This window comes from Tachyglossus aculeatus, chromosome 17 (genome assembly GCF_015852505.1).
Source record: "Tachyglossus aculeatus isolate mTacAcu1 chromosome 17, mTacAcu1.pri, whole genome shotgun sequence".
Taxonomy (NCBI): Eukaryota; Metazoa; Chordata; class Mammalia; order Monotremata; family Tachyglossidae; genus Tachyglossus; species Tachyglossus aculeatus.
Window position 1 is genome coordinate 35,700,723 of NC_052082.1, and position 141,919 is coordinate 35,842,641.

The 141,919-nt window shown below is 51.6% G+C and overlaps 4 protein-coding genes across 7 annotated transcripts in view; all 4 read left to right on the forward strand.

The window, feature by feature from the left end:
• TMEM127 (transmembrane protein 127) overlaps positions 1–12,769 on the forward strand; it is a 25,626-nt gene extending 12,857 nt beyond the window's left edge. The window contains exons 3-4 of the mRNA XM_038759758.1: positions 8,696–8,860; positions 10,936–12,769. Of these exons, the coding sequence (XP_038615686.1) occupies positions 8,696–8,860; positions 10,936–11,243 (473 nt within the window). The 3' untranslated portion in view covers positions 11,244–12,769. The remainder of the gene's footprint in view (positions 1–8,695; positions 8,861–10,935) is intronic.
• An 11,502-nt stretch (positions 12,770–24,271) lies between these two features.
• STARD7 (StAR related lipid transfer domain containing 7) lies at positions 24,272–61,079 on the forward strand. 4 transcript variants are annotated; one of them, XM_038759406.1, is made up of 8 exons: positions 24,272–24,516; positions 49,928–50,136; positions 51,282–51,331; positions 54,531–54,641; positions 54,729–54,811; positions 55,515–55,614; positions 58,170–58,254; positions 60,533–61,079. In XM_038759406.1, the coding sequence occupies exons 1-8, from the start codon at positions 24,452–24,454 to the stop codon at positions 60,715–60,717; spliced, it is 888 nt and encodes a 295-aa protein (XP_038615334.1). In that variant the 5' UTR covers positions 24,272–24,451; the 3' UTR covers positions 60,718–61,079. The 4 variants fall into 4 exon arrangements, with proteins under 4 accessions (XP_038615334.1, XP_038615333.1, XP_038615332.1 ...); XM_038759405.1 differs by lacking the exon at positions 24,272–24,516 and adding an exon at positions 39,649–39,672; XM_038759404.1 differs by lacking the exon at positions 24,272–24,516 and adding an exon at positions 40,362–40,444.
• An 11,466-nt stretch (positions 61,080–72,545) lies between these two features.
• Positions 72,546–92,540, forward strand: ASTL (astacin like metalloendopeptidase). Its single transcript, XM_038759507.1, has 12 exons — positions 72,546–72,623; positions 74,665–74,793; positions 80,054–80,115; positions 82,556–82,646; positions 83,886–84,003; positions 84,819–85,000; positions 85,274–85,355; positions 86,010–86,158; positions 86,266–88,974; positions 90,099–90,227; positions 91,254–91,381; positions 92,404–92,540. The coding sequence occupies exons 1-12, from the start codon at positions 72,566–72,568 to the stop codon at positions 92,482–92,484; spliced, it is 3,918 nt and encodes a 1,305-aa protein (XP_038615435.1). The 5' UTR covers positions 72,546–72,565; the 3' UTR covers positions 92,485–92,540.
• Positions 92,541–99,565: 7,025 nt separating this feature from the next.
• ADRA2B (adrenoceptor alpha 2B) lies at positions 99,566–101,128 on the forward strand. Its single transcript, XM_038759655.1, has 2 exons — positions 99,566–100,397; positions 100,491–101,128. Exons 1-2 carry the CDS (start codon positions 99,566–99,568, stop codon positions 100,982–100,984), a joined length of 1,326 nt encoding a protein of 441 aa, XP_038615583.1. The 3' UTR covers positions 100,985–101,128.
• Positions 101,129–141,919: the final 40,791 nt, after the last annotated feature.

Sequence of the window (141,919 nt, forward strand, 5' to 3'; positions counted from 1 at the left end):
CCCGGCTCCACCACTTGTCAGCTGTGTGACTTTGGGCAAGTCCCTTCACTTCTCTGGGCCTCAGTGACCTCATCTGTAAAACGGGAATTAAAACCGTGAGCTCCCCCCGTGGGACAACCTGATCACCTTGTACCCTTCCCAGCGCTTAGAACAGTGCTTTGCATGTAGTAAGCGCTTAATAAATGCCGTTATTATTATTATTATCTGGGGTCTTCCCAAGGCATCCATCTCCTCAGACCGCCGTAGCAGTGGGTTAGCGGAGCTCTAGAGGATTGTAAGTCAGCCTCAGTCTCCCCCCAGAGAAAATCTCGTTCCCCAGACTCTTCTCTTCATCCTGGGTTCCCGGGAACCTTAAGGGACCAGGATGGTGGCCCTCAGACTTGGCTGTGTCCTTGGCCCCGAGGGGCCCACTTGGGGGGGGATTTGGCCGCGAAGTGAGACGCGAGAGAATTCCCGATGCTTGGAGAGGCTGGCGAGGCCAGGAATGAGCCCGACAGGGAACGCCGGGCATCCGCTTTTTCCTCGGCCTCCTCAAAGGCCAGGCAGCAGGAGCTACAGCCGACTGAGCGGCTGGGTGGGCATCCAGCAGCGGCCGGGCAGCACGCGGGATCGCCTCCGCTTTGCCCCGGGCCCATTCGCCGGGAACCAAACGGTCCAGTGGCCCTGCGGCAAGCTGCCGTAGCCTAGCGCGATGCCCTTGTCCTTGGATCTGGACTCTCCGAGTACTCGATATCCAGCCCACCCTCAGCCCCGCAGCACTCCTGTACGTACCCGTCGTTTATTTATTTACATTCGTGTCTGTCTTCCCCTCTAGACCGTGAGTACCTTGTGGGCGGGGGACGCGTCTGTTGTGAGGCTTAGGTCGCAGTGAGCACTCACTAAATACCACTGATGGATTGATCGATAATGTCCCGAGGCAGGAACCGCCGGCTCCCTCGGAGAAGGTTAGGGAATGCCGTGTCTGCAGTTGAGACTTGGGAATCCCAGGAATCCTGCCGGGTGGCAGTCTTGGCAGTGGCATCGCCATTTCCCCGGCCAGGGCCTTCCCGGGGCGGCGCGGACCGACCTCGGGGGCGGTGGCCTTCCGGAGGGGCCCGGGTCCCCGTGGCTTGCTGGTTACCATGGTGACAGCCCGGTCCAGGCCCCCGTGCAGTCTGAGTCCTGGAATTGGGCTGGGAATATAAGGCCCCATCCCTGGGCTGCCAACTGCTGAGAAGGATTTTTACCTACTGTAGGAAAAAAACGGGCCCTGAACTTGGTATTGATGTCATTATTTCGACTGTAAGATGCCCCCTGGGCACAGCCGTCCCCTGGGGGCAGACAGACCCGGGCCCTGAGAGGGAGAGGAAGGGAGGCGTCAGGAGGGGCGGCTAGAAATCGTCTATCAGAACCCCGTTTCCTCCCTGCTCGCCGCCGAGCACCCAGGGCCAGGAGGAGACCGTCCGGTGGAGGCGAGAGGGGGGAGGAAGGAAGGAAGCGGGCAGAGGCCCGGACGGGGAGGCCGCAAAGGAGCCCCCGTCCGGCCCCGCAGCCGACACGGCTCCAAGGGCGTCGCTTGAAGAGCGCGGTGGGAAGGGAGAGCGAAGACCCCACAATGGGGGAAAGGTTGCCCGCGGCGCAGGGGGAGGAGGCCGCAGGCGGCTCACCAGACCCTGACGTGGCCCCCACAATGGCCGTGTGGCTCCCTTCCTACCAGGGGGACGCGGGCTGGCTCTCCGGGGCCAGTTGACCGCCCCGACCGGACCCGGCTCCCTCTCCCACCCTGCCAGAAACAGAGGCGTCGGCTTTCTGCGGTAGCCCCGGCCCTACGGCCGCCCTCTTTCCCCTCCCCTTCCTTCCCTCCTCACCCCCTAACCACCCTCCAACAGCCCCTCCACGACCAGCAGGCCTCGGCCTCGGAGCGAGCGGGATTCCGCATTCCCGGCAGCCTTTGAAATCTTCCCCCGGCCTTTGCGGACACGGCCGACCTCACCTCGTCTCCGGGGGCCGTCCGGATCTGTTTTGGGTTCGGCCCAGCTGCCGGGCGGCCGGGAAGCTTCGCTCATCCGTATTTATTGAGCACTTACCGTGCTCAGAGCTTGGGAGAGTACAGTGCGACAGTGAACAGACACGTTCCTTGCCCACGACGAGCTCACGGTCTAGAGGGATGACTGCGGGGTGGTGGGAGAGATCCAGTGCCGTCGTGGGTTCCGGGGTTTGGACCAGAAGAGAGCCGGGGAGAAGTAGAGATAAACACCATCTTACCCCTGGAATGGTATGCGAGTCTGAGTCAGGCCAAAGGTTGGAGCAGTGAGGCCGGGAGAACCAGGGCCTTCCCAACCAGTCCGGGCTTCCGACTCACCGATTCCTGGCGCTCCCGCCCCGGGCCGCGAACCTCCCTGCCGGCCCACGGGAGACGACCTCAGCTCCCCTCCAGCGACCGCCTGCTTCTTTTAGACCGTGAGCCCACTGTTGGGTAGGGACCGTCTCTGTATGTTGCCAATTTGTACTTCCCAAGCGCTTAGTCCAGTGCTCTGCACACAGTAAGCGCTCAATAAATACGAATGATGGTGATTGGGGCACTTAGGTATCATCTTCACCGGCGGGGGAGGCGGAGAGTATCTGTCAGAGAGGGAAACCGAGGCATGAAGCGGTTCAGGGATTTACGCCCGGCGGCCGAGGAAACCGGTGAGGGGCCCCTCCCCATCCCCCCCGGCCCTACCTCCTTCCCCTCCCCACGGCACTTATATATATATATTTACAGATTTATTACTCTCTTTATTTTACTTGTATGTATTTACTATTCTATTTATTTTGTTAATGATCAATCAATCAATCAATCGTATTTATTGAGCGCTTACTATGTGCAGAGCACTGTACTAAGCGCTTGGGAAGTACAAATTGGCAACACATAGAGACAGTCCCTACCCAACAGTGGGCTCACAGTCTGAAAGGGGGAGACAGAGAACAGAACCAAACATACCAACAAAATAAAATAAATAGGAAAGAAATGTACAAGTAAAATAAATAAATAAATAGAGTAATAAATATGTACGCGCATTTAGCTTTAATTCCGTTTGTTCTGACAACTTTGACACCCGTCTCCATGTTTCGTTTTGTGGTCCGTCTCCCCCTTCTAGCCTGTGGGCCCGCTGTCGGGTAGGGACCGTCTCTCTCTGTTGCCGACTTGTCCTTCCCGAGCGCTTAGTCCGGTGCTCTGCCCACGGTAAGCGCTCGATAAATACGACTGAACGAACCCCAGGTCTCGACTCGAAGTCTCCCTTCTCCAAGAGACTGACCCCCCACCTCATTTTAGCTCTGGTTCTAGGGAGTAAAGCAAGGGAGGGGTGGCGTTTATTACACTCTTCTCCCGCCCTCCCGTCCCCCTCAGAGTCCAGATGAGCAGCCAAGCCAAACTAGCTGCCGGTTATCGGCTCCGGAGTGAGTGCTTTTTTCCAGAGACTGGATCCCGTGCCTTTCCCAGGAACGGCCTCCCGGAAGCACCTTGGTTCAGGCCTCCCTCCCTCCCTCTCCCTCGGCGGGCAGCCCGGGACCAGATGGAGGAATCGAGCTCTCCGCGGAGCTTGACCTGATAATAATAATAATAATGATGGCATTTATTAAGCGCTTCCTATGTGCAAAGCGCTGTTCTAAGCGCTGGGGAGGTTACAGGGTGATCGGGTCGTCCCACGGGGGGCTCCTAGTCTTCATCCCCATTTTCCAGATGAGGCCACTGAGGCCCAGAGAAGTGAAGTGACTTGCCCAAAGTCACTCAGCTGACAACTGGCGGAGCCGGGGTTCGAACCCATGACCTCGGACTCCAAAGCCCGGGCTCTTTCCACTGAGCCACGGTTGATCTCATTTTGCTGCGGGTGGCTGCTTAATAATAATAATAATAATGGCATTTATTAAGCGCTGACTGTGTGCAAAGCCCCATTCTAAGCGCTGGGGAGGTTACAGGGTGATCGGTTCGTCCCACGGGGGGCTCCCAGTCTTCATCCCCATTTTCCAGATGAGGCCACTGAGGCCCAGAGAAGTGAAGTGACTTGCCCAAAGTCACTCAGCTGACAACTGGCGGAGCCGGGGTTCGAACCCATGACCTCGGACTCCAAAGCCCGGGCTCTTTCCACTGAGCCACGGCTGATCTCATTTTGCTGCAGGTGGCTGGTTAATAATAATAATAATAATAATGGCATTTATTAAGCGCTGACTGTGTGCAAAGCCCCGTTCTAAGCGCTGGGGAGGTTGCAGGGTGATCGGGTCGTCCCACGGGGGGCTCCCAGTCTTCATCCCCATTTTCCAGATGAGGCCACTGAGGCCCAGAGAAGTGAAGTGACTTGCCCAAAGTCACTCAGCTGACAACTGGCGGAGCCGGGGTTCGAACCCATGACCTCGAACTCCAAAGCCCGGGCTCTTTCCACTGAGCCACGGTTGATCTCATTTTGCTACAGGTGGCTGGTTAATAATAATAATAATAATAATAATAATGGCATTTATTAAGCACTGACTGTGTGCAAAACACTGTTCTAAGCGCTGGGAAGGTTACAGGGTGATCGGGTTGTTCCACGGGGGGCTCACGGTCTTCATCCCCATTTTTTCCAGATGAGGGAACTGAGGCCCAGAGAAGTGAAGTGACTGGCCCAAAGTCACCCAGCTGACAATTGGCGGAGCCGGGATTCGAACCCATGACCTCGGACTCCAAAGCCCGGGCTCTTTCCGCTGAGCCACGCTGCTTCTCATAAGTCAGATCCTCCAACTTCCAGCCTCACGCTCCGTCCACTAGGCCGTTCTGCTTCTCCAGTCAGGCTGGATTTGTAAATCCACGGGGGCAGCGAAGGGGCTAAGAAAAAGTTAATGAGAAAGATAACAATTCAGGGGAAGCGGTCGGTTTCAGGCCGTGGGGCTCAGACCTCTGGGCCTGGGGGCTCGGGCTTTGGGGCCAGAGGTTACGGGTTCAAATCCCGGCTCCACCACTTGGCAGCTGTGTGACTTGGGGCAAGTCACCTCTCTGGGCCTCAGTTCCCTCATCTGGAAAATGGGGGTGAAGACCGGGAGCCCCCCGGGGGACACCCTGATCACCTTGTAACCTCCCCAGCGCTTAGAACGGCGCTTTGCACATAGTAAGCGCTTAATGAATGCCACTAAAAAAAAAAAAATGGTGCAAAGAATGAGGAGCAGCCCTCCTCCGGACAGAGGGCGTCCAAAAAGAAAACAGGCATTCAGCCTTGGGGGAGCAGAAACGTGGCCACCGATCCGTGTTTTCAGCAAAGACACAAAGGAAAGGAGTGCGAGAGGAAATCCAGATTTAAAGTACCTCCTAGAAGGATAAAGCAGAGAAGAGGAAGGCCCGCCTGGCAGTCCTTTAATCAATCAATCAATCAATCGTATTTATTGAGCGCTTACTGTGTGCAGAGCACTGTACTAAGCGCTTGGGAAGTCCAAGTTGGCAACATATAGAGACAGTCCCTACCCATCAGTGGGCTCACAGTCTAATCGATCTCTGTGGGTACTTTCCCTGCCCACAAGGAGCTTACAGTCTAGAGAGCTGATGGATGGGGAAACTGAGAGTCACCTAGCTGGCCAGTGGCACAATGAATCAATCAATCGTATTTATTGAGCGCTTACTATGTGCAGAGCACTGGACTAAGCGCTTGGGAAGTCCAAATTGGCAACACATAGAGACAGTCCCTACCCAACAGTGGGCTCACAGTCTAATCGATCTCTGTGGGTACTTTCCCTGCCCACAGGGAGCTTACAGTCTAGAGAGCTGATGGATGGGGAAACTGAGAGTCACCTAGCTGGCCAGTGGCACAATCAATCAATCAATCGTATTTATTGAGCGCTTACTATGTGCAGAGCACTGGACTAAGCGCTTGGGAAGTACAAATTGGCAACATATAGAGACAGTCCCTACCCAACAGTGGGCTCACAGTCTAATCGATCTCTATGGGTACTTTCCCTGCCCACAGGGAGCTTACAGTCTAGAGAGCTGATGGATGGGGAAACTGAGAGTCACCTAGCTGGCCAGTGGCACAATCAATCAATCAATCAATCAATCGTATTTATTGAGCGCTTACTATGTGCAGAGCACTGGACTAAGCGCTTGGGAAGTACAAATTGGCAACATATAGAGACAGTCCCTACCCAACAGTGGGCTCACAGTCTAATCGATCTCTATGGGTACTTTCCCTGCCCACAGGGAGCTTACAGTCTAGAGAGCTGATGGATGGGGAAACTGAGAGTCACCTAGCTGGCCAGTGGCACAATCAATCAATCAATCAATCATATTTATTGAGCGCTTACTATGTGCAGAGCACTGGGCTAAGCGCTCGGGAAGTCCAAATTGGCAACACATAGAGACAGTCCCTACCCAGCAGTGGGCTCACAGTCTAAAAGGGGGAGACAGAGAACGAAACCAAACATGCTAACAAAATAAAATAAATAGGATAGATATGTACAAGTAAAATAAATAAACAGAGTAATAAATATGTACAAATATATATGCATATATACAGGCACAGGGCGGTGACTCACTCCCTTCCCCAGGCCAGACCCGGGGACGTTCTTCTGGCGGGGTCAGAGGGCAGGCAGAAGGGCCGCCGTCTCCGTTTGGGCAGCCCCTTTATAAATACTGGGCTCCACCCGAGAATCAATCAATCAATCGTATTTATTGAGCGCTCACTGTGTGCAGAGCACTGTACTAAGCGCTTGGGAAGTCCAAGTTGGCAACATAGAGAGACGGTCCCTACCCAACAGTGGGCTCACAGTCTAAAAGGGGGGAGACAGGGAACAAAGCCTGGTGGAGCAGACCCATCCCAGCTAGCCCGGGTGGCTGCCGGGAAATATAGACCAGCAGCCCCTCTGCCTATTAAATTAATTTAATTTTGGTGTTTGTTGATGATGGCATTTGTTAAGCACTTACTATGTGCAGCGCACTGTTCTGAGTGCTGGGGGGGGATACAGGGTGACCAGATTGCCCCACGTGGGGCTCACAGTCTTCATCCCCATTTGACAGACGAGGCAACTGAGGCTCAGAGAAGTGAAGTGACTTGCCCAAGGTCACACAGCAGACACGTGGCGGAGCCGGGATTAGAACCCACGACCTCTGGGTCCCAAGCCCGGGCTCTTTCCACTGAGCCACGCAGCTAGCGCTTACTGTATGCAAAGCACTGGGGTGGATACAAGGTGATAATAATAATAATGATGGCATTTATTAAGCACCTACTATGTGCAAAGCACTGTTCTAAGCGCTGGGGAGGTTACAAGGTGATCAGGTTGTCCCCCGTGGGGCTCACAGTCTTAATCCCCATTTGACAGAGGAGGTAACTGAGGCCCAGAGAAGTGAAGGGACGTGCCCAAAGTCACCCAGCTGACAAGCGGCAGAGCCGGGATTTGAACCCAGGACCTCCCGAGCCCAGGCTCTTTCCACTGAGCCATGTTGCTCTCTGTTGGGAGGTGGTGTTTCTCCTCTCATTTCGTGTCAACTCTCTCACCAACTCTGAGCCTGACCCCTGGCTGGCTGGATCGAAGTCTGATCCAAGGCTGACGGTAATAATTGATTTATTTATATTAATGTCCGTCTCCCCCTCTAGACTATTAATCAATCATATTTATTGAGCGCCCACTGTGTGCAGAGCACTGTTGTGGGCAGGGAACGTGTCTACCGGCTCTGTTCCATCGTACTCTTCCAAGGGCGTACACAGGACGGTGACCTGCCTGCAGTAAGCGCTCAATAAATACGGTTGATTGATCGATAATAAGCCGGGCAGAAGTCAAGTAAGAGAAGCAGCGTGGCTCAGTGGAAAGAGCCCGGGCTTGGGAGTCGCAGGTCATGGGTTCTAATTCCGGCTCCGCCAACTGTCAGCTGTGTGATTTTGGGCAGGTCACGTCACTTCTCTGGACCTCAGTTCCCTCATCTGGAAAATGGGGATGAAGACTGTGAGCCCCACGTGGGACCACCTGATGGTCTTGTATCCTCCCCAGCGCTTAGAACAGTGCTTTGCGCGTAGTAAGCGCTCAACAGATGCCATCATCATTTTTAAGTGAAGTCCCTAAGGTCCAAATCCTGATCCTTTTAGACTGTGAGCCCACTGTTGGGTAGGGACTGTCTCTATATGTTGCCAATTTGTACTTCCCTAGAGCTTAGTACATAGGAAGCGCTCAATAAATACGATTGATGATGATCCTGATCTCTGTCTTATAGAATCCGCGATAACGCAGCGGTCCCGTCTTGGCGGGTCATTTCCCTGCGCTTCGGTTTCCTCATCAGTACCTGGTTTCCCGTCTGCCGAGACTGTGAGCCCCAAGAGGGACAGGGAGAAGAGGAGGGGCTTGCCCCAAAATCCCACACCATCATCATCATCATCGATCGTATTTATTGAGCGCTTACCGTGTGCAGAGCACTGTACTGAGCGCTTGGGAAGTCCAAGTTGGCAACATAGAGAGACGGTCCCTGCCCAACAGTGGGCTCCAGGAAAGAGGCGGAATCCCCGGCCCGGGTTCTTGCCACGCTGGCACCCGACGAAGGGGGTCGGGGCCCGGCAGGAGCTCAATATACGCCATAAGTGCTCAATAAATGCTGGGGATCACGCAGCGTGAGAGGCAAGGTCCCGGCTTTCCGCGGGTCGACCGGGCGGGCTCCGGCCGAGTCGTCCCGCTCGGAGGTTGGGGTGAGCCTCGGGGGTCCGGTCCTCAAGCGGCTTCCTCCCGCCAACAGAGTTCTGCATGAACCCCCAGACGGTGCTCCTCCTGCGGGTTATCGCTGCTTTCTGCTTCCTGGGGATCCTGTGCAGCCTCTCCGCCTTCCTCCTGGATGTCTTCGGGCCCAAGCACCCGGCCCTAAAGATCACCCGCCGCTACGCCTTCGCCCACATCCTGACAGGTAACTCAGGCCGGCAAGCCGGGGGGGCCGGAAGCCAATCGCCGGGCCGCTCGGCCCTCTTTCGGACACGGAGCTTGGGGGTCCCGAGGGAAAAAAAACGGGAGCCGAGGTTCGGGACGGTCTGAGCCTCCGAAGGTAAAGCGTCTCTTCTTCCCACGTGCCCGGAGGTGTGTTCGTTCAGAGCCCCGCGGTGGGCCGGTTGCCCGCCCCTGAACCCGGCTCCCTGTCCGTCCGTTTCCTGGGCGGAAACTTTTCCACCTTCCTCCGAACAATCCCTTGAGAATCCTAATAACCCCTTGCCGGTTTATCCCCGGAGAAGTTGACGTGAGGCGGTAGAGATTGCAATAGCTCGACGGGAGTTGGGGTGGTTTGGGATCTTCGGTAGCTTTCCCCTTCCGTTTTCCCTTTTTTATGTTTTCGGAACCGAACTGATTCGGTGTATTTTAAGTCGGGACCGGAATCCTGGGCTTCCTGGGAATGTAGTCCCATGATATATCCCTTGATAATAATAATAATAATGGCGTTTATTAAGCGCTTACTATGTGCAAAGCACCGTTCTAAGCGCTGGGGAGGTTATAAGGTGATCAGGTTGTCCCACGGGGAGCTCACCGTGTTAATCCCCATTTTCCAGATGAGGGAACTGAGGCCCAGAGAAGTGAAGTGACTTGCCCAAAGTCACACAGCTGACAATTGGCGGAGCTGGGATTTGAACCCGTGACCTCTGACTCCAAAGCCCGGGCTCTTTCCACTGAGCCACGCTGCTTTGGAGGGAGAGTGACCATCCCGTGAGGGGTTTCGCCTACCCGCCCGTAACGAGTTCCTCTTCGAGCCTCACTCGGAACCTAACGGACCCTTCCTTAACAATTAATAATAATAATAATAATAATAATGTAGTATTTGTTAAGCACTTACTATGTGGAAAGCACTGTTCTAAGCGCTAGGGAGGTTGTAAGGTGATCAGGTTGTCCCACGGGGGGATCGCAGTCTTCATCCCCATTTTCCAGATGAGGTAACTGAGGCCCGGAGAAGTGAAGTGACTTGCCCGAAGTCACACAGCTGACAGTTGGCAGAGCTGGGATTTGAACCCATGACCTCTGACTCCAAAGCCCGGGCTCTTTCCACTGAGCCACGCTGATTAATAATGATGGACTGTGAGCCCACTGTTGGGTAGGGACCGTATCTATATGTTGCCAACTTGTACTTCCCGAGCGCTTAGTATAGTGCTGTGCACACAGTAAGCGCTCAATAAATACGATTGAATGAATGAATGAATGATGGTATCTGTTAAGCGCTTACAGTGTTCCCGGCACTGTACTAAGCACTGCGGCGGATAAAAGTGAATCAAGTTAGACACAGTCCCTGTCCTATGTGGGGCTCATCCCCTAAATCCCCATTTTACAAATGAGGTAACTGAGGCCCAGAGGAGCGAAGCGAACTTGCCCAGGTCACACAACAGACGAGAGGCGGAGCCGGGATTAGAACCCGTGACCTTCTGACTCCGTCCAGTACGTCGCGCTTACGGTGGGGTGCCGCTGCCTCCCTTCCCCCGGAGCAGAGCTTTTGGGGTGGGAGGATTCGTTGCCACGGCACCGTCCGGCGTCCCGGTAAGGACCGGAGCCCATTCTCCCGCCTCCCGCTTCCCGGCCTGCCTCCTCCCGCTCCGGACGTTGGCGGTGCCGGAATTCCAGGCCCGAAGCCACCCCCCTAGAGAAGCAGCGTGGCTCGGCAGGAAGAGCCCGGGCTTTGGAGTCAGAGGTCGTGGGCTCAAATCCCGGCTGTGCGACTTCAGGCGAGTCACTTCCCTTCTCTGTGCCTCGGTTACCTCATCTGTAAAACGGGGATGAAGGCTGTGAGCCCCCCGTGGGACAACCTGATGACCTCGTAACCTCCCCAGCGCTTCGAACCGTGCCTTGCACATAGTAAGCGCTTAATAAATGCCATCGTTATTGTTATTATTGTTATCGCGGGGGCACCGGGCCCGCCTGGGTGAGCCGAAATGGCCCTCGGCGAGGTTTCAGGATGGCGTTTGACGTTTCTTCCTTCCTTCCGTCCCCGTGTGCGCGCTCCCCGTGCAGTCCTGCAGTGTGCCACGGTGATCGGCTTCTGTTACTGGGCCTCCGAGCTGATCCTGGCCCAGCAGCAGCAGCACAAGAAGTACCACGGCTCCCAGGTGTACGTCACCTTCGCCGTCAGCTTCTACCTCGTGGCGGGGGCCGGCGGGGCCTCCATCCTGGCCACGGCGGCCAACCTCCTGCGCCACTATCCCACGGAGGAGGAGGAGCAGGCCCTGGAGCTGCTGTCCGAGATGGAGGAGAACGAGCCGTACCCGGCCGAGTACGAAGTCATCAACCAGTTCCAGCCCCCGCCCGCCTACACGCCGTAGCGCCGCCCCCGGGACTTGCTCCCCCGCGCCGCCCCGACGCTTCCTGCGGGCCAGCCTCCGCCCGGGGAGATTCGTTATCCGGCCCTTCTGCCGGGAAACGAGTCCCGCGTGCCCCTCCCGTGCGCCCCTTCCCCGACCGCCGCCTCCCGGATTCCCTGCAGCCTCTGCCGCCCGGGGTCGACCGCGCCAGCCGCTCTCCTCGGGCGTCCTTCGTAGGACTGCCTGGAAGGGGAGTCTCTACAGGGACCGGGATGGGGGGCGGGAGGAGGAGGAGAGATGCCCAGAAGGCCCCGGACAGAGGGGGATGCAGCAGTGCCGACCGTCTTTCTCCGCCTGCTCCGCCTGGCATCCGACGGGAGCGGTGGCGGTGCCCCCTCTCCTCGCCCTCCTCTCTCCCCCTCTCACCCCCCGCAAGCCGAACCCGGGGCCTCACGCCGCGACGGGCGCGGATCGCACTTTAGCCCCCAGCCCTCTTTGCCCGGGCCCAGTGAGGAGGGGCAGACGCGAGCGGGCCGCCAGTCCGAGATGGGCTGCCCGGGCTTCCCTTTCCAACCGGGGGCAACGGCGTCCTCATTTTAAGGATTTTATCCCTTTCTCTCGACCCTGCTACGTTTTTGCCGTCCCGTGCCTGCCCTAAGCTTGTTTTCCTTCCTGCTAACACCGCACGTCGGAGTCCGTCCCGCCAGCCAGCCAGCGCGTGAGACCCGTTAACCTGTAACCGTTGCCCCCGTAGAGAGGGCACAGCAAGACAGCGGGGGCCGTGCCCTCTCCCCTGGGAGCCGAGGTCCAGGCCGCCACTGTGGGTTCTGGTCAAGGGCGTCTCATTCTATCATCCTACAAACCGAAACCTGGGCTGGGAGGGAGGGGGCGTCCAGAAAGTCCCGCGGCGTCCTGTAGAGCCCGGTGGGGTTCCTCCGAAACCTTCCGGGGGGAAGGTTGGTCTCACCGAGCCGAGCGTGCTGCGGATTCCGGCCACGGGCGTAGCTCAGAGACGGGATTTGGGCCCGGACGCCGGGATGTCCTTTCCGCTGGGGTCCGGTCGAGGAGGCCGAACGGGGACCAAGGCCTTGTGGACTTTCCAGCTGCCCGGCGTTCCCGGCCGTAATCGCCGGGGTCACTCACACACCCCTCCGGCCGGGCTCCTCCCCTTCAGCAACAAGGGGGTTGTTTTAGAAACGACCTGTGCGTCGAGCCCGGGGAACTGCATAACGTGTCGTACTTCTGTTAAACCTTCTCATCCTGACTGGCGGGTTTCCTGGGGGAGTGGCCGGCTCCCCCAGGCCTCAGGCGGACGAAGAAAATGACTGGCAAAGCACCCGCCTGCCAGAGGCGTCCGGCTTGGTCACGAGGAGCCGAGCGGGAGGGCCTGAGCCCCGTGGACCGTCGGACGGGAGCCGACCTGCACTTTGCTCATTCGACTCCCTTCACCAACCCCAGCCTCGCTGCCGGCCGCCGATGGTTTGTCGTGAAAATTCCCGTCGGTCTTTTCGTTTTCTAGAGAAAAATAAAAATACCGCAACAAGGTCGTTAGCCGGCCAAGACCTGGCTGTTTATTCCCCATATTCGGCCGAAGCGAGCCTTCCGAGGCGTCCCGGGGCCGATGATAACCTCCCCGAGGTCCAGGCTCCGTGGGCCTGGACCGTCCGGCGAGGCAGCGGGTGAAAAGGTGAGAGGGAGCCGCGGTCTGGGCACGGGGCCCCCAGGTAGACTGTGAGCCCACTGTTGGGTAGGGACCGTCTCTATATGTTGCCAATTTGTACTTCCCAAGCGCTTAGTACAGTGCTCTGCACATAGTAAGCGCTCAATAAATACGATTGATGATGACGATGATGATGACAACCTTCCCCGATGTGCGTCAAAGCCGGTCATCTGGCCGGACGGCTCCTGCCGGCATCGGTAGAGATTCTTGGCTCGGGGGCGAACAGACTGACCTGCCGCTCTGCCCGGGCGTGGCATTTCGTGCCATCCGGATTCCCGGCCCGCGTTGCCCCTGTTCGGACCCGTGCCACCTGCCGTCCCTCGCCGCGAGCGGGAGTTTCCCTGGGCGAGGAGGGGTGCTTTAAGTGGAAACCCCATCTCCTCGTATTTTGGAAATCGTAAGCCGCCTTCCCGTGAGCACCCCGAGGGCCCGGGTCCGGAGTCCCGCGCGTCCGTGAAGCGGCACTGGGGTAGCCCGCCGCAGACGGGTGGGCGGGCGAGCCTCGGCTCCCTCCCCGCCGCCGGACTGCGAGATGCCAACTAAGGTCCGGGGGCATCGGTGGGTGCCCGCCGACCGGGCCCACGATAGCTGGTGCTGGCTGTCGCGTGGCCCTGACTCATCTCACCTTGGCTGGGACGATACCGAGGGCCTGGCTCGTGCCCGCTCTGTTGATTCCTCTCGTGATCGTGTTGGCCTCTTCCCCCGGAGTGGGGACGGCAGAATTCCCCCAAAAAGGCCGCTCTGCCACGCAGGATAGGGCCGGCTGCCACGCTGGCACTGCCCGCGTGCAAATGTGGGACTAGAGGACTTTGGAGTCAACTTTCACCCGCCTTATTCACTGCTTGCCCGCGGAGCTGTCGCCCGGGATGGTTGTAGCCATCTCACCTGGCCTGCTCTAAATCTGCATTCTCCTCCTTTCATTCATTCATCCATTCAATCGTATTTATTGAGCGCTTACCGTGTGCAGAGCGCTGTACTAAGCACTTGGGAAGTCCAAGTCGGCAACATATAGAGGCGGTCCCTACCCGACAGCGGGCTCACAGTCTTGAAGGGGGAGACAGACGACAAAGCAAAACATATTAACAAAATAAAACAAATAGAATAAATATGTACAAGTAAAATAAATGGAGTAATAAATCTGTCCAAACATATATACGTGTGCTATGAGGAGGGGGAGAGGAAGGAAGGCCTATAGTATTTGTTAAGCGCTTATTCTGTGCAAAGCACTGTTCTTGGTGATCAGGTGGTCCCACGGGGGGCTCATAATCTTAATCCCCATTTTACAGAGGAGGTCACTGAGGCCCAGAGAAGTGAAGTGACTTGCCCAAAGTCACACAGCGCTCAACTGGCAGAGCCGGGATTTGAACCCATGACCTCTGACTCCAAAGCCCGTGTTCTTTCCACAGAGCCATGCTGCTTCTCTAAGCTTCTTCCTTATCGACTCCCAGGCCTCCTGTCCGCACCAACTTCTGACTCCCTCCTTAAACACCAGTGCCCCAGGCTCCATTTTTTTTTTTGATGGCATTTATTAAGCGCTTACTGTGTGCAAAACACCGTTCTAAACGCGTGACTGGCCAACTACTTTGTTGATGCAGTAGAAACCATCTGCTGTAAATCTCTCCCTCATCTCCCTCACTTAATAATGATGATGATGGTATTTGTTAAGCGCTCACTATGTGCCAGGCACTGTACTAAGCGCTGGGGTGGGTACAAACAAATTTTGGGTTGGGCACAGTCCCACATAAGGCTCCCATTCTTAATCCCCATTTTATAGATGAGGTAACTGAGGCCCAGAGAAGTGACTTCTAGACTGTGAGCCAACTGTTGGATAGGGACCGTCTCTATATGTTGCCAACTTGTCTTTCCCAAGCGCTTAGTACAGTGCTCTGCACACAGTAAGCGCTCAATAAATACGATTGAATGAATGAATGAATGAATGAAGTGACCAGCCCAAGGCCACACAGCAGACGAGTGGTGGGGCTGGGATTCGAACCCATGACCTTCTGACCCAACCTTCCCTCCAACCTTCCCCATCCACTCTCCTCTCATCCTTGGTCGTCTCAGAAAGCATTCACCTTTCTGCTTTTTTAAAACATTTTAATGATATCTGTTAAGCGCTCACTCTATGCCATACACTGTACTAAGTACTGGGGTAGGTACAAGCTAATAATAATAATAATAATAATAATAATGGCATTTATTAAGCGCTTACTAGGTGCAAAGCACTGTTCTAAGCGCTGGGGAGGTTACAGGGTGATCAGGTTGTCCCACGGGGGGGCTCACAGTCTTCATCCCCATTTTCCAGATGAGGGAACTGAGGCCCAGAGAAGTTAAGTGACTTGCCCAAGGTCACGCGGCTGACAGTTGGCGGAGCCGGCATTTGAACCCATGACCTCTGATGCTGCCTCTCTGTTAAGCGCTCACTCTATGCCAGACACTGTACTAAGTACTGGGGTAGGTACAAGCTAATAATAATAATAACGATGGCATTTATTAAGCGCTTACTAGGTGCAAAGCACTGTTCTAAGCGCCGGGGAGGATACGAGGTGATCAGGTTGTCCCACGGGGAGGCTCACAGTCTTCATCCCGACTCCACCACATGTCTGCTGTGTGATCTTGGGCAAGTCACTTAACTTCTCTGGGCCTCAGTTCCCTCATCTGGAAAAAGTGGGGATGAAGACTGTGAGCCCCACGTGGGACCACCTAATCACCCTGTATCCTCCCCAGCGCTGAGAACAGTGCTCTGCACATAGAAAGCGCTTAACAAATGCCAATTACTATTATTATTATTCATCCCCATTTTCCAGATGAGGGAACTGAGGCCCAGAGAAGTTAAGCGACTTGCCCGAGGTCACGCAGCCGACAGTCGGCTTAGCTGGGATTTGAACCCATGAGCTCTTGACTACAAAGCCCGGGCTCTTTCCACTGAGCCACGCTAAATGACGTTGGACGAGGTCCCCGTCCCCCACGGGAACTCCCAACCTTCATCCCTATTTTACGGATGAGGAAACCGAGGCGCAGGGCGGCGACTCGCCCAAGGTCACGAGGCAGAGAAGCGGCAGAGCCGGGCCTAGAACCCAGGTCGTCCTGAATCCAGGCCCGATGTCCATCCACTAGGCCACGCGGATTTCGATGTCCACCGGCTTTCCTCCGTTACTCCTGCTCCTCTCCCTTCCCAAATTGGCATCCTCCACATTTCCCTCCCCCCAACTTTCCAGTGTCCTGAGGGAGACCCCCCAACTTTAGGGGGTGGGAGGCGGAGGAAGACCCTCAAGCCTCCGTTCTGCGTCCCTCGCTATTTCTCCATCTCACGGAGTCCGTCGGACCGCGTGGCCTCTACTATTTGTAAAAATAGTAATAGGATTCATGTTTTAATACTTATTACCCCCCCTTTCCGGCTTCTCTTAAAGTCCTCCACCTAGCTTTCCCTTTGCTGTTGACGTGACCACTCGCCCCGACGACCGAGCCCATCCTGGAGAAGCGGCGTGGCTCGGGGGGGAAGAGCCCGGGCTTCGGAGTCGGAGGTCATGGGTTCAAATCCCGACGCCGCCAATTGCCAGCTGTGTGACTTTGGGCGAGTCGCTTCGCTCCTCCGGGCCTCAGTTCCCTCATCTGGAAAATGGGGATGAAGACTGTGAGCCCCCCGTGGGACCACCTGATCGCCTTGTAACCTCCCCAGCGCTTAGAGTGGTGCTTTGCACTTAGTAAGCACTTAATAAATGCCATTATTATTATTTATCTATTATTATTATTATTCTCTGGGCCTCAGTTCCCTCATCTGTCATATGGGGATGAAGACTGTGAGCCCCCCGTGGGACCACCTGATCGCCTTCTAACCTCCCCAGTGCTTAGAACAGTGCTTTGCACATAGTAAGTGCTTAATAAATGCCATTATTATTCATTATTATTATTCTCTGGGCCTCAGTTCCCTCATCTGTCATATGGGGATGAAGACTGTGAGCCTGCCGTGGGACCACCTGATCGCCTTCTAACCTCCCCAGTGCTTAGAACAGTGCTTGGCACATAGTAAGCACTTAATAAATGCTATTATTTATTATTATTATCATTATTATCTGGGCCTCAGTTCCCTCATCTGTCAAATGGGGATGAAGACTGTGAGCCCCCTGTGGGACCACCTGATTGCCTTATAACCTCCCCAGTGCTTAGAACGGTGCTTTGCATGTAGTAAGCGCTTAATAAATACCATTATTATTATTTTTTTTTTTTCTGGGCCTCAGTTCTCTCATCTGTCAAATGGGGATGAAGACTGTGAGCCCCACGTGGGACAACCTGATCACCCTGTAACCTCCCCAGCGTTTAGAACGGTGCTTTGCACATTGTAAGCGTTTAGTAAATGCCATTATCATTATTATTATTATTCTTTCCTGGGCCTCAGTTCCCTCATCTGGAAAATGGGGATGAAGACTGGGAGCCCCCCGTGGGACCACCTGATCGCCTTGTAACCTCCCCAGTGCTTAAAACGGTGCTTGGCACATAGTAAGCGCTTGAGCCCACTGTTGGGTAGGGACTGTTTCTATATGTTGCCAACATGTCCTTCCCAAGCGCTTAGTACAGTGCTCTGCACACAGTAAGTGCTCAATAAATACGATTGATTGATTAGTAAATGCCATTATTATCGTTACTATTATTATTATTATTATTATTATTATTATTATTATTCTCTGGGCCTCAGTTCCCTCATCTGTCAAATGGGGATGAAGAGACTGTGAGCCCCCCGTGGGCCCACCCGATCGCCTTGTAACCTCCCCAGCGCTTAGAACGGTGCTTTGCACATAGTAAGCGCTTAGTAAATGCCATTATAATTATTATAATAAATGCCACCATCATTATTATTTATTATTATTATTCTCTGGGCCTCAGTTCCCTCATCTGTCAAATGGGGATGAAGACTGTGAGCCCCCCGTGGGACCACCCGATCGCCTTGTAACCTCCCCATTGCTTAGAACGGTGCTTTGCACATAGTAAGCGCTTAATAAATGCCATTATTATTATTATTATTATTATTATTATTATTATTATTCTCCGGGCCTCAGCTCCCTCATCTGTCAAATGGGAATGAAGCCTGTGAGCCCCCCGTGGGACCACCTGATCGCCTTGTAACCTCCCCAACGCTTAGAACAGTGCTTGGCACATAGTAAGCGATTAATAAATGCCATTATAATTATTATGATAAATGCCATCACCATTATTATTATTTGTTATTATTATTCTCTGGGCCTCAGTTCCCTCATCTGTCAAATGGGGATGAAGACTGTGAGCGCCCCGGGGGACAACCTGATCACCTTGTAACCTCCCCAGCGCTTAGAACAGTGCTCGGCACGTAGTAAGCGCTTAACACATGCCCTCATTAATTCAATTCAATTCAATTCAATCGTATTTATTGAGCGCTTACTGTGTGCAGAGCACTGTACTAAGCGCTGGGGAAGTCCAAGTTGGCAACATAGACGGTCCCTACCCAACAGCGGGCTCACAGTCTAGAAGGGGGAGACAGAGAACAAAACCAAACCTATTCACAAAATAAAATAAATAGAATACATATGTACAAATAAAATAAATGGAGTAATAATGCGCGCCAGCCGCCCGCCCCATTCCCGTGTCGGCTCCCCAAGGGCCGTGGGGCCGCGCATGCGCGCCTCCCACCCCCCATCCCCGTCATCATTATTATTATTATTATTCTCTGGGCCTCAGTTCCCCCATCTGTCAAATGGGGATGAAGACTGTGAGCCCGCCGTGGGACAACCTGATCGCCTTGTAACCTCCCCAGTGCTTAGAATGGTGCTTGGCACATAGTAAGCGCTTAATAAATGCTATTATTATTATTATTCTCTGGGCCTCAGTTCCCTCATCTGTCAAATGGGGATGAAGACTGTGAGCCCCCCGTGGGACCACCCGATCGCCTTGTAACCTCCCCAGCAATTAGAACGGTGCTTGGCACATAGTAAGCGCTTAGTAAATGCCATTATTATTATTATTATTCTCTGGGCCTCAGTTCCCTCATCTGTCAAATGGGGATGAAGACTGTGAGCCCCCCGTGGGACCACCCGATCGCCTTGTAACCTCCCCAGCGCTTAGAACGGTGCTTGGCACATAGTAAGCGCTTAATAAATGCCATTATTATTATTATTATTATTATTCACTGGGCCTCAGTTCCCTCATCTGTCAAATGGGGATGAAGACTGTGAGCCCCCCGTGGGACCATCCGATCGCCTTGTAACCTCCCCAACGCTTAGAACGGTGCTTTGCACATAGTAAGCGCTTAGTAAATGCCATCATTATTATTATTATTATCCTCTGGGCCTCAGTTCCCTCATATGTCAAATGGGGATGAAGACTGCGAGCCCCCCGTGGGCCCACCCGATCGCCTTGTAACCTCCCCATCAATTAGAACGGTGCTTTGCACATAGTAAGCCTTTAATAAATGCTATTATCTTTTATTATTATTATTATTAATTATTATTGTCTGGGCCTCAGTTCCCTCATCTGTCAAATGGGGATGAAGACTGCGAGCTCCCCGTGGGCCCACCCGATCGACTTGTAACCTCCCCAGCGCTTAGAATGGTGCTTGGCACATAGTAAGCGATTAATAAATCCCATTACTATTACTATAATAAATATTATTATTATTATTATTATTATTATTATTATTATTATTATCTGGGCTTCAGTTCCCTCATCTGTCAAATGGGGATGAAGACTGCAATCACCCTATGGGACCACCTGATCGCCTTGTAACCTCCCCAGCAATTAGAACGGTGCTTGGCACATAGTAAACGCTTAATAAATGCCATTATTATTATTATTATTATTATTATTCTCTGGTCCTCAGTTCCCTCATCTGTCAAATGGGGATGAAGACTGCGAGCCCCCCGTGGGACCACCCGATCGCCTTGTAACCTCCCCAGCAATTAGAACAGTGCTTTGCACATAGTAAGCGATTAATAAATGCCATTATAATTATTATAATAAATGCCATCACCATTATTATTATTTGTTATTATTATTCTCTGGGCCTCAGTTCCCTCATCTGTCAAATGGGGATGAAGACTGTGAGTGCCCCGGGGGACCACCTGATCACCTGGTAACCTCCCCAGCGCTTAGAACAGTGCTTCACAAATGCCATCATTCAATTCAATTAAATTCAATCGTATTTATTGAGCGCTTACTGTGTGCAGAGCACTGTACTAAGCGCTGGGGAAGTCCAAGTTGGCAACATAGAGAGACGGTCCCTACCCAACAGCGGGCTCACAGTCTAGAAGGGGGAGACGGAAAACAAAACCAAACCTATTCACAAAATAAAATAAATAGAATAAATATGTACAAATAAAATAAATGGAGTAATAATGCGCGCCAGCCGCCCGCCCCATCCCCGTCTCGGCTCCCCAAGGGCCGAGGCGCCGCGCATGCGCGCCTCCCGCCCCCCATACCCGTCATCATCATTATTATTATTATTCTCTGGGCCTCAGTTCCCCCATCTGTCAAATGGGGATGAAGACTGTGAGCCCCCCGTGGGACCACCCGATCGCCTTGTAACCTCCCCAGCAATTAGAACGGTGCTTGGTACACAGTAAGCGCTTAATAAATGCCATTATTATTATTATTATTAGTAGTAGTAGTAGTAGTAGTAGTAGTAGTAGTATTCTCTGGGCCTCAGTTCCCTCATCTGTCAAATGGGGATGAAGACTGTGAGCCCCCCGTGGGACCACCCGATCGCCTTGTAACCTCCCCAGCGCTTAGAACGGTGCTTGGCACATAGTAAGCGCTTAATAAATGCCATTATTATTATTATTATTATTCACTGGGCCTCAGTTCCCTCATCTGTCACATGGGGATGAAGACTGCGAGCCCCCCGTGGGCCCACCCGATCGCCTTGTAACCTCCCTAGCAATTAGAACGGTGCTTGGCTCATAGTAAACGCTTAATAAATGCCATTATCATTATTATTATTATTATTATTACTATTCTCTGGGCCTCAGTTCCCTCATCTGTCAAATGGGGATGAAGACTGTGAGCCCCCCGTGGGACAACATGATCACCTTGTAACCTCCCTAGTGCTTAGAATGGTGCTTGGCACATAGTAAGCGCTTAATAAATGCTATTGTTATTATTATTATTATTATTATTATTATCTGGGCCTCAGTTCCCTCATCTGTCAAATGGGGATGAAGACTGTGACCTGTGACTGTGATCGCCTTGCAACCTCCGCAGCGCTTAGAACGGCGCTTTGCACATAGTAAGCGCTTAGTAAATGCCAGCATTATTATTATTCTCTGGTCCTCAGTTCCCTCATCTGTCAAATGGGGATGAAGACTGCGAGCCCCCCGTGGGCCAACCTCATCGCCTTGTAACCTCCCCAGCAATTAGAACGGTGCTTGGCACATAGTAAGCGCTTAATAAATGCTATTATTATTATTATCATTATTATTTATTATTATTATTCTCTGGGCCTCAGTTCCCTCATCTGTCAAATGGGGATGAAGACTGCGAGCCCCCCGTGGGACCACCCGATCGCCTTGTAACCTCCCCAGCAATTAGAACGGTGCTTGGCACATAGTAAGCGCTTAATAAATGCCATCATTATTATTATTATCATTATTCTCTGAGCCTCAATTCCCTCATCTGTCAAATGGGGATGAAGACTGCGAGCCCCCCGTGGGCCCACCCGATCGCCTTGTAACCTCCCCAGCAATTAGAACGGTGCTTTGCACATAGTAAGCCTTTAATAAATGCTATTATTATTATTATTTATTATTATTACTATTCTCTGGGCCTCAGTTCCCTCATCTGTCAAATGGGGATGAAGACTGCGAGCCCCCTGTGGGACCACCCGATCGCCTTGTAACCTCCCCAGCAATTAGAACGGTGCTTGGCACATAGTAAGCGCTTAATAAATGCCATCATTATTATTATTATCATTATTCTCTGAGCCTCAATTCCCTCATCTGTCAAATGGGGATGAAGACTGCGAGCCCCCCGTGGGCCCACCCGATCGCCTTGTAACCTCCCCAGCAATTAGAACGGTGCTTTGCACATAGTAAGCCTTTAATAAATGCTATTATTATTATTATTTATTATTATTACTATTCTCTGGGCCTCAGTTCCCTCATCTGTCAAATGGGGATGAAGACTGCGAGCCCCCTGTGGGACCACCCGATCGCCTTGTAACCTCCCCAGCAATTAGAACGGTGCTTGGCACATAGTAAGCCTTTAATCAATGCTATTATTATTAATTATTATTATTATTATTATTATTATTTATGATTGTCTGGGCCTCAGTTCCGTCATCTGTCAAATGGGGATGGAGACTGTGAGCCCCCCGTGGGCCCACCCGATCGCCTTGTAACCTCCCCAGCGCTTAGAATGGCGCTTGGCACATAGTAAGCGATGAATAAATCCCATTATTATTACTATAATAAATTCTATTATTATTATTATTATCATTATTATTCTCTGGGCCTCAGTTCCCTCATCTGTCAAATGGGGATGAAGACTGCGAGCCCCCTGTGGGACCACCCGATCGCCTTGTAACCTCCCCAGCAATTAGAACGGTGCTTGGCACATAGTAAGCCTTTAATCAATGCTATTATTATTAATTATTATTATTATTATTATTATTTATGATTGTCTGGGCCTCAGTTCCCTCATCTGTCAAATGGGGATGGAGACTGTGAGCCCCCCGTGGGCCCACCCGGTCGCCTTGTAACCTCCCCAGCGCTTAGAATGGTGCTTGGCACATAGTAAGCAATTAATAAATCCCATTATTATTACTATAATAAACTCTATTATTATTATTATTATTATCTGGGCCTCAGTTCCCTCATCTGTCAAATGGGGATGAGGACTGTGAGCCCCCCGTGGGACCACCCGATCGCCTTGTAGCCTCCCCAGCGCTTAGAACGGTGCTTTGCAGATAGTAAGCGCTTAGTAAATGCCATTATTATTATTATTATTATTATTCTCTGGGCCTCAGTTCTCTCATCTGTCAAATGGGGATGAAGACTGCGAGCCCCCCGTGGGCCCACCCGATCGCCTTGTAACCTCCCCAGCAATTAGAACAGTGCTTTGCACATAGTAAGCCTTTAATAAATGCTATTATTATTATTATTATTATTTATTATTATTAATTATTATTACTATTCTCTGGGCCTCAGTTCCCTCATCTGTCAAATGGGGATGAAGACTGCGAGCCCCCTGTGGGACCACCCGATCGCCTTGTAACCTCCCCAGCAATTAGAACGGTGCTTGGCACATAGTAAGCCTTTAATCAATGCTATTATTATTAATTATTATTATTATTATTATTATTATTTATGATTGTCTGGGCCTCGGTTCCCTCATCTGTCAAATGGGGATGGAGACTGTGAGCCCCCCGTGGGCCCACCCGGTCGCCTTGTAACCTCCCCAGCGCTTAGAATGGCGCTTGGCACATAGTAAGCGATGAATAAATCCCATTATTATTACTATAATAAATTCTATTATTATTATTATTATCATTATTATTCTCTGGGCCTCAGTTCCCTCATCTGTCAAATGGGGATGAAGACTGCGAGCCCCCCGTGGGACCACCCGATCGCCTTGTAGCCTCCCCAGCAATTATAACGGTGCTTTGCACATAGTAAGCCTTTAATAAATGCTATTATTATTATTATTATTATTTATTATTATTAATTATTATTACTATTCTCTGGGCCTCAGTTCCCTCTTCTGTCAAATGGGGATGAAGACTGCGAGCCCCCTGTGGGACCACCCGATCGCCTTGTAACCTCCCCAGCAATTAGAACGGTGCTTGGCACATAGTAAGCCTTTAATCAGTGCTATTATTATTAATTATTATTATTATTATTATTATTATTTATGATCGTCTGGGCCTCAGTTCCCTCATCTGTCAAATGGGGATGGAGACTGTGAGCCCCCCGTGGGCCCACCCGATCGCCTTGTAACCTCCCCAGCGTTTAGAACGGTGCTTGGCACATAGTAAGCGCTTAATAAATGCCATTATTATTATTATTCTGAAGAAGAAGCCGAAGAGGCGGCCGCCCGGGCGTCCCCCCCAAGATGGCGGCGGTCGAGCCCCCCTCAGCTCCCTCAGCCTCGCCGGGTCGAGGGGGGCGGGGCCGGGGGTTGACGGGCGTGCGGGGCGGCCAATGAGCGTCGGGGGCGAGGCGGCGGCGGCCAATCGCGAGGCGGCGGGGGCGGGCCGCGGCTGGCGCGTGCGCGCGCGCGCGGCTGTGGGGGCGGAGGGCCGGGGGCGTCCCGCGCCATGCTGGGCCGCGGGCGCTCCGTGGTGCTGGGCCGCCGGCTCCTGGGCGCGCTCGGGGGCTGGGCCCTCCCCGCCGGGACGCCCCGGGGACCCGCCGCTGGCAACGACGACGCTGGTGGTCCCGGTGGTCGTCCCGGTGGTCCCGGTGGTGGTGGTGGTCCCGGTGGTGGCGGCCCCAACGCTGGTGGTCCCAACGGTGGCCGTCCGGGCCCCGGCCGGGCCTGCCGCCTCATGGCCGCCCTGGCCGGCATCTTCCTCTGGGACCAGGAGAGGATCCAGGAGGACGAACTGCACAGGTGCGGACCCTCCACCGCCACCACCACAGTGATCAATCAATCAATCGCATTGATTGAGCCCTTACCGTGTGCAGAGCACTGTGCTAAGCGCTTGGGAAGTCCAAGCTGGCAGCATATAGAGACAGTCCCTACCCAACAGTGGGCTCACAGTCGAGAAGGGGGAGACGGAGAACAAAACCAAACATGCTAATAAAATAAATAGAATAGATATGGACAAGGGAAATAAATAGAGTAATAAATATGTACAAACATATATCCATATGTACAGGTGCTGTGGGGAAGGGAAGGAGGTAAAATGGGGGGGGGGGATGGAGAGGGGGACGAGGGGGAGAGGAAGGAAGGGGCTCAGCCTGGGAAGGCCTCCGCAGTGATAATCACGGCGTGTATGAAGCGCTTACTATGTGCCAACCACTGTGCTCATAATAGTAATAGTGATGATGGTACTTGCTAAGCGTTTACTACGTGCCAACCACTGTGCTCATAATAATAAGGGTGATGGTACTTGTTGAGCGCTTACTACGTGCCAACCACTGTGCTCATAATAATAATGATGATGGTACTTGCTAAGCGTTTACTATGTGCCAACCACTGTGCTCATAATAATGATGATGATCGTACTTGTTAAGCGCTTACTATGTGCCAACCACTGTGCTAATAATAATGGTACTTGTTAAGCGCTTACTATGTGCCGACCACTGTGCTCATAATAATAATGATGGTGATGGTACTTGTTAAGCGCTTACTATGTGCCAACCACTGTGCTAATAATAATAAGGATGATGGTACTTGTTAAGCGCCTACTGTGTGCCAACCACTGTGCTCATGATAATAAGGATGATGGTACTTGTTAAGCGTAACTATGTGCCAACCACTGTGCTCATAATAATAATAATGATGATGATGGTACTTGTTAAGCGCTTACTTACTATGTGCCAACCACTGTGCTAATAATAATAATGGTGATGGTACTTGTTAAGCGTAACTATGTGCCAACCACTGTGCTAATAATACTGAGGATGAAGGTACTTGTTAAGCGCTTACTATGTGCCAGCCACTGTGCTGATGATAATAAGGATGATGGTACTTGTTAAGCGCTTACTATGTGCCAACCACTGTGCTAATAATAATAAGGATGATGGTACTTGTTAAGCGCCTACTGTGTGCCAACCACTGTGCTCATGATAATAAGGATGATGGTACTTGTTAAGCGTAACTATGTGCCAACCACTGTGCTCATAATAATAATGATGATGATGGTACTTGTGAAGCGCTTACTGTGTGCCAACCACTGTGCTCATAATAATGACGATGATCGTACTTGTTAAGCGCTTACTATGTGCCAGCCACTGTGCTCATAATAATGATGATGATGATGGTACTTGTTAAGCGCTTACTATGTGCCAACCACTGTGCTCATAATAATGATGATGATGATGGTACTTGTTAAGTGCTTACTATGTGCCAACCACTGTGCTAATAATAATGAGGATGGGATGATGGTACTTGTTAAGCGCTTACTATGTGCCAACCGCTGTGCTAATAATAATAATGGTGATGGTACTTGTTAAGTGCTTACTATGTGCCAACCACTGTGCTAATAATAATGGTACTTGTTAAGCGCTTACTATGTGCCGACCACTGTGCTAATAATAATAAGGATGATGGTACTTGCTAAGCGTTTACTATGTGCCAACCACTGTGCTAACAGTAATAATGATGATGGTGGTACTTGCTAAGCACTTACTATGTGCCAACCACTGTGCTCATAATAATAATGATGATGAGGGTACTTGTTAAGCGCTTACTATGTGCCGACCACTGTGCTAATAATAAGGATGATGGTACTTGTTAAGCGCTTACTATGTGCCGACCACTGTGCTCATAATAATTATGATGATGATGGTACTTGTTAAGCACTTACTATGTGCCAACCACTGTGCTCATAATAATAATGATGATGAGGGTACTTGTTAAGCGCTTACTATGTGCCAACCACTGTGCTCATAATAATAATGATGATGAGGGTACTTGTTAAGCGCTTACTATGTGCCAACCACTGTGCTAATAATAATAAGGGTGATGGTACTTGTTAAGCGTAACTATGTGCCAACCGCTGTGCTCATAATAATAATAATGATGATGACGGTACTTGTTAAGCGCTTACTATGTGCCAACCACTGTGCTAATAATAATAATAATAATAATAATAATGGTACTTGTTAAGCGCTTACTATGTGCCAACCACTGTGCTAATAATAATAATAATGATGATGATGGTACTTGTTAAGCCATTACTATGTGCCGACCACTGTGCTAATAATAATAAGGATGATGGTACTTGTTAAGCACTTACTATGTGCCAACCACTGTGCTCATAGTAATAATGATGATGATGGTACTTGTTAAGCGCTTACTATGTGCCAACCACTGTGCTAATAATAATGTTGGTACTTGTTAAGCGCTTACTATGTTTCAACCACTGTGCTAATAATAATAAGGATGATGGTACTTGTTGAGCGCTATGTGCCAACCATTGTGCTAATAATAATAATAATAATGATGGTACTTGTTAAGCGCTTACTATGTGCCAACCACTGTGCTAATAATAATTATGATGATGGCACTTAAGTGCTTACTATGTGCCAACCACTGTGCTAATAGTAATAATGATGATGGTACTTGTTAAGCGCTTACTTTGTGCCAACCACTGTGCTCATAATAATGATGATGATGATGGTACTTGTTAAGCGCTTACTATGTGCCAACCACTGTGCTAATAATGATGATGATGGTACTTGTTAAGCGCTTACTATGTGCCAACCACTGTGCTAATAATAATAAGGACGATGGTACTTGTTAAGCGCCTACTATGTGCCAACCACTGTGCTAATAATAATGGTACTTGTTAAGCGCTTACTATGTGCCGACCACTGTGCTAATAATAATAAGGATGATGGTACTTGCTAAGCGTTTACTATGTGCCAACCACTGTGCTAATAGTAATAATGATGATGGTGGTACTTGCTAAGCACTTACTATGTGCCAACCACTGTGCTCATAATAATAATGATGATGAGGGTCTTGTTAAGCGCTTACTATGTGCCGACCACTGTGCTAATAATAATAAGGATGATGGTACTTGCTAAGCATTTACTCATGTGCCAACCACTGTGCTAATAGTAATAATGATGATGGTGGTACTTGCTAAGCACTTACTATGTGCCAACCACTGTGCTCATAATAATAATGATGATGAGGGTACTTGTTAAGCGCTTACTATGTGCCAACCACTGTGCTCATAATAATAATGATGATGAGGGTACTTGTTAAGCGCTTACTGTGTGCCAACCACTGTGCTCATAATAATGATGATGATCGTACTTGTTAAGCGCTTACTATGTGCCAGCCACTGTGCTCATAATAATAATAATGATGATGATGGTACTTGTTAAGCGCTTACTATGTGCCAACCACTGTGCTAATAATAATAATAATGGTACTTGTTAAGCGCTTACTATGTGCCAACCACTGTGCTAATAATAATAATAATGATGATGATGGTACTTGTTAAGCCATTACTATGTGCCGACCACTGTGCTAATAATAATAAGGATGATGGTACTTGCTAAGCGTTCACTATGTGCCAACCATTGTGCTCCTAGTAATAATGATGATGATGGTACTTGTTAAGCGCTTACTATCTGCCAACCACTGTGCTCATAATAATGATGATGATGGTACTTGTTAAGCGCTTACTATGTGCCAACCACTGTGCTAATAATAATAAGGGTGATGGTACTTGTTAAGTGTAACTATGTGCCAACCACTGTGCTCATAATAATAATAATGATGATGATGGTACTTGTTAAGCGCTTACCATGTGCCAGCCACTGTGCTAATAGTAATAATGATGATGGTGGTACTTGTTAAGCGCTTACTATGTGCCAACCACTGTGCTCATAATAATAATGATGATGAGGGTACTTGTTAAGCGCTTACTATGTGCCAACCACTGTGCTCATAATAATAATGATGATGAGGGTACTTGTTAAGCGCTTACTATGTGCCAACCACTGTGCTAATAATAATAAGGGTGATGGTACTTGTTAAGCGTAACTATGTGCCAACCACTGTGCTCATAATAATAATAATGATGATGATGGTACTTGTTAAGCGCTTACTATGTGCCAACCACTGTGCTCCTAGTAATAATGATGATGATGGTACTTGTTAAGCGCTTACTATCTGCCAACCACTGTGCTCATAATAATGATGATGATGGTACTTGTTAAGCGCTTACTATGTGCCAACTACTGTGCTAATAATAATGAGGATGATGGTACTTGTTAAGCGCTTACTGTGTGCCAACCACTGTGCTAATAATAATGGCACTTGTTAAGCGCTTACTATGTGCCAACCACTGTGCTAATAATAATAAGGATGATGGTACTTGTTAAGCGCTTACTATGTGCCGACCACTGTGCTCATAATAATTATGATGATGATGGTACTTGTTAAGCGCTTACTATGTGCCAACCACTGTACTAAGAGTAATAATGATGATGATGGTACTTGTTAAGCGCTTACTATGTGCCAACCACTGTGCTAATAATAATAATGATGATGATGGTACTTGTTAAGCGCTTACTATGTGCCAACCACTGTGCTAATAATAATAATGATGATGGTACTTGTTGAGTGCTATGTGCCAACCATTGTGCTAATAATAATAATAATAATGATGGTACTTGTTAAGCACTTACTATGTGCCAACCACTGTGCTAATAATAATTATGATGATGCACTTGTTAAGCGCTTACTATGTGCCAACCACTGTGCTCCTAGTAATAATGATGATGATGGTACTTGTTAAGTGCTTACTGTGTGCCAACCACTGTGCTCATAATAATAATGATGATGATGGTACTTGTTAAGCGCTTACTATGTGCCAACCACTGTGCTCATAATAATGATGATGATCGTACTTAAGCGCATACTATGTGCCAACCACTGTGCTAATAATAATGATGATGATGGTACTTGTTAAGCGCTTACTATGTGCCAACCACTGTGCTAATAATAATAAGGATGATGGTACTTGTTAAGCGCTTACTATGTGCCAACCACTGTGCTAATAATAATAAGGATGATGGTACTTGTTAAGCGCTTACTATGTGCCAAGCACTGTGCTAAGCGCTGGGGGGATACAAGGTCACCAAGTTGTCCCACGGGGGGCTCACAGTCTTCATCCCCATTTGGCAGGTGAGGGAACTGAGGCACAGAGAAGTCAAGCGGCTTGCCCCAGGTCACACAGCTGGCAAGTGGCGGAGCCGGGATTTGAACCCGTGACCTCTGACTCCAGAGCCCGTGTGCTTTCCACTGAGCCACGCTGCTTCTCTAAACCCTTCAAAGCCCTACTGAGAGCTCACCTCCTCCAGGAGGCCTTCCCAGACTGAGCTCCCATTTTCCTTTCCTCCTCCCCATCCCCCCCTGCCCTACCTCTTTCCCCTCCCCACAGCACTTGTATATATTTGTACAGATTTATTACTCTATTTTACTCTTACATATTTACTCTTCTATTTATTTTGTTAATGATGTGCATAGAGCTTTAATTCTATCTGTTCCGACGGTTTTGACACCCGTCTACGTGTTTTGTTTTGTTGTCTGTCTCCCCCTTCTAATTATAATAATAATGATGACATTTGTTAAGCGCTTACTATGTGCCGAGCACTGTTCTGAGCGCTGGGGGAGGTACAAGGTGATCAAGTAGTCCCACAAGGGGCTCACAGTCTTCACCCCCATTTTACCAACGAGGGAACTGAGGCCCGGAGAAGTGAAGTGACTTATCCAAGGTCACCCAGTAGACAAGTCCCAGACTGAACCCCCTTCCTTCCTCTCCCCCTCGTCGCCCTCTCCATCCCCCCATCTTACCTCCTTCCCTTCCACACAGCACCTGTATATATGTATATATGTTTGTACATATTTATTACTCTCTTTATTTATTTATTTATTTATTTTACTTGTACCTATCTATTCTATTTATTTTATTTTGTTAGTATGTTTGGTTTTGTTCTCTGTCTCCCCCTTTTAGACTGTGAGCCCACTGTTGGGTAGGGACTATCTCTATATGTTGCCATTTTGTACTTCCCAAGCACTTAGTACAGTGCTCTGCACACAGTAAGCGCTCAATAAATACGATTGATGATGATGAAGTCGAAATTAGAACCCATGACCTCTGGCTCCCAAACCCACACTCTTTCAGCTGCTTCTCTAACTGAACTTCTCTGGGCCTCAGTTCCCTCATCTGGAAAATGGGGATTAAGATTGTGAGCCCCCCGTGGGACAACCTCATCACCTTGTAACCTCCCCAGCGCTTAGAACAGTGCTTTGCACATAGTAATCACTTAATAAATGCCACTATATTATTATTATTATTATAGTAAGCACTTAACAAATGTCATCATGATTATTGCTATTGTTATATAGCTTCAGTTCTGTTTGTTCTGATGATTTTGACACCTGTCTACATGTTTTGTTTTCTGTCTCCCCCTTCTAGACTGTGAGCCCTATGTTGGGTAGGGACCATCTCTATCTGTTGCCAATTTGTTCTTCCCAAGCGCTTAGTCCAGTGCTCTGCACGCAGTAAGCGCTCAATAAATACGATTAAATGAATGAAGGAATGGTAAGCACTTGGAAAGTACAATTCAGCAACGGATGGAGATGATCCCTACCCAACAACGGGCTCACAGTCTAGGAGGGGGAGACAGACAACAAAACAGAACAAGTAGACAGGTGTCACTACCAGCAAAATAAATAGAATTATAGCTATATACGCATTAATAAAATAGAATAATACATATATACACGTGCTCTGGGGAGGGGAATAGGGTAGGGCGTGGGGGGCGATGGGGAGGGGACACTGTCTCTGCCCCATATGGGACTCTCACTCTAGTAATAATTGTGGCGTTTGTTAAGCACTTACTATGTGCCAAGCACTGTTTTAAGCACTGGAGGGGGGAATACGAGGTGATCGGGTTGTCCCACACGGGGCTCACAGTCTTCATCCCCGTTTTACAGATGAGGTCACTGAGGCTCAGAGAAGTTAAGTGACTTGCCCGAGGTCACACAGCAGACATGTGGCGGAGTCAGGATTAGAACTCATTCATTCAATCGTATTTATTGAGCGCTTACTGTGTGCAGAGCACCGTATTAAGCACTTGGGAAGTACAAGTCGGCAACATACATGACCTCTGACTCCCAAGCCCGGGTTTTTTCCACTGAGCCACGCTGCTTCTCTAGGTAGCGGGGAGTAGGATTTAATCTCCATTGCACAGTGGAGGAAACTGAGGCCCCGAGAAGTTAAAGGGATTCGCCCGAGGCCTCACACAAAGCAACTGGCGGAGCCGGGATTAGAACCCAGGTCCTCCGACTCCCACGCCCGCGGAGGAAACTGAGGCCCCGAGAAGTTAAAGGGATTCGCCCGAGGTCACACACAAAGCAACTGGCGGAGCCGAGATTAGAACCCAGGTCTTCCGACTCCCACGCCTGCGGAGGAAACTGAGGCACCGAGAAGTTAAAGGGATTCGCCCGAGGTCACACACAAAGCAGCCGGCGGAGCCGAAATTAGAACCCAGGCCCTCCTATTCCCAGGCTTGTGCTCTTTCCGCCGGCCCTCGCTGCTTCTCTGAAGGACTGTGTTCTGCCTTCCCTCCATTTGCTGCTGACCGAATCCCTTTCCCAAATCCTCCGCAGCGAGGCCAGAGAAGCAGCGCGGTCTAGGGTGCAGAGCCTGGGCCTGGTACCTAGTCAATCAGTCGAATTTATTGAGCGCTTGCCATGTGCAGAACACTGTGATAAGCGACTGGGGAAGTACGCTATAACAGAATTGGTAGACACGTTGGGGACTGGGGGATTCAGTACCCGTTCGCCTTCTTTCAAATGGGCCAGGGAATGTCCAACCTGATTAACTTGTATCCTCCCCAGTGCTCAGACTGGGACTGGACAGATAATAAGTGTTTAACAAATACAATAACGATAGATGAGAAGATTTCCTTCCCTCCAGAAGATTGGGAAACTGGAAATTAGGACGGTACAAATGGATGCGAGGAGGATGGGAAGAGTTTAGGCAAAGGAAGTTGAAGTGCAGGCGTCACTTTCTGAAAACACTTGGAAAAAAATTGCTATATATATATATATAAAACAAATATATATAAATTGTGTATATATATAAAACAAATATATATATAAAACAAATATGTATATATAAAACAAATATATATAAAGTGTATATATAAAACAAATATATATAAAAAACAAATATATATAAAGTATGTATATATATAAAACAAATATATATAGCGCAAATATATATATATATATGTATATATACACTAGGGCATTGGACAACAAATAATAACCGTGCTAATTTTTAAGGGCTTAGTATGTGCCAAGCACAAGAGTATATCAACCAATCAATGGTATGGAGTTTGCCAGTGATAGGGGAAATGGAAATGTATATAAGTACTGTGGGGACTATCAAGTGCCTTAAGGAAAACAATTGAAGTGCAAAGACAATAGGGAAAATGAGTCAAGGGGGCCTTTTAGGGGAGGTGTGATTTTTAGTAGGGCTTTGAAGGTGGGTTATCTTCAGGTATGAGCCAGAAGAGAGTTCTAGGTCAGAAGAAGGATGTGGCCAAGGGCTCAGTAGCGAGGTACAGTAAGGAGATTGGTGCAGAGTAAATGGGTATGAAGTGAGCAGGTTGCATTGTATTAGGAGAGCAAACAAGGTAAGATAGGTTGGGGAAAGCTGATCGAGTCCCTTTAAAGACGATGGTAAGGAGTTTCTGCTTCATGCGGAGATGGATGGGCAACCGCTGGAGGTTCTGGAGGAGTGGGCAGATGTGGATTGAACTTTTTTTTTAAAAAAAAGAACAATCCAAGCAGCAGAGTCAGGTCTGGACCAGAGAGGGGAGAGACAAGAGAGGCGGGGAGATCAGCGAGGAGGCCAACGCAGTCGTCAAGGTGGGAGAGGATAAAGGCTTGGATTAACGTAGAAGTAGTTTGGATGAAGAGGAAGGGGCAGAGTCTAGAGGTGTTGTGTTGGTAGAACTGACAGGGTTTGGTGACAGACTTTGAGTGACAGCCAGTGAAGCGGGCATGTGAGCAGAAGGCGGTGGTGGTGTCTACAGGGATGTGGTGGACAGGGTTTGGGTGGGAAGATGAGTTTGGACACATGGGACACCACATGGGGCTCACAGTCTAAGTAGGAGAGGAAAGGGTATTTCATTTCCATTTTACAGATGAGGAAACGGAAGCACAGAGAAGTACTTTGCCCAAGTTCACACGGCAGGCCAGGGGTTATAGGTGGGATTAGAACCCCGGTCTGTTGATTTCCAGGCTTGAAGTCTTTCCACTAGGCCGAGTCTTCAGTTGTACGTATACCCTGCACACTCGTAGCAGGTCTTGAATGTGGCTTCTGAATACGGAGTTGACGGAGAGCAAGACAATTCTGATTCCACTAAAAACATTTTTCCCAGCTCTAGCACACAGAAAGCACTTAAAAACTCTTTCTGTTATGCTTCATCTTAACTATATTGCCCATTTTGAGGCAAAATTTAGAGATTAGAATATCATTTTTTCTTGCTAGGAGTAAAGTCATAGTTCTGACTTCCAAGGCCTTGCAGTTAGCTCAGATTTGTGTTGCATAAACCAGCGTTGGCATCGCTAAAATCTGCCCTTTCCTCTCCATCCAAACTGCTACCGCGTTACTACAGTCACTCATCCTATCCTGCCTAGATTACTGCATCGGCCTCCTTGCTGACCTCCAACCTCCTGCCTCTCCCCACTCCGGCCCAAACTTCACTCCGCCGCCCGGATCACCTTTCTGGAGAAACGTTCAGGACGTGTCACCCCGCCTCCTCAAAAATCTCCAGTGGTTGCCTATCCACCTCCATATCAAATAGAAACTCCTCACCATTGGCTTGAAAGCTCTCCATCACCTCACCCCCTCCTACCTTACCTCGCTTCTCAGTGCTTAGAACAGTGCTTTGCACATAGTAAGCGTTTAATAAATGCCATTATTATTATTATTATTACATCCCAGCCTGCACACTTTGCTCCTCTGTTGCCACTAATCTCCGCACTGTGCTTTGATCTTGCCTGTCCCGCCCGCCGACCCCTGGCCCACGTCCTCCCTCTGGCCTGGAACACGCTTGCGCTTCCTCCTTAAATCCAATAGACAGTTACTCTCCGGCACTTCAAAGCCTTACTGAAGGCACATCTCCTCCAAGAGGCCTTCCCAGACTACAGCCCCCCCTTTCCTCTTCTCCCACTCCCTTCTCCGTCACCCTAACTTGCTCCCTTTGCTCTCCCTGCCCCCACCCCACAGCACTTATGCATATATCTGTAATTTTATATATTTGTATTGATGTCTGTCTTCTCCCCTCTAGACTGTGAGCTGGTTGTGGGCAGGGATTATCACTCTTTATGTTTGTGGTATTTTACTTTCCCAAGTGTTCAGCACACAGTAAGCACTTAATAAATACGACTGAATGGATTTTTTAACCAGTTGACTATTTTTAAAACTTCGTTCATTCAGTCGTATTTATTGAGCGCTTCGTGAAATGTATCCACCAGTAGCCGCCAAACATTTTAATTTCTTCTCTCAGCGCAATCCATTCTGTGCCAGGATGTTGCAGTGATGGTATTTATGAAGTGTATTATTTGTGTTAAAGTGCTTACTGTGTGTCAAGCAGTGCTGTAAGCACTGGGGCAGATAGAAATCAAACAAGTTTGATTGATTAAGGGGCTCACAGTTTTAGTAAATGCTCACTTGGTGCTAAGTATCGGCGTAGATACAAAATAATCAGATTGGCCATTGCCCTTAAGCCATACAGGTCAGGAGGGTGAACAGTCATTTGGAAATAGGGTGGCCTGGTGGATGGAGCACTTGTCTGGGAGTCAGAAGGACCTGGGTTCTAATCCCAGTTCCACCACTTGTCTGATGGATGACCTTGGACAAGTCACTTTACTTCCTCTGTGCCTCAGGTACCCCTTCTATAAAATGGAGATTAAGACCGTGAGCCCCATGTGGGACAGGAAGTGTGTCCAACTTGTTTGACACAGAGAAGCAGGGTGGCTCAGTGGAAAGAGCCCGGGCTTTTCAGTCAGAGGTCAGGGGTTCAAATCCCAGCTCTGCCAATTGTCAGCTGTGTGACTTTGGGCAAGTCACTTCACTTCTCTGGGCCTCAGTTCCCTCATCTGTAAAATGGGGATTGACACTGTGAGCCCCGCGTGGGACAACCTGATCACCTTGTAGCCCTCCGGCGCTTAGAACAGTGCTTTGCACATAGCGCTTAACAAATACCGTCATTGTTATTATTATTATTCTTAAACCCAATTTACTTATAGCCATCCCAGCACTTAGTACAGTGCCTGGCACATAGTAAGCGCCCAACAATCACCACAGTTTCGTCCCCATTTTTCAGGTGAGGAAACTGAGCAGTAAAGCAACTAGTCCAAGCTCACAAGCAGGCGAGTGGTGGAGTTGGGACTAGAACCCAGGTCTCTTGATTCCTTTCCACTAGGCCTCACATAGCGGTACGTTACAGCTTGACGTTTCCTTCCGGAAACCAATCCAAGATTTTAGAAGGGAGTTCTTGTTGCGGGGTCGGGGGCCTGGGGGTGTTCTGTTTTCCGAAATAGATATCAGGGCTGTTTCTGTTTTGCATCATCTTCTGCCATAGCTTGGCACCACCCCTGCGCCCACTGTGCCCACTGCTTTGCCCAATGTGGAAACTACATTGGGAGGTGACTCTGTGGGGCTAGAATGGGAGGCAGGGCGGGCTGGTGGTGAGTGGGTAACCTGTTATTGTACTGACTCCTCCTCTAGACAGAAAAATCCGGATCTGGAGTACCCTTACTGGCCTCAGTTGAATGCCTGGTATAGTATTTCTCAAGGTCATCTGAAGTGCTGGGAGTTTGGGGATGGAAGGGCGAGGCGAGGGGGAGAGGAACAGGGGTCTGGGTCTCAGGAATTTCTCCCAAATGAAAGCTCCATTGGCAGATGATTAGCTATTATTTCCCTCTTTTGAAGGACCAAACTATAGCCTGGCAGTCTCCCAGTAGACCCCTATTATATTTTGAGTTTTCTTTTATAACGTTGTTAAAACTTGACGCTCCTGCCTTCGGCAGGCTGATTTTTTTTGTTCGTTTTTCACACGCACAGTAGACTTTAAAAAGATGTCATAGTCGGTACTCTAATCCCTTTTCATCTAAAATAGAGTGGCACGGTGGTTTCAAAGGGCTCCTCTCCAGAAGTTTGTCATTATTTTTAGGTTGAATGAATCGCTTTGGTGGAAGAGTCACCTTATCTTGCTTAGCGTTTGATATTCTGTGTGCTTTGAAATTGACCCTGCTGATATATTCGGTTTAGAGAATGTGCACTGTTTGCCCTTGGTTCTTAGAAGATTGTTCGCAGGGACTTTCATGTGGTGTCACAGGTGAATGGCTTTCCAAAGAGCTCTTCTTCTTCTTCCTGTCAATACACTTGGTTTTAGCGCCGGTAAAAACCGCCGTTATCAGATTATATCCAAATCATCCTTGGCCATCACTGTACAGTTCTAACGTGTCTGAACGTCCCCTTTCTGGAGCATGCCCAACCTGTTATTGCTTCTTGTATTCTTCAGTTGCTTCTTGTATTCTTACTCAAAACTAAAGCCTCTGGACTCTGAGTTCTACCACCACCACCACCTTGGACTTCTATTTTCTTTCCCCTAAGGAACTCACTTCACCTGTCAGTCTTAGTACTGTTTTCTTCAGCTCATCAAGGGAACTTGTGCAGAGGGCTTGATTTGCCCCAGGATACTCTGAGAGTCAATATCAGGGCGAATAATAGAATCCAGGCCTCCTTTTTCTTTCCTTTCATTCATTCAGTCGTATTTACTGAGCGCTTACTGTGTGCAGAGCACTGTACTAAGCGCTTGGGAAGTACAAATCGGCAACAGAGACGTCTCCTACCCAGCAGCAGGCTCACAGTCTTGAAGACGAGCTCAAAGTCTAGGAATATTATTATTTCTAATAATAGTATTTGTTAAGCACTTCCTATGTGCCAGGCACTGTGCTAAGCACTGGGCTAGATACGAGTTAATCAGGTTGGATGCAGTGGCTGTCCCACTTGGAGCTCACAGTCTCAATCCCCATTTTACAGATGAGGTGACAGGCGCAGAGAAGTGAAGTGACTTGCCCAAGGTCCCCCAGCAGACAGATGGCAGAGCCAGGATTAGAACCCAGGTCCCAGGCCTGGGCTGTTTCCACTAGACCACCCTGCATCTCCTAATGTGCAGGCCTCTTATCCACTAGATTTCGTTGCCTTCCTTCACTCGTGATTATCGGAGTGATAAAGGAGCGTATTTTTAATGTCCTGTAACTTTGCTTCGCAACAGTAAGTTGAGGAAGGAAATTGAGAAATGCCCCAAAGTGAGTGTTCAGAATCGGAAAGAAAACGGTATAAATTTAGAACTGGTTTCAGTAGATGAAGGAAATCAACCTCTTTTTCTAGTTCTCCCCCCCTGTAAGTAATTTAACAATTGGCCACGTTAAAGTCCTTTTGGCCTCTGCTGAGCAAGGTACTTTGTGTGCTGTCACCGAAACTAAAGCCGTTCCTGTCCTATCTGGGAAAAGAGGCTTTTGTCCCTTCTTTTTCTGCCACCGCCCTTGGGTGTTCTGCTGATTAGTATCTAATGATATGACCAGAGTTAAATAGAGCTGCGGTGGATCCCACACTACCCCAAATCCTGTTTCTCGTCAGCCACTCTCATCGAGTCCAAGTCAGTGCCATTTCGGAGCCAAAGAAAACCCAAGTAAGGTTTCCCCCCTTACAATAAGTAATTGTTGGTGGCCCACGGTGAGATTTCTCCTTCATGGGCTCCTGAAAACCAGCGTAGGATATTGTTCCAGCTTCCATTTTTTTGCCCCGAGGAGCCTCTCGTTCCAATCCACCGTTTATGTAGGAGCCAGCCAACTGAACGTGGAGAGTTGGTTGCTATGTGTACAGGGCAGGAGGCCAAACCCTGGCATGGGAATCTGCGTAGGCGCCTCTCCGAGGGCGTGCACTTCAGCCTAGCCCGCCTGAAAGTCACGGAGCCCTTTAGGGTGGGCACAGCGGGGGCAGGGGAGGAGAGAATAAAGACCACATTGGGGCATCAGTTGGGTCTGGGGGCCATGGGAACCTAACAATCCTAGCAGTTTTTAAAAAGATTTGCCCAAGTTGCCCTGGGCAAGTGGAAGGAGATAAACAACCCCTTCCTTTCCACGGCTGTTCTGGGGGAGTCTCTGAGCACTTGATAATCGCCCCATAATTTACTGATTGGGAGTCTCTGAGCACTTGATAATCACCCCATAATTTACTGATTTGTATTTCCGTCTGTCTGCTCCTCTAGACTGTAAATTCCCTGTGGACAGAGAGCGACTACCAACCTGTTCTCTCCCAAGCACTTACTACAGTTGCCCTGCAACTTTAAGTTGCTCACTAAATGCAATCGATCGGAGGAGGCCCGATTGCCTATGCAGCTTGGTTCCAGATCTGTAGTAACGCGACTCTACTTGTTCTCCTTTGTTCGGTTTAGGTTCGGTTCAGGAAGAACAACTCAAAGAACTTCTAAATAGTAGTGGGGAGAGCAATGCAGACACTGTTTGGGAATGACTGATGCAGCTCGGTTCTGGCCTCAGACTCTCATGCAGTTAGCTCATCTGGTTCCTGGATGCCCCCATTCAGTCGGCAGGGATTCGGAACGGGAATCACACTCCAAGTCACAACCACCCCTCGGGCGGAACCTCTGTCTATCTGATAAACACCCGACTACACCAATGTTTCAGGCAGGATTAAGCAATCAGCAGTGGCTGGATTTTTTTTCTATTTTTTTTTTTAATGGTATTTGTTAAGCACTTACTATGTGCCAGGCACCGTACTGAGCGCAGGGGTAGATAACAAGCTAATCAGGTTGGACACAGTCCCTGTCCCGTATGGGGCTCACATTCTTCATCCCCGTTTTACAGACGAGGTGACTGAGGCGCAGAGAAGTGAAGTGACCCGCCCAACGTCCCACAGCAGACACGTGGCAGAGCCGGGATTAGAACCCAGGTCCTTCGGACTCCCAGGTCTGTGCCCTCTTGGAGGCATTTCCGCCCACAGCTTGCGTCAGGTTTTCAGGACCGCGTGAGGGAGAACCAAAGAAATTGTTGAGCGAAGACAGGGACGATGCCCACGTTGATGAGTTAAGGGCAGCTCATTCAGAGGACTCGTCAAACTTCGACGGTCCAGAGCATCCTCATGAGACGCCGAAACAGGTGGGGAAGGAGTTGCGGTTTCTGTACCGCCGGCCTAAGTCTTGGGGTCGAAACAGCGTGCTTCTGTTTTCAAAACCCCAGTGGACCGAGTTCAGAGGGGTGCACCATTGTTCAGAAAAAATTTGCCAGCCAAGGGGTGCTGTAAGAAGAAAAATGAGGTGGGACAGATTCCTCACGGGTGGGTGCATCTTGGTTGGGTTGACAAAACGCCCACTGTCCTTCGGGCAGAGTAGTTGAGCAGAAGTTTGTCTTTATTGTACTCGTCCAGATGACGGCACGCTCTAAACGGGGAGTTCTTAGGTCAGTCCTTTCCACACTTAGATAACACTTCAGTCCTGGTGGAAGGAAAGGAAGCCGCCAACTGTTTCCCCCAGTTGGTCACGATACTCTCAGTTTGGCCCTTCTTTCCTCACGTCTCTGTTATTTTGTTGTGCAACACCCTTCGGCCCCACAGACAGTTAGTGTCGCAGGTGACTGCCAGTTGTGATTTGTTTTCTCAGTTTATCCAGGGTTGGGGGACACTGAGATCTTGGAACCTAAAAAGCGGACTGACTCCAGGTGGTCATTCTGGATCGGAACATTGGTAGGTGTCCCTCTGAGTGCGGCTTTTGGACTGCAGGTGGGTAGCCTCAATCCGGGGAAGGTTCCAGGACATTATGAAAAGAATCGGGGCAGTGGTCTCACATTTCTACCCTTCTTCTCCCTTCCTCTCTCCCCCTCCCCCTGCCCAATTCCAGTATCATACAAAGTCCTTCTAATTTTGCCGTGACACTCGACATGCTGTGTGTCCCAAGCTCAATAGCCCCTTGATCTTAACGGGATCTTTTACAAGTATCACCTGTAGGAATTGGCCAGCTCAGAATGCTCCAACTGCGAAGAAAGTCAAATTTGAGCTGCTAACAAGACACCCCCAGAGGGAAGAGAAGCCTCTGGGGTTTTATCGTGAGGGCCAAACTGGCCAACAAAAATTATTTTACTTATTTTAGCGAGGGGTGATTTGGTGGTGTGTTTAGCTCCGCCCCCTTTGTGAAGGCCCTCATTGGTGTGGCCTTTGGGTTTTTGTTTGCTTGTCTGGCTTTTTGCCCCGTGGCTTTTTGTGAACTGCTTGAGCTGTGGTGTTGATTTGCTTTCTCTCCTACACAAAAGCCTCATTGACAAAGACTCCCTTCCACTGATGGGTTCATAGGCAGCATAATACTAATGAATGCACTTGCGCCCAACTTGGAGCATCATGTGGTTGCTTTTGCGGAGCGGTTCTGTGCCTCCGTCGCTGTGCGGGTGGAGTTGCCCTCCGCGTGTAAGAGAACACGGGGCGGCAACTTTCCAAGAGGAGGAAGGAGGCTTAGGTGAATCCTTCTGCTTCCGTGCCTCCCCAGGTCGCCCGCCCCCAACAGTGCTTCCCGACGACTCATGATTATCAGCCCCCTGCCTCGATAGACGGGAATGATGTCTAATTCCCATCTGTATCTTCACTCTCAGCGCTTAGGACGGTGCTCTGCACACGGCTAGTGCTTAATCCGTACGATTACTACTCTCCCAATCCAGTTTGCCTCACTCTGTCTCCACATCCCCATCGTATAACACCAGCCCCGTCATGGGCAAACAGCCCCTCTTCGCCCTATACTTGTACTTCTCAGTCCGCCTCCGCCTTCTTGCTGTCACGAGACCTGCCGAAGCTGTGTCCCCTGGCACTCTTTCCCAAGGCAGCCTTGCCCTTTCCCGCCCTTGACTCATGGGGAACGATGAAACGATCGTCCTCCTCCGTGGCCCCACCTTCCCTACCCCCACGTCTCGCCCTTTCCACCTCTCACGTGGCGGAGCCCCAGGTGGGCGCACCCGCTTAAACTCTTAGGGTGAAGGCGCCTCCGGCCCAACCCCGAGATCCCGTGAGGATGACCGGAGCCTCCTGGGGCCGGGACAGGGGGGCTGGAAGGGGCGGCAAGTCAGTGGGGGGTGATGGCTCCAAACTCTCTCCTTCCCCATTCCCCCGCCTCCATGCTTCCCTTTGTTTCTGAACGATTCCACGCCTTTCTCATCATCTTCCTTTCAACCCCATCACCTCCCCGATCTTGGAAACCACAGCAAATCACATGGCAGCAGTAAGCAAGGGAACTCATCTTTCACCAGTCTTCTCGAAGATGGTAGTGATGGCCGACACCTTTGCGACGCTTTGCTGTTTCCTCGGGGTTTCTTCCACATGGTTGTGTTAGTGAAGCGGGGAGTCCCCTCCTTCCTTGTAGATTTCAGCAGGAGTGCCATCAGGGTCAGAGTGTCTTTGCATGGCTCTGACTGCCCTGAAGACTCCTCCAGTAGTTGGGTCCGGGTCAATTTCTCCCCTTGTTGGGCATCATCAATCAGTCATTTGTTGAGCAGTGCCACTTTGCATGGCTCTGACTGCCCTGAAGACTCCTCCAGTAGTTGGGTCCGGGTCAATTTCTTCTCTTGTTGGGCATCATCAGTCGGTCATTTGTTGAGCAGAGCACTGTACCACGCACCTGAGAGAATACAGTACAACAGAATTAGCAGATGCGTTCCCTGCCTATAACAGTCATCCTCAAAATAGTAGGCCTGTTGAAAAGAAAATGGAAAGGTTTTTGCCATCTCTTCAGAACTCCATCTTGTCTGTGATGAAATTGGAGCCATCGACTTCATTCTAACTTTTGGTGGCTTGTAAGGCTCGGTTCTGTGTCCTCGCCAGTCATTGCCCTGGGAAACTCATCCACTCGGATAGTTTGTTATCCCAACCTCAGTCCTCCCCCCCCAGCCCCCATGGGTAACTCCCAAATGTACCTCACCAGCCCTATCTCACTTTTGTTGCAGTCTCACGCTTTCTCCTCCTCTAGATCCGTCTTTCCGTTGGGTGATCTGTCCCCAGTTCTGGCTCAGTATGCCCCAAACTGAACTCATGACCCCTCCTTAGTTTCCCCTCCCTCAGCCTCCCAGAAGCTGTCCATCTTATTTGCCGGTTTGCCTCCGAATCCCCCGGATCCTTCCTCTACAGTATTTCTGGATTCTTCCCCTCTTCTGTCATGGCCACAACCCCGTGTCATAGCCAAGGGGGATTACCTTATCACCCTCTCCTCAGTTTACCCTGCATTTAACTGTACATCTATACTAGTGCTGTTTGGTAGGCATCAATCCCCACCAAAACCTTCGAGTGGTGCCCATTTGTCTCTGATCAAATAAGCGGCATAAAGCAGAGTGGCCCGGTGGCAGGAGTCAGAGGACCTGGCTTCTAAGCCCAGCTCTGCCAGCCGCTTGCTTTTTTGGACTTTAATTTTTCTGTCTGTTACCTCATACTTAAATTGGGCATAATAATAATAACCAAATCCTCCTCCCTCCGATTTAGTCTGTGAGCCCAGTGTGAGACAGTGACTGTGCCCAACCTGATAAACTTGTATAATAATAAGAATTAAGTGCTTACTATGTGCAAAGCACTGTTCTAAGCACTGGGGAGGTTACAAGGTGATCAGGTTGTCCCACGGGGGGCTCACAGTCTTAATCCCCATTTTTGCAGGTGAGGTCACTGAGGCACAGAGAAGTTAAGTGAGCAGCGTGGCTCAGTGGAAAGAGCATGGGCTTTGGAGTCAGAGGTCAGGGGTTCAAATCCTGGCTCTGCCAATTGTCAGCTGTGTGACTTTGGGCATGTCACCTAACTTCTCTGGGCCTCAGTTCCCTCATCTGGAAAATGGGGATTAAGACTGTGAGCCCCCCGTGGGACAACCTGATCACCTTGTAACCTCCCCAGTGCTTAGAACAGTGCTTTGCACATAGTAAGTGCTTAATAAATGCCATCATTATTAGTAGTAGTAGTAGTATTAAGTGACTTGCCCAGAGTCACACAGCTGACAATTGGCGGAGCCGGAATTCGAATTCACGATCTCTGACTCCCAAGCCCGGGCTCTTTCCACTGAGCCACGCTGCTTCTTGTATCTACCCCAGAACTTAGATCGGCGGTATTAAGTGCTTACTACGTGCCAAGCACTGTACTAAGCACTGGGGTGGGTACGAGATCATCAGGTTGGACACAGTCCCTATCCTGCGTGGTCTGAGTCCCCGTTGTATAGATGAGGTTACTGAGGCGCAGAGAAGTGAAACGACTCACCCAGGGTCACACAGCAGACCTGGGATTAAATAATAATAGTATCTGGTAAGCGCTTACCATGTGCCAAGCGGCCGTGCTCTATCCACTGGACCACGCTGCTTCGTTTCTAGTAAGGGCTTAAATACCATTAAAAGAAACAAGAAACAGCCAAACAAGCCTGTCTCATTCCTCCCTGTGCATCTTCCCAAGCTAACCCTCCAACTGCACCTCACTTTCAAGAACCCCCTCACATCTCCAACCCATTGATCACACTTTTCCCCCTGCTAGCCCCCGTCCCCTATTTCCAATCGAGAAACTGATGCCCCTCCCTACATTCACCGCTCTCCTAAAAAGCCTTCCCTGATTAATTCACACCTCCCTGGCCCAACCATCCCAATAGCCAAACCTTCACACTAGTGTATATCAGCTCATTTAGTGCCTATTTGGGCTCTCAATCAGTTATCGAAGGTATTTGTTGAGCGCTTGTGCAATACACCTGCACTTATTATTTGTTTGCAGTTTGCTTCCTTGTCCTAGCCGCTAAGCACCTAACAGTATTCTGCTTACAAGGGTCAGTAGATTCAGAGCCGGAGGAGAGATTCGGTCCAGATCGGCCTGGGAAACGTAGAGATTTCTACTTTTTTCGGCATAATGTAACTGTGGTAGATAAGAGAATGTGTCTGTCAACTTTCGTATTGTACTCTCCCAGGCATAGAATGGCGCTCTCCCCGCAGTAAGTGCTCACGAAATACAGTTGAGCGACAGGAGGTTTCTGTAGGACACTTTATAGGGCTTTTACTTCAGAAAATCCAGAGCATTTTGTGGGAAGGTCTGCAGTTTGGAGATTTGCCAAATTGGGATGGGGCTTTTTTATGGAAAAAGCTAACCAATTTTCCTTGTCTGTAGCGAACGGAACAAGAAGAAATTGGTTTCATTAGCACTGAGAGTTTGGATATAAGGAAGAGGTTTTTGAATGAGTGGTAAACACTGGAATAGGATTCTCAGGGAAGTTGGGAAGTTTTCCTTGCTAATGATTTTAAAAAAAATCGGGGGGGGGGGGGGGGCGGGGAGGCGGTCATCTGTCCTGAATGATTCAGGCAATTATCTCCTGGAGGCAGGATGCTGGACTAAATCAGTCCATCCATCAGTCGTATTTACTGAGTACCTACTGTGTGCAGAGAACTGTACTAAGCGCTTGGGAGATGACCTCAAAGTCTGTTTCAAGCCTGTGATTCCACCCTCCCGTATTCCCACAGCCCTTGTGTGTTCGCAGCAGAGCTCTGCCCAAGAACTGATTCATGTAAATTAACCAGAAGAACCCAGATTTCTTTCACTACCTGTTAATGTTTCTGTGCAATTCAGCAAGTAAAATCACCTACCAATTTGACCTTCACAGGGAGCCAGGGGACAAAGGTGTGCAGTTTGAAGCTGTTCCAAATCTTGGCTCTGCCAAGTTTCATCATCCCGGCTTCAGATGAAACTTGGTGCTAAGGTTTTGTACATTGTAGTTCTACCTGTGTAGATAATAGTTCCATCTTTAGGTGATCTCTGAATTAATCTCTCTGCCTTCTCTGCTGACATAATGGATAATTCCGAAATTCCTCTTGGAGTTTGTTGAATAAGTTTTTGCTTCCTCTCCTAACCTGTTTAAAGCGACTGTACAAAGCAAAAGGTTGCTTGAAGAACTCATTCACTCACACAGCTTCAACTTACCACCTTTCTGAGGATGATACCTAAATCTACATCCCTAGCCCTGTCTCCTTCCTCCCTCTGCAATCTCGCATTTTCTCCTGCCTTCAAGACAACTTTACCTGGCCGTCCTCCCGTCACCTCAAACTGAATGTGGCTAAAACTGCACTTTCCTTGAACTCTGTCGTCCCACTCCCTTTCCTGTCACTGTAGACGGCACCACAATCCTTCCTGTGTCACAGACCCGTAACGCTGGCTGACTCCTCTGTCATTCAATCCACATATTCAAGCCGTCACTTGAATAGAGAAGCAGCGTGGCTTAGTGGAAAGAGCAGGGGCTTGAGAATCGGAGGACGTGGGTTCCAATCCCGGCTCCGCCACTTGTCTGCTGTGTGACCTTGGGCAAATCACTTTAACTTGTCTGTGCCTCAGTTCCCTCACCTGTAAAAATGGGGATTGAGACTGTGAGCCCCACGTGGGGCAACCTTGTATATACCGCAGCGCTTGGAACAGTGCTTGGCACGTAGTAAGCGCTTAACAAATACCATCATTATTATTGTTGTTATCATCACTAAATCCTGTCAGTTCTACCTTCGCAACATTGTTAAAATCCACCCCTTCTCCATCCAGACTGCTACCGTCTTAATACAAGCACTTATCCTATCCCACCTGGATTATTGTATCCATCTCCTTGCTGACCCCCCTGCCTTCTGTCTCTCCCCACTCCAGTCTATACTCCACTCTATTTCTCAGATCATTTTCCTACAAAAACGTTCAGACTCCCATTTCCCCACTCCTCATCATTGGCTTGGCTGCTCTCCTACTCCAACCCAGCCCCTCTAATGCTAACCTTCTCACTGTCTATCTTGCCCCCAACCTCTCGCCCACATCCTGCCTCTGGCCTGGAATGCCCGCCCTCCTCATATCAGACGGTTGCTTTCCCCCACTTCAAAGCCTGATTGAAGGCACATCTCCTCCACGAAGCCTTCCCTGCCTAAGCCCTCCACTCTTCTCCCACTCCCGTCTGCGTCAGCAACTGTTCCGATCCAAGCTAATCAGGTTGGACACATTCCCGTCCCACACAGGACAGTGTTAAGCAGGAAGGAGGACAGGTATTGAAGCCCCCGATGAGGAAACCGAGGCATGGAGAAGTGAAGCGACTTGCCCAAGGTCACACAGCAGGCAAGCGGCAGTGCCAGGATTAGAACCTAGGTCATTCAACTCCCAGGTCTGGGCTCTTTCCATGAGGCCATGCTGCTCCTCAGGCCGTGGGCCTGAGGCTATGGATTGCTCACCGGTAGCACGGTCACCGAAGTTACATTCCGTGTTATCCCGGTCCCACCGGCATGGAATTAGAGGAAGAGTGACCTGAAACCCAGTTTCAGTCAGAATCCTTTTTGCGGAAGGGAGGCTGCCTGGTCTAATGGGAAGAGTGTGGGAGTGGGAATCAGCCGGCCGGGAGAATCTTGGACAAGGCAGTGGCCTCATCTGTAAAAACCTGCCTCCTTCAAATCCTAAAAGTTTGAGCTCCCCAGTCCAAGCTGACTGTCTGGGTATCCATCCTCTGGCTTGGTAAATAGTCAGGGCTTAATAAATGCCAGAAATAATAAGAGATTCCTCGGGAGAGGAAAGCCAAATGAGCCGTCCCCTTTACATCTAAATCGATTATTAGGTGGTATGTGACGTTTATTTCTCTTTGCCAAGAGCCTCTCCAAAGATGGTTGCTTGACATTAGGAATGGGGCTTTGTCCTCAGTCAGTAATATTGATTCAAGTGAGTAGTGCGAGGCTTAATATCTTAGACTTTTCATTTTCTCTTTGTAGAAATAGTGAGTGAGCTTACACCGTAGAAGGACTACCTTTCTCCAACTCCATTCTGCCTTTGAGTCACATTTTACTTGTGGGATACAGGCCCAAGTGTGGAGAAGCGCGGGGCGGGGGAATTGGGATGGCATTTTGTCCTAATGGATAGAAAACAGGCCTGGGAGTCAGAAGGAACTGGGTTCTAATCCCGGCTCTGCCCCGCGTCTGCTGTGTGACCTTGGGCAAGTCACTTCACTGTGCCCCGGTTACCTCATCTGTAAAATGAAAATTAAGACTTGGAGCCTCATGTGAGACAGGAATTGTGTTCAACCCGATTTGCTCGTATCTACCCCGGCGCTTAGTACAGTGCCTGGCGCATGGTAAGGGCATAACAAATACCATTATGGTGTTTACTGTTTTGGGGAAAAGAGAAGTTAGGTGGGGTAAGCTTCACGGTGGAGCTTCCTGGAGGGGGTAGGGTTTTGAAGATGGGGAGAGGTATGGAGGAGGAGAGAGATCCAGGCCAGACAGAAGGCCCAGGGAAGAGGTAGAGGACAAGGAGATAAGATGGAGGAACGCTGATTCGGTTGGTATTTGAAGGAGTGCAGTGTTTCAGCTGAGTTGTAGTCTGAGAGGAGTAGTGGGAAAGCTGATGGAATGTCTTCTAAAATAAGGGTTCTTTTCTTGATGCCGCGATGACCTGATTCTTCCCCTTCTCTCGGGCTGCTCCTTCTCAGTCTCTCTTGCTTAATTCTTCCTTGGCTTCTCAGCCCCAACAGTGGGACTTCCTTTAAGGCTCTGTTCCTTCACTTCTCACTCAACAGCTAGAGAAGCAGCGTGGCTCAGTGGAAAGAGCCCGGGCTTGGGAGTCAGAGGTCATGGGTTCTAATCCCGGCTCTGCCACTTGCCAGCCATGTGACTTTGGGCAAGTCACTTCTCTTCTCTGGGCCTCAGTGACCTCATCTGGAAAATGGGGATGAAGACTGTGAGCCCCCCCGTGGGTCAGCCTGATCACCTTGTATCCTCCCTAGCGCTTAGAATAGTGCTTTGCACATAGTAAGCGCTTAACAAATGTCATCATTATTATTATTATTACTACTCCCTGGGAGAGGTCAGCAGCTACCACTTCTGTGAAAGGCTTCATGTCCTTTACACATTTCCTCTTCTCTCCAAGTTGTGGCCCTTAAAGTGCCTGAAGCGCAGTTTGTGTAAAACTGAAATCTTCGTCAGTCCTCTTCCAAATCCTCTCCTCCCTTGAGCTTTTCCATCGTAGCAGCAGCATCACTGTACTCCCAGTCTGAGGCCCCAGACGGTGGCGTTTTAACCTTAACTCCTCCCTGTCTTTTTTTCATCCCTCCATTAAGTCTGCACAAAACCTTGCTGGTTTTTTTTCCCTGCTCAACATTTCCAGGATCCGCCTCTTCCTCTCTGTCCCAAAAGCCACAAAGCCTCACTCATCCTTCTCACAAACCTCCCTCTCTCCAACTTCTCCCCTCTCCAGTTCCTACTTTACCCTGCTGCTCAGACTCTTTTTATGGCATTTATTAAGCGTTTGCTATGTGCCAAGCACTGTTCTAAGTGCTAAACTAAATACAAGCTAATCGGTTGGACACAGTCCCTGTCCCACACGAGACTCACAGTCTTAATCTCCATTTTACAGATGAGGTAGCTGAGGCACAGAGAAGTGAAGTGACTTGCCCATGGTCACACAGCAGACAAGTGAAGGACCCAAGTCCATCTGGCTCTCAGGCCCACTAGACCACACTTGCTTCTCAGCCTCCTCAGCTTCTTTTCTCAAGTGCCATCCTGCACACATCTCCCCGTCTCTGAAAAACCCTCAGTGGTTACCTTTCTCCTCTCCTCATCAAGCCGAAATTTGTGACCGTTGGTTTTAAGGCCCTCGATCAGCTCTCTCTCTTACTTATCCATTCTCTTCTCCCGCCTCACCTCTGTCTGCTCTCTTTATGCCTCTCAAGCCTACCTACTCACGCTGCTTTGTTTTCGTCTTTCCCTTCTCCGACTTTTGCTCACACTCTCCTCCCTGCCCTGGAGCTCTTTCTCCATCTTCGTGTGAAGTCATATCTCCTCTAGGAAGCCTTCCCCAACTCATTTCACGCTTCATCCCCAATTGCTCCTTGTCACACTTGTGTGCATGTCAGCTTACTCTCCCCTTTCCGCACCGCCTCCTACTTATCCGCTTCTTTTTTGTCCTCTCTGGACGTTAATTAGAGTCTGCTTCCCCGCCTTAGATTTCAAGGTCTCGAATGCAGGGATTATGTGTATTAACGCTGTTGTACTCTGCCGGGCACTCCGTAGCGGGATGTGGACACAGAAGGTATAAATACTATCAAACGTGGCCGGGTTAACGCCTATTTTTATTAATGGTATTTTCTTAAGCACTTAACACTGTGTTCATTCATGCAGTCGTATTTATTGAGACCGGTGCGGTGAGTTCTCCGTTTCATGGGTCCTCGCCCTCTCATTTCCTCAGGTCTGTTGGCGAGATGAGCCGGATGGAAGAACTGTGTGGCGTGTTCCAGAGCAGCGGAGGAGAGTGCCGTGCCCCTCAGTTGAAAAGTCCAGCCGAAGGAAAGGCCGACGCAGCCAGCAAGGAGCCGCCGTGGGAAATGGTGATGGATAAGAAACACTTCAAACTCTGGAGGCGTCCAATTACCGGGACGCACCTGTACCAGTATAGAGGTCAGTCCCCCGTTTCCCGCCTCCCCGATTGATCCCACTGGATTCGAAGCTCTTTGAGAGCGGGGAGCGCGCCCGCCTCCTCGGCTGCGCTCTCCCAAGCAGTCGGGAGACCGCTCTGCACCCAGTAAACGGTTGTGACCTAGTGGAAAGAGCACCGACCTGGGGAGGCGGAGGACCTGAGTTCTAATCCCGAACCTCCCGTTTGCCTGCTGTGTGACCCAAGTCACCTCACTTCTACGGGCCTCAGTTGCCTCAACTGTAAAATGAGGATTCCGTATCTGTTCTCCTTCCTAGAAGCAGCGTGGGTCAGTGGGAAGAGCCCGGGCTTTGGAGTCGGAGGTCACGGGTTCAGATCCCGGCTCGGCCAAATGTCAGCTCTGTGACTTTGGGCAAGTCACTTAATTTCTCTGTGCCTCAGTTACCTCATCTGTAAAATGGGAATTAAGACTGTGAGCCCCCCGAGGGACAACCTGATCACCTTGTAACCTCCCCAGTGCTTAGAACAGTGCTTTGCACATAGTAAGCACTTAATAAATGCCATTATTATTATTATTATTGCTTAGACTGCATGTTCCGCATGAGACAGGAACTGTGTCCAGACTATTTGTCCCCTACCCACCCCAGTAAAGACTGTGAGCCCCCCGGGGGACAACCTGATCACCTTGTGACCTCCCCAGTGCTTAGAACAAGGCTTTGCACATAGTCAGCACTTAATAAATGCTATTATTATTATTATTATTATTATCATTATTATTATTATTATTAGGGCTTGGCATGTGGTAAGCACTTGAATGTCATTAAAAAAAAATAAAGCACTCAATAAATACCACGGATCCTAGAAACACTGTATTGTTCAATCTCATAGATTGTGAGAAATGAACGCCGCTAATTATACTTCCGACTGGGCTGATGAAGTTTGAGTCTCTGCATGGTGGCAGGAAATCCTGGTTCATTTCCACTTGTGACAGGCCAAAATGGAGCGGAAGGCCGAAGATCTCGGCGTCACCAACGCTTAGCTGATTCCGGCCGGGGGAAAGTACTACCTGTGTAGGTAGAGAGGGCAGGTCTGGGACGGGTTCAGCCTAGAACACACACAACACACAGTGGTTTTGGCAAACCTCTTATTCTCTCTCTTTTGTTTCTAGTTTTTGGGACCTACACAGATGTGACACCCCGGCAGTTCTTCAATGTTCAGGTGAGCGATCGTCTTTTCCCCGAGGTGGGAAAGTAGATCGTTTCCCGGGGCAGGAGTATTTTCTGCCCTTGCAGTGTCGGGCGGGTGGAAGGGAAGAGGCAGGTGATATCGCCAGCCAACAGGTTGGATAGAGTGAGCCCATATCTGCAGCTCGGTTTACCAAGTAGAATCATCCGCATCCCTGAGCCCCCGCAGATGCCACGCGGGGCCAGTCGCTTTTGTGCCCTCCGCCCTCTCGTCCCACAGCTGTGAGCTTCCCACTCGGTTGCCGGCTGGAGTCGTCTCTCACGGTCTAAGGGTGATCATCCCCTCTGAGACTCGAGGACCGAGAAGCTGCCCAGAGGAGTGGATTCTAGTGCTCTGGTTTTGCGGAGGGCCACTCGCACTCTTGTTTCCCTGCCAGTCAAGTACCCGCTGGGGCACGGAGGGCATCCAGCAAGGAGGCAGGCCCCGTGCCCTCAACGTGGTGCCGAGGCTCGGTGGCCCTGGTAGCGTGTGCGGCCTTCCCCACACCCACACGAGCCACTTACTTTTCTGGATTTCCAGATTTTCAGGGCTGTGCACCTCAGGGATGGCCCCAGCTGGGCAATTTCTGGTCCTCCGGTCAGAAGTGGCCACCACCGATCGATGGCCGCAACATTCATTCATCCAGTCGGATTTATCGAGCACTGTGGGCAAAGCGCCGTACTGAGTTTATGGGACAGTACAGTGTAACAATAACTGCCCACAACGAGCTCACAGTCTAGGGGGTTTAGTCATCTGAGGGTCTTGTGGGGGTGGACACCTGGTAAGAAGATATTAAAAGCAGGGAGCAGAGCAGATGCTCGCCCTCATGTGAGGCTGTAGCCGTTGGTCCGATTTTAACGCCCTCCGTCCATCTGAGGAAGAATTGTGGCTCGTGGTGGGCAGGGACTGTGTCTTCCAGCTGTGTTATACTGGACTCTCCCAAGCACTTAGAACAAGACTTTGCACACAGTAAGAGATTGGGACTAGAGCCCACGTCTCCCGGCTCCCAGAGTGCTGCTTTGTCCGCTGGCCCGACAGCAGGACTAAATAGGCTTTTAAAAAGTGTCCTGTCAAAGACTCGGGCCTGCACCCTCGCTCCCTTCCTGTGAGATCCCGCTTCAAGGCGCTCACAGTTGTAACGCCCTTCTCCTAACATCTCAACTTCATGGGCACCCGGGGAGCCCCGGACCCCGTGAGATTGGGCCCCACCTTCCTTCCCCCTCCGAGAGCCAGCTAGTCCCCCAGGCTAGACTGTGAACCCGCTGTTGGGTAGCGACCGTCTCTATATGTTGCCAACTTGTACTTCCCAAGCGCTCAGTACAGTGCTCTGCACACAGTATGCGCTCAATAAATACAATTGAATGAATCTGGAACCACGAGAGATGGAACCAAGATTGTAGCTTTAGTTTTTACCCACCACCAGCAAGGGATAACTCCCCAAGTTGACCTCAGAACCTGCCAGGGCTCCTCTCCCCCCATCTGGGGCCAGGCCAGAAGTGCTTTTTCCTCTTGTCCCTGGGCTCTGTGGGTGGGGAGCCAGAAGCCCATCTTGTCTCGGGCCCAGCCTGTCCCTGGCGGCTCTGCAATAATAGTGATGGCGTTCGTTAAGCGCTTACTACGTGCAAAGCACTGTTCTAAACGCCGGGGAGGATACAAGGTGATCAGGTTGTCCCACGGGGGGCTCACAGTCTGAATCCCCATTTTATAGATGAGGTAACTGAGGCACAGGAGAAGCAGCGTGGCTCAGTGGAAAGAGCCCGGGCTTTGGAGTCAGAGGTCATGGGTTCAAATCCCAGCTCCGTCAATTGTCAGCTGTATAATAATAATAATAATGATGGTATTTAAGTGCTTACTATGTGCAAAGCACTGTTCTAAGCGCTGGGGAGGTCACAAGGTGATCAGGTTGTCCCACGGGGGGCTCACAGTCTTAATCCCCATTTTCCAGATGAGGGAACTGAGGCACAGAGAAGTTAAGTCACTTGCCCAAAGTCCCACAGCTGACAGTTGGCAGAGCCGGGATTTGAACCCATGACCTCTGACTCCAAAGCCCAGGCTCTTTCCACTGAGCCATGCTGCTTCTCAAAGTCTGTATGACTTCGGGCAAGTCACTTGACTCTTCTGGGCCTCAGTTCCCTCATCTGTAGAACGGGGATGAAGACTGTGAGCCCCACGTGGGACAACCTGATGACCCTGGATCTCCCCCAGCGTTTAGAACAGTGCTTGGCACGTAGTAAGCGCTTAATAAATGCCATTATTATCATCATCATCATCACAGAGAAGTTGTGACTTGCCCAAGGTCACAGAGCTGACGGTTGGCAGAGCCGGGATTTGAACCCATGACCTCTGACTCCCAAGCCCGGGCTCTTTCCACTGAGCCACGATGCTTCTTTACAAGCCACCCAAGGGCCAGTTTCGGGAGCAGAGCCACCATCTCCTTGCCTTTGTCCTTTCCCCTGGTCCTTTGTGGCCAGTAGCAGGAGGGGAGCACTCTCTCCTCCTCCTCCGTCTTCTACCTCTGTCCTGCCCTGCCCCAAGTTCACCACTTGTCTGCTGTGTGACCTTAGGCGATTCGCTTCACTTCTCTGGGCCTCACCTGTAAAATGGGAGCTAAGACTGTGAGCCCCACGCGGGACATGGACTGTGTCCAACCTGATTAGCTCGTATCTACACCAGTGGCCAGCACAGTGCCTGGCACATAGTAAGCACTTAAATTCCATTTTTTTTTAAAAAAAAGGTAATAAAGACTTTGCTCGCCTCGGTCCATCCCTGACGCAGCAGTCTGGTAGGGGCTCTTCTGGTCCCCAGATCTCCGGCCTGGCCCCAACCCATCCCTCTCCGGGTGCCAGCTGGGAGTTTTTCTCCCTGCTGTGGGGCTCTGGGTTCCAAGATTTGCTGTGCCCACCCTGGCTGGGACACTTTTCCACACTTCCCTCCTTCCTCCAGTCCTTGGCAGATAAGTCAAGGGCTTTCCTGTCCTGCGACGTCCTGGGGACGGCTTGGGGCTCCCCTGGGAAGTTGGGAAAGTGGTTGCCACCCCCTTGAAGCCCCACCTTAATTTCGCTTCTGCCCTCAAAACCGTTCGAGGGTTCTAACGAGACGGAAGAGAGTAACAGTTCCATTCCCGGTTTTAATGGACCGCTAGCGCACGGAGTTTTCTTCAACTTCCTCAGAACCCTCTTTGTTCTCTTCCCAGCTGGACACGGAGTACAGGAAGAAGTGGGATGCCCTGGTCATCAAACTGGAAGTGATTGAGAGGGACGTGGTTAGCGGATCAGAGGTTGTGCACTGGGTGACTCACTTCCCGGTGAGTACTTGTCCCCCCCCTTCCCTTGGAGTTGTTTTCTCCAGCTGGTCTGACCGGAAACCTAACCGTGCTGTTTCCGTTCTTCAGTACCCCATGTATTCACGGGACTACGTGTATGTCCGGCGTTACAGCGTGGATCACGAAAACAATCTGATGGTCCTGGTGTCCCGGTGAGTGGGATCGGCGGTCGTACCTGGGAGTGGTTTGGGGGTCGAGCTATGGGGGAACCTGGGAGTGGACTTCAGTTAATAATAATAATAATGGCATTTGTTAAGCACTTACTATGTGCAAAGCACTGTTCTAAGCACTGGTGGGGATACAAGGTGATGAGGTTGTCCCACGGGGGGCTCACAGTCTTAATCCCCATTTTCCAGATGAGGTCACTGAGGCTCAGGGAAGTTAAGCGACTTGCCCCAGGGTCACACAGCAGACATGTGGCAGAGCCGGGATTTGAACCCATGACCTCTGACTCCAAAGCCCGTGCTCTTTCCACTAAGCCACGCTGCTTCTCTTTTCTCCTCTTCATGCCGGAAGGCGTCTACCGGAATCCTGTGCTGCTCTTTTGAAGCCACCTTCCCCGGTGGAGCGTCGTGGGGGGCCTGAGGGGACTGTTGATGAAGGCGTATTCTAGTCATTATTGGGAGCCCCTGGGGTGACCAAGGCAAAGCTTTCCGAAATTTGGGATCCCGCCGTCCCCTTGTGCTGCACTGGAGTCGGTCGGACTAAAAAGTGTGGCCAAGATGATGCTTCTGGGTGCAGGCTCTGGGCCCTCGCTCATGACCAGGAGACATTCCTCCCCAGGCGGATTTCTGTATGTGTGGGTGTCGATTGCCCCATCCTCTCTCTAAGCCACCTTTTCTTTGTCTTTGCCAGGGCAGTGGAGCACCCCGGGGTGCCAGAATCTCCGGAGTTCGTGCGAGTCCGGTCTTATGAGTCCCAGATGGTCATTCGCCCCCACAAATCGTTTGATGAGGTGAGTTCTCCCTCGCCTTCCAAGACGTCCCGCGGGCCTCCGAGGCTTCCCGGGCAGGGCGCCCAGCCTCACCTGGGTGTCGAACGAGCCGGGGGCTGCTAGTGGAGGGAGCCTAGGACGTAGTGAGCATTTGGCCGGATCCGCTCCTTCCCCTCCACCTCCATTCCCCCTCCACTCCCCCAGCCATAGTCCACACTCCGGTCACGTGTCATGTCACAGATTGGCTGTCACATCAGCTGTCCGGCCTCTTCGCTCTACACGCCGCTCCACAAATCCTCTTTCTGAAGCATCTCTCGGCCAGCTCTCTCCTCTCCTCCTCAAAACCCTCCACTGGCTTCCCTGGTCTCTCCGCTTCAAATAAAAAGGCTTCAAGACGCTCACCAACCGCCCCTCCCAAGCGAACCTTCTAGCTGTATACCTCACTGTCATTTCCGCCGCCCCCATCCCCTCTCTCACCCTGGCTCGGAACTCCCTCCCCGAATCCAGTGAAACATCACTCTTTCCAACATTCAAAGCCCTCCTAACATCCCACCTCGCCCAACAAACCTTCCGTGTTTAGTTGAACCCATATCAATGGCATTTCTTGAGCACTCTCCGTAATAGTTGCTTGGGAGGGATTGGCGGACACGTTCTATGCCCACAGTGAGCTTACAGTCTAGATAGAGGGGGAGACAGACATTAATATAAAAAAAAATTTAGCTTTGGAGTCAGAGGTCGTGGGTTCAAATCCCGGCTGCGCCAACTGTCAGCTGTGTGACTTTGGGCAAGTCACTTAACTTCTCTGTGCCTCAGTTACCTCATCTGTAAAATGGGATTAAAACTATGAGCCCCCGTGGGACAACCTGATCACCTTGTAACCTCCCCAGCGCTTAGAACAGTGCTTTGCACATAGTAAGCACTTAAATACCGTCATTATAATAATAATTATAATATATAATTAATAATTATATAATTATCATATAATATATAGTATAATAACATTAATATTAATATAATAGTAATTATATATTATATTATATGTTATATTATATGTATTATATATTATAATTATTATATATCATTACCTATAATACAAACCCATCAGCTAATTCAAAGTCTTAGGAACATAGTTATATGAGTCCTCAGCACTCATTTGTATGTGTTTATTACTCAAGTTTTGAATACTTTTTAGCCGTCTCCCTTGTTAGAGCGAAAGCTCCCCTGGGGGCAGGGAATGTGTCACTTCTTGATTCTCAACTTCCCAAGAGCTTAATACTTGTGCCCCACACCAAGTGGACCTGTAGTAAATGCTGCTACTACTACAGTTGTGTAGAAATGTGTAGAAATTGTGTAGAATTGTAGAAATTGTGTAGGGGCAATTGTGTAGAAATGCCCCTCCCTCTCTAAAGTGCTTTAACAGCCAAGACAGAGGCCTCCCACCTCCCAGCATCTAAGCACAAACAGCCTTCGAAAAAGAGTTTCTCCATTCTTCTGCCATTTGGCGAGTGGTGTCTTTTATCTTCCCAGCACCAAATCCCTTATTACTCTTGCGGGTCCCCAAGGGTAGCAGTCTCTCCCTTACACCCCCACGACTCTTCCGATTGTGTGAGGCTTTGGAGAACTTTCTTGTGTCTCGCTCACGGGGCTCCGGTTGGTTGACCCCTCAAAACTGTCACAGTTCTTCCCTGTTGAAGAGAAACTTTCAGACTTCTTTTTTAATGGTATTTGTTAAGTGCATACCACGCCCTAGGCATTGTACTCTGTGCTAGGGTAGATCCGTACATGCCCTACATGGGGCTCACAGCCTTAATCCCCATTTTACAAGTGAGGGAACTGAGGTCGAGAGAAGTTAAGTGACCAGCCTATGTATCCAGTCGGTCGTGTTGCTCTCAAAAGTTCTGATTCCACATTTGGCAGGAACTCCTCATTGTCTAGTCCCTTGAAATAATGCTGAAGAAAATGCTGAGAACTGTGGGGGCAAAACTACGGATTTGGGAACCCAGTTCTGTGGGTGCTCAATAAATGCTGAATTGACCGAGTGCTTTTTACGTGAGGGCGGTTTGCCCCACAAAATTACGGTGCATTTTTCTGGCTCCAGGAACTGCTCTGCTCCCCTCGTTAGACTTCCGAGTCACTTCTTTTTCGGCTCCCCCCCTTGCCCGTTGAAGTGGAACTGAAGAACATTCTCCAAAGTTCTGAGTTCCTTAGGGAAGACCATTCTAAATATCCAAGGTACAACTTGAGAATTGGGCAGGGAAGGTGGGCGAGAGAAGAGACAGGACTTCCCAGGTGGCCTGATTGTGTAGTTGAAGGGCCGCCCAAACTGGGGGATGAGAGAAACTTCGAACCAGAGGGCTCCTCCTGGAACCAGGAGGGAATCTGCCCTGTCCCCTTCCCTCAGGAGACGACGATGCCGTCAGGAGTGGGATTTTATCTTCTCCCCGAAGTTACCAGCATTCACCGGTGGAAGCGAGAGGATCCAAACGCTCTCCAGAGCGGAGCCCTGGGGCCTCTTGGTCGGAAGGAGACCGTGAGATTGACTCGGGCTTCTCCTCTTCCCTATTTCTCTCTTTCAGAACGGTTTTGATTACTTGCTGACATACAGTGACAACCCCCAGACTGTGTTTCCCCGGTACTGCGTCAGCTGGATGGTCTCCAGCGGTGAGTTGGGGAGTCGGTAGATCCGGGAAGGGAACCCGGGACAGACAGAAATGTCCCTTGCGTCCGGTTCCTGCCCCGGAGCAGCACTTGCATCCTGGATTATTGGGATGAACGGGCTCAACGGGTCCTGGAAGTAAGAACTGAATCTTGGGTCGCCTCTCCTCGATAATGGCGCTGGGCAGGGGGCCTTAGATGGCAAGTTGGGGAGGGCGGTGACATAATAATGATGACATTTGTTAAGCGATGACTATGTGCCAAGCGCTGGGTTAGATCATCATCATCATCCTCATCAATCGTATTTATTGAGCGCTTACTATGTGCAGAGCACTGTACTAAGCGCTTGGGAAGTACAAATTGGCAACATATAGAGACAGTCCCTACCCAACAGTGGGCTCACAGTCTAAAAGGGGAAGACAGAGAACAAAACCAAACATACTTACAAAATAAAATAAATAGAATAGATATGTACAAGCAAAATAAATAAATAAATAGAGTAAGAAATATTCCGCTTTGAGTTTTCTGGCTGAAAACGAGACTTTCTCAATGGAGAAAAGTGCTGATAGGAGGTGCTTGAGGAGGGTGTGATCCTACAGCCCCTTTCAGAATGGGGTGGAAGACTCTTGCTTGCCTGAGGCTCCTGGGTAAAACAGTGTCTGTCTGCATTGTTCAAAGCCCTTCTTTCCGCATATTCTTGAATACCAGTTTGCTCTCCAGTCACCTGCAGCGATGACTTCCTTAACCCTTCTCCGCTGATATCAGAATCGCTAGCATTAAATTCGCTATCTCCTTTCCCGCTGTCCCTTATGCTAAATTCATCCGGATTTGAGTGAGTACTTATACTTGCAGTAGATTAGTCCTCTCGCCAAACCGATGTAGAATGAAAGGGACTCAAGACTGAACCCCACGGTCTCACAGCGGATGAGTGTCGGGGGCGGGTCGCGGGCGGCCACCCAGGCGCCGGGCATGCGTTGTTCTCGCGCGCGGTGATCAGGTTGTCCCACGTTGGGGCTCACAGGCTTCATCCCCATTTGACAGTTGAGGGAACTGAGGCCCAGAGAATAATAATGATGGCATTTATTGAGCGCTTGCTATGTGCAGAGCACTGTTCTAGGCGCTGGGGAGGTTACAAGGTGATCAGTTTGTCCCACGGGGGGCTCACAGTTCTGGTCCCCATTTTGCAGATGAGGTCACTGAGGCACAGAGAAGCTGAGTGACTTGCCCAGGGTCACACAGCTGACAGTTGGCGGAGCCGGGATTTGAGCCCGTGACCTCTGACTCCAAAGCCCGGGCTCTTTCCACTGAGCCATGCTGCTTCTCGATGGGCTGAGGCACAGAGAAGTAAAGTGACTTGCACAGTCACACAGCCGACAAGTGGCAGAACGGGGATTTGAACCCGTGACCTCAGACTCCTAAGCCCGGGCTCTTGTAAGCCCTGGTGAGGCTTGCAGGCTTGTGGTTGTAGAGGTGCAGCATTCTCCGTCCAGGATAGTACCCGTTGGGGCAAGTCACTTCACTTCCCTGTGCCTCAGTTACCTCATCTGTAAAATGGGGATTAAAAGCGTGAGCCCCCCGTGGGACAACCTGATTACCCTGTGTCTACCCCAGTGCTTGGCGCATAGTAAGCGCTTAACAAACGCCATCAGTTAGCTTCAATTCTGTTTGTTCCGACGACCTGACACCTGTCTACATGTTTTGTTCTGTTGTCTGTCTCCCCCTTCTATACTGGGAGCCCGTTGTTGGGTAGGGACCGTCTCTCTCTGTCACCAACTTGTACTTCCCAAGCGCTTAGTCCAGTGCTGTGCATCCAGTAAGCGCTCAATAAATACGACTGAACGAATGAATTATTATTATTATTGTAGAACTGCTTTCCTGCCCTTATCAGGCAGCTCCGGATGCGGGGGAAAGGAAAGAAGTGGGCGAGGGAGGAGCCGGAATTTTTCCAGTTGGCAGTCATGGTGTTTGTTAAGCGCTTACTGTGTGCCAGGCGTTGTACTAAGCGCTGGGGTAGATACAAGCAAATGGGGTTGGACACAGTCCCTGTCCCATATGGGGCTCACGGTCTCAATCCCCATTTTGCAGATGAGGTCACCGAGGCCCAGAGAAGTGAAGGGACTTGGCCCAGGTCACACCGTCCCAACAAGCGGCCGAGCCGGGATTAGAAACCGTGGCCTTCTTGACTCCCGCTCCGCCACGCTGCTCCTCCGGGCCTTGGCGGTGGAGGAGAGCGACAGCCCCTGTCCCCGGCGGCGCGTCCCTGACCGGAGCCTTCTCTCCACAGGTATGCCGGATTTCCTGGAGAAGCTGCACACGGCCACGCTGAAAGCCAAGAACATGGAGATCAAAGTCAAGGACTACATCTCAGCCAAGCCCCTGGAAGCCGGCGGCGAGGCCAAGGCGGGGACCGTGACCCCCGAGCGCAAGAGCGAAGGCTCCCGCGGCCCTGCCCGCATGGACTACGCCTGACAGAGGCGGCATTTCGGGCCGTGGACCCGGATGAGCCGCGAGCCCGGTGAGAGCCCAGCAACCCCCGCCAAAGCAGCTCAGCGACCGGAACCTCCGTCGTCTCCGTACTAGGCTTTATTTTGTGCCGTCTCCTCGTCCCCGACACTTACACGCCCGTCCGTCCGCTCACCATCCCGCCGGCCCCCGCCCCCCGGAGTACGCGAGGCCGTTAGATTCAGGAAAGCTGTCCCGTCCCCAGGCAGGAAGGAGGCCCGTGGTCTCCACGTGCAGCATCGTGGCTCTCACTGAGCTGCCCTAGGACAACCGTCTTCCCTCTCTAAAATCGGAACCGCAAACCCTTTTTTCCCTTTCTGAGCTCTTTCCCAAACGCCCCTCTCCTTCGCCCCGACTCCCGGGGGCCCCACACGGCAGCACTGACCTATCCCACACCAGGCCGGGGTGGGAGGGTGTCACTAGGGAGGGGAAAGACGGCTTGTGGCGACCGCATGTGGGTTTTCACCTGTTGCCCTCTCCTCTGCACTCCATGGGCGTGCGCACAAATGTGCGTGGATGCAGAGTTTGCAGACTACCGCGAAGGGACCCCTCTCGTAATCCCCATGGCGTCCTGCTCTTCCCATCCGGTCCGGCGCCTGGTTTCGCTGCAAGGACCCGGGGAGCCGTGAAGGAAAACCCTTCGAAACCTAATGCGCAGCCTCAACCGGTGTGCCGACAGGGCTGGATGGGTTGGTGGGGGGGGAGGAAAGCTGCTTAAAATTTTGGATTAAACTTTTTTTTTTTTAATTTTCCATTTGAATTTCTGGGTGGGGAGGGTGGAATAGGGAAGCCCAATAACGGTTGCTGCTGTCTTTGAAGGTCCTCTGTAATTCCAGTACCAAGAACATCCCTCCCGGTTTGTGTTGGAAGCGTCCTAATGTCGGCCGTAGTTCCTGCTCATGTGAGCCTAGGTGTGATCACCTAGGGGACTGACTGGACCCCCGGACCCCTATTAGCTTGTGAATTAGCTGCCGCCCGAGGTGGTCGATCCTGAGACGTGGGCATCCCCTCCCTCCTTAGAGCGTCGGAAGAGCAGACCGGCCGGGGGGTGGGGAAAACGGACCTAACCAGGAACAAATGGGCCATTCGGTAGCGGCTGAGATTGAATTGTACCCCTTTCCGAAGCCAGCGGAGGAGGAAGCTAGAAAGGGGGGCTTCCCCGCCGGCCCCTAGCCACCTTACACCCTAGGGCTGTCCCTGCTTGGCGCGTTGGAACTGACCGCGACTCTGACTCCGTTTACGCTAGCTAGCCCCACCTCGTTCTGACCAAATTGGCCAGAGAGGCAGATACCAAAGGCCCATCTGGGTTTGGACTGGCCATGCTGCCGGCGGTGGGACAGATGAATCGAAAACAAACCAGATGGGTTCTCCAGCAAGGCGGGAGCCCACCGTGCCCATCTTTCCCTTTTCTTTGCCAAGGAGATGCCCGACCCCTGCTTCCTCTCCAGCCCTCCACCGTGTGGATTGTTCCCAGGACAGAGGATACATCACGGGCGCATGATGCAGCCTGGGCTCCCCGTCCACTGCTCCACCACCTCGCCCCATTCCTCAGGGTCCAGCCAGGGAGTGGCCGTTCGGGGCCAGCGGTAGCCAGGGCCGGCGAGACGCGGTGCGGATGGGGACGGATTCCCGTCCAAGAGGGCCATGCTGTTCAACACGCTTGGTGCTCTGCCCTGCTTCAGGTCTCTGGGGGACTGGGCGGTTCCTGGAATTGTAACAATTTCACTAATAGCTGTGGCATTTTTTTTTTTATCAAACGTGTGAATAAATTTACAGATTGGTACAAAAAGGAGTCCGCCCTTGCACTGGTGGTGATCAGGAAACTGAATCTTCTTATGGAGCTGCCCACCCCCTATCCCGTCCCTCTCTGTCCTCAGCCGAGAGGAATTTCTCCAGGTGTGGAAAGAAGCCAGTCCAGCATTCCTAAAGCCTGACTGATGCGACAGCGATTTGTTCGAAGCAGCATGGGCCCGGGAAGCAGAAGGATCTGGGTTCTAATTCAGTTCTGCCAGGTGTCTTCTGTGTGACCTTGGGCAAGTCGCTTACCTTCTCTGGGCCTCAGTTACCTCATCTGTCACGGAGAAGCAGATAACAGAGAAGCGACGTGGCTCAGTGGGATGAGCACGGGCTTTGGAGTCGGAGGCCATGGGTTCAAATCCCGGCTCTGCCACTTGTCAGCTGTGTGACTTTGGGAAAGTCACTTCTGTGCCTCATCTGGAAAACGGGGATGAAGACGGTGAGCCCCCCGTGGGACAAGCTGATTACCTTGTAACGGCCCCAGCGCTTAGAACAGTGCTTGGCACATAGTGCTTAATAAATGCCATCATTATTATTATCTGTAAAACGGGGATTCAGAGTGGGAGACCCATGGGGAATCGGGACTGTGTCCAACCTGATTAGCTTGTATCTACCCCAGCGCTTACAGCAGTGCTTGACATGGCGCGGAACAAATACTATCATTATTGTTGTTTGTGAGGCCTGGTCGCTGACACTCCCAGACTTACCCGTCTAATAGTAGGGAATCCTTTTTGTGCCAATACCAGCCTAGAGCCATCTTGAGGGAAGGCTCAGTGAAGAGGAGAAAAAGCGGTGGAGGTGCGCATTGCAAATGACAATGGTAAAGACAGGGGAAGAGGAAGTTAAGGGGAGCCTCTGAACGAATGAAAACCGATCGGGGGGTGTAGGAGCTTGGGACTCGGCAGGAATTCCTGTGACTGATTAAGGCTGGCGCAAGGCGGGTGAGGTGGCTCCCTGGAAGGGTGTTTCTAACCACCTCTGGTTTATAATAATAATAATAATAATGATGGCATTTATTAAGCATGTACTATGTGCAAAGCACTGTTTTAGGTGCTGGGGAGATTACAAGGCGATCAAGTTGTCCCACGCGGGGCTCACAGTCTTCATCCCCATTTTACAGATGAGGTCGCTGAGGCCCAGAGAAGTGAAGTGACTTGCCCAAAGTCACCCAGCTGACAGTTGGCGGAGCCGGAATTTGAACCCATGACCTCTGGCTCCAAAGCCCATGCTCTTTCCTCTGAGCCACGCTGCTTCTCAAAACAATAATGGCGTTTGTTAAGCACTTACTAGGTGCCAAGCACTGTTCTAAGTGCTGGGGGAGATACTACGAGGTAATCGGGTTGTCCCATGTGGGGCTCACAGTCTTAATCCCCATTTACAGTTGAGGTAACTGAGGCACAGAGAAGTTAAGTGGCTCACCCAACGTCACACAGCTGACGGGTGACGTAGCTGGGATTCGAACCCACAACCTCTTGACTCCGAAGCCCGTGCTTTTTCCATTAAGCCATGCTGCTTCTCATTGCTTTAGTCGCTGGGGTGAAACTGGACGCTGAACTAATCTGTTCAAGGCTTCGAGGGCTGATGTTTCAGACTGCAGAGGAAGTGGAGGATGCCTTTCGTTAATAGGAGTAAGTGCAGACAACTTAATTTGAAAACAGCACCCTTCTTCCCGTGTTGGGCGGGAATAGGCGCAAGACATTGGCATTAGAAGCAACTCGTTCTTTCATTCATTCAATTGTATTTACTGAGCACTTACTGTATGCGGAGCACTGTACTAAGCACTTGGGAAGTACAAGTCGGCAACATCTAGAGACGGTCCCTACCCAACAGCGGGCTCCCAGTCTAGAAGGGGGAGACAGACAACAAAACAAAGCATGTGGACAGGTGTCAAGTCATCAGAATAAAGAGAAGTAAAGCTAGATGCACATCATTAACAAAATAAATAGAATAGTAAATAGAACATACCCCCCGTGCTTAAAACAGTGCTTGGCACAGAGTAAGAACTTAATAGATACCATAATTATTTAATTCATTCATTCAATCGTATTTACTGAGCACTTACTGTGTGCGGAGCACTGTACTAAGCGCTTGGGAAGTACAAGTCGGCAACATATAGAGACAGTCCCTACCCAACAGCGGGCTCACAGTCTAGAAGGGGGAGACGGACGACAAAACAAAGCATGTGGGCAGGTGTCAAGTCATCAGAATAAAGAGAAGTAAAGCTAGATGCACATCATTAACAAAATAAATAGAATAGTAAATATAACATCCCCCTGCTCTTAGAACAGTGCTTGGCACATAGTAAGAACTTAACAGATGCCATAATTATTCATTCATTCGTAGTTCCTGAGCACTTACTGAGCGCTGCACAAAGCGCTTGGGAAGTACAAGTTGGCAACATATAGAGACATAGTAAGAACTTCACAAATGCCATAATTATTTATTAATGATTACTATTATTTTGGATGCCCGCCCAAGTCAGACCAACGCTGTTTGTACCGAGGGGCCCGGAAGCCGATGGCACACTGGCCCCGTTTCTGGTTGTGGGAGGACTGCTCTACCCCCTTGTCGTGGCCACCCGAAGGCATCGACGGCTCCCGGTGGGCAAAGCTCGAGGGGATCTGCATGCCCAGGACCACCCCAGCCTTCTCCCCCACCGGCAGAGAGACCAACGGGACCCAGAACCATCAGACGGAGGAGCCTCATCCATTCTACCTCCTGGGAGACTCCGTCCTGCTCGGAGTGCCCTGGAATCCCTTTGGAGAAAGCGAAGCCGTACTCTTTCGGCCCCCGATCAATCAATCAATCAATCAGTCGTATTTATTGAGCACTTACTGTGTGCAGAGCACTGTACTAAGCGCTTGGGAAGTACAAGTTGGCAACATAAAGAGACAGTCCCTACCCAACAGTGGGCTCACACTCTAAAAGGGGGAGACAGAGAACAAAACCAAACATACTAACAAAATAAAATAAATAGAATAGATATGTACAAGTAAAATCATTAGAGTAATAAATATGTACAAACATATATACATATATACAGGTGCTGTGGGGAAGGGAAGGAGGTACGATGGGATGGAGAGGAGGGGGAGAGGAAGGAAGGGGCTCAGTCTGGGAAGGCCTCCTGGAGGAGGTGAGCTCTCAGTAGGGCCTTGAAGGGAGGAAGAGAGCTAGCTTGGCGGATGAACGGAGGGAGGGCATTCCAGGCCACGGGGATGACGTGGGCCGGGGGTCGACGGCGGGACAGGCGAGAACGAGGCCTAACGGTGAGGAGATTAGCGGCAGAGGAGCGGAGGGTCTGGGCTGGGCTGGAGAAGGAGAGAAGGGAGGGGAGGTAGGAGGGGGCGAGGGGATGGAGAGCTTTGAAGACGAGAGTGAGGAGTTTTTGCCTGATGCGTAGCCACTGGAGATTTTTGAGGAGGGGAGTAACATGTCCAGAGCGTTTCTGGACAAAGACAATCCGGGCAGCAGCGTGAAGTACGGATTGTAGTGGGGAGAGACACGAGGATGGGAGATCAGAGAGAAGGCTGATGCAGTAGTCCAGACGGGATAGGATGAGAGCTTGAACGAGCAGGGTAGCGGTTTGGATGGAGAGGAAAGGGAGGATCTTGGCAATGTTGCGGAGCTGAGACCGGCAGGTTTTGGTGACGGCTTGGATGTGAGGGGTGAATGAGAGAGTGGAGTCGAGGATGACACCAAGGTTGCGGGCTTGTGAGACGGGAAGGATGGTAGTGCTGTCAATGGTGATGGGAAAGTCAGGGAGAGGGCAAGGTTTGGGAGGGAAGACAAGGAGTTCAGTCTTGGACATGTTGAGCTTTAGGTGGTGGGCAGACATCCAGATGGAGATGTCCTGAAGGCAGGAGGAGATGCGAGCCTGGAGAGAGGGGGAGAGAGCAGGGGCAGAGATGTAGATCTGGGTGTCATCAGCGTAGAGAGGATAGTTGAAGCCGTGGGAGCGAATGAGGTCACCAAGGGAGTGAGTGTAAATGGAGAACAGAAGGGGACCAAGCACTGAACCTTGGGGAATCCCCACAGTAAGGGGACTCACAGTCATGCCAACTAAAGAATGGAGAGCAGAGGGGCAGCGGGGGATGCATTTTGAAGAGTAACCCTGGCCAGGGCGGGGAAGAAGACGAATTAAAGGGGAGCCGCGGTTGAGTTTTTGTCCGTTATCCATAATTGAAGCCGAACAGGCCTTGCTGCCTCCCTGCAACTCATTTTTGTTCCAGCTAGTGGCAGAGCTGCCCTAGCTCTTGGAAACCTTTGCTGCGCAGCCCCCTCACGATTCTCTGGCGAAGTCACGGTTTTGGGGGGTCTCGGCCGGGGCAGGGGCTTTTCACAGAACTCAGTCGTAACCACCAGCCCCTTCTGGGTGGGAGATCTGGTCCCACACACGCTTCCAAAAAACCGCAAACTCACCTAGCCCTGACAGGCAGGCCAAGGAAGAGGAACTGGCAAAACAACGCCTCTGTGTGCGCTCAAACTAGAAAAGGCCTCGAGGTGAGGGGGAAGTTTTGCTCTAATCATCATCATCATCATCAATCGCATTTATTGAGCGCTTACTATGTGCAGAGCACTGGACTAAGCGCTTGGGAAGTACGAATTGGCAACATATAGAGACAGTCCCTACCCAACAGTGGGCTCGCAGTCTAAAAGGGGGAAACAAGAGAACAAAACCAAACATACTAACAAAATAAAATAAATAGAATGGATATGTACAAGTAAAATAAATAAATAGAGTAATAAATATGTACAAACATATATATAATAATTAGGATCATACATTCATTAAGAGCTGAGCACTGTGCTAAGGGCTGGGGTAAATGCAAGATAATCAGTTCTGACAATCTGTTCTCTGCCTCCCCCTTCTAGACTGTGAGCCCACTGTTGAGTAGGGGCCATCTCTATATGTTGCCAACTTGTACTTCCCAAGCGCTCAGTACAGTGCTCTGCACACAGTAAGCGCTCAATAAATACGATTGAATGAATGAATGAATGACATAGTCTTTGTCCCATATGGGGCTCACAGTAACAATGATATTGTTTGAGCACTTACTGTGTGCAGGGCACTGTACTAAGCTCTAGGGAGAGTACAATATGATGGTAGGTAGAGGTGATCCCTGCCCTCAAAGATCTTACAGTCTAGTAGAGAATAATAATGATAATGATGGCTTTTGTTAAGCACTTACTATGTGCAAAGCACTGTTCTAAGCGCTGGGGTGGATACAAGGTGATAAGGTTGTCCCACCTGGGGCTCACAGTCTTAATCCCCATTTGACAGATGAGGAAACTGAGGCACAGTGAAGTGACTTGCCCAAAGTCACATAGCTGACAAACGGCGGAGCTGGGATTAGAATCTATGACCTCTGACTCCCAAGCCCAGGCTCTTTCCACTGAGCCACACTGCTCCTAATAATAATGACATTTGTTAAGTCCTTACTAGCACTGTTCTGAGCTCTGGGGGGGATACAAGGTGATCAGGTTGTCCCACGTGGGGCTCACAGTCTTCATCCCCATTTGACAGATGAGGGAACTGAGGCCCGGAGAAGTGAAGTAAGTGAAGTGACTTGCCCAAAGTCACACAGCTGACAGTTGGCGGGGCCGGAATTTGAGCCCATTGTACAGATAAAGGAACTGAGGCACAGAGAAGTGAAGTGACTTGCCCAAAGTCACACAGCTGACAGTTGGCGGGGCGGGAATTTGAACCCGTCATCTCTTACTCCCAAGCCCGGGCTCTTTCCATTGAGCCACACAGACATAAAAATTGGAGGCGGGGAAAGCAGGAGACTGTGAGCCCACCGTTGGGTAGGGACTGTCTCCATATGTTGCCAACTTGTACTTCCCAAGCGCTTAGTACAGTGCTCTGCACACAGTAAGTGCTCAATAAATATGATTGAATGGATGAATGAATGAGAGTAGAAAGCTGTGTATTTAAGTGCTTGTGGGTACAGTTCAACTGCATAGGCAACACAGAAGGGAGGGAAAATAAGGTGGGGAGATGAGACTAGTTGGGAAAAGGTTCCTGGGTGAGAGAATTTTAAAAGGGCTTTGAAGAGGGGGAGCGTGCTGATCTGTCAGAGTGAGAATGGGTATCGAATCCCCATTTCGCAGATGACAAAACAGCCAAAGAAGTGACTTGTCCAAGGTCACACCACAGGCAAGTGGCAGAGCCGGGAATTGAACCCAAGTCCTCCGAATCCCAGGCCTGTGTTCTTTCCACTAGGCTACACTGCTTCTGTTCCGCTGAATCCTTAGGCTGCTTAGGGGATGCAAGCAGCGCCATTCATTCATTCATTCAATCGTATTTATTGAGCGCTTACTGTGTGCAGAGCACTGGACTAAGCGCTTGGGAAGGACAAGTTGGCAACATAGAGAGACGGTCCCTACCCAACAGCGGGAACCAACAAGCTCATCTGATTGACCAACTTGAAAAGAAACAGGAAGCCCTGTGATGTTTCCCTGCACTTAGTACAGTTCATTCAATCAATCGTATTTATTGAGCGCTTACTGTGTGCAGAGCACTGTACTAAGTGCTTGGGAAGTACGTCGGTAACGTGGCTCATTGGAAAGAGCCCGAGCTTTGGAGTCAGAGGTCAGGGGTTCAAATCCCGGCTCTGCCAATTGTCAGCTGTGTGACTTTGGGCAAGTCACTTAACTTCTCTGGGCCTCAGTTACCTCATCTGTAAAATGGGGATTAAGACTGTGAGCCCAAAGTGGGCCAACCTGATCACCTTGTATCCCCCCAGCGCTTAGAACAGTGCTTTGCACATAGTAAGCGCTTAACAAATGCCATCATTATTATTATTATACAGAGATGGTCCCTACCCAACAACGGGCTCACAGTCTAGTTCTCTGCACCCAGTGAGTACTCAGTAAATGCAACCTAATCACCTTGTATCCTCCCCAGCGCTTAGAACAGTGCTTTGCACATAGTAAGCGCTTAACGAATGCCATCATTATTATTATTATTACTACTACTACTTCATTGCAAAAACAATAAGGGCCTCAGAGCAGAGCCTGGAACAGTCAATGGGTACAGTGCTCTGCACACAGTAAGCGCTCAATAAATACGATTGAATGAATGAGTACTCACTCTGGTCGTAAACTGGACTTGAGAGAGGGCAACCTCGGTGGTCTCCTCATGTTGTAACCACGTCCAGTTCAGCCGAGGCTGGACAACACAGGGGAAGCAGCGGGGCTCGGTGGAAAGAGCACGGGCGTCGGAGTCAGAGGTCAGGGGTTCAAATCCGGGCTCCCCCAATTTTGGGCAAGTCACTTCTCTGGGCCTCAGTTCCCTCATCTGGAAAATGGGGATGAAGACTGTAAGCCACACATGGGACAACCTGATCACCTTGTAACCTCCCCAGCGCTTAGAACAGTGCTTGGCACCTAGTAAGCGTTTAATAAATGCCATTACTATTATTATATTTTTCTGCAGAACAGGAGCTGCAGTGCTTGGCACATAGTAAGCGCTTAATAAATGCCATTATTATTATTATTATATTTTTCTGCAGGACAGGAGCTGCCAGGCTGCTGACCCCGGACCCCATCTCCATGGTTCTTCCATTAGAACGGGCTATTAATTGTGAGGTTTTCCTTCCCCCTCGTGGCAGGAAAAAGCCGCTTCTCTCCGCCCCCGCTGAGTAATTCAGAGATGCTGTCCTGGCTAATAATAACGGTGGTATTTGCTAAGTGCTTCATTCAGTTGCATTTAGAGAGCACTTACCGAGCGCGGAGCACTGTACTAAACGTTTGGGAAAGTACAATGCAGCAATAAAGAGAGATAATCCCTGCCCACGACTCCAAGGCCGCTAGTAATATATAGTATATATATATAGTAATGTAGTAATAGTAATATAGTACTATCCGCTAGTAAACTCTCCCAAGTGCCAGTGAATTGTATTTATTGAGCGCTTACTGTCTGCAAAGCAACCAGTCAGTTGTTGCCAACTTGTACTTCCCAAGCGCTTAGTACAGTGCTCTGCACACAGTAAGCGCTCAATAAATACGATTGAATGAATGAATGGTATTTATTGAGGGCTTACTTTGTGCAGAGCACTGTATTAAGTGTACAAATCCTGTCCTCCCCCTGACTTTCCCATCACTGTAGATGGCACTGCCATCCTTCTCTTCTCACAAGCCCATAAGCTTATCATTATCCTTGACTCCTCTCTCTCATTCAAACCCCATGTTTAATTCATCACGAAATCCTGTCGGTTCCACTTTCACGACACCGGTAAAATCTGCCTTTTCCTCTCCATCCAAACTGCTACCCAGTTAATACAATCACATCCTTTCCCACCTTGATTACTGTATCAGCCTCTTCCCTGACCTCCCAGCCTCCGGTCTCTTCCCCACTCCAGTCCATACTCCACCCTGCTGCCTGGATCTTTTTTCCTGCAGAAACGTTCAGGATGTGTTTCCCCACTCCTCAGAAAGTCACACAGCCGACAAGTGACAGAATTTCGATTAGAACCCGTGACCTTCTGACTCCCAAGCCCAAGCTGTATCCACTATGCCGTGCTGCTCCTCTCCCGAGAGCTTAATACTAATACTCTGCACACAGTAAGCACTCGACAAATACAACTGAACGGATGAATACAATATGGCAGAGTTGGTCGCTATGCTCCCTGGCCATGACAGGCTTACAGTCCAGAGGCACTGAACAAAGTGCTGCGGTAGATAATAATAATAATAATAATAATAATAATAATAATAATAATAATAATAATAGTAACATTTATTAAGCTCACTGTTCTAAGCACTGGGGAGGTTACAAGGTGATGAGGTTGTCCCACGGGGGGCTCACAGTCTTCATCCCCATTTTCTTTCCCCTCCCAACAGCACCTGTATATATGTATATATGTTTGTACATATTTGTTACTCTATTTATTTATTTTAGTTGTACATATCTATTCTATTGATTTTATTTTGTTAATATGTTTGGTTTTGTTCTCTGTCTCCCCCTTCTAGACTGTGAGCTCACTGTTGGGTAGGGACTGCCTCTATATGTTGCCAGCTTGTACTTCCCAAGCACTTAGTACAGTGCTCTGCACACAGTAAGTGCTCAATAAATACGATTGATTGATTGATTGATTTCCAGATGAGGGAACTGAGGCCCAGAGAAGTTAAGTGACTTGCCCAAAGTCACACAGCTGACAAGTGGCAGAGATAAAGAGAGATAATCCCTGCCCACATCTCCAAGGCCCATCCTTTTAGACTGTGAGCCCACTGTTGGGTAGGGACTGTCTCTATATGTTGCCAATTTGTACTTCCCAAGTGCCTAGTACAGTGCTCTGCACATAGTAAGCGCTCAATAAATATGATTGATGATGATGATGATGATGATGATGATCCTCTATCCGCTAGTAAACTCTCCCAAGTGCCGGTGAATTGTATTTATTGAGAGCTTACTGTCTGCAAAGCAACCAGTCAGTTGTTGCCAACTTGTATTCCCAAGTGCTTGGTACAGTGCAAGTGGATTTGAACCCATGACCTCTGACTCCAAAGCCCGGGCTCTTTCCACTGAGCCATGCTAAAATCTCTGGTCCACAAGGGCCTCAGAGTTTGAAGAGGATTGAATCCCCCCTTTACAGATGAGGAAACTGAGGCGCAGAGAAGTGACTTACCCAAAGTCACAAAAAAGGCAAGTGGCAGAGCTAGAATTAGAACTCAGGTCCAGGCTCTTGCCACTTTGCCACGCTGGAAACCAGCGAGTACCCAACAGGTGCTCAGTAAATGCCCGGGGGGCGGGGGGGGGGGGGGGGGGGGGGGGGCAAAACCACATCCCTTCATCAGGGGAAGAGCCTGCAGCTTATGTGAGTTTGAAGACTCCTAATCTGGAGATCCTATTCAGGTGAGCAGCCCAAGCTGGTCAGGAAGAGGGGGTGTGGCTTCTTAGAACATATTTATTTGCCCTCCTCTCTCTCTTACCTCCTGGCTTGCTGGGTGGGGGCTTAGGGAGGGGCAGCAGGGCTGGTCCTGGAGGGCTCTGGGGGCCTGGGCACCTCCCTACACGATGGGAGGTGTCTCCTGCTTTGGGCTTTTGGTGTTGGGCCTGCTCCAGTTTTTAGGAGGTAATTTGGGCTGCACGTTTGATCTTCAGATGTGACTGCCCTTGCCCCTGGGCTGGGAGGTGGGGTTGGGGGGAAACCTGGGAGAGCTGAAAGTGCTTCAGGGGGTGGGCTCAGGGGCTAGAGGCAGAAGGATCTGAGTAACACTAAGCCAGACCCTCCGAGGGTCTGCAGTCAGTATAGTCTGAGAAGTACGAGGCCGGGCCAACCTCTTGGAGGGACACCCCTGAATAGCCGTGGGCTTGTTCCGCTTTAGCCTGGACCACTCTCCCATCTTCCTAAGAGCCTGTGAGTGTGGCCGGGGCTAGCAAGCTTTTCTTACAGGAGAGCAGCTGTTAGGATCTTGTGACGGAAGCATCAGGGAGCCAACCCAGAGGCTTGTGTCCTCTAGCTGTCTGCTTCTCTGACCAGGGTGGGAAGGGAACTTCTCCCAGCTCAGAGGTAGAAGGATTGGATAGTGTGAGGCAGATCCCCATGTCCTACCCTACTGTATGGGACTCTGGAAAAAAAGTGTCCTATTGTGCCTTGCCCAAACCGCAGTCTCGCGGTTTCATCTAAATAGCCCCGGTGTTTGGTGGGTTTGTGTTTTGGAAGTAGGGATGGGTGGGTGGAAAGAGATTTCCAGGGCTTTGGGGGATGTTCTGGGGAGGAGAGGTTTTCAATGGCATTTTTTAAGCACTTACTCTGTGACAAGCCCTGCTTTGTGCACTGGAGTAGATACAAGTCAATTAGGTCCCCACTCCAGAGCCCTGGGCCAGAGCTTTGCATCAACACAGTCAACTAAAGTTGCTCAGGGGACGTGTATGCAGGGGTTTGTGAGCATGCACGTATGTATTTCTCAGGATGAACCCCTGAAGGCAGAACTCCTACATTCCTGTGAGCCCTATGGACACTGAGTGTGAGAAAGTGCTTCATGACTGCCAGAGACCCATAAACCTGCAACTGTCCTGCCTCTTCTGCCCAGAGTCGCTGCTGGGCAGGTTTTCCCAGGCCTCCCTGAGCACTGGATGGGTGGGCTGCGGCTGCTGCTCTCTGTCCGAGCAGCTGGGGGATTTAATTTGGGTCAGAACACCCAACTGTGGTTTTTGAGCAGCCGGGGCACGGCTGGGAAATGTGTGGTGGAGGCTCCCTGTGTTCCGACCTGCAGACCAGATGGCTGGATGAGCTGAGAGCCCCAAGATGGGGGAATTATAATAATAGTTGTAGTGTTTGAGTGCTTACTATATGCTAGGCACTGGGGAGGGGGCATATAAGCAAATGGGGTTGGACACAATCCTTGTCCTGTGTTATGCGCACAGTCTTAATCCCCATTTTATACGCGAGGTAACTGAGACGTAGAAAAGTGAAGTGACTTGTCCAATGTTACGCAATGGGCAAGTGGTGGAGCCAGAATTGGAACCCATGACTTCCTGAATCCCAGAACTGTGTGCTATCTGCTTGGCCATGTGATTTCCAACCCTGAATTTACTATTTATATTATTAGTATTTTTTGTAGCGTGGCTACAGTGGAAAGAACATGGGCTTTGGAGTCAGAGGTCATTTCTAGACTGTGAGCCCACTGTTGGGTAGGGACCATCTCTATATGTTGCCAACTTTTCCTTCCCAAGTGCTTAGAACAGTGCTCTGCACACAGTAAGTGCTCAATAAATATGATTGAATGAATGAATGGGTTCAAATCCTGGCTCTGCCACTTGTCAGCTGTGTGACTTTGGGCAAGTCACTTCTCTGTGCCTCAGTTCCCTCATCTGTAAAACGGGGATGAAGACTGTGAGCCCCCCGTGGGACAGCCTGATCACCTTGTAACCTCCCCAGCGCTTAGAACAGTGCTCTGCACATAGTAAGCGCTTAATAAATGCCATTATTATTATTGTATCAAGTGCTGGGGTAGATACAAGTCAATCATGTTGGACACAGTCTAGGAGGGAGGAAAGAGGGCCTGGGGCCCGCTGGAAAAGCTGAAGGTCTCTTGGGGGGAGACTGGGGGGTCTGTGGTGTTGGCACCCTGTGGGTGTTCTGGGACCAATGGATCTCACTGTGATTATAGCAGGTGTGGTGCTGGCAGAGCTGCTGACTGTGACCCCAACAAGAGAAGATGCCACCGGGCTCCTGGGAGACCCCACAGTCACTGGGACACTGGACCCCCGTGACTGGGACATCCCCGCTATCAACCACGGTGAGACTCTCCATGCTCCGATGTGGGAGGTGGGCTTCGTGTGCCCTCCCACAGGCTGCAGCCGATAGCCTGGGAAGGGGTGGGACAGAGAAAAGGGTCTCCATACTGTACTGAGGTCTTTGGAGAGAACAGTAGAGCTAGAAGATGCCATCCTTGCTGTGAAATGGGGGAGACGGCCACTAAAATTACAGAGAGGTGACTATGTGGCTCGGTAAATGCTTAAATAGTTGAGTATTTCCCTTTGTGATTATGGGATTTAAGCGTCACCAGTGTTCTAAGTAGATCCAAGTTATTCAGGTCAGACACGGTCCCTGTCCCACACTGGGCTCACAGCGGAAGTAAACAAGTGCTCTGGATGGCGGTGGGTGTGGAGGTAGTAATAGTTGGGAGAATAAGGCCTGGGGAGAAGATGTGGGCTGGGAGAGGGGAGGGAGCTTTCTGGAGTAGGTGGGATTTCAGATAAGCTTTGGAGATGAGAGATCACCTCTCTTGCATCTGTGCCGTTTTTTAGAAATCCGGACAGCGGGCTGACCTAATCTACTCCAAATCCATTCTGGCCTGCCGTGTCCACCACAGCTGAGGAAAGCAACCAGTAACGACCTCCTCCCTCCCCTCCTGCCCATCAATTACTCGTATTTATCAAGCCCTTACCAAGTGAAGACAGAGTCCCTGCTACCAAAATGCGCTGTGCTGGGTCAGGGAGAGATCAGCTGCAGCTGGGTGTCTTCATTGTATCCCCTCACCTCCGTGTTACTTCTCCGGGAACCATCCCCGGTTCTCTTCCACACCTCTGAGGAGACTCTATCCCTACCCTCGGTAGGGAAAGAGAAAAGTAGCGGCAGCATGAGGCCTCCATAAAACCCTAGGAAGATTGGGGGCTGCTCTAGTGGCAGCTGTGACTGCACGTGTGTCCTGCACTCTGAATCATGAGGAGCCTGAAATTCTGCTTCTCTAGCCACAGTACCCAGCTGAATTTCTTGTCTACCTTATCTACTTGCGAGCTATTGTTGCATCACTCCTTGTGTGCCTGCCTCCTTTCCCCTCTCCCATCTAATTTTCTTAGATTGTGAGCCTCCTGAGGGGCAGGGACCATGTCTATGTCTCATCTATGTGTTTTCCAGGTGCTTAGCACAGTGCTCTGCACTCAGTAAGTGCTTAATAAATGCTATTACTACTTCTCCTCCTTTGTTGACTCCCATGCCTATTGTCCCCACTAATCTATACCTTTAACTCTCTCCTTTAATCCCCTACCACCTGTCCATTACCCCATCTTGCCACCTCCTTCAACAACGTTGAGACCATCCCCTCTTATTTTTCTTGAGATCTCCAGCCTGCTTATGAAATCTACCCCTTGTACTTGGACCTCTCAGCACACCCCTGCTCACCTGAAAATCCTTGTACCTCTCTTCTTCCCTTCCTAGGTGCCATCTTCAATTTCTCTGTGTGTGTGTGTGTGTCTCTCTGTGTGTGTGTGTGTGTGTGTGTGTCTCTCTGTGTGTGTGTGTGTGTCTCTCTGTGTGTGTGTGTGTCTCTGTGTGTGTGTGTCTCTGTGTGTGTGTGTGTGTCTCTGTGTGTGTCTCTCTCTGTGTGTGTCTCTATCATCTCTACGCTGATGACACCCAGATCTACATCTCTGCCCCTGCTCTCTCTCCCCCTCTCTCCAGGCTCGCATCTCCTCCTGCCTTCAGGACATCTCCATCTGGATGTCTGCCCGCCACCTAAAGCTCAACATGTCGAAGACTGAACTCCTTGTCAACCCTCCCAAACCTTGCCTTCTCCCTGACTTTCCCATCTCTGTTGACGGCACTACCATCCTTCCCGTCTCACAAGCCCGCAACCTTGGTGTCATCCTCGACTCCACTCTCTCATTCACCCCTCACATCCAAGCCGTGACCAAAACCTGCCGATCTCAGCTCCACAACATTGCCAAGATCCGCCCTTTCCTCTCCATCCCAACCTCTACCCTGCTCATTCAAGCTCTCATCTCATCCTATCCCGTCTGGACTACTGCACCAGCCTTCTCTCTGATCTCCCATCCTCGTGTCTCTCTCCACTTCAATCCATACTTCATGCTGCTGCCCGGATTATCTTTGTCCAGAAACGCTCTGGGCATATCACTCCCCTCCTCAAAAATCTCCAGTGGCTACCAATCAATCTGCGCATCAGGCAGAAACTCCTCACCCTGGGCTTCAAGGCTGTCCATCCCCTCGCCCCCTCCTACCTCACCTCCCTTCTGTCCTTCTCCGGCCCAGCCCGCACCCTCCGCTCCTCCACCGCTGATCTCCTCACCGTACCTCGCTCTCGCCCGTCCCGCCATCGACCCCCGGCCCACGTCCTCCCCCGGGCCTGGAATGGCCTCCCTCTGCCCATCCGCCAAGCTAGCTCTCTTCCTCCCTTCAAGGCCCTGCTGAGAGCTCACCTCCTCCAGGAGGCCTTCCCAGACTGAGCCCCTTCCTTCCTCTCCCCCTCGTCCCCCTCTCCATCCCCCCCATCTTACCTCCTTCCCTTCCCTACAGCACCTGTATATATGTATATATGTTTATACATTTTTTTACTCTATTTTATTTGTACATATCTATTCTATTTATTTTATTTTGTTAGTATGTTTGTTTTTGTTCTCTGTCTCCCCCTTTTAGACTGTGAGCCCACTGTTGGGTAGGGACTGTCTCTATATGTTGCCAATTTGTACTTCCCAAGCGCTTAGTACAGTGCTCTGCACATAGTAAGCGCTCAATAAATACGTTTGTGTGTGTCTCTGTGTGTGTGTCTCTGTGTGTCTCTGTGTGTGTGTGTGTCTCTGTGTGTGTCTCTGTGTGTGTGTGTGTCTCTGTGTGTGTGTGTCTCTGTGTGTGTCTCTCTGTGTCTCTGTGTGTGTGTGTGTGTGTCTCTCTCTCTGTGTCTCTCTCTTTCTGTGTGTGTCTCTGTGTGTGTCTCTGTGTGTGTGTGTGTGTCTCTCTCTGTGTGTGTCTCTCTCTGTGTGTGTCTCTCTCTGTGTGTGTCTCTCTCTGTGTGTGTCTCTCTCTGTGTGTGTCTCTCTCTGTGTGTGTCTCTCTCTGTGTGTGTCTCTCTCTGTGTGTGTCTCTCTCTCTGTGTGTCTCTCTCTGTCTCTGTGTCTCTCTCTGTCTCTGTGTCTCTCTCTCTGTCTCTGTGTCTCTGTGTGTGTGTGTGTGTCTCTCTCTGTTGCTGTCTCTGTCTCTCTGTCTGTCTCTCTCTGTCTCTGTGTGTCTCTGTCCAACAGACTGAATTTGAGAGTTGAGAGGGAGGAGTTAGGGATCGTGCCAAGAGGGGAGGTGTCAAGCCCTGGAGGAGAAGTGGATCGGGAAGGGAAGATGAATTCAGCCCTAGATATTCTGAGCGTTAGATGCTTTGGGACACCCAGGTGGAAATGTCCTAGAACAAGAGGCAATTAGACCTGGAACCAAAGCTTGTATCTGGTCCCTAAAACGGTGAGCTGTGTGCAGAAGTCACCTAGACAGAGGCATGAGTGCCAGCTTACCGTGGGCTCTGCCAGTTGGTCAATCGGATTTATCAGCGTCGTCCTCTCCCCGTTAGAGGGAGGGCACAGGAACCCACGGGGACCGGCCACGGGGAAGTGGAAACTAGCAGGCGGGTGACGTTACCCTTGGGAAGGCGGCCAGTATAAGTGCTGCCTGCGTGAGGCCGCTTTCCTCTTTGGTGGTCGTCTAGCGCAGCGGGAGGAGGATGGAGGGTGGGCCTCAGTTGGTGACCCCTGACCCCCAGCCCGCCGCGAAGGAGCCGCACCGGGCGGGACGGCCATGGGACCCGGGTACAGGGACGCCTGCGCCGCTGTTATTAATAATAATGGCATTTATTAAGCGCTTACTATGTGCAAAGCACTGTTCTAAGCGCTGGGGGGATACAAGGTGATCAGGTTGTCCCACGGGGGGCTCCCAGTCTTCATCCCCCATTTTGCAGATGAGGGAACTGAGGCCCGGAGAAGTGAGGTGACCACCCAGCTGACAAGTGGCGGAGTCGGGATTTGAACCCACGACCTGTGACGCCCAAGCCCGGGCTCTTTCCACTGAGCCACGTTGCTTAAGCTGCGACTGCGCGGGGCGGCTCCTGCGGGTGGTGTGGTGACGGTCCAGAAAGTAGCCGGAATGGGGGCAGGGGTCGCCGCGGGTGAGGGGGGGAGAAAGCCCCGGGCCTTGGAGGAGGGGCGGCAGGCCGAACTTCCCGCTGCAGAAGAGCCCGGGCTTGGGAGTCCGAGGTCGTGAGTTTGAATCCCGCCCCCGCCATTGTCTGCTGTGGGACCTTGGGTAAGTCACTTCTCTGGGCCTCAGCTCCCTCATCTGTAAAATGGGGATGAAGACTGTAAGCCCCACGTGGGACAACCTTCTGAAATCGTAACTCCTCCAGGAGGCCTTCTCCCCTTCATCTCTAATCTCCCCGCTTCATATCCTTCAAAATACCTCTTTGATCCAGCCGTGTTGAATAATTCCTTAAATACTCACAACCGACTGTAGCACCTATCAGGAGGCCTTCCCAGACTGAGCCCCCTCCTTGCCCTCCCCACAGCACCTGTATATGTGTTTGTATGTATTTATTACTCTATTTACTTTATTTGTACATATTCTATTTATTTTATTTTGTTAATATGTTTTGTTCTCTGTCTCCCCCTTCTAGACTGTGAGCCCACTGTTGGTAGGGACCGTCTCTATATGTTGCCAACTTGGACTTCCCAAGTGCTTAGTCCAGTGCTCTGCACATAGTAAGCGCTCAAATACAATTGATGATGATGACCGTCTCTATATGTTGCCAACTTGGACTTCCCAAGCGCTTAGTCCAGTGCTCTGCACACAGTAAGCACTCAATAAATGCGATTGAATGAATCAAACGCTTACTGTGTGCAGAGCACTGGACTAAGCCCTTGGGAGTGTACAGTACAACAATAGACACATTTCTGGCCCACAGCAAGCTTAGAGTGTAGAGAGGGGGAGACAGACATTAATATAAATAAATTACATGGGTTTGGGAGAGTTGTCAGGCCTGCCCAGGTGGGAGCCAGGCCTGTACGCTAGACGGCCGCATCTTCCTGGCTCAGAGAGGGAGGAAGAGGAGGGGCAGATGAGAGCAGGGCATGCAGCAGGGCCTAGCTCACTTCTTTGGGAGATCAAGAGTCAGCCAGAAGCGGAAAACAGTGCTGATCCAAGTTCTGGGGGCTTCTGGACCTGAGGACCACCACTAGGAAGGGAGGAAAGTCCATTTTTCTCACTTCATTAATTTTTTTCCTTTGTAGTATTCAACCCTGAAGAGACCCCTGAGGGTGGCTTCTTGATTGAAGGTGACATCATCAAGACTGTGAGTGTTGAAGAGAAGGGAATCGTAGCTGTTTCAGAAGCTGATTCTGTCCGTGTGCCGGGCTGGGAGATTCTCTGGCCTGTAATTCCCAGGTCACTTGCAAAATACCTCTTAAAGGTCTTACATTAGTTAGAGATGGGCTAGTCCTTTGATGCAGCGCTCTTTGTAATGATGGGTTACATCCCCTGGCCACACATTCCTCAACTCTTCTGCACCTCAAGCTCCATTTAAAAAAAAAAAAAATGCTTCCTGTATTCGTTCAATTATTTATTGAGCGCTTACTGTGTGCAAAGCACTGTACTAAACACCGAGGTAGATAATCAGGTAGGACAGACTGTTCCATGGGAGGCTGTCTTAATCCCCATTTTACGGATGAGGTAACAGACACCAAGAATTGAGGTCACTTGCCCAAAGTCACACAGCAGACAGGTGTCGGAGATAGGATTCGAACTCAGATCCTCCGACTTCCAGACCTGTGTTCTAGAAGGTCTAGGCAGCTGCTAGCTGGTCTCCAGTCTGCCCTAAAACCTTCTATATCATCATCATCAATCGTATTTATTGAGCGCTTACTGTGTGCAGAGCACGGTACTAAGCGCTTGGGAAGTACAAGTTGGTAACATATATGCTCCCTATAAGATTTGAGTCCTCTAGATTAACATTATTTTATTATGTGCTTACTATGTGTCAAGCACTGGGATAGATACAAGTTAGATGGGTCACTGTTTATAAAAATCAATACTGGGGTTGGGGAATATCTCTAACCTCAGGAAAGAGCAGGATAAAGAATTCCCTGAGCCTCTTTGTGTTGTCTTTTTGTCCTTGAGTACATAATAATAATGATAATAGCATTCAGCACTTAAGTGCCAAAAACTAGAATAGATACAATTGGATTAGGCACAGCCCTACAGTCCTACATGGGTGTCATAAACTTAAGTGGAACTATTTAATACCTATTTTACAGATGAGTGACTAGCTCAAGACCACACAGCAAGCAGGTGTCTGGATTAGAACGCAACTCTCTAGATTTCCAAATCCATGCTCTTTCCTATAAACCACGTTGCTTCCCTAGATCTTACTAGGCAGCCACTACTGGCTCCCTAGCTGAATCTGCTGATGTATTTGAAGGATCTTTTATTATTCAATTCTGTCTTCCTAACTTCCTGTTGGCATTTGATCTTCCTGGTTTTATGGGTTCCCTGCCCTCTGCACTTGGGCAGCCTTATCCCCTTCCTTAGAGGATGGATTCTGTTTTCCCCCTGATCTATTACTCTGTTCTTGAGGGGGTCTATGCTACCTGTGGGTGGCTTGTTTGCTCTCTGGCATTTCCCCTGCTTTTTAAATCAAATTTAAGGGCTTAATATGTGTCAGATGCTATTTAAGTGCTGGGGTAGATACAGGGCAATCAGGTTGGACACAGTACCTGTCCCACGTGGACTCAGTCTTAATCCCCGTTTTACAGATGAGGTAACTGAGGTACAGGAAAGTGAAGTGACTTGCCCAAGGTCACACAGAACACAAGTGGCAGAGCTGGGACTAGAACCCAGGTCCTTCTGACTCCCAGTCGTAGTGTTTCTTCTCTGGGTACCTTGGGCATTATCTGTGGATTATAGTCTTTTAAACCTCTTCTTTCCATCACTTTCCTACCTAAATTGTAAAGCCAGGCAAATTCAGGAATTTTTGAGGCCTCCTCACCCAGCTTGGCCCTTGCTGTGGGGCAGAGGGTGAATTTCAGGGAATGAGTTTCCACGCTTTCCCGTCCCAGGGTTTCTACCAGCCTTGCAGGACTTCTGCAAGCAGAGAGAGGTTTCTGGGGCCCCTCTCCAGGGAAAGGCCCAGAATGGCCTCAAGCGTGACTCCTGTTCCAAAACCAGCCCTGGACCAAGAACTGGGCTTCCTTCCCTTTTTTTTTCCCCCCAGGCTGGTGTCAGATAGACAGTAAGGTGATCTGGGGAGGGTATGAAATAGTGTGGCTGACTTTCTCGCTTGGCAAAATGTGCGGGTGGAGAAAGAGTGGAATCATGGGGCTCTATGGGCCACCCACCAACTCCGCTTCCCCGACCCGAGGGCGCGGAGCACTATCCCTCTTCTCCTGGCTGTCTGCTCCACCTCTCTGTTCCCCTCCACTCCTTTCTCTTTTTCCCCAGCCCTGGCTATGCTCAGGTAGGTCTCTGGGCTGTAGGAGCCAGCCCTCTGAGGGCTGGTAGCCACCTGACAGGTGTCTGCTTAGGATAAAAGTAGACTGTGAGCCCACTGTTGGGTAGGGACCATCTCTATAGGTTGCCAACTTGTACTTCCCAAGCGCTTAGTACAGTGCTCTGCACACAGTAAGCGCTCAAATGCAGTTGATTGATAAATACCTGGCTTAGTGACCAGACCAGAGGGCCTGGGGATCCCATTCCTGGTCTGCCTTGTTCTCATTCCCCTCTCCACTCTTGCGCAGAGCCCTTTCCGGATGTATTCTGCCTTCAGCTCCAAGTGGCCAGTGAAAGATGGGATGGTGCAGATTCCCTACCGCCTGTCCAGCAAGTATGGTGAGTGAGGGTCTTCCAGGAGGAAGGAGTAGGGGATCTTGGGAGTACTTTGGCTTTTTTTCTCTTAAAGTAGTTTTCTCATAAAAAATACTTAAGTGGTATTTAGGCACTTTACTCTGTGCCGGGGATTGTACCAACTAAGCACTGGGGTAGATACAAGCTAATCAGGTTGGATCCAGTCCATGTTCCCCACGGGGCTCAGTCTTAATCCCCATTTTACAGACGAAGTAACTGAGGCACAGAGAACTGAAGTGACTTGCCCAGGTCACACTGCTGACAAGTACTAGAGCCAGGATCAGATTCCAAGTCTTCCTTTCTGATTCCCAGGCCCGTGCTGTGTCCATGAGTCCATGCTGCTTCTCGGCAGCTTTCTGTAACTTTAGGCAGATCATTTAACCAATTTGTCTGTTTCCTCATCTGTTAAATGGAATTAATCCCAGAGAAGCAGCGTGGCTCGGTGGAAAGAGCGCGAGCTTGGGAGTCAGAGGTCGTGGGTTCTAATCCCCACTCCGCCGCTTGTCTGCTGTGTGACTTTGGGCAAGTCACTTAACTTCTCTGGACCTCAGTTACTCATCTGGAAAATGGGGGTTAAGACTGTGAGCCCCATGTGGGACAACCTGCTTACCTTGTATCTCCCCCAGCGCTTAGAATAGTGCTTGGCACATAGTAAGTGCTTAACAAATACCAAAATTATTATTATTATCCCTACCCCTAAGGAAGGGGGAAAAATGAGAGAATTGCCATGAAAGCATTTGGGGAAAATAAAGGACCATGCACATTGATGTTGTGATCTATGTGGGTAGGGTAGCATCTGTCTTTCCTCACGCAAGTCTGGTGGCCACCTCTCCAGATGTTTTTGCCTTGCTTGGCGTCGCTGTCCCTAGTCTGCTTAAGCCCACAACTCTTCCAGCCCCGGGTTTCTGTGCAAGCAGAGAGAGGTTTCCGGGGCTCCTTGCAGGGGAAAAGTCCCAGCATGGCCTCAAGCAGGACTCCCAGGGCAAAGAACTGGGTTCCTTCCACTTTAGCCCCAGGCTGGCAGCGGTTGGGGTCAGACTGAGGACCTCACCCTCAGCTGGTAGCATTTCAGGGCATGCAGTGGTCTGGGGAGGGCATGGAGTTGGCACGTTGAGGGCTTTCTCACTTGGCATCATCGGCAGGTGGGGAGGTGGTGAAAGGGCTCCTTGGGGCATTCTCCAGGCATGGCTCTCCCAAAACCTCTCCCCTCCCACCCCCTCTCAGACCAGTCCCAGCGGGCTGTCATCCTGGAGGCCTTCACCGACTTCGAGCAGTTGACTTGCGTTAGATTTGTTTCACACACGAATGAGAATGACTTTGTCTCCATCACACCCCTGGCTGGGTAAGTACCACCCAACAAACTGTCTGGATAGATGTGCTTCCCTTCTCTCCTGGTACCCATTCCCCCTTCCCACCCAACACACACGACCGCTTTCCTCTAGGGGAGGGTCTGCCTCAGAATGGGAGTGACCGGCTGCTCTGTCGGGAACTCCTTGCCAGGAGGCCAGCGGGTTTGTGAGCCCACTGTTGGGTAGGAACTGTCTCAATATGTTGCCAACTTGTACTTTCCAAGTGCTTAGTACAGTGCTCTGTACACAGTAAGCGCTCAATAAATACGATTGATGATGATGATGTGTCATCCACTGGTCTGCCCGGGGCCCTAGTCATGTCAGGAGGTTGTATGTTCATTCATTCATTCAATTGTATTTATTGAGCGCTTACTGTGCAGAGCACTGTACTAAGCTCTTGGAAAGTACAAGTTGGCAACATATAGAGACGGTCCCTTACCCAACAGCAGGCTCACAGTCTAGAAGATGTGTTTATGTAGTGGGACACCTGGTAGATGGGAGCCAGATAGCTCCAGTAGAGCTTCTGGGGCACCAGGCTCCATTCATTCATTCAATCGTATTTATTGAGCGCTTACTGTGTGCAGAGCACTTGGGAAGTCCAAGTTGGCAACATATAGAGACGGTCCCTACCCAACAGTGGGCTGGGAAGAGGAAGGAGATGCTGCTGGCCGTATGTGTGTGTCCGTCCTCCCCAAGATGGGGAGCAAACGGGGCCCACCTACCTCGTCCCAGCTGGGCTGGAGGTGGGCTCTGAGGGCAGGGGCCTGGCCTGCTGACCGTCTGATTCCCCCTTCCCCATATGCCACAGGTGCTTCTCCAGCGTGGGGCGCAGTGGGGGCATGCAGGTGGTCTCCTTGGCTCCGCTGTGCCTCCAGAGGGGTAAGGGCATCGTACTGCACGAGCTTATGCACGTGATGGGCTTCTGGCACGAACACTCGCGGGCCGACCGGGATCGCTACATCGACATCTCCTGGCGTGAGATCATGCCGGGTGAGTCTGGTCTGTTGCTACCGGTCCCCTTCCAGGCTGCCTCTTCCTCCACTCCTCACCCTTGGCAGTAATAGCCTCAATGGGCTCAGACTTCCCTTACAGAGAATGCTAGATTTGGGGGGTGGGGAGGGGCTTGCTCAACCCCGACACGCTCTTAAGCGGTTGCCTCAGTTTCTCCAACTGTAAAGATCCCAGGCTGGGAGGGGTGGCAAGAGCGGAGGGAGAGAGATGACCCTCTGGGTCCATCTGCGTCTCCCCAACGTTGTCTTTCAGGCTTTGAGATCAACTTTGTCAAATCTCAGAGCAGCAATATGGTGGTGGCCTATGACTACTCATCTGTGATGCACTATGGGAGGTGAGAACCGTCCCGGCTCTGCACTCTTTCCCTAGGTCCCCAAAGCCCCGTCACATAGACTGCCATGTTCACTCCAATAACTGCTTCCACCTCCTAATCCCTCTTCTCCCCCCGATGTTTGAAGTGGAAATCAAAACTTTGTTTCTGCAGTCCGCGACACCAGGGTAGAGAGGGGAGTTGGGCGCAGGTAACCGGATTTTCTTTAACAAGTGCCTGTTTGAGGAGGGGTAGGGTCAGTGCTCCTCAGATGAGTGAACTCCAGGGCAGCAGGAGAGGGATCCAGTCTCAGGCTCTTGGGTAAGAAGAGAAAAAGGGTGCCTCCTTTTTTCTGGTATTAAAACCAGTGCTGACAAGCGGGACAAACTAGGTGCGTCAATGTGGTACCTTTGATTTTTGTCCTCCCGGTATTCCTCTGAGGCCACTGTTGTTGTCCCCATTCTTCAGATGAGAAAAGTGAGTCCCAGAGAGGTTAACCCACTTGCCTGAGGGCACCTGGCAGAAGAGGGGCTGAACTGGGACTAGAAGCCTGGTTCCAAGGCCTTACGTGCCACCCGCTGGATGGGGCCACCTCTCGCTGTCTACAGCTGGCCCAGCTTGGGTGCTGCTCCTGGGCAGCCCCCACCCAGAACCCTCTCTCCCCTCTCCACCCCCCAGGTTCGCCTTCAGCGCCAGGGGCCTGCCCACCATCACGCCTCTGGCAGGATCTGAGGTCTCCATCGGTCAGCGGCGGTACCTGAGCAGCTCCGACATCGCCAGAATCAACCAGCTGTACTCCTGCAGCCGGACCGGGTTGGAAGTGGCTGGTAGGAGGAGGGTGGGGGAAAAAAGCAGTCGGTTTGGGGAGGGCAGGGGGACGGCTGCGGAGCCCCTCTGTCCCCCTCCCAACCGCCATCTTATCCGTTCTGCTTAGGAAACCAGCACAACGGCATCAGAAGGCCCAGGGGGCCGAGGGCTATGGACGCTGCTCTGCGTGAGATGGGGAGGGCCCCTGCAGAGCCCACCACGATGGGAGCTGCTGCTGACAATAGACTGAGCCCCTCTGGGCCAGGGGCGGAGTCTGTGGCTGACAGAACCGGGGAGGGTCCTAGGGAGGAAGGGTCCACCCGGCTCCCTGCCCTGGAGAGCTCGGTGGCAGAGGCAGTAGCCTCCCACCCTGTCGCACCGGGCTCCTCCCCTGCTGCCGCCTCGCCCATCAACTTTAGCTCTGAGCAGGCTCTTGGGCTTCTGCCCCTGGGAACAAAGGGGGTGGAGACTGGTCAGTCCTGGACCTCTGCCCCAGGGGTGGGGACGCTCAGAAAGGATGAAAACAGGAGGCCCTCCCTGTCCCACCCTTCTCCAACAGAAACCACATCCCAAAGGGTCTCTCCTCTTAGTACCCTGGAAGAGGACCAAGATGGCCTCCTGGTTGCCAGCTTGACCCTACCAGAGGGAGCGGAGGCCGTCTATACTGTAACCCCCAGCCTGTCCCCTGAGGGTACTGGGAGCGGAGGCCCCCACACTCCAGCGGGAGGGGCCCAGGCAAGACCCAGGGCCTGGGGAGAGACCCAGGGACCTCCGCACCCCATCTCTCCTAGGTGGGAGACTCAAGTTAATCTAGGGACAGCAGCCACTCCGCTGACCTCAGGACCAAAGCTGCCCCTTAGGGGGTTGGGGGTGGTCCTGGGACCCCTCCAGCCCAAAGCTCCAGGTTCAGAAGATAGCCCTCCACCTCACCCAGCAGCCCCAGTCCTCCTTCCTGGTCCTCTTAGCGGAGTCCCTGCCCTTGCGGAGACAGAGTCCAGCTGCTCAGGGATGCCCCCCGTAGCCGGGACACTGGGCCCGGACAGTCTGGGAGGGGTGGGGCCTACCGGATCCCAAGGAATGGAAATGGGAGGGAGGCTCTGGGCCTTCCTCTGGGGAAGAGAGGCTCCTTCCAAGGCTAGGGTCTCTGAGACCCCAGCCCCACAGACTGAGGCCGTACAGAGCAGCGGACTTGTGCCCGTGGGGCCATCGACTCTGTGGCCCAAAGCTTCTTCCAGGCAGAAGGAAGAGTCGATCATTCAGCTGGCTAGCGGGGCCACTTCTGCCCTGTCGAGGGTTGCTGCCGGGGGAGCAACAAGCCCTTTCAGGGAGACGTGGGCCACCCCATCGGGCCTTTCCACGGCAGCCGCAGGGAGCCCGGCCTTGCTGCCGGCCCCTCAGGCCAGAGACGTAAGCCGTTTCGGCCCAGGTCCGGGCCAAACGGCTCCTCCAGCTCTAGAGGGCAGAGGCCTGAGGGCTGTGAGCAGCTGGTTGGCACGTGCTCTGGCCCCACCCGTGGCCCGGGAGTCCCAGGCGGAACCCGTTCCTTCATCGGGAATTACGGTTTCCAGTCTCGACCCCAGACTTCCGTTCCCAGTGGCTTCCCCCAGCGTGGGGGTCGGGAAGCCGCGGACTAGCGGGGGCCCAGCCAAGCTGAAGGTAGAGCGAGGCAGAGCAGAGGTCAAGCATCTTCCCCAGGCCCCCGCCGCCTCCGGCCAAGAGCTCAGGCTTTTCCTGGGGCCCAGAACCCAGAGGCAAGGCCGCCCGGCCGCTGCCACTCCCTCAGAGGCCCCTGCCAGGGGAAGCCGGCTCCCTCACCCTATAGGGCCAGCCCCAGAAGGGGATTCAAGCCAGTTTGGTGGAGGAGGCCGAGGTCCAGCCCCCCAGCTCCTTCATGCTGGGGCTAGCCCACCCCTGGGTGCCGTGCCTCCAGCACGGGGCGGAGGCCTGCTGGGACCATCTGCTGCCAAAGCCCAGGATACTGAGCAAGGGGCAGGGGGAACCCCAGGGTTCTGGGAAAAGGGACTGACTTCCCCATTGACCCCAGGCATCCCACCAGCCCCCTGTGCCACCAACCCTCCAACCCTCTTCCCCTACTCCCCCACACCCTCCATCCTCCCGGAAACCCTACCCCTCACTATGGCAGCTGAGTCGGCCCAGGTTGCTTCTGCTTCTACAGGAGTCTCAGGGCAAAGCCAACAACCAGCAGTTGTGCTCCCACTCTTCCGGGGAGGGGAGGCTCCGCCGGGGCCGGGTCCCCAGGGATGGAGAACTGCTCTGCCTAGGGGTGCAGGAGTGTCCCGGAGGGCCTTAAGGGGAAGCCTAGCTGAGCAGCAGCGGGCCTTGGAGGCTGCTGAGCCTCGGACCTTCTGGGTGAGCTCCACACAGCCAGGCAGGAGGAGCAATCCCCTCCAGATAGAAGCCAGACTCAGGAATGCAGTTGATGCCCCGAAACCTCCCCTTGGGGCTCCCTGGCAGTGCCCTCCCGCAACAGGATGCCTGAACACCCCTCTGCACGGACAAGCTGGGCATCCAACCTCCACAGAGACCGTGGCTGCTGGACCTCCGGGACAGATGTCTCTGTCGCAGCTGCCCCCGAGGTCTGAGAGACCTAAGCCCCTAGGAGTCTCTCCAACAGCTTCCCTGTGCCCAGCTAGGCTCTGCCCCCCTCTCTTGGGGTCCCCACCCAGAGGGGACTGGTTCTGTGACTTCGAGATCGATTTGTGTGGCTGGCTGCAGAGCGGGGCGGCAGATTCCAACTGGACACGCACCCGGCATGGGCCCGGCTTAGCCCGGGAAGATGGCCTTTCTGTAGCAGCCCCCTGCACCTTCCCCACAGGTAAGCAGGTTCTTTCCCTCTTGGACACTGGTTTTTGGCATCCCCTGGTGCCACCATGCCCTCACCAGGACAGTGAGCTCTTCCTCTAGACTGTAGGCTCGTTGTGTGCAGGGAATGTCTGTAACGTTACTATATTGTACTCTCCCAAGCAGGGTATGGTACTCTGCACACAGTAAGTGCTCAATAAATTTAATTGACTGACTTCCTGGGACGCGCATCTGGAAGAGATCTAAAAATTGCAATCGGTCAATTGCATTTTAATCGAGTGCTTACCATGCGCAGAGCCCGCCTACGAGGGCTGTTGGGCCTTTGGGTCCACCGACCCCTTGGCTCACAGGGGCTCGGCTCCCAGCCCGCAGGGAGGCCTAGGAGTCCATCTGCAGGGGATATTCTAGTTCAGATCCACAGCTTGGTCACTAGTGGAGAGATCTAGGTGGCGAGGAGGGTCAAGGCAAACCATGGAGCCAACGAGGTTTCAGATATCCTTAGCTCTCTCAAAACTGATAAAGTAGAGCTGCTATGTCTTTTATCCTCCTTGTCCCCCAGACCGTGGGGTCTTTCAGGTGAGTGACAGTGGCTCTCCCAAGGGGCCCGCAAGATTTGGGGAAGGCCCAGTGGCTTCACCAACCTGGGCCTCGGCTGGGGCTGAGCCAGTCTGCAGACCTCAGGGCTGGGTGTTTATTCATCTCAGTCCAGCAGTAGAATGCTCCCTGAGAGCTCATAATAGTAATAATAATAATAGCATTTATTAAGTGCTTACTATGTGCAAAGCACTGTTCTAAGCGCTGGAGCGGTTACAAGGTGACCTGGTTGTCCCACGGGGGGCTCACAGCCTTAATCCCCATTTTACAGATGAGGTCACTGAGGCCCAGAGAAGTGACTCGCCCAAAGTCACACAGCTGACAATTGGCGGAGCTGGGATTTGAACCCATAACCTCTGACTCCAAAGCCCGTGCTTTTTCCACTGAGGCATGCTGCATGCCGAGCTCGGTATCGTGGCTCCTGCTGAGGCCTTACGAGCTCGATTTCTCCGGGCAGCCTTCCTGGGGGAGGAAAGATGGGGACGAGGCAGCTGACAGTCTCTGGTTCTGCGATCTCCTTCCCCTCTCCCCCCACCATGGCAGGACACCACCTCTCCCTGAGGAACCCGGCTCCAGAGCGAAGAGCGGTCCGCCACGCTGCCCTGGTCAGTCCCCTCCTCTCTGGTGCCAAGTGGATCCGGTTCTGGCACGGTCCCCTGTGCCCCGACGTGGGTAGGTGTCTTTCAGAGTGGGACTTTGGAGCTGAAACAAACTGATTTTTAGAAGGGCAGCTTAAAATCGCGCGTTGGCTTTTGGCCTGATGGATTGAGTTAATTTGATAGCTAAAATCCCAACTGAGGGTCTAACCAGGTGGTGTTCTTTCTCTTGCTATCCTTTTCTTATTTGTTAAGCACTGTTCTAGCACTTAGGCTAAGAGAGCCTGAAAAGTTGTCCAATGAATTGATCATTGTTTATATATTACTACTTATATTAAAGTCTAGACTTCAGACATTAACATTTAGACACGTTTAGAGAAGCAGTGTGGCTCACTGGAAAGAGCCCGGGCTTGGGAGTCAGAGGTCATGGGTTCTAATCCCCCTCCCCGCCTTACCTCCTTCCCCTCCCCACAGCACGTGTGTGTGTGTGTGTGTGTGTGTGTGTGTTTGTACGTATTTATTACTCTATTTTATTTGTACATATTTATTCTATTATTGTGTTTACACATTTTGTCTTGTCTGTCTCCCCCTTCTAGATTGTAAGCCCACTGTTGGGTAGGGACCTTCTCTATATATTGCCAACTTGTACTTCCCAAGCACTTAGTACAGTACTCTGCACACAGTAAGCGCCCAATAAATACGATTGAATGAATGAATGAGGCGGAGGTAGGCGTGACCCTGGTGGCTCTGGGGATCCGGCTTTGGTGTTAGCGGCTGGCTTGAGGTGAAAGTTGGGGAAAATAAGTCCTGTAGGGGCTCTCCCCGCATGCTCGGTTCTCCCCACTCTCTTAAGTGAGGGCCATGAGCCTGGCTCCCCGTCCTGCTCTTCAGGGCTGTAGTCCCTCTGAGGAAGATCTCCCTGCCTATTCGACACGACAGCTAGTGTGGGCTTGGGGAGGGAGGGATGGAGGGAAGGAGGTATTGAGACCCAAGGCTGCAGCGTGAGCCTGGGGGTGAGTGGAGCAGGCGTCCACAGCCTGCTCTCCCTGCAGAACCCACCGCTTCTCACCCGTTCTCCGGGCTCGGCCTCTTTTCTTCCCAGGCACCATTAACCTGTACCTCCGCTTTAAATCGCTCCCTGGCTGGCACCCGCTCTGGACCAGCGCGGGATGTGGCAGCTTGTCCTGGAATTGGGTGGAAGTGGAGCTGCTGGCCTCTCGGAAGATTCAGGTGAGACCCTCCCCCTGATGGGTGGGTAGGTGGCCTGCGTTCAGCGCTGCTCACTGGCCTCCCCAGATGAGGCAGGGGCCTCTAAAGGCCAGGGTGCCTGGCAAGAGATCAGACATTGAGGCTTCGGGCTGGAGCTGGGATAAGATCAAACCTGGACGGAGTTTATCCATCCTCTGTTCCCTGCTTTGTCCCTCCCCCTTTTTCTGAGTTGAGGGGGAAGGGAATCCCTTCTTAATAATAACTATATTATTTGTGTGCTTATGTGTCAAGGACCGTTCTAAGCACTGGCTTGATACACGGTGATCAGGTTGTCCCTCGTGGGGCCTACAGTCTTAATTCCCATTTTACAGATGAGGTAACAGGCACAGAGAGGTTAAGTGACTTACCCGAGGTCACACAGCAGACAAGCGGCAGAGCTAGCATTAGAACCCACATCTTGTAATAATAATAATGATAGCATTTATTATGTGCTTACTATGTGCAAAGCACTGTTCTGAGCACTGGGTTGATACAAGGTGATCAGGTTGTCCCACATGGGGCCTACAGTTTTAATTCCCATTTTACAGATGAGGTAACAGGCACAGAGAGGTTGTGACTTACCCGAGGTCACACAGCAGACAAGCGGCAGAGCTAGCATTAGAACCCATGTCCTGTAATAATAATAATAATAATAATAGCATTTATTAAGCGCTTACTATGTGCAAAGCACTGTTCTAAGCGCTGGGTTAATACAAGGTGATCAGGTTGTCCCACATGGGGCCTACAGTCTTAATTCCCACTTTACAGATGAGGTAACAGGCACAGAGAGGTTTAAGTGACTTACCCGAGGTCACACAGCAGACAAGTGGCGGAGCTGGCATTAGAACCTGCGTCCTTCGACTTCCAAGCCCGGGCTCCTGCCACTAGGCCTTGCTGCTTCTCAACTTAGAGGCCTCAGGGCTCTCTCTGATATGCCTGGCAGAGCAGGGTGGGGTCTTCCTGCTCTTCTCTCCCCTCACCCTCACACATGGCTTCTCTTGCAGGTGATGGTGGAAGGGGTCTTAGGCCCAGAAGAGGGTGCCAGCTTAGCCATCGACAACCTGTCTATCTGTGGCTACCACTGATCAGAGGATGGCAAAAAGCCAACAGCTTCCTGAATGTCTTGTAACGTCCCAAATAAACAATTGGATAGAGTGAGCTACCATGGGTCAGTGTGGAAGTATCTGTTTAATGCTTGGGGGGAAAGCTTTCTCACTCTGGGCATAGTGGATAGGGAGCGGGGGAAGACAGGTGGAGGGAGTATTGTGGGGGGGGGGGGGATGGCTGCTTTGAGGGAGAGGGGCCAGGGGCACAGGTGCCTGCGAGTCTTCACAGGTGGCCACTGCCCTTTTCCTGAGAGAATGTCCATCTTCCCTCTTCTCCTAGAGCGCTCTTGGCTACTTCCTTGAGTGGAGGAAAAATGCCCATCTGGGACTGCCCCTCTGTCTGGCCTTTCTTTTGCAGCACCACTGCTGGGATGTAGGCTGGCAGCCGCCTTCCCCCCACTTCTTTCCTTTCCTACGTTTGGCTCATTCATTCATTCAATCATATTTATTGAATGCTTACTGTGTTCAGAGCACTGTACTAAGTGCTTGGGAAGGGGACAGGGTGGAGAGGGGCCCGTGTTCAGCAGGAGGCTTCCTCCCCAATGGGGTGCATAAGTGTCCCTCCCAGCTTGGAGGATTGGTATCTGAAAGGGATGCCCCGATAGGACCTGGGACTATAAATAGGCAGCTTGGATAATCTCATTTTTGGGCCACAGGAAGCATGAGAGAGTTCAGTAACGAGGCCCAGTTTGTCTGGCTCTCTGGAGGGCCCCATCCTTTAGTTCCCAGCCAGACAGGCCAGAGCTTCGCTCCCGGCCCTACCCGCAATGTCATTCTCCCCTTCTGTACTCTGCCCACAGGGAGTCACCTCTTGCGTGACCTCTTTTTCCCCCCTCCCTCTCCACCTGGCAGCTCCCTCACCATTAACTTTGACGCTGGCCATGCCCTGTGCTGGGCACTGGGGAAGGACAAGGACAGTGGCCCAGCTGAAGGGGCCCACAGGGGCCTCAGTCTGAAACCAGGATGGGCACAGCAGGCCAATAGGCCGGGTTGCTTTCCTGCTTCCCTCGGACACCTCAAACTTAATCCATCCAAAACAGAACTCCTTATCTTCCCACTGAAACCCTGTCCTTCCGTTCACTTTCAGCAGTGCCATCGTCCTCCCTGTCTCACCAGCCCGTAATCTTGTTCTCCTCAACCCATCTCTTTCAGTTAACCCCCATATTCAATCTGTCACTGAATCTTGACAGTTCAAACTTCATAATACTGCTAACTTCTGCCCTTTCCTCTCCATTAATTAATTAATGATGGCATTTATTAAGCACTTACTATGTGCTAAGCACTGGGGAGGTTACAAGGTGATAGGGTTGTCCCACGGCGGGGGGGGGGGGCTCATAGTCTTAATCCCCATTTTACAGATGAGGTTACTGAGGCCCAGTGAAGTGACTTGCCCAAAGTCACCCAGCTGACTATTGGCAGAGCTGAGATTTGAACCCATGACCTCTGGCTCTTTCCATTGAGCCACGCTGCTTCTCTAATTCTCCAAACCGCTTCCATGCTAATCCAAATGCTTATCTTATACTGCCTTGATTACTGTTTCAACTTCCTTGCTGACCTCCCTGCCTCCCATCTCTGACTCCAGTCCGTGCTTCATTCTGCTGCTCGGATCATTTTTTCAACAAAAATGTTTGGTCTGTGTTTTTTGTTTTTGTTTTCCCCCCACTTCTCAAGCACCTCCAATAGTTTTCCATCCATGTTTCCGTTAAAACGAACTTCTTACCATCTACTTTAAAGCGCTCAATCATTTTGGCCCTTACTGCTTTCCTACTTGAGTCCAGCCTGAATACATCACTCCTCTAATGCCAGCCTATTGGCGGTACCTTCATCTTGCCAACCTCTCGCCCACATCCTGCCTCTGGTCTGGAATGACCTCCCTCTTCATATCTGATAATCACTCTTCCTCCGCCCCTTGAAAGCCTTATCCGAGGCACAGCAGCTCCAACAGGCCTTCTCTGACTAAGCCCTCATTTCCTCCTCTCCCGCTCCCTCCAGCCTCTTTGATTTGTATCCTTTATTCATCCCTCCCTCAGCCCCACACCACTTAGGTACCTATCTGTAACATTTATTTATATTAATGTCTGTCTCACCCCTCTAGACTGTGAGCTCAGTGTGGTCAGGGAATATGTCTACCACCTTTGTTACAGGGTACTCTCCCAAAGGGCTTAGTAAAGTGCGTAAGTGCTCAATAAGTATGATTGAAAATGGGCCTTAGCTGAGCTGCTGGGGGGATGATGTAAATAGGATTTGGGGCCTGGTGTCACTGAGAGTCTGCTCTCCACTGGTGGGACCCCCCTCCCCGAAAAAAAATGAAAAAAGAAACGGGACTGTTGTTGGGGTGGGAAGGCAGGGTGGGTCAAGGGAGATTTCAGCTCCCACTTTCTCCTCACATTGGGTGGGGATAGGCTGGGGAGGTGGGTTGCATGTAGCACCTATCTACCCTCTCTTCCTTGTGGTTATCCTTCACCCCCCACCCCGATATGGAGAGCCCGTGCCTGGCTTCAGCCCCAAATTGTCCCTTCCAAGCGCTTAGTCCAGTGCTCTGCACACAGGAAGCATTCAAATATGAATGAATGAATGGAAAATAATAATAATGGCATTTGTTAAGCACTTACTATGTGCAAAGCACTGTTCTAAGCACTGGAGAGGATACAAGGTGAGCAGGTTATCCCACGGGCCTCACAGTCTTCACCCCCAATTTACAGATGAGGGAACTGAGGCCCAGTGAAGTGACTTGCTCAAAGTCACACAGCTAAGTGAAGTGCTTAATACAGTGCTCTGCACACAGTAAGCGCTCAATAAATACGATTGAATGAATGAAAGTGGTGGAGCTGGGATCTGAACCCATGACTGCTGACTCTCAAGCCCGGGCTCTTTCCACTGAGCCACCACTAAGCTTCTTCTTAAGCAGGTGGCAGGCCTGTGTGGGTTGTGGCACACTTTTCCCATTCATTCAATCATATTGATGGAGTGCCTAGTGTGTGCAGAGCACTGTACTAAGCGCTTGGGAAGGACGAATTGGCAACAGAAATGGTCCCCACCCACCAATGGGCTCAGTGCTGAGTAGAGCCCACCCGAATGCTCAGTAACAGCTGCCGCTGCATCGAGTGGCAATAATAATAATAATGGCATTTATTAAGCGCTTATTATGTGCAAAGCACTGTTCTAAGCACTGGGGAGGTTACAAGGTGATCAGGTTGTCCCGGGGGGGGGGGTGGGGGCTCACAGTCAGTCCCCATTTTACAGATGAGGTAACTGAGGCACAGAGAAGGCACAGAAAATCCCACCTTCCTAAAACACTCAACACATCGCTCCCAACTAATTCCTAACACCCAAGTGGTAACAACCCCTGATGCTATTTTCTAACCCACCTTTCAGGTGGGCGGGCTACCAATTCCTCAGGGTCAAACCTAGCTGTGGCGTGAGAAAAATTACGGCCTAGTGGCTACAGCCCAGGCTGGGGAGTCAGAAGGCCCCGGGTTCTAATCCTGACTCTGCAGCCTGTCTGCTGTGTGACCTTGGGCAAGTCACTTCACTTAACTGTGCTTCCGTTACCTCATTTATAAAAAGGAGATTAAGACTGTGAGCCCTGGCTGAGACGGGGACTGTGTCCAGCCTGATCAGCTTGTATTTGCTTCAGTGCTCAGTACAGTGCTTGGCGCATAGTAAGGGCTTAATTAGTATGATCAATAGCATCACCAGGAGATGTGTTCAGAGGGCTTGGTAAGAATCACTCAAATTATTCCATCTGCTCCGCCTGCGTCCCCTATTTGGGAATAATAACAACTGTGGTATTTGCTAAGTACTTACTATATGCCAGGCACTGGGGTAGACACAAGTATATCAGGTTAGACAAAGTCCCTGTCCCACACGGGGCTCTCGGTCTCGATAATATCTTACGATGAGGTGACTGAGGCCCAGAGAAGCGACGTGACTTGCCCGAAGTCACACAGCAGAGGAGGGAGAAGCGGCGTGGCTCAGTGGAAAGAGCCCGGGCTTGGGAGTCGGAGGTCGGGGGGTCTAATCCCGCCTGGTAGTGAGGGGGTCCGTCCTTTCCAAGAGATGGTGAGACGCCGCGCAGAGGGAGGCGGCTGGGGCGAGAAGGATAAAGGAGAGGAGAGTGAGACAGGATTTGAGGGGGGCCCTGTGGGAGCCGGGTGCGGGATTCAAGCTTCTGCCTTCCAGTTGTGAGGAGGGCCGGGGTAAATCGAGGCAGATGGCGCAGGAAGGGGGCACCGGCCTTCCGAGCTCCCCCCCCCGCCCCCAACTTTCCCGCCGGCTCCGCTCCATCCCGGCCCGGGACCCCCGAGCCGACGAGTCCCCCATCCTTAGGGCGGGGGCACTGAGGAGGGATTGGAGGGGGCAAGGAGGGGGTGTGGGGAGCCTCCCGGCCGCCCCCCTCCCCAGCCCCTGGCCCTCCCTTCCATCCGCTCTCTGATCTCCCATCCTCGTGTCTCTCCCCACTTCATACTTCGTGCTGCTGCCCAGATTATCTTTGTCCAGAAACGCTCTGGGCATGTTACTCCCCTCCTCGAAAATCTCGAGTGGCTACCAATCAATCTGCGCATCAGGCAGAAACTCCTCACCCTGGGCTTCCAGGCTGTCCGTCCATCCCCTCGCCCCCTCCTCCCTCACCTCCCTTCTCTCCTTCTCCAGCCCAGCCCGCACCCTCCGCTCCTCCGCCGCTAATCTCCTCACCGTTAGGCCTCGTTCTCGCCCGTCCCGCCATCGACCCCCGGCCCACGTCCTCCCCCGGGCCTGGAATGCCCCCAATCCCTCTGCCCCTCCGCCAAGCTAGCTCTCTTCCTCCCTTCAAGGCCCAGCTGAGAGCTCACCTCCTCCAGGAGGCCTTCCCACACTGAGCCCCTTCCTTCCTCTCCCCCTCGTCCCCCTCTCCATCCCCCCATCTTACCTCCTTCCCTTCCCCACAGCACCTGTATATATGTATATATGTTTGTACATATTGATCACTCTATTTATTTTACTTGTACATATCTATTGTATTTATTTTATTTGTTAGTATGTTCGGTTTTGTTCTCCGTCTCCCCCTTTTAGTCTGCGAGCCCACTGTTGGGTAGGGACTGTATATGTTGCCATCTTGTACTTCCAAGCGCTCAGTCCAGTGCTCTGCACACAGTAAGCGCTCAATAAATACGATTGATTGATCCGCTCGCCCCCACCCCGCCACTCCTTCCATCCCTCCGTCCGTCCGTCTGTCCGTCCTTCCCCTCCCCTCCCGTCGCCTCCACCCCTCTGCCCTCTCCCAGGTGAGCGACCTTCCCGCCTGCCTGCTGGACGGCGGGGGAGGCGGGGGAGCGGGGCAGCGGAGGGGCCCTCCCTTCCAGGCTCGGGGGGCGCGTGTGTGTGGGGTCGGCCGTCGGCCTGCCGCCCCCAGCCCCTCGGCCCCCCGGGGGCCGCCCACCCAGGACACATTTGGCCGGGGGCCCGCGGCAGCGCCGTGCGGGCAGCCAGCGGGGAAGGCGGACGCCGCCTGAAACTTGCCTAAACTTCCCCCGCAAAGAAGCGGCCCGAGACCCGCCCCGCCCCCGAGGAGACCCGCCCCCGAGGAGACCCGCCCCGCGCCCGAGGGGATGTAGGGCAGCGGCGGCCCGCCGACACCCCTTTTCCGGCAATCCCGGGCTCCGGCCAGCCCGGGCTCCGGCATCTATCCCGGGCTCCGGCCAGCCCGGGCTCCGGCATCTATCCCGGGCTCCGGCCAGCCCGGGATCCGTCCACTCCAGGCTCCGTCTATCCCGGGCTCCGGCCATCCCGGGCTCCATCCATCCCGGGCTCCGTCCATCCCGAGCTCCGTCCATCCCGGAATCCGTCCACTCCAGGCTCCGTCTATCCCGGGCTCCGGCCATCCCGGGATCCGTCCACTCCAGGCTCCGTCCATCCCGAGCTCCATCCATCCCGGTCTCCGTCCACTCCAGGCTCCATCTATCCCGGGCTTCGTCCATCCCGGGCTCCATCCATCCCGGGCTCCGTCCACTCCGGACTCCGTCCAGCCCGAGCTCCATCCAGCCCGGTCTCCGTCCACTCCAGGCTCCGTCTATCTCGGGCTCCGTCCATCCCGAGCTCCAACCATCCCGGGCTCCATCCAGCCCGGTCTCCGTCCACTCCAAGCTCCGTTTATCCCGGGCTCCGTCCACTCCGGGCTCCGTCCATCCCGAGCTCCATCCATTCCAGGCTCCGTCCACTCCGGGCTCCATCCACCCCGGGATCCGGCCACCCCGGGCTCCGTCCATCCCGGACTCCGTCCACCTCGGGACCCGTCCACTCCGGGCTCCGTCCACCCCGGACTCCGTCCATCCCGGGCTCCGTCCATCCCGGACTCCGTCCACCTCGGGACCCGTCCACTCCGGGCTCCGTCCACTCACTCCAAGCTCCGTCCATCCCGAGCTCCATCCATCCCGGGATCCGGCCACTCCGGGCTCCATCCATTCCAAGCTCCGTCCACTCCGGGCTCCGTCCACCCCGGACTCCGTCCATCCCGGGCTCCGTCCATCCCGGGCTCCGTCCACCTCGGGACCTGTCCACTCCAGGCTCCGTCCACTCACTCCAAGCTCCGTCCATCCCTAGCTCCATCCATCCCGGGATCCGTCCACCCCGGACTCCGTCCATCCCTAGCTCCATCCATCCCGGGATCCGTCCACCCCGGACTCCGTCCATCCCGAGCTCCATCCATCCCGGGATCCGTCCACCCCGGACTCCGTCCATCCCGGGCTCCGTCCACCCCGGACTCCGTCCATCCCGGGCTCCGTCCATCCCGGACTCCGTCCACCTCGGGACCCGTCCACTCCAGGCTCCGTCCACTCACTCCAAGCCCCGTCCATCCCGAGCTCCATCCATCCCGGGCTCCGTCCACCCCGGGGTCCAGGGAGACGTCGCTCCCTCCTCCACGCAAAGTGACAGCCATGGGGCCCGGGCCCCTCCTCCGACCCCAGGACGCCCCCGGCCCGTCCCCTCGGGCCCCCGCCTAGTCCCCGGCCCGGGGTCCGGAACCGACTCCCCTCCGCCTCCCCCAGCACCCCATCCCCCAGAGCCCCCCATCCCGGGAGCCATGGTCCCGGCCCCCTACTCCGTGCAGGCCACGGCGGCCATCGCGGCCGTCATCACCTTCCTCATCCTGTTCACCCTTTTCGGCAACACCCTGGTGATCGCGGCCGTGCTGACCAGCCGCTCGCTGCGGGCCCCCCAGAACCTGTTCCTGGTGTCGCTGGCCGCGGCCGACATCCTGGTGGCCACCCTGATCATCCCCTTCTCGCTGGCCAACGAGCTGCTGGGCTACTGGTATTTCCGGCCCACCTGGTGCCGGGCTTACCTGGCGCTGGATGTGCTGTTCTGCACCTCGAGCATCGTGCACCTTTGCGCCATCAGCCTGGACCGCTACTGGGCGGTCAGCCGGGCCCTGGAGTACCCGTCGAGGCGCACCCCGCGCCGGGTCAAGGCCGCCATCCTCGCCGTCTGGCTCCTGGCCGCCTTCATCTCGCTGCCGCCGCTCATCTACAAGGGCGACCCGGGCCCCCGGGGGCCCGGCCGGCCGCAGTGCCGCCTGAACGACGAGGCCTGGTACGTCCTGGCCTCCAGCATCGGCTCCTTCTTCGCCCCCTGCCTCATCATGATCCTCGTCTACCTGCGCATCTACCTGATCGCCAAGCGCCGCACCCGGCCCGGCCCGCGGATCTCCGGGCCTGCAGATCCCGCCGCCCTCCAGCCCAACGGCCTCCCCGTCGTCTTGGAGGACGGGGAGGCCGTCCAGCAGCCCCCCACCTCCCAGGCCCCGGGACCCCCTCCCACCAGGACCTCCCCCCTCAGCCCTGCAGCTGGGGGGCAGGAGGGTGGAGGACATCACCCCAGCCTGACCCCAGGGGTCAAGGAAGAGGAGGAGGAAGGCCCGGGGATGGGGGAGAAGGACGGAGAGGAGGAGGACGACGACGAAGATGAGGAGGAGGAGGAAGGCCCGGGGATGGGGGAGAAGGACGGAGAGGGGGAGGAGGAAGACGAGGAAGAGGAGGAAGGCCCAGGGATGGGGGGGAAGGAGGGAGAGGAGGAGGACCGGGAGGAAGGGCGGCCCCCGGGTCAGCCGGCCTCCTTCTCCTCCTCCTTGCCTCCACGGGGAGCCCCGACCCTGGCCACCGGGCGAGGCCGCGTGCTGCTGGCCCGGGGTGCCGCCTCCCAGCGTGGAAGGCCTCCCTGGAGGCGGCGGACCCAGCTCAACCGGGAGAAGCGGTTCACCTTCGTGCTGGCCGTGGTCATCGGCGTCTTCGTCCTCTGCTGGTTCCCCTTCTTCTTCAGCTACAGCCTGGGCGCCGTCTGCCCCCAGCGCTGCAAGCTCCCCCACGGCCTCTTCCAGTTCTTCTTCTGGATCGGCTATTGCAACAGCTCCCTCAATCCCGTCATCTACACCGTCTTCAACCAAGACTTCCGCAAGGCGTTCCGCCGGATCCTCTGCCGCCAGCCCACCCGGACCGCCTGGTGAGCCGGGGCCCACCGCCATCCCGACCGCCCCGCCCGGGACCAGGCCCCAAGCCCGGGCCTCCCTGCGGGCCCTGCCAAGCCCCAGCGGACCCTCCCCACCCTTATTTATTTGCCACCCGTCTGGGGAGAGAGAGGGGGTGTGTGTTTGTGGTATGTGTGTTTGGTCTGGGGCCGGGACCACCCGGAGCAGATCTGCAGGGTGCCCCCCCAAACTCCAGCCCACGGGCAGCACCTCAAGCTGGGCACCTCGGCCCCCCTCCCCCGGGCCAGGGGCTGCCGGGCACAGTGCCCAGGAGGCCCCGACTTGCTCCCCACTCTATCTAGGCCCCATGGCATTATTTGCGTTCCAAAGGGCTGCCCTCTCCCTCTGTCCTGTCCTCTTCCTCTCGTTTGATTTCTTTCTTTTCTTTCTTTCTTTCTTGCTTGCTTGCTTGCTTTCTTTTCTATTTCTCTCTCTCCCTCCCTCCCTCCCTTCCTTCCTTCCTTTCTCTCTCTCTCTCTCTCTCTCTCTCTCTCTCTCCCTTTCCTTCCCTTCCTTCCCTTCCTTCCTCCCTCCCTTTCCTTCCTTCCTCCCTTTCCTTCCTTCCTTCCTTCCTTCCTTCCTTCCTTCCTTCCTTCCTTCCTTCCTTCCTTCCTTCCTTCCTTCCTCCCTCCCTCCCTCCCTCCCTTTCCTTCCTTCCTTCCTTCCTTCCTTCCTCCCTCCCTTTCCTTCCTTCCTTCCTTCCTTCCTTCCTTCCTTCCTTCCTTCCTTCCTTCCTTCCTTCCTTCCTTCCTTCCTTCCTTCCTTCCTTCCTCCCTTCCTCCCTCCCTCCCTTCCTTCCTTCCTTCCTTCCTTCCTTCCTTCCTTCCTTCCTTCCTTCCTTCCTTCCTTCCTTCTTTCCTCCCTTCCTCCCTTCCTCCCTTCCTTCCTTCCTTCTTTCTCTTTCTATCTCACTTTTTCTTTATCTCTCTCTGTCTCTCTCCCTTCCTTCCTTCCTTCCTTCCTTCCTTCCTTCCTTCCTTCCTTCCTTCCTTCCTTCCTTCCTTCCTCATATTTATTGAGTGCTTACTGTGAGTGGAGCACTGTACTAAGCGCTTGGGAAGCACAAATTGGCAACATATATCTTTCCAGAAAAGAGCCCTTGATTTTCCGGTCTGATTCCCTCGTCTCCCTGGAGACGGTGTGGGGAACGGTTCATGCAGGGCTTGGAAGTCAGGGCACCCGTGTTCCCTTTCCGAGCCCCCCCGGGGGACCCCCAGTTCCCAGGCCCCGCCCGACTTGCTGCCTCAGTTTTCCCATCCCTCAAGCTAGGCAACAGAAGCGCGGGCCGCCTCCCGTCCCAGCCTTTCCCTAGCCCGGCCTGTGGCAGGGGGATGAAAGACTTGAAAGCCTCGTCCCAAGCTTTGAGAGAGAGGGGAAGGGGAAACGCTGTGATGTTCCCCGGTGACGGCGAGCGCGCTGTCATCTCTCCTTCTTTCCCACCCCCGGACCTGCATTCCTCTGGAATTGGGCTCTGGGCAGGTCGATTCCCTCAGCCCGAAACTGGAAGCGCGGGCGAGGCAGGGAGAGGGCCCCACCAGGAGTGGATCGCCTTGAACTCGCGTTCCTGTTCTCTCCAGGGGAGACTTGGGCTATTATCCCACATGACCACCCCCTTGACATTTTAACCTGCCACCTGCCGCACTCTCTGAGCCGAGGCCGCCGGGTCCCTTCCCCGGCGTCGGCGAATCCCTCTGTCATCAACCAGGCGAATGATCCTCCCCGAGAAGCTAAAAATACCTGGATGGCTTTGGAGGCTGGCAGGGAGCACCTCGGGCGAGGCTGGCCACCAGGCCGGGGGCCACGTGCCAGCCAGCGGGCTGCGAAAAAGCCTCCCCCGGGCCTACAGCCCGGCGCTGGGACAGTGCTGGGCCCGGGCAACACGTGCCATCCTCGTGGACTCTTGGGGAAGGGAGACCGGCCCCCCCCCATCTCATTCCCGCTTGGGGAACAGAGATTCAGCGCTGGCAGCCTGCAACGTTGGTGGGTCACCGGCCTGCGGGTTCAAAGAGGGGCCGGCCAGGTAAGGTGAGGGACGGAGAGGAGGCCCAGCGGCCCGGCCGAGTGACGGGTGAACTCCGGGGCTTGGTGGCCAAGGGGGAAGGGGTAGGAAGTGGGGGAGAGGAGGGGTGCTGCTGGCCGATGGGCTCTGTTACGAGAGGGTGTGTTCGTTGTGGGGGCTCAGGAGTTTCTCAGAAGCCCGGGCCGTTTTAACAATAAAGCGTATTTTGTCATAAGCAAGTTGTGGGCTCGGTGTTGGAGGGTTTGCTGGATAAGCGATTCTCACCTCATCTTCTTCCAGACCCTGCCCGAGCTCCCAATGCCCCAGCCCCAAATGCCCCGGCGTTCAACATCCCAGGGCCTAGTCCTCTGGATCCGGGAACGGTCTCCACCGGGGGGAATTTCCTGGGGCACGGGCCAGAGGGAAGGCCGGAGTCTGGCTTTTCGGCCACAGGACCAAATTGGGAGCACCGATGCGTGGAGCAAAGCCCTATCGAATCGCACGTGCCCTCAGACGCCATAAGGGGAACACTGACACGATCGGATCTCGGATGCCGTCTGACACGGTGTGGGGAACACTGGCCTGATTGGATCTCGGATGCCGTGGGGGAAGCGCAGACCTGATCGGGTCTCAGAAGCTGTGAGGGAACGTGCCTCCCGCATTGGAGGGGCTGGGTGGGGTTGCCAAGAGCAGCATTTCCCGCTCTGGGGGCAGTTGAGGGGTCTCTCTGGTGATGGGCCCTGACAGAGGACTCTCAGGAGAATGACACTTGCCCTGCCGCCAAAGGGTAGAGGGAAGGAATCCATAATAATAATAATAATGATGATGGCATTTGTTAAGCGCTTACTATGTGCAACACACTGTTCTAAGCGCTGGGGAGGTTACAAGGTGATCAGGTTGTCCCACGTGGGGCTCACAGTCTTAATCCCCATTTTCCAGATGAGGTCACTGAGGCACAGAGAAGTGAAGTGACTTGCCCCAGGTCACACAGCTGACAATCAATCGATCAATTGTATTTATTGAGCACTTAACTATGGGCACAGCACTGTACTAAGCGCTTGGGAGAGTACGATGAATCATCTACAACTGTGCCCCCTCCCAACTCTGTGGTTCTTCTCTCAGTTGCAGGAACAGGGGCTGCTCACTGCTCACCCTCTCTGTATCAGTGCACTTCCTGACCAAAGGGAATGTGCAGTGTGGCTCAGTGGAAAGGGCACGGGCTTGGGAATCAGAGGTCATGGGTTCCCAGCTCTGCCGCTTGTCAGCTGTGTGACTTTGGGCAAGTCACTTTTAACTTCTCTGTGCCTCAGGTCCTTCATCTGTAAAATGGGGATGAAGACTGTGAGCCCCACGTGGGACAACCTGATTACCTTGTATTTACCCTAGCGCTGAGAACAGTGCTTGGCACACAGTAAGCGCTTAACAAATACCACCATTACTTTTAACTTCTCTGTGCCTCAAGTCCCTCATCTGTAAAATGGGGATGAAGACTGTGAGCCCCACGTGGGACAACCTGATTACCTTGTATTTACCCTAGCGCTGAGAACAGTGCTTGGCACACAGTAAGCGCTTAACAAGTACCACCATTATTATGCCATTGGCAGGTCTAACGCTGGGCACTCAGGCTTTGGGAGTGTCGGGAGCCCAAGCCCGTGACCAGCAGATTTCTGAGATGTGACCTGTGGCCACAGGAGCCGTTGGCCAACGCAACTGCATTCCCCAGGGCCCCTAGAGGAAATGGCAGGGTCACGGGAGCAGGGGGATAATTGGGGTGGATGAGAGTCACTGGGGCCGTAGGGTGACGGGGCCGAGTGCGGGACACGGAGGCATCTCCATTTGCAAGAAGTGGGTGCTCTGAGATGGGTGTGTAACCCAAATCTACAAGCTGGGGACTCCTGGGGCCATGGTACTGCTCTACGTGCCCTGCCCCACTCCGTCTGCTCTGCCCCGCCGTCCCTTGGCTTGCTGCTTCAGTGACTTCAGCGTGCCCCCGAGAATTTCTTCCGCTTGCTTGTTCGGGAACCGCTCTGTTTCCCAGTGCCTTTCGACTCTCTCGTTCCTTTGGCCCCTGTGGTCAGTGTGTAACCTGGAAGTGAGGGATTAGGAGAGAACATCCTCAGGGAATGGCAGCCTGCACAAGGCTAGCATTGCTTCCGTTGGACTGGAGGCAGGAAGAAGGGCTCGGAGAAGGAACCAGAATCGTCCCTGAGCGGCGGCGGAAGAGTCTGCTGTCATGAGGACTGGGGGCTGGGAAAGTTGGCCCCCAGTAAGTCACTTAACTTCTCTGTGCCTCATTTAATACCTTATCTGTAAAATGGGAGCCCCACGTGGGACAACATGATTACCTTGTATCTACCCTAGCGCTTAGAACAGTGCTTGGCACATAGTAAGCGCTACACAAATGCCATCATTATTTACTATTATTATTACTATTATTATTTTTTATCATTCAGCCCCCAGGGCCCATCCAGCTGGGAGACTGGACATATCATTCAGCATCCAGGAGCCATCCAGTAGGAAGACTGGGCATATCATTTAGCCCCCAGGACCATCCAGAGAGGAGACTGTATGTATCATTTGGCCCCTGGGGCCCATCCACAGCCAGGGGGACTGGATTATACTCCCTGACTCCCCACTGGATGGGCATCGGGGCCCGGATGATACATCCAGTCCCCGGGTCCTGTCCAGATGGGAGACCTGGTATATTATTCAGCCAATGGGGCCCAGCCACTGAGCCACTGGGTATCATTCGGTCCCTGGGGTCTGTCCAGTGGGGGAGACTGGATGCATCATTCAGCTCCCAGGAACCGTCCAATAAGGGGCCTGGGTGTATCATTCAATCCCCTGGGTCCATACAGTGTATCATTCAACCCTCTCCATGGAGAAGCAGCGTAGTCTGGAAAGCACTTAGTGCAGTGCTTTGCTCACAGTAAGCACTCAATAAATATGGTTGAATGAATGAATGGATGAGAAGCAGCGTGGTCTAATAATAATAATGATTGTGGTATTTGTGAAGCGCTTACTATGCACCATGCACTGTACTAAGCGCTGGGGTGGATACAAGCACTTCAGGTTGGACACAGTCCCTGTCCCACGTGAGGCTCACAGTCTCAATCTAATGGACAGAGCATGGAGTCTGGGAATCAGAAGGACCTAGGTCCTAATCCCAGCTCTGCCACGTGTCTGCTGTGTGACCTCGGACAAGTCACTTAACTTTTCTGGGCCTCAGTTACCTCATCTGTAAAACGAGGATTACAACTGCGAGCCCCATGTGGGATAGGGACTGTGTCCAACTTAACTTGTATTTACCTCAGCGCTTAGACAGTGCTTGACACATAGTTACAGCTGAGCAAATACTATATAAACCAACAAACCAACAAATGAAAAAAAAACTCCAGGCCTGTCCAGTGGGGAAATTGGGTGCATCATTCAGTCCCCAGGGCCTGCCCCTCAGGCAGAGCCACTTAAAAGCCCAAGGGGTAATCTCTCCCAAGGCCTTCGGTGGCTCACCCCAACCCCTATCATCCCCGCCATCAACCAGTTCTTTCTCATATCTACCCTAGTTGTCTCTTGCTACATGGGAAGCTAAAGGAGGGGGAAAACCAGCCTGGCTGAAAGGGTAGAAAAGGAAAAGCAGTCCTGGGGAAAGGATGAAGATGAAAGAGGTTGTCTGATAGCAAGGCTCCTTTTAGGCAGGGAAAGTGTCTAACTCTGCTATATTGCACTCTCCCAAGTGCTCAGTACTGTAGTAAGTGCTTAATAAATAGATTGATTGACTGATGAGGAGAAATTTAGCTGTACATCCCTCTTTCTGCCCTCACTCCAAGGCCCCCACTCCATGACCCCCCACCCCAACACCCCCCAAACACACTTTGGGCTTCCTTTTTGCTCTTTCTACATGTCTGGTTCTGGGCTTGGCTGTTTGGGAGCTAGAATGACCTCCTAAAGGACAAGTTAGCAGCCCCAGAATAGCTCCTGTGTGCAAATAAGTTTCATTTCTGTTTTCCCCACTGCATTGTAAACTTCTTGTACCCTCCCAAGTGGTCAGTGCCATGGTTTGCACACAGTAGCTGGGTATATTGATTGACAGAGCTGACAGGGGCGGGGAGGGATCCTGGGCGAAGATGCTCTGAGCTCTACTGGAAAGGCGAGCTGACAGGGAGCATCCCGTCTGGCTGGGATCCAGCTGATGGCCGAAAGGTTTCCCGTTGGCTGGAGCTGAGCCTAGATCTGGAGTCGGTCCATGGGTGGGGCTGATGCTTTCTGCTTTCTTGGGGCACGTTACAAATTCCCCGGATTTAGGATCAGTCTTGTTCTGTGCTTTGTTCCTGCAGGAAAGGCCAGGGAACAATCACTTTCCATTTCTCAGCCTGGTCGGAAGGTGGGGGAGAGCCGGAATGGAGGAGGGAAGGAGAGATGGAGGAATATTATTTCCCAATTATGTGGATTCTGGGGGCCAGAGCTGGGGGGCTAGGGACAGCTGTCTTGTGGAGGCTGTTTACATAACCTCGTTTCTCTTGGTTTTTCCTAGCCCAAGTGTTTTCCCTCCTGCTATTGCTGATGACAGAGCAGGTACTCCCACTTAGGGGGGATTAGAAACTCCTCCCTCGGATGCCCAAGAGCAACTCCTCTTCCTCCTTCTCCTCCTCCACCTCCCCCTCCTCTTCCTCTGCTCCTTCTCTTCCTCTTCCTCCTCCCAATAATAATGTGGTGTTTGTTAAGCATCAACTATGTGCCAAGCACCAGAGTAGATAGAAGATAAGAAATTTGCACACCCATCCTTTGTCCTACATGGGGCTCACAGTCTAAATAGGAGGGAGAAGAGGTATTGATTCCCCATTTCACAGATGGGGAAACTGAGGCACAGAGCAAGTAAGTGGCAGAGTCAGTATTAGAACCCAGATCCTCTGGCTTCCAGCTCATGATCCTTCCACTAGGCCATTCTGCTATTCCTTCCTCTCCTTCCTCTCCTTCCTCTCTTCCTTTTCTCCCATCCCTTCTGTTCCTCCTCCTGTTCTCCTTCTCCTCCTCCCCCTCCCCCTTTTCTCCTTTCCCTTCTGCTTCTCTTTCTCCATTTTTTCCTCCTCCTCCTCCTCCTCCCCCTTTTCTCTTTTCCCTTCTGCTTCTCTTTCTCCATTTTTCCCTCCTCCATTTCCTCCTCCTCCTCTATCTCCCCTTCTTCCTCCTTCTCCTCCTTCATTCCCTCCCCCTCTTCCTCTGTTTCCCTCTCCTTTGGCTTTATGCCATCTGGACCCAACAACATCCCGTAGCAGAGAAAGAGAATGGAGAAGCAGTGTTGTCTAATGAATACAGCACAAGTCTGGGAGTCAATAGGAGCTGGGTTCTTGTCCCTGCTCCACCACTTGAATGCTGTGTGACCTTGGGCAGGACACTTCAGTTCTCTGTGTCACAGTTATCTCATCTGTAAAATGGGGATTGCGACTGCGAGCCCCATGTGGGACATGGACTGTGTCCAACCTGAACTCATTTATGGTCTCATTCATTCAATCAATCGTCTTTATTGAGAGCTTACTGTGTGCACAGCACTTTACTAAGTACTTGGGAAATACAAGTTGGCAACATATAGAGATGGTCCCTACCCAACAGCGGGCTCATGGTCTAATGTTCCCCAGCTCCTTCCTTTCCACATGGAAGCCCAAGGATTGCCTGGGGTTTTCCCACTCCTTCCCCTCACACCCGGCTCTAACCTTGGCTTTCCCAGAGCTCAGGCAGGAGGTGACAGAGCCCCCAGGTTCCTCCCTACCCCCCGTGTCACTGGCACTACAAGAGGAGGTTGTCTCTACCCCTACCAGTGGCTCAGTGCTGCCAGGATGGGCTGAAGAGTATTCTGACTTCCTTCCCTAGCTTTCCTGGTCTATCCCTTCTCCCTCCTTGCCTTCCCTTGTCCCTGCCCACTCTCTCTGTCCTCTAATGCCCCACCTCCTTCTACAGGGGTCTTTTTGGCCCACCTGGGCACCTCGGGACCCACGGGGACACCGAGAGGTTTTCTCCACGTCTAGAGGGACAGGGGCTTTCTAGACTGGAGATCCCATCCTGGGCTTCCTTAATCAATGGAATCAATAATAATTAATGTTCCAGATATTTAACTCCCTCCTCAGGCCCCCCACCCCCCTGCCCACCCCATCTGTTGTCCTCAATAACTTGGACATCTACTTCATTAGGAAAATTAACACCATCAAGTGTGAGATCCAGAAAATCACCCCTTCCCCACTTCAGTCCCTCCTCCTCCCGACCCCTCTTCAACTTTCTCATAATAATAATAATAATGATAGTATTTGTTAAGTGCTTACTATGTGCAAAGCACTATTCTAAGCGCCGGGGAGGTTACAAGGTGATCAGGTGGTCCCACGGGGGGCTCACTGTTTTAATCCCCATTTTACAGATGAGGTAACTGAGGAACAGAGAAGTTAAGTGAGTTGCCCAAAGTCACACAGCTGACAGATGACAGTTGGCGGAGCCGGGATTTGAGCCCATGACCTCTGACTCCAAAGCCCAGGCTCTTTCCACTGAGCCACGCTGCTTCTCATCCTTCTCAGCAGTATCTCCAGAGGAGATCTCCAGCCTCCTCTCAAATGCCACCCCCTTCACATGTGCATCGGACCCCATTCCTTCACGTCTTATAAAAATTCTTGTCCCTTCCTTTCTTCCCTCCTTAACAGCCATCTTCAACCATTTGCTCTCCAGTGGTGTCTTCCCCACTGCCTTCAAACATGCCCACATCACCCCCACCCTAAAAAAAAAACCCTTCCTTGACCACACAACTCCCTCCAGTTATCGCCCCATCTCCCTCCTACCATTAGAGAAGCAGCATGGCCTGGTGGCAAGGCGGGCTTGGGAGTCAGAGGACGTGGCTCTGCCACTCATCTGCTGTGTGACTTTGGGCACATCACTTAACTTCTCTGGGCCTCAGTTACCTCATCTGGAAAACGGGGATTAAGAACTGTGGGACAACCTGATGACCTTGTATCTACCCCAGAGCTTAGAACAGTGTTTGTCACATACTAAGTGCTTAACAAATACCATCATTCTTATTATTCCACTCCAAACTCCTTAAGCAAGCTGTCTTCACCCACTGCCTCAAATTTCTCTCCTCCAGTTCCCTCCTGGACCCCCTCCAATGTGACTTCCACCCCCTTCACTCAACTGAAACCGCCCTCTCAAGGGTCACCAACAATTTCCTTCTTGCCAAATCCAACCACTCCCACTCCATCCGAATCCTCCTCGACCTCTCAGCTGCCTTTGACACTGTGGACCCCCCCCCAACCCCTTCTCCCGGATACGTTATCCAACCTTGGCTTCACTGACTCTGTCCTCTCCTGGTTCTCCTCATTCTCTGGCCATTCATTCTCCATCTCCTTTGTGGGCTCCTCCTCTGCCTCCCACCCCCTAACTGTGGGGGTCCCTCAGGGCTCAGTTTTTGGTCCCCTTCTATTCTCCATCTACACTCATTCCCTTGGAGAACTCATCTGCTCTCATGGCTTCAATTACCACCTCTATGCGGATGATACCCAAATCTACATCTCCTCCCTTGATCTCTTTCCCTGTCCAGGCTCGCATCTTCTCCTGCAAGACATCTCTACTTGGATGTCCTTCCGTCACCTCAAACTTAACATGTCCAAAACAGAGCTCCTTATCTTTCCACCCAAACCCTGTCATCTCCCGGACTTTCCCCTCACTGTAGACGGCACCACCATCCTTCCCATCTCACAAGCCCGTAACCTTGGTTTTATCCTTGGCTCCACTCTCTCATTCACCCCACACACCCAATCCATCAGCAAATCCTGTCGGTCTCACCTTCACAACATCGCTAAAATCTGCCCTTTCCTCTCCATCCAAACTGCCACCACTTTGGTACAAAAGCTCATCCTATCCTGCCTAGAATACTGCATCAGCCTCCTTTCTGACCTTCCAACCTCCCGCCTCTCCCCACTTCGGTCCATACTGCAGTCCACTGCCCAGATTATTTTTCTCCAGAAATGTTCAGGCTACGTAGCCCCCCGCTTCTCAAAAATCTTCAGTGGTTGCCTATCCACCTCCATATCCAACAAAAACTCCTCATTTTTGGCTTTAAAGCACTCCATCACCTCGCCCTCTCCTACTTCACCTCCCTTCTCTCCTTCTACAAGCCAGCCCATATATTTCACTCCTCTGGTGCCAAACTTCTCACTGTGCCTCAATCTCATCTGTCTCTCCGCCGACCGCCGGCTCACATCCAACCCCCGGCCTGGAATGCCCTCCCTCCTCAAATCCACCAGATGATTCCTCTCCTCCACTTCAAAGCCTTACTGAAGGCATATCTCCTCCAAGAGGCCTTCCCAGACTAAGTCCCATTTTCCCTCATCTCCCACTCCCTTCTGCATTTCCCCAACCTTCTCCTTTTCCTCTTCCCCTCCCCTGGTATCTATCTCCCCCGTGCCCCTAGACTATGAGCTCATTGTGGGCAGGGATTGTCTCTCTTTATTGCTGTATTGTATTTTCCCAAGCGCTTAGTACAGTGCTCTGCACACCGTAAGTGCTCAATAAATATGATTGAATGAATGAATAAATGGTATTGATTGAGCTCTTACTGTGTGCAGAGCACTGTACCAAGCACTTGGGAGAGTACAATACAACAATAAACAGACACATTCCCTGCCCACAACAAGTTTACAGTCTAGAGGGGGGGAGACAGACATCAATACAAATAAATAAAATCACAGATATATACATAAGTGCTGAGGGGCTGGGAAAGGGGAAGAGCAAAGCCTTCTGCGTCATTCTGACTTGCTCCCTTTATTCATCTCCCATCCTAGTGCCACAGCACTTGTGCACAAATCTGTAATTTATTTATTTATATTTATGTCTGCCCCTCTAGACTGTAAGCTGTTCATCTTTATTCATCTCTCACCCCGGTTCCACAGCACTTGTGTACAAATCTGTAATTTATTTATTTATATTAATGCCTGCCCCTCTGGACTGTAAGCTCGTTGTGGGCGGGGAATGTGTCTGCTTATTGTTATATTGTACTCTCTCAAGCACTTTGTACAGTGCTTGGCGCACAGTAAGCACTCAAAAAATATGATTGAATGAATGATTGAAAGTAAGCTCTCAAGAAGTACGGTTGACTGACTGACTGATGACTGCAAATCCCCATTTTTGAGCCACTTAGGAGTCCCAGGGGATTTGGCAAAGACACTAAAATCCAGAGTTCACGGCCCCTGGGGAGGAGCCATTCTTGTGGGAGGCTCATGATCCCCCTGACCCTCATTGGATAGAGAAAGAGAAAAGCAATACTAATTGCGGTATTTGTTAAGCACTTCCAATGTGCAGAGCACTGTGGTAGATACAGGAGAATCAGATTGGACATAGTCCCTGTCCCACATGGAATTCACAGTCTAAAGCAGGTGGGAGAACGGGTATTTAATTCCTATTTTACGGACGAGATAATGGAGGCACAGAGCCTAACTTGCCCAAGGAGGCATGAAGAGTCAGGATTTGAACCCAGGTCCTCTAACTCATAGGCCCGGGCTCTTACAGCTAGGCCATACTATTTCCGGGCATAACAGCTGTGGAGTCCAGGGGTCTCTGGCCCATCCAACCGGGGGGCTGTAGTCTAGCTAAAGGGAGGGTCAGCATGCTGCTTTGATTGTCAGAAACCACAGCATCTGGGAAGAGTTCAGCAGAGTGCCCAGTTCCAATATCCAAGACATGGAGGGAGTTATTTTTCCCTCCTCTGAGCTAGGTCAGAGGAGAACTAGAGACTCCTCTGCTGTCCACTGTCTGTTGCTGTCCACTGTCCATTTTCCTCTGTCCGTCTGCCCGCTGTTCTTTGTCTGTTGTCCACTGTCCATCACCTGCTGTCTGCCGTCCTTCATCCACCATCCGCAGCCTGCTGTCCAGTTTCCACTGTCTGCTACCTGCCTGTGGCCTGCTGTCCGTCCACTGTTTTCTGTCTGTCTGCCATCCACTGTTCATCATCCGCTCTCCACTCTCCACCATCCGCTGTCCATTGATTGCTGTCTGTCCACTGTCCACCATCTGCTGCCCACTGTACATGGTCAGTTGACTGTCTGCAGTCCACTGTCCACTGACATCCGCTCGCCACTGTCTGTCTTCTGTCCACCATCCCTGCTCGCCATCTGTCCATTGTCCTCTTTCCAGTGGAGAGAGCTGAGGGGCGATTTCTGCAGGGAGGAGCTGAGGAGGAGGGTGATGAGGAAGGGGCAGGAGAGTGGCCAGGGCACCACCTGAGAGGGGGCATTCTCCAGGAGATGTTTGGCTCTGTTGGGGCTTGGTGGGTGAGGAGATCAAACTGTCCCCCATCCCCACCATGACACAACCCAGGCTCTGTCAAACCCCACAGGATGGGCTTGGGAGTGGGGAGAAGGGAAAGCGGAACGAAAGCCTTCAGGATTCCTGCAGTGTCTCTTGGAGGCTGGAAGAGTAGCTACCCAAAGGAGGGCAGATGGCAGAGGGCAGAGGGGGAGAAGATTCCAGGGAAAATGTGTATCTGGAGGAAAGCAGCTGGGAGAGGGGAAAGGAAGGAACCCAAACACGGAGGCAAGAAGGGGCCAGAGCTAAACTTTGAGGAGCATACTAATGCCTGTCTCCCCCTCTAGACTGTGAACTCGTTGTGGGCAGGAAGGTGTCTGTTTGTTGTTATATTGCACTCTCCCAAGAGCTTAGTACAGTGTAAGTGCTCAATAAATACGATTAAATTGAGAAGCAGCTAAACCAAGGGGACGGGCTGCTGGCTGCTGGCATAGCCCTCGGGAACTGACAGCAAGACCACCCATTGAGCACCCAGGCCACCGAGGGGAGCACCCTTTCCTCCCTCCCCCAACTATGGACAACGGAAGACAGTCTTGGAAGACAGGAATGGTCCAAGAGTGTTGGGAATGTGGGATCCGAACCTCTGGATGCTGCTTTGCCAAGACAAGATAGAGACAACTTGGAGATGGGAGGAGAGCACGTCCTCAAATGCTTCGCGAGCCTTGCAGAAGTTCTGCCCACAGGGTTCAACCCCTCCTGTTCCCTCATCCCCTACCCTCCAACCCTCCCACCCACCTGAGAAGCTTCTCTCCTCAGTCACACATCACCAGGGGACCAGGAGCTCATCCTGAGAATTGAGTCTGTGGTCCTGAAGATGGGGGGAGTGGGCCCTGCCGTTCAGCGGGAACTGCTCGCTTCGGAGAGTCCTGTTCTCAGGGGAATCCCAGGCCCAGAGACCCCAGTGGCTTGCCGGCAGCCAGCACGACTCTGCAGGCATTAGCTAAAAATAAGTCAGGATGACAGGACCTCCAGTCTCCAGGAAACTGGGATGAGGAATGGGTGTCAGGGGACGGGCTCGGAGGAGGAGGCCACTGGCAGAATGACTCGGACAAACATGCTTGTTTATTTTTCCTCCCTGGGATGCTGAACTCCCTCGCGGGAGCTGCTCTCACCCTGGCCCCGGCCCCAGGGGTGGCGGAAAGTCTTCAGGGGGCCTGCAGCTACTCCCAGGCCCCCCTATCCTCTTCTCTGCCCTGTCTTGGTCCCTGCCAAGTCCGCCAGACGTGGTTTATGTGAGTGTCATGGGCAGCGGAGGGAGAGGCTCAGAGCCAGTTGCCTGCCTGGGACTAAAACAGAATCCAGCAGGGGCCTAGGTGTCCGGGCTTCTGTGAGATAGAGAGTGAAGGGGAACCTGAGACCTCTAGACTGTAAGCTTATTGTGGGCAGGGGGAGGAGAGTGGGCATCCACCAGCTGTGCCGTACTGTACTTTGCACACAGTCAGTGCTCAGAAAATACCACTGATTGAGGCCCCAAACTGCAGGTGTGGCAACTGCAGGCCGTGGAGAGCAGGAGGAAAGCAGATGGCAAGATTGACTTTGTCTTGTTTGAAAGTTATTCTTTTTCCAGCATTGGCGATATGTCCTGCCAAAACCCCTTTGCCTCTGGCCCATAGACCCCACCCCACCGACTCAATTAATCAATTGTAATTATTGAGTGCTTACTGGGTGCACAGCACAGTACTCCAAAGCGTGGTGGGCTTCAATGTGTTGGAAGTGGGTTTGGGTGGGAGGCTGGGAGCAAGAAGGGACCCCCCCCACACACTTCAGGATTGAGCTAGACCCAAGGGGAGCCAAATGGAGTGGAGGGGCTGGCCCCAGGAGCTTCCGGGGCGGTGAGGATCAGCTGAGAGGATGGCTGTTTTGGAGCCCGTTGGACTCTGCCAGTGTGGATTGGGGTGGGAAATCACGTGCCGAAGGATGGCAAGGGTGGGGCCAGGGTGACAGATCGGCACCACACGGGGGTCTGGTATTGCAGAGCTTAAAGCCAAAAGCCAGAGCCCGGAGCTAGGCCCCCTGGGGTCCTTCTTGGGTCTCTCCTTTTTGGGAGAGGATCTTTCTTTGGGCCTAGGAGTTTACCAGACCAGGAGGCAGATTTTAATAGTTTCTGTGAGCCCTGCCAGTTCCTACTTCCTTTCCTTCCTCCCCTCTTCCTCCTCCTTTTCTTCTTCATTCATCTCCTCCTCCTTCTCTTCCTCCTCCTCTCTCCTCTTTTTCCTTCTCCTCTTCTTCCTCTTTTTCCCCCTCCTCTTCCTCCTCCTTCTCTTCCTCTTCCTCCTCTTCCTCCTTCACTTCTTCCTCTTCCTCTTTTCTTCTTCCTCTCACTCCTCCTCCTCCTCTGCTTTTTCTTCCTCTTCCCTCTTCTTCTCCTCTTCCTTTTCCCTCTTCTTTTCCTCCCTCTTCCTCCTCTTATTAATCCTCCTTCCTCTTCTCCTCCTCCTGCTCTTTCTTCTCCTCCTTTCACTCATTCATTCAATTGTATTTATCGAGTGCTTATTGTGTGCAGGGCACTGTACTAAGCACTTGGGAAGTACACTTCTTCCTCCTCTTCCTCCCCCTCCTCTTTCTTCTCCTCCTGCTCTTCTTCCTCTTTCTCCTCCTCCTCTTCCTCTCTCCTCCTCCTCCTCCCCCATCCTCCTCCTCTTTCTGGTCCTCCTTCTGCTCCGGCAGCCCTTCTGCTGAGGAACGAATGTTGGGGTCTCAGCCAGAGTTCACCAGCTGGACTCCAGCTTAGCCTGCAGATTGTCCTCTCTGCTCTCACCCTCTCCGTCTGTCATTTTCTCAGGCCCCCAACTCCCCTGTGAAAGCCACTGAACTCCCGAGGAGCGCTGAGCTCCCCGGCCCGTCCCCCCGCTGCGTGATCCGCTCCCTTCCTCAGGACGGGCTCCTTCCCTGGCCACTTCCCAATGGGGGAAGGGAAGAAGGAGGAGGAGGAGAAGGGAAACGGACGGGCAGGCGTCAGAGCTCCTGGAATACCACATTCCCTGCTGCCCTGGACTTGGTCTGGCCCTGTGACTCCCGGCAGCCTCTGGGCGTCACTCGACCAGTGCGAGCAGAGCCGAAGCCGCGGCTGTGCTGTGGGGTCGGGGCCTACAGGCCAGGGGTCATGTGAAAGGCACTGCTAATCTGCCCAGCGACACCGCTATTTACTAACAAACTCGCCCTCCTTCACCCTGGACAGGCCCAGATGGAGGACAGTGTCTCCATCGCTGGCCAAGTCCCCGCACGGGAGGGCTCTGGCTTTGAGGACGCTGACCAGGTCTTTTCAGTGCTGTCCCCTGTGAAGCCCTCTCTCTGGCCCTCAGAGGCAATGATGGGTCACCTGTCCAGCTCCCCTCTAGCTCCTGTTCTGCCCTGGACAATCCCCCCAGCCCCCCAGCTGTCCCTTGCTTGCCATTGCATGATCTGAGTCTTCCTTCCTTCCTTCCTTCTTTCCTTCCTTCCTTCCTTCCTTCCTTCCTTCCTTCCTTCCTTCCTTCCTTCCTTGCTTCCTTCCTTCCTTCCTTCCTTCCTTCCTTCCTTCCTTCCTTCCTTCCTCCCTTCCTTCCTTCCCTCCCTCGCTTCCTCCCTCCCTTCCTCCCTTCCTCCCTTCTGTCCTTCCTTCCAGAGACCCAGAAGAAAGGGACAGAGAGGGCCGTCAGAAACACCCCTCCAAACTCTATAGGCGGGAAAGAAAGGAATTGGGCTGGGGTGTGTGTGGGGGGGGGTGTCAATCAATCATTTGGGGCAATTAAGAATCATTGCCCCAAGTACCTGGGAGAGCAAAGCAGAAGCAGCCTGACAGTGGGAGAAGCACAGATCTGAGAGTCAGAGGACCTAGGACACTCTCCTTTTTTTATGGTATTCATTAAGCACTGACTATGTGTCAACAACTGTTCTAAGCACTGTAGTAGATGCACTTGTCTGCTGTGTGACCTTGGGCAAGTCACTTCACTTCTCTGTGCCTCTCTGTGCCTCAGTTACCTGTGCACACAGTAAGCGCTCAATAAATACGATTGACTGAATGAATGAATCTGGGAACTAAGACTGTGAGCCCCATGTGGGACATTTATCTAACCTGATTTTTTTTTAATGGTATTTGTTAAGTGCTTACTATGTGCATTGGGGTAGATAGATAATAATAATGATGGCATTTATTAAGCGCTTACTATGTACAAAGCACTGTTCTAAGAGCTGGGGAGGTTACAAGGTGATCAGGTTGTCCCAGGAGGGGCTCACAGTCTTCATCCCCATTTTACAGATGAGGTCACTGAGGCACAGAGAAGTGAAGTGACTTGCCCAAAGTCACACGGCTGACGATTGGAGGAGCTGGGATTTGAACCCATGACCTCTGACTCCAAAGCCCGGGCTCTTTCCACTGAGCTATGCTGCTTCTAGGAGGAAGAACAAAGATGGAACAGGTAGAAATATGAACATAGGATGAAATAGTTGGGTGATAAATTGAATAAACAATTGCATATACCCACCCCACATATGTATATATGCATGCATATATATAAATATACATATTTTTATATATGCATAAGTGCTGAGAGTATCTGCAATCCTCCAGCATCAAGGCTCTGAGACCCCCTCCTTCTCCTCTGGCTTTCACCCCTAGCTCTCTCCATGGCTTGAGGCTAATAGGGGCTCTGAAAAGATGTACTTTGTTCTGTTTCAAAGGCTCCTTCCCAGCCTCCAGACTGGGACCTTTTTTCCACCAGAAGGGAGCAGGATCCCTTGGGGTTTACCCTGGGCCACCCCAACCCCAGTAGGAAGTTTTTCCCCACATTAGATAATCCTTACAGAAGGGAGAGAGTAGTTCGACAGGGCTCAGACTACAGTGAGAAAGGAGGAGTCCTTGAGAGGTGGAGGGCAGGGCCACGGATGGGGACTGGTGACTTTGGGAAGCCCCTCTCGGGTGTCAGCCACCATCTCTTCTGGTGCTGGAGCAGAAAGTGGTGAAGCCAGGTGGAACCGTCATGTACCTTGATAATTAATTGGCATTAATAACAATGCCATCATTATTATTATTATTATTGCCTTACATAGAACAATGAGAACTCCGCTGAAGCTGGAGGAGGCTGGGAGGGGAGCTTTATAAATAACGATGGCATTTGCTAAGCGCTTACTATGTGCAAAGCACTGTTCTAAGCCCTGGGGAGGAGACAAGGTGATCAGATTGTCCCCTGTGGGGCTCACAGCCTTCATCCACATTTTCCAGGTGAGGTAACTGAGGCACAGAGAAGTTAAGTGATTTGTTAAGTGTTTACTATATACAAAGCACTGTTCTAAGCCCTGGGGAGAATACAAGGTGATCAGGTTGTCCCATGTGGGGCTCACAGTCTTCATCCCCATTTTCCAGATGAGGTCACTGAGGCACAGAGAAGTTAAGTGACTTGCCCGAAGTCACACAGCTGACAAGCGGCAGAGCTGGGATTTGAACCCACGCCCTCTGACTCCAAAGCCCGTGCTCTTTTCCACTGAGCCCTCTGACTTTATGCTCTGTTTGGATGTGTACACTTGAGCTATTTTTCTGTGTTCTTCTCCCTCTTAGATTGTAAGCCCTTTGTGGGCAGGGACTGCCTATAATTCATACAGGGTTTGTATTTCCTCTAGCACCTTGTCTAATTAATTAATTAATAATGGCGCTTGTTAAGCACTTACTATATGCAAAGCACTGTTCTAAGCACTGGGGGGATACAAGGTGATCAGGTTGTCCCACGTGGGGCTCACAGTCTTCATCCCCATTTTACAGATGAGTTGACTGAGGCTCAGAGAAGTTAAGTGACTTGCCCCATGTCACACAGCAGACATGTGGCGGAGTTGGGATTCGAACCCATGCCCTCTGATTCCAAAGCCCGGGCTCTTTCCACTGAGCCACACTGCTTCTCTGATATAATGCTTTGCACACAGGGGGTGCTTTTCACGTATTACTACTACTACTACTATTAATCAATCATATTTATTGAGCTCTTACTGTGTGCAGAGCACTGTACCAAGAACTTGGGTGAGTACGCTATAATATAGTTGGTAGACACGTTCCCTGCCCACTAGGAGCTTATAGTCCCTACACACCTTATCAGAATACGCCTTCTCCCCTCCCTGACCACTATCTTCAATTGCTCACTCTCCAATGGCTTCTTCTCCACCGCTTTCAAACACGCTCATGTATTTCCTATCCTAAAAAAACCCTCCCTTCACCCCACAGCTCCCTATAGTTATGGATCCTTCTCCATTCCTCTCCAAACCCCTTGAGCGAGTTGTTTTCACCCACTGCCTCCACTTCCTCTCCTCCAATTCTCTCCTTGACCCCCTGCAATCTGGCTTCCACCCTCTTCACCCCGAGGAAACTGGCCTCTGTAAAGTCACCGCTGACCTTCTTCTCGCCAAATCCAATGGCTTCTACTCATTCCTAATCCTCCTTGAGTGCTCAGCTGTGTCCTGGAAACATTATCCAACCTTGGCTTCACTGACACTATCCTCTCCTGGCTCTCCACCTCCCTCTGTGACTGCTTCTTCTTAGACGGTTTCTCAGGCTCCTCCCCTGCTGCCCTCCCTCAAAGCTTCATTTCTCCATCTTTGCCCACTCCTTTGGAGTACTCATTCCCTACCACGATCTCGCTCCCGTGGTTTCAACTACCATCTCCATGTGGATGATTCCCAAATCTGCAACTCCAACTCTCGTCTTCTCTGCAGTCTGGCATTTCCTCCTGCCTTCAGGACATCTCTTCCTGGATGTTCTACTGACACTTCAAACTAAACATGTCCAAGACGGAACTCCTTATCTTCCCACTCAAATTCTGTCCTCCCCGCTCTTTCCCATCACTGGAGACAACACCAGTCTCTAGACTGTGAGCCCACTGTTGGGTAGGGACCATCTCTATATGTTGCCAGCTTGTACTTCCCAAGCACTTAGTACAGTGCTCTGCACACAGTAAACACTCAATAAATAAATACGATGGAATGAATGAATGAATGAACACCACCATCCTCCCTATCTCATAAACAGAGAAGCAGTGTGGCTTAATGGAAAGAGCCCGGGCTTTGGAGTCAGAGGTCATGGGTTCAAATCCCGCTTCCGCCAGTTGTCAGCTGTGTGACTTTGGGCAAGTCACTTCACTCCTCTGAGCCTCAGTTCCTTCATCTGGAAAATGGGGATGAAGACTGTAGGGCCCCCGTGGGACAACCCGATCACTTTGTAACCTCCCCAGCGCTTAGAACAGTGCTTTGCACATAGTAAGCACGTAATAAATGCCATTACTATTAGTATTATTATTATAAACATAGGCTTTATCCTCAACTCATCTCTCTCAGTCAACCCACATATTCAATCTGTCAACAAATCCTGTTAGTTTAACCTTTCCAAGATATCACCTTGCATCCCCCCAGTGCTTAGAACAGTGTTTCACACATAGTAAGTGCCTAACAAATGCCATCATTATTATTATTATCACTAAAATCTGCCCTTTCCTCTCCAACCAAACAGCTACTATGCCGATCCAATCATTTTTCCTCTCTGGTTTTCAATAAATCAATCGTATTTATTGAGCGCTTACTGTGTGCAGAGCACTGTACTAAGTGCTTGGGAAGTACAAGTTGGCAACATATAGAGACAGTCCCTACCCCAACAGTGGGCTCACAGTCTAAAAGGGGGAGACGGAGAACAAAACCAAACATACTAACAAAATAAAATAAATAGAATAGATATGTACAAGTAAAATAAATAACTGAATAAATAGAGTAATAAATATGTACAAACATATATACGTATATACAGGTGCTGTGGGGAAGGGAAGGAGGTAAGATGGGGGGATGGAGAGGGGGACGAGGGGGAGAGGAAGGAAGGGGCTCAGTCTGGGAAGGCCTCCTGGAGGAGGTGAGCTCTCAGCAGGGCCTTGAAGGGAGGAAGAGAGCTTGCTTCGCAGATGGGCAGAGGGAGGGCATTCCAGGTCCGGGGGAGGACGTGGGCCGGGGATCGATGGTGGGACAGGTGAGAACGAGGCACGGTGAGGAGATTAGCGGCAGAGGAGCGGAGGGTGCGGGCTGGGCTGGAGAAGGACAGAAGGGAGGGGAGGTAGGAGGGGGCGAGGTGATGGACAGCCTTGAAGCCGAAGGTGCGGAGTTTCTGCCTGATGCGCAGGTTGATTGGTAGCCACTGGAGATTTTTGAGGAGGGGAGTAACATGCCCAGAGCGTTTCTGGACAAAGACAATCCGGGCAGCAGCGTGAAGTATGGATTGAAGTGGGGAGAGACATGAGGATGGGAGATCAGAGAGAAGGCTGATACAGTAGTCCAGATGGAATAGGATGAGAGCTTGAATGAGCAGGGTAGCGGTTTGGATGGAGAAGAAAGGGCAGATCTTGGCAATGTTGCGGAGTTGAGACCGGCAGATTTTGGTGACGGCTTGGATGTGAGGGGTGAATGAAATAGCGGAGTCGAGGATGACACCAAGGTTGTGGGCTTGTGAGACGGGAAGGATGGTAGTGTCGTCAACAGAGATGGGAAAGTCAGGGAGAGGGCAGGGTTTTGGAGGGAAGACAAGGAGTTCAGTCTTGAACATGTATCACTGCATCAGCCTTCTCAGTGATGGCCCTGTCTCCTATCACTCTCCACTCCTGCTTTTACTTCACTCTGCTTCCTGGGTCATTTTAAAAAAAAAAAATTAAATAATCAGTCCACATCTCCCATCTCTTCAAGGACCTCCAGTGTTTGCCTGTCCTTTTCTGCATCTGCATCTCACAAGCCCGCAACCTTGGTGGCATCCTTGACTCCACTCTCTCGTTCACCCCACACATCCGATCCGCCACCAAAACCTGCCAGTCTCACCTCCACGACATCACCAAGATCCACCCTTTCCTCTCCATCCAAACCACTAACTTGTTAGTGCAATCACTCATCATATCCTGACCGGAATACTGCATCAGCTTCTTTTCTGATCTCCCAGCCTCCTGTCTCTCCCCGCTTCAGTCAATACTTCACTCTGCTGCCCGGATTACCTTTCTACAGAAATGCTTGGGGCGTGTCATTCTCCTCCTCAAAAATCTCTAGTGGTTGCCTATCAACCTTCCTACTTCGCCTCCCTTCTCTCCTTCTCCAGCCCAGCCCGCACACTCTGCTCCTCTGCCACCGCTAACCTCCTCACCGGGCCTCATTCTCGCCCGTCCCACCGTTGACCCCCGGCCCACGTCCTGCCTCTGGCCTGGAATGCCCTCCCTCCTCACATCCGCCAAACTAACTCACTTCCCCCCTTCAAAGCCCTACTGAAAGCTCACCTCCTCCAGGAAGCCTTCCCAGACCGAGCCCCCCTTTTCCTCTGCTCCTCCTCCCCTCCCCATCGCCCCTCCTCTCTCCCTCTGCTCTACCCCCCTCCCTGCCCCACAGGACTTGTGTATATATGTACATATTTATTATTCTATTTATTTGATTAATGATGTGCATAGATCTATAATTCTATTTATTTATTTTGATGCCATTGATGCCCGTCTACTTGTTTTGTTTTGTTGTCTGTCTCTCCCCTTCTAGACTGTGAGCCCGTCGTTGGGTAGGGATGTCTCTGTTGCCGAATTGTACTTTCCAGGCATTTAGTGCAGTGATCTGCACACGGTAAGCGCTCAATAAATATGATTGAATGAATGAATGAATCAAACAGAGACTCCTTACCATAAGCTTTATAGCATTCAGTCAGCTTTCCCCCTCCTACCTTCTCACAGTCTTTTAGACTGTGAGCCCACTCTTTTAGACTGTGAGCCCACTGTTGGTTAGGGACTGTCTCTGTATGTTGCCAACTTGTACTTCCCAAGTGCTCAGTACAGTGCTCTGCACACAGTAAGTGCTCAATAAATACAATTGATTGATTGATTCTCACTAATTTGCTACTTCGGTGCAGCTCCCACACTTTCTTCCTCTAGTGCCAGCTTGCCTGCTGTGCCAGTCTTGTCTATCTCCCCTCCAACCCCTCACCTACATCCTCCATCTGACCTTGAACTCCCAACCCCTTCATATTTGCCAGACCACCAGTCTCCCCCCACTTCAAAGCCTTAGTAATTACAATAATAATAATGACATTTATTAAGCGCTTACTATGTGCAAAGCACTGTTCTAAGCACTGGGTGATCAGGTTCTCCCATGGGGGGCTCACAGTCTTCATCCCCATTTTACAGATGAGGGAACTGAGGCACGGAGAAGTGAAGTGACTTGCCCAAAGTCACTCAGCTGACAATTGGCGGAGCCGAGATTTGAACCCATGGCCACTGGCTCCAAAGCTCGGGCTTTTTCCACTGAGCCACGCTGCTTCTAGTAAAACCACATCTCTTCCAAGATGTCTCCCTGGATTTAACCCTCATTTCCCCTACTCTCTCTATCTTCTGCTTCACCCTTGTATTTTGACTGTACCCTTAGAGCGCTTGATATTCACCCCCCCTCAGCCCAATGGCAAATCCTCTGCAAATCCACAATTTTAGTGTCTGTCTTCCCTTTTCAACTGTGAGCTCCTTGTGGACAGGGATCATGTCTCCTAACTCTGCTGTACTGGACTTTCTCAGCTGCTTTATACCGTGCTGTGCACACAGTAAATACTACTGCTAATTCTAGGATCTGAAAAGACCCCTTGGGATTTGCCAGTAAAGTGTCCTGTCCTATTTTGGAGAGATGGGGACACTGGGGTTTTACCCCTCGCCCGCTCAGTAGAGGCTGCGCTTAGGACTTTACTCTGAGACTTGCTGCTCCTGTCAGCAGGCGCCTAGGTGGGGGCCACTCTCCTCTCTCCAGATGCCTTTGTTCATGTGTGTTTTGTTATTCACCAATAATTACCTTAAATGCTACATCTGTTGTCATGGCAATGTATTACCCTCCTGTAAAAGCCCTGTTTTGTCAGCCCCCTCCCTACCATGCTGCTGCCTCGACTTCCCTTCCCCCTCGCTTTCTTGTTTCATTCTTCTTCTCCCCACCACCACCTTCTCCCTCCTCCCCACCATCTCTTTGCCTCCTAGCCTAGCTTTCTGGATTCTTCTACCTCCCTTCCAGTCCTCTACTCTTCTACACTCTCTCTCTCTCTCTTTTTTGCTATCTCAGTCTCTTTCTGTGTCTTGGTCTGTCTCTCCCCAACAAACGTGCATATTTATCTGACAGAGACAGAAAGATTGGAAACCTGGGTTTTTCCTCTGTGTCTGTGTCTGCATCCTCCCCTTCTGCCTTTCGGCCCTTCTGCAGCTGTTACCCGAGAAAGCGAGGCCCAGCTCTGCAGACGGGCAGGCAACAGAAATCCATTCATTCATTAATTCAATTGTATTTATCGAGCGCTTACTGTGTGCAGAGCACTGTACTAAGCACTTGGGAAGTACAAATCGGCAACGTATAGAGACGTTCCCTACCCACCAACGGGCTCACGATCTAGAAGTGGGGAGATGTAGGCCAGGAGCAGAAATAGCAGGAAGGGAAGGAGCAGGAAGGGGGCCCGATTCTTTGGATCCTCACTATAGACTGTAAGTTCCTTGTGGACTGGGATCCCGTCTAGGATCCCTTCTACCAACTTTGTCGCTTTGTACTTCCACAATCACCTGGAGTACAGTAAACATTCAATAAATAGCATTGACTGGCTGACTGGTTCCAGAGGGAGGCAAGCTTTGGGAACGAAGGCCGTGACCAACTCTGTTATACCGTGCTTACTACGTGCGCTCTCCGCTCCTTTAGCTTCAGCTTATTCACTGTGCCCCGATCTCATCTATAATAATAATAATTATGATGGTATTTGTTAAGTGCTTACTATGTGCAAAGCACTGTTCTAAGTGCTGGGGAGGTTACAAGGTGATCAGGTTGTCCCACAGGGGGGCTCACAGTTTTTATCCCCATTTTCCAGATGAGGTAACTGAGGCCCAGAGAAGTTAAGTGACTTGCCCAAAGTCACACAGCTGACAGTTGGCGGAGCCAGGATTTGCACCCATGACCTCTGACTCCAAAGCCCGGGCTCTTTCCACTGAGCCACACTGCTTCTCCTGCAAGAGGCCTTCCTTGATTAATCTTTCTTTTCCCCAGTTTACTCTTCCTTCTACGTCATCTATGCACTCGGATCTGTGACCAATGGACATTTGATATTTTCCCCGCCCCCAACCCCACAGCAGTTGTGTACATATCTTTCAATTATATATTATAAATGACATTTATTTGTATTGATGTCTGTCTCCCCCTCTAATAATAATAATAATGATGGCATTTATTAAACGCTTACTATGTGCAAAGCACTGTTCTAAGAGCTGGGGAGCTTACAAAGTGATCTGGTTGTCCCATAGGGGGCTCACAGTCTTAATCCCCATTATACAGATGAGGGAACTGAGGCCCAGAGAAGTGAAGTGACTTGCCCAAAGTCACACGGCTGGCAATTGGCGGTGCTGGGATTTGAACCCATGACCTCTGACTCTAAAGCCAGCACCCTTTCCACTGAGCCACGCTGGTTCTCTAGACTTTAAGCTTGTTATGGGCAGGGAATGTGTCTGCTAATTCTTGTGTTGTGTTGTACTCTCCCAAGCACTTAGTACAGTGCTCTGCGGTTAGTAAGCACTCAATAAGTGTCACTGGTCGCCCCTTCCCTCTTCCCCTCCTTAACGTGCATCTTCAACCGCTCACTCTCCAGCGGCTTCTTCCCTCCTGCCTTCAAACATGCCCAAGTCTCCCCCACCCTAAAAAAACCCTCCTTTGATCCCATCCCCTCCAGTTATCACCCCGTCTCCCTCCTACCCTTCCTTCCCAAACTCCTGAAGCGAGTCGTCTACACTCGCTGCCTCCAATTCCTCTCCTCCAACTCTCTCTTGGACCCCCTCCAATCTGGCTTCTGTCCCCTCCATGCCACTGTAACGACCCTCTCAAAGGTCACCAGTGACCTCCTTCTTGCCAAATCCAATGGTTACTACTCCATCCTAGTCCTCCTCGACTTCTCAGCTACCTTTGACCCTGTTGACTATCCCCTTTCCCTCAACATGTTATCCAACCTTGGCTGCACGGACTCCGTCCTCTCCTGGTTCTCCACTTATCTCTCTGGCCATTCATTCTGTCTCCTTCGTTGGATCCTCCTCCCCCTCCCATCCCCTAACTGTACTGGTTACTCAAAGGTCAGTTCTTGGTCCCCTTCTATTCTCCATTGAAGGATAGCGATGAGTCATGGATAGTGCCAAGGATACAAGCTTTGAGGCAGGAATGATGGTATTGCTGTCAACAGTGATGGGAAAGTCGGGAGGAGAATAGGGTTTGGGAGGAAAGATGAGGAGTGTGGACATAGTGAATTTGAGGTAACAGTGGGACATAAAGGTAGAGATTTCCTGAAGGCAGGAGGAAATGAGAGACTGCCAAGAAGGAGAGTGATCTGAGCTGGGGAGGTCGATTTAGAAATCATCCATGTAGAAATAGTAATATGGGAACAGATGAGCTCCCTCAGGGAGTGGGGATGTAAATGAAAGATAGAAGGGGAACCAGAACTGAGCTTTGAGGGACCACCCCAGATAGGGGACTGGAGGCAGTGGGGGCACCAGGAATGCAGATGGAGGAGCTGCCAGAGAGATAACAGGAGAAGAGGAGAGGACAGTGTCAGAGAAACCACAGTCTGATAGTGTTTCCAGGAGAAGAAGGTGATTCACAGAGTCTAAGGCAGCTGAGATGTCAGGACGATGAGGGTGAAATAAAGTCCACTGGATTTGACAAAAAGGAGGTCTTTGGTGACCTCGAAGAGGGTGGTTTCAGTGAAGTGGAGGGGATGGAAGCCAGATTGTAGGGGTTCGAGAAGGGAGTTGGAGAAGGGAGTGGACCAAGTGGGAGTAAACAACTCATTAGAGGAGTTTGAAGAGGAACAGGAGGAGGGAGACACGGCCACGACCGGAAGGCACCGTGAGGTCAAGGGAGGTTTTCTTTTTTACGATAGGGGAGATGCGGGTGTGTTTGAGAGCAGTGGAAAAGAAGCCAATGGAGAGTGAGTGGTCAAAGATGGAGGTTAGGGAGGGAGAAAAGGAGGGGGCGAATGTTTTAGTAGGTGCAGAGGGATGGGATCAGAGGTGCAGACAGAGGCGTGGGTGGATTTCAAAAAGAGGGAGGAGAAAGGAGAAAGTCTGGGGTCAGATCTCGGGTGCAGAGTGGTTCAGAGGCTCGGCTTTCTCTCCTTCGGGATGTCAGACCACAGGTCCAACATGAAGAGGGTTGATGTTATTTTATTGCAAGAGGAAAAGTTTCTGGAGAAGAGCTATCTGAAGGGGGGAGCCACCGGAGCCCTCCCACATGTCTTTTGATCTTCTTTCTCTTGCTCTCTCATTTCGGTTGGCTTTTCTACTTTCTCTTGCTCTCTCCGCTCCTCCCTACCAGCGCCGCACTTCTTCCTCAGTCCATCTCAGCCCCTCTGGCCCTTCTCCCCGGCTCTGGAGGGCCTCTGCATCTGTTGTACCCTCACCTCCAAAGATGGAAATAACCCTATGGAAAATGCCCATGATAACTAGAGATGGTTTCTCCAGAGAACCACAGGCCCGTGCCTTTTTTCTGCAGCCCGGGTTCTCCCAAAACCTAAGTTTTCCCATAGCCCAGGGTCTTCTGGAGGCTGAATTCTGTGTTTTCTCTGAGTTTGGGGCACCTCAAAGGCTGGGTCTCCAGCCCACAGCTCCCAACAAACTCCCCAGTTATCTTACTGCTGTCCGGGAAGTCAAAGGATTTCTTTTCTTCGCAGCCTCTGTAAATCTCCCTCCACCTGGCCCAGGCCCAGGCCCCAGCCCCAGTCTCCGCCTCCGGTCCCTGGCCAGCCCCCGCGCTGGCTCCCTGCGGTCCTGGGTGCAGAACGTTTCCTTGCGTAGAAGGAGTTTCCAGAACGTACTTGGACCTGAGGGATCAGCCTTCCTGTGCGTCAGAGGATGGGACCGGGAGGTCCTTGGGTCTGCAGAGACCAGGAGAGTGGGCAGGAACAGGGGTGGAGTTGGAATCGGCAGCCCCCACCCTGGTGCGGGGGAGGAAGGAAGAACCATTCCATAAAGCCATTGGGAATTAAGCATCTTGGTCCTGGAGGTAAGTCGACATCTTTTGGCACAGAGGGCCAGGCTGACCAGTGCCTGACCAGTGCTTCCCACTACCTAACCAGTGTCTCCCAGTGATCAGTAGTCCCCAGTGCCTGACCAATGTCTCTCAGCATATGACCAGTGCCCACCAGTACATAACCAGTGCTTCCCAGTGCCTGACCAACGTCTCCAGTTCCTGATCATTACATCCCAAGACCTAACTACTGCCTCCCACCTGGTATATGACCAGTCATCCCAGTGCCTGACCAGTGCCTCCAGTTATCTGACCAGCACTTCCCAGTGCCTGACCAGTACCTCCCAGTGCTTGACCAGCACTTTCCAGTGCCTGATCAGAATGGGCATCTTGAAGCATGGGGGGAGGGGGAGGTGGCAAAGGTGGCCCTTGGCCCCGGGAGGCTGGGAGACCAAATGGCTGGATGGGGTTGACCACAGCTCAGTGGGCTAGTCAGCAGGCTATTTCCCCACTTGGTGCCTCAGTTTCTCCATCAAGGATTCCCCAGTGAAGAGGGGAGAGAGGAAAGAGAGTCTCCAAAGGCCGGAGGAAGGGACTCATGGAAAATTAGAACAGGCTGTCCTGGAGTGAGAGCTGTCAGGATGATGAAGATGGAAGTTTATTTTTAACAGCTGGGACCCATCGGGGTGGGGGCCTCTTCCGGGACAGAGACGTTGCCGAGGCCCCTTGGTGGCCCCCGCCTCTCGCTTGTGTTGGGGTGACCCCAGCTTCAGGGGGCCTTCCTGGCAGCAAGCTGGAAACCCGGATCCAGAGCCCTGGCCGTGGCCTGCTGGCTCGGCTCCGGTCCCGTCCCAGGGGAGTTGGTCTGGAATGGGGAGACCCGTAGGCTGTGGATTGGATCCAAGGGTCATTTCCCCTCCACAGTCCTCAGGCTGCGCCCCTCTGACTGTTGGGGCTGGCCGGCTGGGTCAGAAGAACTGTAGTATTTGTTAATAATAATAATAATGATAGCATTTATTAAGCGCTTACTATGTGCAAAGCACTGTTCTAAGCGCTGGGGAGGTTACAAGGTGATCAGGTTGTTCCCCGGGGGGCTCCCAGTCTTAATCCCCATTTTACAGATGAGGTAACTGAGGCACAGAGAAGTTAAGTGACTTGCCCAAAGTCACACAGCTAAGTGGCGGAGGCAGGATTTGAACCCATGACCTCTGACTCCAAAGCCCGGGCTCTTTTCCACTGAGCCACGACTATGCATCAAGCACCGTACTAAGCACTGGGGTGGACATGATCATCAGGTTGACGCAGTCCCTGTCTCACACGGGGCTCAGTCTAAGGAGGCAGGACAACAGGTATCAAATCCCCGTTTTCCAGATGAGGTAACCGAAGAACAGAGAAGGTAGGTGACTGGCCCCCAGCAGGCGAGTCGTGGAGCGGGATTAGAACCCAGGTCTTTTGACTCCCAGGCCTGCCCGATTTCCACTAGACCTGAGTCTGTGCACGCTGATGGTGGCCGTGGAGACTGAGGGCGGTCCCTGGTCCCTTAGAGAAGCAGCCTGGCGTAGTGGATAGAGCACAGGCCTGGGTTCTAATCCCGGCTCCACCACTTGCCTGTTGTGTGGCCTTGGGCGAGTCACTGCACGTCTCTGGGCCTCAGGTACCTTCTCTGGAAAACGGGGAGTGGGACAGTGGGCCCCACGTGGGACGGGGACTGCGTCCAACCTGATTTGCTTGTATCCACCCCAGCGGTGGATAGAAAGTAAGAGCTTAACAAATACCCCAGCTATTATTATTACGCACAGTGAAGGCTGTTGTGGGGACCAGAGGTTGTGAACACTGATGGTGGCTGTGGGGACGAAAGGCCACGGGTCCTGATGGCACATTTATGGCCCGGTGGGCGTCCGGGGACTGTGGGCATTGACAGCGGCTATAGAGACCGGGGCGAAGTCAGAAAGTTCTGGGTGGACCGCTTGTTGCTCACAGACCCCATGGGAAGGAGGGGTGTTCCGTAGGATTCATTCATTCATTCAATCGTATTTATTGAGTGCTTACTGTGTGCAGAGCACTGTACTAAGCGCTTGGGAAGTACAAGCTGGAAACATATAGAGACGGTCCCTACCCAACAGCAGGCTCACAGTCTAGAAGGGGGAGACAGACAACAAAACAAAACATGTGGACAGGTGTCATCAGAATAAATAGAAATAAAGCTAGATGCACATCATTAAGAAAATAAATAGAATAATAAATATGTACAAGTAAAATAGAGTAATAAGTAAAATAGAGTAATAAGTTAAATAGAGTAATAAGTAAAATAAATAGAGTAATAGGGATCAATAGGGATCAACATCTATCCCTCACCCTCCCTCCTTCCCTCATCCTTTCTCTTCCCCTCCTCTCCCCTTCCCCTCCTTGCTCCTTCTCTCTCTCTCCCTTTCCCTTCTTCTCTTTTCCCACTTCTTTCCCCTTTCCTTCCCCTCCCCTTCCCCTTTCCTTCTTTTCTCCCCCTCCCTCCTCTTCTCCATCCCTTTTCCTTCATCTTTCCCATCTGCACAGGTAGCAAAGCTGTCACTATGAAAAAGCTGCGTGACACCATTACAGTGCACCTTGTGCGGCTTGATAATAATAATAATAATAATAATAATAATAACGATGGCATTTATTAAGTGCTTACTAGGTGCAAATCACCGTTCTAAGCGCTGGGGAGGTTACAAGGTGATCAGGTTGTCCCACGGGGGGCTCCCAGTCTTCATCCCCATTTTACAGATGAGGGAGCTGAGGCACAGAGAAGTGAAGTGACTTGCCCAAAGTCACACAGCTGACAATTGGTGGAGCCGGGATTTGAACCCATGACCTCTGACTCCCAAGCCCGGGCTCTTTCCACTGAGCCACGCTGCTTCTGACACGTATCATATGGGGGTGGTAAATTGTCGGGCTTTTAGCGTACCAAGTATCCACAGCTTTCATTTCGGTCGGCTTTTCTGCTAGAAACAACTGTCCACCCCCTCTCTGATATTTCCATATTCGTCCTTAGCCGTGAGCATCTCACCTTCTGGTTCCTTCATTAACGATTCCTGGGAGAACTGACTCATGGAAAATCACCAATCAATCAATCAGTCAATCAATGATATTAAGTGCGTAACGGGTGTACCGTACTGAGCACTTGGGAGAGTACAATATAACAATATGACAGAGCTGTTAGATACATTCCCTGCCCACGGCGAGCTTACAGTCTAAAGGGGGAGAGAGACAGTATTATAAATAAATATATTACAGGTATGCACGTAAGTGCTGAGAGCTGAGTGTCGGGTGATTATCAAGCATTTAAAGGGTCCGAGTCCAGATCCAGGTATAGAAAATCAACCTTTAAATTTTGTGCGGGGGCCGAGGGGCCTGATAAAAATCAATGTGTCTTCTGGAAGCCAGACAGACAGGCGGTGTTCCTTCCCACCTTCAGAGCCTCCTAAACCTCCAGGTCTTCCGGAAACTCTCCTAGATTAATCCTCATCTCTCTGGTCAGATCTTCCTATTAGCCAAGCTTAGCTCACGCACGCTTCTCGGTTTATTCCATTTATCTTCGTTTTCTGCTTATGTTTATCATTACCCGCTAGAACTACGTTTTTCCTCCAGCTAGCTCTCCAAAAAAACCCTCCAGGGGCTGCCCATCCACCTCGGCATCAAACAAAAACTCCTCACCGTTGGCTTTAAAGCACTCAATCACCTTGCCCCCTCTTACGTCTCCTCACTACTCTCCTTTTACAACCCAGCCCACACACTTTGCTCCTCCAGCGTGAACCTTCTCACCGTACCTCAATCTCATCTATCTCGCGGCCAACCCTTCGCCCACATCCTGCCTCGGGCCTGGAATGCCCTCCCTCCTCAAATTTGACAGACCGTGACTCTCCCCCCTTCCAAAGCCGTATTGAAGGCCCATCTTTTCCAAGAGGCCTTCCCAGGCTAAACCCCAACTTTCCTCTTCTCCCACTCCCTTCTGCGCCACCCTGCCTTGCTCCCGTTGTTCATCACCTCTCCCAGCCCCACAGCACTTACGTACACATCTGTAATTTATTTATTTATATTACTGTCCGTCTCTCCCCTCTCTAGACTCTAAGCTCATTATGGGCAGGGAATGTGACTGCGTCTGTTTATTGTTGTATTGTACTCTCCCAAGCACATACACAATATTTAGAAACACTTAATAAAGAAGACTGTTTGACTGATTGATTGATTTGCCCTTTCTGTGTCCAGTGGGCAGCTGGCAGGCTGGCAGAAGCCGGCCCCACTGGACTCCCGGGTTCGGACTCAATCTCAGCCTTGCCAGTTTCCTGAGACCCCCCGGCTGGCCTCGAGACCCTGGCCAGCCCCGAAACCCCAGATGGGCTCTGAGACCCCCAGCCAGCTCCCTTGCAGTAGCACTAAGGAAGCCCCTGGGAGTTGTTTTCCCACAAGGCACACTTAACCACCGCGCTAATGGTACTGAGTGATGGCCCCGATGTCTGCGGGGGATGAAATGCAGTTATCCTGTCCGGTTCCCTCTTCTTCCCGGTCGGCGCCCAGGCTCTGGAAAAATCCAATTAAGGCCCCTTCCCCGCCCCCTTCTCCTTGCTCTTGGGCTGGGCGACTGAGGTAGAGGGCCGGTTCTCAGTTTCTGCGCCCACCTCATCCCCCACCCCCCGTTCCAACCTCTAAGATGAGACCCTGCCCTTAAGTGGGGAGGCTGTGGGGGCTTGTAAAGACTGAGGAAGAGGCCCCCTGACTGAAGGCTCAGGGGCTGTCTGGGACTAGCCTTCCCCTCACACACATATACCCCACAACATAAACACACACACATCATACAAACCACACATACACACACAAATATGCGCACATATATGCTGGCATACACACACACACACACACACTTGGGGCAGACAAATCCTCTGCCACTCAACCTATTGTCCTCCCCCTGGATCTACCGCACTTCTGCCCTCACCTGACCCCATGGTGGTCTCCGGCGGAGGGGTCACTGGAGCCTGGGCCCATCTGGTCCTGGGAGGGCTCCCTGAGTTCGCTTCAGGCTGGGTTTTTCAGGCTGCTCCCATGCCTGGCCCAACACTGGCCAGAACCCCGGGGATTCATTCATTCAATCATATTTATTGAGTGCTTACTGTGTGCAGAGCACTGTATTAAGTGCTTGAGAACTGTACTAAGCGCTTGTAGTAGTGCTTGTAAGGGGATGATGGTATGAAAAGGGGTAGGGCAGTCTGACAATTCCTACTGATGATTTGCTACTGGAACAATGATCCATATATCAGTATATACTAGAGAAGCAGCGTGGCTCAGTGGAAAGAGCTCGGGCTTGGGAGCCAGAGGTCACGGGTTCTAATCCCGGCTCCGCCACTTGTCAGCTGTGTGACTTTGGGCAAGTTGCTTTGCTTCTCTGTGCCTCAGTGACCTCATCTGTAAAATTGGGATGAAGACTGTGAGCCCCACGTGGGACAGCCTGATCACCTTGTATCCCCCCAGCACTTAGAACAGTGCATCGCAAATAGTAAGCGCTTAACAAATACCATTACTATTATTAGTAGTAGTAGTAGACATAGTGGAACTTTATTCCACTGATCTGGGCATGCTCAATAGGTAACACCAAAGAGGGAACAAGCAGAACCACATAGAAACAGATAGAAAGATTAGTAGATAGAAAGAGACAGACACACAGAGAGACAGAGAGACAGGGAGACAGACTCAGTCCTGTCGAACAATAGAGAGATCAATCAGTCAATCAGTCAGTGGTATTTATTGAACACTTACTGTGTGCCGAGCACTATACTAAGCGTTTGGGTGAATAAAATACAACGGAGATGGTACATGTTCCTTGCCCACAGAGAGAACACAGGAAAGGCCTTTCCTGATTAAGCCTTTTTATCCCCTGCTCATTCTCCCTTCTGTGTCGATTTGGACATTTGATATTCGCCCCACCCCCAACCCCACAACCTTTATGTACATATCTTTAAATTATATATTATAAATTACTTGTTTATTCATATTAAGGGTGGGATTTTTAAAGGATCGACTTTGTTCCAGGCACTGGGGTGGATACAAGCAAATCGGGGTGGACGCAGTCTTTGACCGACAAGGGGCCCTCAGTCTTAATCCCCATTTTACAGCTGAGGTAACTGAGACAAAGAGAAGTGAAGTGACTTACCCATGGTCACACACTTGGAAAGTGGAGGAGCTGGGATTAGAATCCAGATCCTTCTGACTCCCCAGGCCCACGCTCTATCCATTAGGCCATGATGGGGAAGGATGGGGTGGCAGGGGAAAGGAAGGCTGAGGAAGTGAAATGAGGTGGGAAGGAACCAAAATTTGCCAGTCTCACCTTTATAGCATCGCCAAGATCCGCCCTTTCCTCTTCATCCGATCCGCTACCGTGTTGATACAATCTCTCATCCTATCCCGACTGCATTACTGCATCGGCATCCTTTCTGATCTCCCAACCTCCTGTCTCTCCCTGCTCCAGTCTATACTTCACTCCGCTGCCCGGGTTATCTTTCTACAGAAACGTTCCGGGCATGTCATCCCTCCTCATCAAAAATTTCTAGTGGTTGCCTATCAATATTCGCGTGAAGCCAAAACTCCTCATTATTGGCTTCTAAGATCTCCATCAGCTCACCCCCTCCTACCTCACCTCCCTTCTCTCCTTCTCCAGCCCAGCCCGCACACTCTGCTCCTCTGCCGCTAAGTACAGTGCTCTGCCTACAGTAAGCAAGCAATAAATATGAAGGAATGAATGAATGAATTCAATTCAGCTTCTTCCCAGTCCAAGGCCTCTCCTTTAAATGAGATTGACTGTATGACATTTATTAAGGCCTGGAAGGAAGAAAGTCTCACTGTTCTCCGGCTTTGTAGTATATCTCGTGTGATGGGACCAGAATCCGAGATCTGGGGGTGGTGCAGGGGGGGAGGAAGAAGTCTTGGGGTGGCGGGGTGGAGGTGGTTAGGAGGGGAGTTGCGTAGACAGGGGAGGCCCCTAGAAGTAGGACTGATTTCCCCTTGTTTGAAAGAGATGGGCGCAGAGGCAGGAAACCACGGCCCTGTAACGGAGAGGGCTGGTAACCAACCAGTCAATCAATCGCTAGGAGTTAATGAGCAGCTACTGTGTGCATAGAACTGCACTGTGTGGCTGGCAGAGTAAGTGGAACTCAACTGTCATGATCCCTGCCTTCAAGGGGATCCGGAGGGGGAGAGAGATGCTATAAGGAAGACAGCTTAAGTAACGGAATATATAATAATCGTACCTAAGTGCTATGGGAACTTGCGAGTACTCAAGTGCGTAGGAGGCATGGAAATGCTGAAGTGTAATTGTGGAGATACGCTCAGAGGAATGGAGAATTAATCGGGGGAGGCCTCGTGGAAGAAATGTGATTGCAGGTGGGCTTTGAAGATGGAGAGAACCGGGGCCTGGAGAGATTTAAAGGGGGAAGGAGTTTCAGGCTCAGGGGAGTTTATGAGCAAGAGGTAGGGTGAATAGAGGATGAAGAACAATGAATAGATTGGCTTGAGTGGACCAAAGAGTGAAAGCCGAGGTGAAGTGGATACAAGAGTGGATAGAGAATGTAGATGGAGAGACTTCAAGCCAATGGTCAGGAGTTTCCACTTGATTCAGAGAAGGATCCAAAAAACTGGAGGTTTTTGGGAAGTGGGGGGATAATGATAGTGAAGGTATTTCTTAAGGACTTCCAAGATGGAGGGGGGGAAAGCAGACTGGTCTGGTCTCCCTGCCCCATTCCCCACCCAGGTTCTGGTCCAGGACCACCCTGAAGCTCCCAGGAGTCAAGTGAACTCCCAGTGAGCACCCAGTAAGCGCTCAATAAATACAATTGAATGAATTATCTTTCAAAGCCGGCATCGCCTCCTGTCCGGATTTATTTTCGGACATGGGGCTGGGTGGCTAACCACTCATCGACTCCAGATCAGCCGTCCTGTGCACAGTGCTTGGCACATATTAAGCGCTTAATAAATACCATTATTATTATTATCACCGCCCCAGCCCCCTGTACCTTCTGTCTCCCCCAGGCTCTTCAAACCCTCAGCCCTCACGACCCTGCCGCCAACGCCAACCCCTCTGGTCTCCTCCCAGCCCCTTTGGTTCCCCTTCCCCCCCGGCCTTACTTTCCTCTGGGCCCATTGGGCAGCAGGTCTGGCCACAACTGTGAGTTAATCCCCACACATTTACCAAATGCTCAACCGTGTCAGAGATTTCATTTCACTTGTCTTCTCTCAGCAGAGGGAAGAACGAGGGTCTAGGAAGTAAAGAGCCCAGGGGCCTACCTCCAGCCCCCGCCCTCTGGACAACTGTTCCGCCTGTTCCAGGCCCACCGCCGGGAGGGAACAGGCTCCTGCCACCCACTTGCTCCTCCGAAGCCGTAATTGGTATTTTCCCCACCTCTATCCTTCCTCTGTTTGCCCACCAGGACCAGGAGCCGGAGCAAAACCCCCAGCGTTAATGGCAGCGCGTGGAACGCTGCCGCCCCAATGAATGTGCCTTGCCGTTCCCTCGCTTGGGGGATTAAACTGTTTTATTTCCTAAATGAAGAGAACAATGTCCCGCTCACAACAATAATTACGTGGCAATGAAGGGAATCCCAATGGGGTCGGTATCGGAGAGCTCAATCACGGCACAGTGGAGGTCGACGGATTCCGACGAGGAGGGTAATCACGTAATAGCCGGTTGTGTGGATGCAGCTGATGGGTGGCTTGGATCTGAGGAATGGCAGGTGTGATTCTTGGGGCACAGACCCTGCTTCCTCACTTTCCTGGTGCCCCGGGAAGGGCTCGGCCTCTCCGCAGGCTTCAGTGCCTCCCTCTCAGGCTCTGGGGGGTGGAGGGATCGTGCTGACTGTGGTGGCCCTGCCAGAATAATAATAATAATAATAATGGCATTTATTAAGTGCTTATTATGTGCAAAGCACTGTTCTAAGTGCTGGGGAGGTTACAAGGTGATCAGGTTGTCCCACGAGGGGCTCACAGTCTTCATCCCCATTTTACAGATGAGGTCACTGAGGCACAGAGAAGTTAAGTGGCTTGCCCAAAGTCACATAGCTGACAATTGGCAGAGCCGGAATTTGAACCCATGACCTCTGAGTCCAAAGCCCAGGCTCTTTCCACTGAGCCAAGCTGCTTCTCTAAACAGAGCAGAAGTGGAGCAGGGCCTAGGGACTGTTCCTAGCCCCTAGGGAAGGACACAGTTCCTCTTCCTCATAATTAGATAATTTTGGTATTTGTTAAGTGCCGTGTGCTAAGCGCTGTCCAAAGCACTGGGGTAGATATCATCAGGTGGGACCCAATCATTTCATTCATTCATTCAATCATATTTATTGAGTGCTTACTGTGTGCAGAGCACTGTACTAAGCGCTTGGGAAGTCCAAGCTGGCAACATATAGAGACAGTCCCTACCCAACAGTGGGCTCACAGTCTAGAAGGGGGAGACAGAGAACAAAACAAAACATATTAACAAAATAAAATAAGTAGAATAAATATGTACAAGTAAAATAAATAAATAAATGGAGTAATAAATATGTACAAACATATATACATATATACAGGTGCTGTGGGGAAGGGAAGGAGGTAAGGCCGGGGGGATGGAGGTGGGGGGAGGGGGAGAGGAATGAGGGGGCTCAGTGTGGGAAGGCCTCCTGGAGGAGGTGAGCTCTCAGTAGGGCCTTGAAGGGAGGAAGAGAGCTATCTTGGTGGATGTGCGGAGGGAGGGCATTCCGGGCCAGGGGGAGGACGTGGGCCGGGGGTCGACGGCGGGACCGGCGAGAGCGAGGGACAGTGAGGAGATTAGCGGCAGAGGAGTGGAGGGTGCGGGCTGGGCTGGAGAAGGAGAGAAGGGAGGTGAGGTAGGAAGGGGCGAGGTGATGGACAGCCTTGGAGCCGAGGGTGAGGAGTTTCTGCCTGATGCGTAGGTTGATTGGTAGCCACTGGAGATTTTTTAGGAGGGCAGTAACATGCCCGGAGCGTTTCTGGACAAAGACAATCCGGGCAGCGGCTTGAAGTATGGATTGAAGTGGGGAGAGACAGGAGGATGGGAGATCGGAGAGGAGGCCGATACAGTAATCCAGATGGGATAGGATGAGAGCTTGAACGAGCAGGGTAGCGGTTTGGGTGGAGAGGAAAGGGCGGATCTTGGCGATGTTGCGGAGCTGAGACCGGCAGGTTTTGATACGGCTTGGATGTGAGGGGTGAACGAGAGAGCAGAGTCGAGGATGACACCAAGGTTGCGGGCCTGTGAGACGGGAAGGATGGTAGTGCCATCAACAGAGATGGGAAAGTCAGGGAGAGGGCAGGGTTTGGGAGGGAAGACAAAGAGTTCAGTCTTGGACATGTTGAGTTTTAGGTGGCAGGCAGACATCCAGATGGAGATGTCCTGAAGGCAGGAGGAGACGCGAGCCTGGAGGGAGGGAGAGAGAGCAGGGGCAGAGATGTAGATTGGGTGTCATCAGCGTAGAGATGATAGTTGAAGCCATGGAGTGGAGCCATGGAGTTAAGTACTTAACAAATACCATTATTATTATTATACAAGCAAATTGAGCTGGACACAGTCCCTGTCCCATGTGACGCTCACAGTCTCTATCCCCATTTTACAGATGAGGTGACTGAGCCACAGAGATGTGACTCGCCCAACGTCACAGAGCAGACACATGGTGGAGTCGGAATCAGAACCCATGACCTTCCAACTCCCAGGCCCGTGCTCTTTCCATTAGGCCATGCTGTTTCAGCGTTTACAGAGCAGCCTGTACAGAGCAAAATGTTCAGTGTACCTAATGTTTCAGTGCACTGTACTGAGCGCCTCTTAGGTTTCAAGCCCTCACCTGGAAGTCCCCTGTGACAAGGCACCTACTGTGTGCAGAGATCTTGTTGGGTGCAAAATAGAGAAGCAGCGTGGCTCAGTGGAAAGAGCCCAGGCTTTGGAGTCAGAGGTCATGGGTTCGAATCTCGGCTCCGCCACTTGACATCTGTGTGACTTTGGGCAAGTCACTTCACTTCTCTGGGCCTCAGTTCCCTCATCTGTAAAAATGGAGATAAAGACTGTGAGCCCCCCATGGGACAACCTGATCACCTTGTAACCTCCCCAGCACTTAGAAAAGTGCTGTGCACATAGTAAGTGCTTAATAAATGCTATTATTATTATTATTATTATTATTATTATCTACTGTATACAGTAAATTCTACTAGGTGAGAAGCAGCTAAGACCTAATGGAAAGAGCATGGTCCAAGGAGTCCAAGGACCTGGATTCTAATCCTGCTCAACCAATTGCTTGACTTGCATTGGGCAAGTCATTTAACTTCTCTGTGCCTCAGTTTCCTCATCTGTAAAATAGGGATTAAATCCTACTCCCTCCTACGTAGACCGTGAGCCCCGTGTGGGACAGGGACTGTGTCCAATGTGATTTAGCTACTCTGGTGCTTAATACAGTGCTTGACACATAATAGGTGCTTAACAAACATATTAATGATAATAATAATAATAATAATAATAATAATAATTAAGAAGAAGAAGAAGAAGAAGAAGAAGAAAAACACTGGTGAGAGTTATCTAGTGTTTGGTTGGGATCCGAACCCAGGCCCCTAAACTCCCAGGCCTGCCATACATCTCCTTTCCATCCATGAAGAAGCAGTGTGGCTCAGTGGAAAGAACCAGGGCTTTGGAGTCAGAGGTCATGGGTTCAAATCCCGGCTCCGCCAATTGTCAGCTGTGTGATTTTGGGCAGATAACTTGACTTCTCTGGGCCTCAGTGACCTCATCTGTCAAATGGGGATGAAGACTGCGAGCTCCCCATGGGACAACCTGATCACCTTGTAACCTCCCCAGTGCTTGGAACAGTGCTTTGCACATAGTAAGTGCTTAATAAATGCCATCATTATTATTATTATATTCTTCCCACTAGGCCATGCAGCAGCCTCCTTCCATTCCAGCCTGAGCAGCATGGCTCAATGGAAAGAGCCTGGCCTTTGGAGTCAGAGGTGACGGGTTCAAATCCCGGCACCGCCAACTGTCAGCTGTGTGACTTTGGGCAAGTCACTTCACTTCTCTGTGCCTCAGTGACCTCATCTGTAAAAAGGGGATTAAGACTGTGAGCCCCACGTGGGACAACCTGATCACCTTGTATCCCCCCAGTGCTTTGCACATAGTAAGTGCCTAACAAATACCATTATTATTATTGTTATTATTATTATTATTATTATTACTGCTGCCTGGAGGTGGTGTCCCTCAGGATGGGACCTGGGAATGTGGGTCTTGGCACCCACTCTCTGCCCTGGCCTTTCTCACCGTGGCTGGCCAGGGTCTTGGGGAGTGAGCAAATCTGGGGCAAAGGGGAACCTACCCCAAACTGAGCCCCCTTTTTTCCTCTCCTCCTCCCCATCCCCCCTGCCCTACCTCCTTCCCCTCCCCACAGCACCTGTATTTATGTTTGTACAGATTTATTACTCTATTTATTTTACTTGTACAAATTTACTATTCTATTTATTTTGTTAATGACGTGCATTTAGCTTTAATTCTATTTGTTCTGACAACTTGACACCTGTCCACATGTTTTGTTTTGTCATCCCCTTCTAGACTGTGAGCCCGTTGTCGGGCAGGGACTGTCTTTATCTGTTGCTTCAGGGCTCCCACAAAAGGGGGGACAGGGAGTGGACAGGGAGTGGGAGGGAAGACTGAACTCCTTGTCTTCCCTCCCAAACCTTGCCCTCTCCCTGACTTTCCCATCTCTGTTGACGGCACTACCATCCTTCCCGTCTCACAAGCCCGCAACCTTGGTGTCATCCTCGACTCCGCTCTCTCATTCACTCCTCACATCCAAGCCGTGACCAAAACCTGCCGGTCTCAGCTCCACAACATTGCTAAGATCCGCCCTTTCCTCTCCATCTCAACCGCTACCCTGCTCATTCAAGCTCTCATCCTATCCCGTCTGGACTACTGCATCAGCCTTCTCTCTGATCTCCCATCCTCGTGTCTCTTTCCACTGCAATCCATACTTCATGCTGCTGCCCAGATTATCTTTGTCCAGAAACGCTCTGGGCACATCACTCCCCTCCTCAAAAGTCTCCAGTGGCTACCAATCAATCTGCACATCAGGCAGAAACTCCTCACCCTGGGCTTCAAGGCTGTCCATCACCCCACGCCTTCCTACCTCACCTCCCTTCTCTCCTTCTACTGCCCAGCCTGCACCCTCCGCTCCTCCACTGCTAATCTCCTCACTGTACCTCGTTCTCGCCTGTCCCGCCGTCGACCCCCGGCCCACGTCCTCCCCCGGGCCTGGAATGCCCTCCCTCTGCCCATCCGCCAAGCAAGCTCTCTTCCTCCCTTCAAGGCCCTGCTGAGAGCTCACCTCCTCCAGGAGGCCTTCCCAGACTGAGCCCCTTCCTTCCTCTCCCCCTCGTCCCCCCTCCATCCCCCCATCTTACCTCCTTCCCTTTCCCACAGCACCTGTATATATGTATATATGTTTGTACATATTTATTACTCTATTTATTTTATTTGTACATATCTATTCTATTTATTTTATTTTGTTAGTATGTTTGGTTTTGTTCTCTGTCTCCCCCTTTTAGACTGTGAGCCCACTGTTGGGTAGGGACTG

Coding starts and splice junctions, on each gene's coding strand:
- ASTL (XM_038759507.1), top strand. CDS start 72,566: ATGGGAGGTGTCTCCTGCTTTGGGCTTTTGGTGTTGGGCCTGCTCCAG. Junction 84,004..84,818: donor TCCATCACACCCCTGGCTGG/GTAAGTACCACC, acceptor CATATGCCACAG/GTGCTTCTCCAGCGTGGGGC. Junction 90,228..91,253: donor TCCCCTGTGCCCCGACGTGG/GTAGGTGTCTTT, acceptor TTTTCTTCCCAG/GCACCATTAACCTGTACCTC.
- ADRA2B (XM_038759655.1), top strand. CDS start 99,566: ATGGTCCCGGCCCCCTACTCCGTGCAGGCCACGGCGGCCATCGCGGCC. Junction 100,398..100,490: donor CAAGGAAGAGGAGGAGGAAG/GCCCGGGGATGG, acceptor AGAAGGACGGAG/AGGGGGAGGAGGAAGACGAG.
- STARD7 (XM_038759406.1), top strand. CDS start 24,452: ATGGCCGCCCTGGCCGGCATCTTCCTCTGGGACCAGGAGAGGATCCAG. Junction 50,137..51,281: donor GCACCTGTACCAGTATAGAG/GTCAGTCCCCCG, acceptor TTTTGTTTCTAG/TTTTTGGGACCTACACAGAT. Junction 51,332..54,530: donor GGCAGTTCTTCAATGTTCAG/GTGAGCGATCGT, acceptor TTCTCTTCCCAG/CTGGACACGGAGTACAGGAA.